Below are 113591 nucleotides of genomic sequence, written 5' to 3' on the forward strand. Positions count from 1 at the left end.
ACTTTTTTTTCTTTTTTCTTTTTTTTTTTGTAAAACATTTAAATGTAATTTAACTTAAAAACTTTTTAAGGTAAAAATTTTCATTAAAAAAATTTTCTAAAATACAAATTAAGAGATAAAGAAAAGAAGAAACCCTAATGAATTTTTAAAAGTGAAAAAAACTTTTGTTTTTATTTTTTTCAAAAAAAAACCAAGTTAATTACATAAGAAAAAAAAAGAATTTTCACCATTTCTTTCCCCGGGATTATATTGACAATAAATGTTAAATTTTTAGGGTATTTTAACCCTTAACAAAAAAAGAAAGAAAAATTTTTTTTATAAAACCTTTTTTTTTATGTTTTTGGTAAAAGAAACGTTTAAAAACTTTGAAAGTTTTACTAAAAAATTCCCTGTAGGAAAAGGGTTTTTAAAACTGCATAATGAGTAAAACCAAACCACCCTTTTTTGGCGGACGGAGTTATTTCGAACACCCGTGCCCGAAATTTGGCGTTCAAATATAACAATAAATCCTTAGTTTTTTGTTTTGAAATATTTCTGATGGAAAAGTAATAACAACCGTGTTATATGCCTTCCTAGTTTCAATTAAAAACTTGCCATTGCATCTCTATTTGAAATAGGAGGGGCCAGTTAACCCGTGCCATCACTATAAAAACCTATATAATAGAAAAGGGGTCCCAGAACCTTTTAAAAATGAAGGAGTTTTGTAAATAAAAAGTGATAGAAAGAATTGTTTATTTCTTTTAGAAATTTTTTAAAAAACAATTCATGGGCTAGACTCCGCGTTTAACTAACAAATGTGTTTACATATACTTGGGGCAGACTGTACGAATCCGGGCTTTCCTTTCATTTCCAATCAAAAGGGGGTCTGACTGCTTGGTTTTTACGGGGGAAACCCGGGGGGAAAGGGGCTGGAGGGCTGGGGGTCACAGGGTGAAAAACCAAAGCATCTGAGTTTGGACCTGGTGTAGTTCACCCATCTTCCATAACGGTAAAAGGAAAACGCCCATACCCCCCCGGAGTTGGTCAGGGGGCTAAATGGCAGAGGGACCCCTAGCCCCATTCGTCAGGTCTAGGAACCCACATAAACGCTTTTTTACCGCCCCGCTGGACCCCCTGGTTGGCACTTGAAACTGGGGTTTTAAAATCCTTTTGGATGCTGCGGGGCCAGAATTTTTCCCTTGTTTGCTGAAAACCGTTTTAACGGGTAAACTTACCCGGCCCGGGGCGGGGATCGCGGGGGAAAACCCCGAACCGGTGGCCCGGGCCGGGACAAAACCCCCATTGGGAGACATACTTAAATTTTAATAACTGTGTCACAACAAGTCCCCAAGAAATAAATTTTCAGGGAAAAAAATATGTTTTATTTTCAAATTTTTTTATGATTTGTATATCGCTTTCCCAATAAAAAAAGCAAAATTTGGTTTTAAAAATATTAACAACTGTAAAAATTTTAGAGGGGAAAAAAGTTTAAATAAAAAAATGAAATATAGGGTTTCCCTTTTAAAGATCCCAAATAAATAAGGTCCCCTAAAAAAGTTTTCATTTGTTCCCCAATTAATTTTTCAACAACTGATTTAAGAAAAATATCTTAGGTTTTTTTACCGTTTCCCTGCCGCAAAAAATTAAGGCGGGGTTTAAATACCCATAAAAAAAACGACCTAATCAAAATTCAAAGCTGTAATTTCCCCGTAAGGTATTGATCCGCCCCTTTTTTTACGTTAGTTTACGGGGGGTATGAATACGGCTCGTTTTTGGTCAAGAGGTAATTGAACAACCTGGAGAGGTCATGTTTAATTAGCAGAGTTTATAATTCCTTGCCCATACATAGAACAGGAATGGTGCGGGAAATTTGACTGTGTATTGTTAAACTTGGCAGGGTGACAACTAGCTCAAATAGAAAAATCCCAATGACGGCACAATTACTATTCTTGAAATGAAATAATTCGATTTTAATGAAAATTCATACAATTTTTTAAATAAAAATAAATAAAAACATACCTAAATATTATCATTGTAAGAATTTTTATTTTTAAACTTTAATCAATGAAAAACAGTTCTGTTTTGGGGAATGCTTTTTTTTTTGGGTCCAAAAAAAATCAGATATAAATTTGACTTTTCATTTGAAATTATTAAGGGGGGGGGGGGGGGGGGGGGGAGGGAGGGGGGGGGGGGGGGGGGGGGGTGGGGGGGGGGGGGGGGGGGGGGGGGGGGGGGGGGGCGGGGGGGGGAGGGGGGGGCTTTGTTTAAATTTTGGTAATCGGTCTGATGAAAATTAGTTGACGGAGAAAACATCTTATGTTGGTAAAAACCAGAAACATCGGGTTAAAAAACATTTTAAAAAACTTTTCTAAATAATTTGGGTATCGGGTTTATATAAAACAAATATTAAATACCCGATTTGAAGAGAGTCCTGTTCATTGTCGTTTTTTTTTTAATTTTTACTTTTAAAATACCTAAAAAATCCCAAAATTCCTTCTCAAAATATGGGGGTTTTTTTTATATCATATTTATTCTTCATCAAGGGAAAAAGTATACACGTGTATTTCTGTGATAAATAAAGAATTTCTATGGGAAATGATTTTAAATTATCTTTTTTTTTTTTTTAAAAACTTTGCTTCATTATATAAAATGATTATAGTAAGGTTTTTTAATTTCTTGTATGATTTTCATGAAAAAGTTTTTCTTTAATTTTTTATAAATAAAAACTATAATTTTAAATATATGTAATTGAAAAATAGTTGTGTTAGCAAAAACTTCGAAAATTTACCTACATCATTATAAAACCCCAAAAATTTTAAAAGCTCGCCCGCCTTTTTATTCCCGGATGGCATAGCTACTTCCCTGGCAAAACATACTTGATAAAACACTTACCAAAATGAAAAACATTAATTTTTGTAATTTTTAATATTTAAAACCATTAAAACTGTTTCAAGAGACATAGATTAACAATGGTTATTAATGTCTCTCTGTTGTTCAAAGGCATAACAAAGAAGGGAAAAAATTCGCTTGTTTTGTAAAATCGCACGAACAATACCGACTATTATTTAATTTTACGTATTTTAAATTTCAAAAGAATCAGGTCTTACGGGTTGAGAAAAATGGAATGATATAACATTTTTAAAAACTTAAAGAGAATGATATAATTTTAAATAGTTCATTGGGCTTGTCCTTTTATCGCATTTTTTTTCGAATATTTCAACCTGCGTAAAGGAAAACATATTATTCCCAAAAAATTTCCCAAAACGATAATAAAACCAATAAAATTTATTTATTTTAATTTTTTTAAGCATAAAATCAGAAAAACATATTTCATAGCTAACAAAAAATACAAAACATATTGAAAGTGGGGGTAAGCGTTACAATCAAAAAACGCAAGTACGGGGTTTACAGAGAAAAAACACCGTTTTAAATATATTTTATTCAATCCCGTTCTTTAAATGCAAAATACAAAAATATTTTGACAACTAATTATATTATTATACTTTTGATTTCTGCTTTCCAGTGTTTTATTGTAATAATAACAAGATTTATCTTCTGATAAAACCACTAAGGAAATTTATAAAATATTTTTTTCACTTGGGTAGCCGGGACTATATCTGAAATTTTGCGGAATAAAAGAAATTTAAAAAACTAAATGGGAATAAAAGGGCAGAAATAAATGCCGTCATACGTAAATTTTGCTTCTTAAAGGAAAAAAGAAAGTCGATGTCCCAACAATACATCATGTTTTAAAAATGAAAACAAAATTAGAGAAAATTTAACAGAACTATATTTCAAAATTGATGATGTGACGTTCATGAAAGTGATAATGACGTCAACAAAGGAGAATGCGCGATCCGTTAACGCGGCAAAATTAAATAAAAAATACTAAAAAATTCAGCTTAAAAAGCATGAAAAAATAAAAGAAAATTTATTTGTTTTACATATAAGAATTGAAAATATATTTCAACTTTTCGTGAACCACCAGCATTATTATATTTTCAACTCGTGGCTACGCCCACTCGTGAAAATATTGCAATTCCTGGTATTCACTCAGTGAAAATTATATTTCAATTTACATGCAAAACAAACAAATATCCTCTATATTATATACTCCGATTTTTCATCCAAGGGAAAACGTGTATTGACTTTAATTTCTGAATTAACGTCAAATAAAAATAACTTTTTTTTTGTTCTTTTAAATTGAAATTTTGACATATAAATAAAAAAGGATGAAATGTATTTTGTCAACTGTAAGAAAAAAAAAAAGAAATGTATTTTAATAAAATATTTAAGGTAGCAAAGCTAAAGTCAATGTGTCGCGAAATTGATTTGTTTGATAATATGTTTATATGAGCCTTTAATCACTCAGAAATTATTTTAATTTTAAAACATCCATTACTGTATTTTAGCCGCTAATTATGAAACACGATATGGTCCAAATCAATAAGTTTGAAGTAGCATAAATCAATGATTATTTTATTAGCTGCAGTAATTCGAGACCCAATAAATAAATTTTTAAATGGGTTTTTTTTTGTCGGGGGGTTTTTCGCAATTGAAGTGTTCGTCCGTCATTAGTAAGTTAACACCATAAAAATAAAGGACATTTATTTCAACGTCACCTTTAAACCTTATCTGATTCTAGATCCCATATAAAAATCATTAATCAGTAAAAAATAGACAATGGGTTATTTTACAGAGGATTTTTTGGGGTGTTAAAATTATTTTCAAGAATTACAATGTAATGATAAGTAAAATTTTTTCGCAATCAAGTTAAACATGCGGGTTGAGAGAGTGGAAGTGAAACCAAACCCGTATTTTGACAAAGTTTATAACCGTTGGATGATTCGCCGGGAATAAATCGTAACTTCAAAGACAATGTACTTGTCAAGTAGTCCTTTTTGCCGAATTAATTATACGCAACTTCATTTTAAAACGTTAAACCGGAAGTTCAGAACACGTAAAGACGTCTGCCCGTATTGTGGTTTTGTCCCGTGCATTCCAAGATGCTAGTTTCCAAGAAACTATTTATTTCCGGTCTGTGTTTAAAAATTTCTAAAAAAAAAAATAAAAAAACAATTATGCTCAAAAGATTTTTGTCGGACATAACAAAATACATTTATAAATACAAATTAAGTGGGAAAATAACAACCTATAAAATGGGGAAATTACATGTGGGGTAGATTCAATAATCGTCAATTTTTCTTCCAAAACAACGGCCTGAAATTACTTTGTAATAGAAAACAAAGAATTAATTGTGTTTTTGTTGTTTGTTTTGATGTTGTTTTTTTTTTTTTAAAATGGTTTGATCCAATCCAATTATACACACACCATAACACACACGTACTAATTAATTTTTTAAATGAAGAAAAAAATGATTATTTCGATTTCACTGCTGAACAAATCCATGAATATAATTTATATTGATTTATATTTTGACCATAAGCGTTACTCGCGGTTACGATACATACTTCAAATGTCATAAAAAGTAAGCCAATATAATGATCTTAAAAATTCTCATCAAACGCAAAAAGCATAAACAAAATAAACAAACAAATCTACCAGAAGATGTACATGTATATATATGTTCAAAGATATAAATTTAGTATTTGATCGAGACCGACTTATATTAATGAACCCTTTACTTCCCTGATACCACAGTCGTATGTTATATTCTGTTACCTATTTCCTATTTACCACCAGGTAATATAACTTTTATTATGTTTGTTTATTTGCTCTAATATTTTTTTGCCGGTCTTGTTTTATTGTCCTTTTAAAACAAGTTTGTGTCGGAGTGCATGAATCAGTCGGGGGATTTACAGATAATTCTTTTTGGCTACTCCTTATTCCCAAACCTAAAACTTTTTAATACATGTACTTTTAAAAAGGGGGTAGGGTAACGCCAGTTTATTCTTTCGCTGAGGTTTTTGCGTCTTTGAAAGCAAACTGCAATATAGAAGTTGGTCGAAAGACACTTTATAGAATTGGATAACATCTACAAGATTTTAACAATGGTTAAAATCTATTCCATTCACGGTTGTCCTAAATACCATTTCAAATCCAAATTTTCTGGATGACAATATAAAAAATTATCTGCTAAAATTTTTGCAAAACATACATTATTTAAGAAATAATTAAAAAAATTTTTCGGTAATAAAATAAGTCAAAATTTATTTCTTCAAGTTTTTTAAGCAAGTACATCCGGGTTCTAAACAGCGTTGGTTTCAGATAGGTACTCTGGTCAAGCTATTACTACGAAATAATTATTTTGGTCAATAGCAAGACAACCCAACATATGGCGCTGAAAACCATTATAACATTATTCAAAAAGATGACAACAGGGGAAAATACATACTAGATCTGTAAAATGTGTTTTTTTTGTGTGTCTTTTCTTGATCTATATTTGCTTTAATTTAAATACCCGCTCAGATTTTTACAGAAATTAAATAAGATAGACACGAATGAATGAATGAATGAATGAATGAATGAATGAATGAATGAATGAATGAATGAATGAATGAATGAATGAATGAATGAATGAATGAATGAATGAATGAATGAATGAATGAATGAATGAATGAATGAATGAATGAATGAATGAATGAATGAATGAATGAATGAATGAATGAATGAATGAATGAATGAATGAATGAATGAATGAATGAATGAATGAATGAATGAATGAATGAATGAATGAATGAATGAATGAATGAATGAATGATTGATTACGTTACACAAACAACTTGATTGCTGTTGTATATTCTTAATATGTTACCTTGTCTAAATAAAGATATCATCATGAACACAAATGCACCATGTTGCATTCCCCGGTATAGAAAAGTTTTTTGTTTTTTTTTTATAAAACATAAATAAATCTATTGAGCAACTTTAGTAGAATCGCAGATAATCCATTATTACCCGAGAAGCTTTATAACATGTCAGAATTCAATAAATGTGGCGGGATTGGAACCAAGGGTGGCGAGGGGCAATATGTATATATTTGGACCAAAAATATCCTTTATTTAAAGATAGATGTAATAATTTGTTATTTCAAATATTATTTGTTAGAAAATGAGATATTTTGGCATTCGTACGGATATGAAATTTCGATATGCAAATCCTATTCCTGATTATCAATTAAAATTTATTTGATTGTAAAGATTTTCAATTAAAAATTGTGCTTCAAACAATGGAAATAAATAGATAAAATAAAATAAAAATAAAAAATGCATTAATTCCAAAACTACATGTACTGTTGTTTTGTTTTTTTTTTACTTTGAAAATTCAATCTCCACCGTTCTTACAAACCGATAGCTATCTACATCGTCAAAAGTCAGAGTTTTCTGATTATCTAAAAGATCAAATGGTATAAATTGAAATTTAGAATCATTGAAAGTGCTCGAATCAAAGCGACCGCCGTGCGGTATGACAAGTGTACTACAAAGTGCGTCCTAGATTACGAGGTTTGCTTCAACGTTTGATCTTCAGATATTGTCTCTACATGTAAGATGTACCTGAAATCTTTTATCACATCTCTAATTATCACAGACATCGTTTCTGATTTCTTTTCCAGATTTGTTTTCTCCTTTTTAACCATTTTAGCGCATATTAATGTTATCTTGTCACTCATTTACATTTCTCGTTATTTTTTTTTTTTTAGATACTGAGACATCAATTTATTTCATAAATACATTCATTGGCACATATGACGTATAGATTACAAAATATTGAGAAAAAGACTAAAAGAAGCTTTCCTTCAACATCCCTGGTGCCATTTACGATCCGGTCTCAATTCATCTGCGCCCGTCTCCCAACCCCCACCCCCTGAAAATAAAGTATCCATGAGCCCCTCGGCCAAAAGACACTTGTATGTTTTATACAATAACAAACAGAGCAAAAAAGTTTGTTATTGTTGTTTTTATTCAAAATATATCCAAAGCTTATCGATTCATACATATCTTTTATTTGGTGTACGGACATAATCCCTTTCGGACAAAATTCCCTTCGCATACCTGGACAAAATCCCCTCCATGGGTGGACATAATCCCCTTAATGTTTTTGCAAGGCTGGACAAAATCCCCTTACCTACCCGGACAAAATCCCCTCGGTTCATATGTTTCTTTTATTTAACATACAATAATAATTATTATTATATTTTTAAACGATGTTACGGCAATTCATTATTTTTAAAAAGTTTTTATTCGGGAAAAATCGTGGCTTAGCATAAACCGTGTATGAATTGAACTTTGTTTTTATTATTTTAAAAGTTCGTGGCATGACTTTTATTTTTATACAACCAAAGTCGTTTTTTGTGCTATTTGTTTTAATAGATAGGAAAAGAAATCCAACTGGTTTTGTTAATTAAATTTTATTTGTTTTACTTTATTTTTGGTGAGTCAACTGAATATGCAAAAAGAATCAAAGGCAAGTGAAAGATTTCTAAGTTAGTATAAAGTTTCTTGTATTAATGGGATTTGATTTGTTCACTTAGTGGGGGACATTTTGTCAATTTTATCTATCTTTGTTGAGTGAATAGGGAATTTGTTTGTTTATTTGTTTTAGTTCAAGAGACTGAAATGTAGGACAAAATCCATGTATGTTTGTATATATATACTTGTATGTTTGAATATATATTCCTGTATTATATTTTCTTTGTGCAACATAATCACAAAGTAAAGCATTCTAGTTTTCAAACACTTTGAGATTGCTTATGCATATATGTTTGATTAATTATCTGTGTTTTAAAAAAATATCTATTTTTCTTTTAAGGCACATTATGCCCCAGATAAGCTTTTATTCTTATTTCTCAAATGTTTTTAATTTTTAGTGTACTTTAATATTTTCCAAAAAGATGGCCAATTACCGGAACCATCTTTTTCTTCTGTTGCTTTTTGGAAATGAGTAGTTATAGTGATTCAGTATTTTGTATGGAAGTCAAAATTCTACTTTCTTTACATTTTGCTACTTTTATATCAAATTATTTCTCATTCAGTGCTATTTTCTACAAACATGCACTCAGACCATTATTTAAACGTTACATTTGTCCTTTCTATAGAAGTAAAAAGAAATCCTTTTTTAAGCATCATGTGTCTTAAATGACCTGCCCAAGGACCTTCCGTCCATGCAGTGAATAAAATGCAATATTTGGGCTCCCTATATTTACTGTTAAGTTTGTATTTATCACTACACATATAACATTAACACTGCAGCATTAAATCTTTTTTTTTTTGTACTTATATTCATATACTGGCCCATAAAATGTAACCGCCAAATATTAAATATATATACACTATATTTCCGTGTATTTCTATATTTTCCGGTCAGTTTTGTTTTTAATTTGTCCTTATATACGATGAGTGTTATACAATTTTATGTTACCTTTTCTGTACGAAACCGGGCTAAATATACTAAAATTAATTTCAGAAAGGACCTTACTGCATATGTAGGAATAATGTTTAAAACAAATCTGATCGTTATTAGGCAAAATTTGGTCTTGACAGAAAATTGTTTCATATTCCATCACATGCTTTATCAATCTAGTGAATTGTTTAAAATTTGTATTAAGTCGATAATGAAAATAATGTGTTTACTCCAGGCAAATTGATACATGTCTCTTTATGGTTTCTCAAGGAGTAAAACATAATCGAAATGATGTTGTGTACGGGTTGAATATTAAATACATACCACCGCCACTGCAGTGAATATTTTTACATATTTAAAGTGAAAATACAAAAAAAATGAAAATACGCATTTTAATTCCGCGATATTTCATATATAAGTGAATAATACATGTTTGTATTTAATTTGAAATTTAAATATAAATATTATTCCTTTTCTCATTTCTGAAAAAGAAATCTGCAAATGTGTCTACAAATACGCATAGATTCATATCGTTGTCGGCGCAGGGTGACGTCAAGGAGACATAATTAGCACCGTCTCGTTAATTATTCAAGAGGTCACGTGCTTAGTTTGACAGGTAAAATTCCTGCCATGATGGATTTTTTTCTAGACCAGGTTTTATTCTCTGTAGGAAATTATAAAAAAAATAAAATAAATAATAATAATGATAAAGAAATGCAGGGTTATTTTTCATATAAACTTCAATGAACATGCAATTATATTTTTTGTGTTAAATTGTAAGATAAATTTGGCAACACAACAAAAGAAGAAGATAATGAAGAAAGTAAACAACAAAACTGAAGTTCAAAGTCCAAACGTCATTTAAAAGGATACCATAATTAGCAATTATAACTTAACAATATCTATATTTTTTTTCGAGAAATGAGATTAAAAAAAAAAGAAAATAAGATTACATACCGTTTGATTTCATAAAACAGGGAGGACAGTTAAAATCTAAAAGTTTGTATACAATGTATATAGAATATTTGAGAAATAAATAGATTGCTGTCAATACATTTTCATTGTTTTATTCAGAATTATGTTTTTGCGATATTACATAAATGCACACTTGTGTTTATTATTTAATACGTTTTTTCTCTCTTTATTTTTCCATTTAATAAAATTTGTGTCTTTTATTTTTCTAAAATATTTGGGTATTTTTCATTTTTTGCAAATTTTATTAAGATATTGAGATTTTTTAATTAAAAAAATATTGATTAAATTATGCGTGATATATGAAAATTGTCGTCTGCATATTCCAAAGGTGTCATATCCGGATGTTACTGTCCCAATATTAAGAAGACACTATCTTAGTGTGACACCCTTCCTTGTGTTTTTACAAAAGGTGCCACCTCTGCAATAAATATGACAAAATAACGTGGCAGTAGGGGGTCAATGTGGAAGCGTGTGTGTGTTTGGCGGTGGGGGGGGGGGGGGGGTATAGCACGAGAGATACATAAATCACCAATTCATCAAATTATTGGAAATCACAGTGATGAAGATTGTGTATTGTCATAAAATTTTAATTGAAAAGATATATTGTTTAAATTTACAATACAATAAGTTATTATTAAAACAATAAAATTTCAGCTTGGCACGCAAATATTACATTATAATTCCATTTTATGTAGACACTTTGAAAACAAGAGAAATGGGGAACAACTTTAAGGTTTAGAAAAAAATGAAATTCATTTCCTATATTTTTATCAGGGGGCTGTATTATCTTATCTTATATAAGTCTCTGTTTTTATCAAACAAAAATGGGGATCTTTTTGTTAAAACAAGTTTAAAATACATAAATATAAATATCTGCTTTAGCATGAATATTTCAGTTATACATTTTTCAAAGCAATTTGAAGACTACACACTAAGTTTTATGATTAAATCTACGACACTTTTCACTTTTTATCTCTCTTGTCTATCTATTTTTTTTTTTAAATTTGACTAACTTTTAAGTAAATGTATAGAATCGGGAAGTGGAATTGAGCTGTGAATTGCGATGCATTAAAAAAACAAACTTGTTTTGTTTTTTCTCTCTTAAAATATATATCAATGGATTCGCTTTCGTTAACAATTAAGCACTGGAAAATGTAGCATTCAATTTGTCAATTAAGGCCCGTGGTCGCACCAACACAGTATAGGTCATATGGCGACTTTGCAGTTTTACTGGTGGATGACGACCTCGGGTGCCCATCTGTGCGTTATTTCAGGCACAAACGGGCGCCAAAGTAGTCGTTTAGTGACTACAATTTTTAGTCACATATAATGAATATGGACAGTGACACACTATATATTATGTAACTAAACGCTTTTGGCTTTTGCAACATAATATAAGCCGAAATAATGTGATGGGTAAATAGTAAGCGAGTTATCCAGAAAATATCTAATATTAATACTAGTAAATGTTTATAACATTATAGGATGGAGAACACCACGGTTTTTATGAGTCAAGTTAACGTAAAGCGGAATGGGTGGGTGGGGAAGCTCTGTTGGGGATATCGACTCACGATTCGTGGCTTTGTAGTACCTGGCTTCGTAATAAATACAGCATACTTGTTGTTTTTTGTTTGATATTCTTCACAAACAGGATGTGATGCCCCCCTCCCCCATGCCGTCTCAATATATCTATATAGCATGAGCCAATCAACTCAGCTGCCCGCATGTAAATAAATAAATCAATGTTAACTCTTGGTCTGTTGGAACCCAAAGTGATCAGCCTTTGTCATCATTATACAGTCAGGCCAGCCCGCATAAGATTGGCTTATCAACTAAAATAAAACAAAAAAGATAATGGGCACAAAAAAAAGAAAGAAAAAAAAGTCAACAAAAATAACCACCACCACCAACAACAACAAAAAACAAAAACAACAACAAAACAAACGACGGAAACTGTTCATATCCATTTTAAGAATTTAGTTTAAACTACATGCTAATATATACTGTCCATTAAATTCTTCTTCTCAGAAATAGTATCGTCGTATCAAAGCTCCATGCATACACTCGTTAGTTGACAGGTAAAGGGACTTAAATGATTCCAAACTGCTGAATATGAACTGGGTGGTTATCTCCCATTTACTGTTCAATCAAACAAAAGTTCTGGAGCGATCTTCGTGATTTCGTGTACCATTATAACTGAGACTTATATTACAGCTCTGTGATGATACAAATTTATATCAGAATTCAGGTTTGTTTGGTGTTAAAGTTCTTTTTTGCTTAAAACAGCAGCAACAACAACAACAAAACAAAAAAACAAAAAAAAAAAAAAACCCACAAAACAACACCCTATCTTCTTGCATCATAGGAATGTCAGTTTCGTAAGTTTTGTAAAAACTATCATATAATGATGATTCAAGAAAAATATACAGTCGTTGTTTCCTTTTGGTAATATACATTCGCAAATTGTATGTTAAGTTCATTTCAACTTTTTTCCCGTCTGTAAACGGAATTATTTTATTTATTGTTACAAGATGTTGGCAAAATTATAACAAGATGGTGTTTGATATAAATATTTTTTATTTCCTTAAAATGGGACAGAACATCATATTTATACAGTCACCACATCACATATCAATAATAATCATTATAGTCAATTAATTACAAAATAAATATACACGTGCATTTTTCATCATGAAAAATATGTATAATATATTCTTTAAGATTAATATAAAAATATCATATCTCTGCTTTTAGTGCTTTTCAGTTCAATGGTTACTAATATGCACAATTACCCTGAGACACATGTTTTTGTTTTTTCTATTATGCAGAACCAACATTTTAAAGTAATTAAGTAATTTTTCACCTTCATCATTGATTGTTTACGAGGGGAGAGAACTAGAACATTACGTTTTTTAAGTCTATATAGATTACTCGCCCCTGGGGAATATTAGTTGATATTCATTTCCAGGATGATAGATTAAAATAACATTTGACGTCACATTAGGCTGAATAGTAAAAAGCTATATCTAATGAAACCCTTTTGTATTGTTAAAATTATTCTGTTTCCTTAATCTTATGATCGATTCTCGTAAGTTGTAAAAAGAATGTCTCAGTTATTTAATAAACATGCATAATTATAGTACGTTAACAAAATCAAAGGCACATAGCACATTATGCCTAAGAAAAAATAACATTTTTAAAATTCTTCCGGTAATTTGCCGATGAGTAACGTTTTGGAGTCTATAAAAAATCACCAAAATTTATAAGCTTTTTGAGAGAAAAAAGCATTTATGGGGCATTATGAGCCTTTAAATGTTCTGGCTGTTGTGTAGTTATTTAAACAATGATTCAATACATGCGCTATATGAATATAAAGTAAATATACAAACACTCTTTTTTCATACAGATCTATTTCTTAAATTATTTCAAACTATATTTTGCTAAGCTACAGGCCGCAGAACTTTTGCTTTATACACTTTAAACGCAATTACAACATTCTTCTCCGAAAATTTGTACTCATGCACATTAACTTCTTCAACATTACATAATGCAATGACTTCCATAAATAAATATTAAGATGAAACAAACTAAAGAACGCTAACCCTTGTCTACTTATACAAACTATCATAAATCCAGTGTTTGGATTATCTGCCCATTGCACTACATAGTGATAAAGTATACATGTGAGTAAAACACAGGGAACTAGAATAACAATATCAATGTTAGGACTACAGATTTTGTTGATTTAATGTCCTAACATTTCTTCGGAAGTCAGGTAGACATCGACATTTTCCATTTCTCATTTCCTTTGCTTTAAGGATTCCAGAGCATTTAGTATCATAGCAAGGGTTTCTTCTGTAAAATATAAAAAGCAATATTTTGTCAAGAAGAATAAACAAATAAATAAAAAAGTATGTAAATACATAAAATACATAAATAAATAAATAAATAAATAAATAAATAAATAAATAAATAAATAAATAAATTAAATTAAAATAATGTTACTTTATTCTCATGTCTATTAGAATCCTTATATAAACATTTATAAGAATATCAAAAAAACTTACACGATGTTCAAAGTTTGTATTCTTGCTAAATAAACACCAATGTCATTGTCAACAGCAACGTCAACGTTTAAGTCGTCATCGTTATCGTCACCAGCATTGTTAAAGTGTCATCGTTATCGCATCGGCATTGTTAAAGTCGTCATCATCGTCCCCAGCGTTAAAGTCGTCATCAGTTATCGTCATCACGTCACAGCATTGTTAAAGTCGTCATCGTTATCGTCAACAGCATGTTAAGTCGTCTCGTTATGCACCAGCATTGTTTCGTCATCAACATCGTCATCTTTATCATCACTAGTATCGTCATCGTTATAGTCGTCATCGTCACCATCTTTAAGAATTCCATGACCTGCAAAACATTACTGGTAAGAATTTCTAAATAACCTTTGGTTATTGGTCGTACTCGTCTAAGATAAAATAGCTTTGTAATCTAGCAAATTGAAATATTGAAACACCCTGAAATGCACGTCAATCATAATTTACAAGCATTTAGAGGATATAAAAAAGGAAATAATCGCAAACAATTACTGTACTTCTTGGCTGCCCAGTATAATACAGCACCTCGATAGTACAAGTATAAAATATCAAATACAGATAAAGAAAACTTAAATGCACATCATTCCTATTTTACAGGCAATACAAAACCCATAAAACTCTCTGAAACAACATATTCACATCACAATCTGTCAGTATACTCTTGATAAATGACCGCGCACATTTTATTAAGAAAATCGAAATTTTGTTTCTAGCAGAATGTTTTTATTAATACAGCAAATGTCTCATCAAAATGTTTCTATAAGTAGCAGCCGTCACATAAAAATATAGTTTTCTCACCACTCTCTTTGACATTGGCATTTTCTTCAAGCGTTTCTTCTCCAAACACTGTTACCCTCCCAGCAACCATTTTCACTTCAATCTCTTTACTGACGTGTTGATTTTCCTTCAGATTTTCTTGTCGAAGTAAGTCAGTTTTCATGCGTTTGAAGAGTTGGCTTATATAAGTTTCACCGCTGGCACTGGACTTAAGTTGACAACTAAAATATTTGTTAAATAATCAGTATGGACAATAGACAACGCTTAATTACATGTATAATTATATTTGATCTTTAAAGCGCGCTATTGCCTCTAAATGTCGCAATCGCTGCTGTCTCAAAAAAATTTGCCGTTGAATGTCGCAATGTGTGACGTTGAATGTCGCACCATTTTCCCTTATCGTTAAATGTCGCACCAATACCGTTAAATGTCGCAATGTCTAAATTCATGTTAAAAAACTGATGTTATGTCAGTATTTCCGTTATATCTCGGTCACATATTCACGGAATACGCCCACGGAAGAGCCACGGATTAATTCCGGCATCGTCCGTAGCTACTCGTACAGGTCAGTAGATCTCCGTATTGTAACCGTAATCAATCGTAGTAGTCCTTGTATATCCGTAGCGATCCTTGCCAATTTTTGAACATGCATAAAAATTTGCTACGGAAAAATCAACCGTAGCGTATCCCTGCTAGTCCGTATTAAACCTTACTGATACGTGCTAGTCCGTACAAAAACTGTACTAGACCGTACTAATTCGTAGTCCACCAACTTGTCAAGGATTTCTACGGTTTGGTACGGAAAACTACGTATTTGTACGGTTACCCTACGTATAAGATACGGTTTAAATACGTATAAGATACGGTTTAAATACGGATTAATACGGCATTGTCACGGAAAGCCACGATCGTAATGCGTTGTACTACGGAGAGGCAACACGAAACGGTACGGAATGGTACGGTCTACCACTGTTTAGTACGGATAAATTAAGTATCATGTACTTTTTCAAGGGTATAAATACTACCTTCGTGTTAATTTAAACATACATATTTGAGGGAACATTCAATAAATGTTAATTGCCATTTACTGGCTGCAACTTTATATTGAAATGGCTTAGAATGCGGAGGCAGCCCAGCAAACACATGACGTTGTTTCAATGTTTTCAGACGTTAGAGTCCGACGTTCGATAGACGTTGGAATTTAGTTGTATATGAAAGTTTTTTAGACGTCGGAATCCAACGTCAGTCCAACGTCATAAAATGACATAAATCCAACCTCTATTCAACGTATATACAACTAATTTCCAACCTCATGCGACAATAAATGCTAGTGTTGCGACATTTAACGACAATGGAAAGTCTTGCGACATCTAACTTTACCCTTGCAAGATTTAACGGCAGAAGATTTTTTTTACTTTAGCGGGGAGCGCAACATTTAGCGGTAATGGTGCAACATTTTGCGGAATTGGTGCGACATTAAGCGATAAAAGCGAAATATAAAGGCGCAACAATCAGCAAGCACATTCTTGCCGTCTGTTCATGGTCTGTTTTGTTAGATAATCAGTCAGTGCATTTATTTAAAATACCTCTAAAATCTATGGGCTTTTTTTAGATTGTTTGTTTGTTTGTTTGATTGATTTTACGCCTTTATCCAACAGTATTTCAGTCATATAGGCGGGTAGTTTCCTAACCATCGTTCCTGGAGAGTTACACCAGTACTAGACTACCTTCCTCCGCGCTAAACTACCAAAGCATCTCCCGGGGATCGAACCCACGCCAGAGAGGTAACTGGATTAGAAGTCATCGACTTTTTTAGATTGAAGTCAATTTAAGATATTAAGCATCATGAACATTATTGTCAGTTTGTGATATATGGATGCATCTTGAACCCGCAGTAATATAATAGATACAATGCTTTGAATTGTATATACAATCTTGACTAATTCAAAAATCTTACCGGCACGTCTCTGTGCTGAAATAAGAAGATGACGAACATTTAGTCGTGTTCATATTTACACATACACAATTACATGCCTCCTCGTCCCAGATTTGTTTCCCTTTGCAGGTTTTTTGAAGACTTTCTCTCTCAGGCCGACAGACGCAGCTACATATACTTGGTACATACCTGTTGTAATGTATGGATTATAGATTATATATAAATGATCTAAATCAACTTATATAATATAATTAAATTAAAAACGCATTAAATCGGGTGCGATATAAGTCACTTTGTTTTGTCATACATTTTTGTTAACGTCTGTTCGACGCCCTAAAAACCTAAGATTTTTCAACATGTTTTAAAATGAAATTCATATATGTTTTCTTGTCGGTAATATTCATGTACTAAGACTAAAAGGAATTGCCATCACAACCTGTGACATATTAACATAGAGTTGTCAGTCGATTTTTTCCTACAGTCAAGTTTTCCAGCTGAATGATTTGACTTCCGATATGAGTCTGAAAAACAAAGCACCAGTATCATCACAATGTTAATAAAAAAACCCAAAAAACCCACACAAACACACAAGAAAAATAAAATAAACAAACATACTTCTGAAATATATGACAATCTTCTTCTTTTGTTTTACATTTTGGCATACAGTCGTTGTGCTCGGTTATCGACACAAGACTAATGTCAATATCTCCAATGGTATGTCTATGTACCGGATTTCGTAGCTTGGTGTAAATTACCTGAAGTTATAAAAACGTTTAAAGCAACAACAATAATAACAACAGCAACAACAGCAATAACATCAGCAACAACAATGGAGATGATGTGTCTGGGATATATAATGTTATTGGTATACATTTCTGTAAGTTTGTGGTAAATTTCAATTGGGTCATAAGTTTAGGCAGCAAAGAAAAAATGAAATATTCGTGGTTAAAACTATTCTTGTTGTAATTACATCTCTCAGACACTCTATTTGACACCAAAAGTCGATAATTTCAATGAAAATTAATGGTGGTGTCGTCTGCACAATCACATGTGGTGGTGGTAAACAGTACGTCACGGGCTACGATTGCTGAGTCGTGATTCGTACTTTCGTCTTTTTGCCCAGCCATACGAAATATTTTACATAACAGAAAATCAATAAATAAATAAATAAATAAATAAATAAATAATGAAGATTGTGTTTGAATCGTTGAAAATCAAGTAAAATTGATATTCACTTTAAATAACTGTTATTTCATTATTGTATGTCGTGGAATAGTTTTGAAAACAAATACATGTATATCCACTAAAGTGTATCGCGATTCACTTTCATGATATTGAATTTCTTTTTTCAGGAATTTACATTAGCATTCATTCAGTACGCATTCAAAACCTGAGCATGAATTTGCTTTTCAGCATTATGCGGTTTAACATTTTTTTTTCTGAATGGTTAACAAAAATAGAGAAAGAAATACAAAATAAATAGGTTAATCTTTTTATACCTTTACTTGCTTCTCCGAGGTGGTAAGGGGTTGACAAGAATTAATAGCATTCGTACAGCAACCGGAACATCTGAATGCACGTGTACATGGTGGCCATACGGAATATCCCGGCCTTTTTGGCATCATTACCGTTTGTAAACTTGATGAACATGTATCGAAGTTTGCTTCCGGTACATTTCCTGTGAAATCTGTCAAAAGAAGTGCTTTCTTTGGGACAACAAATCACGTTTCGAATGGCGTACAAATTTTGCTTGAATCAAATACAGAAAGTTTTAAACATGACCAGTAACTTAAATTTCAGAGAAGCAGTGGTCTAGTGATTAAGGTTTTTATCTCTCAAACCAAGGATACATGAGTTCAAGCTCTATAGGGACCACGCCAAGCTTCCTCATATGACACCAGTACTGGTTAGTATCAGGAAGTGGATTAAATAAGCTACAACCATTTCTCACAATCGAATTTGAATATTTTAACAAATAAATTATAATAACTTATGTTTGAAACAGCTTTATATAACTGATAACTAGTACGAAGATCAACTTTATTCATTAAGACTAATAACACGGTATCAAAAGTTCCTAACGTATTAATCGAAAGCTTATAACCTAATTAAAAGTATGAAAGTATCAGTCTTATGACTAGCATACAAGTTTATACCTTATGACTTCTATGAACTTTCTCCCTTATGACTTCTATGAACTTTCTACATTATGACTATCATAAAGTTTCTACCTTATGACTATCATGAAATTTCTACCTTATGACTTTCATGAAATTTCTACCTTATGACTATCATGAAGTTTCTACCTTATGACTATCATGAAGTCTCTACCTTATGACTATCATGAAGTTTCTACCTTATAACTATCATGGGGTTTCTACCTTATAACTGTCTTGAAGTATGAGCCTTATAACTATCGTGAAATTTCCACCTTATGACTATCATAAAGTTTCTATCTAATGACTATCATGAAGTTTCCACCTTATGACTATCAAAAAGTTTCTACCTTATTACTATCATGAAGTTTCTACCTCATGACTATCATAAAGTTTCTACCTTATGACTTTCATAAATGTTCTATCTTATTACTATCATGAAGTTTCTACCTTATGTCTATCATGAAATTTCTACATAATTACTATCATGAAGTTCCTACCTTATGACTATCATGAAGTTTGTACCTTATGACTATCATGAAGTTTCTACCTTATGACTATCATGAAGTTTCTACCTTATGACTATCATGAAGTCTCTACCTTATAACTATCATGAAGTTTCTACCTTATAATTATCATGAAATTTCCACCTTATGACTTATATGAGGTTTCTACCTAATGACTACCATGAAGTTTCTACCTTATGACTATCATAAAGTTTCTACCTTATGACTATCATGAAGTTTGTACCTTATGTCTATCATGAAGTTTCTACCTTATGTCTATCATGAAGTTTCTACCTTATGATGTTTCTACCTTATGACTATCATAAAGTTTCTACCTTATGACTATCATGAAGTTTGTACCTTATGTCTATCATGAAGTTTCTACCTTATGATGTTTCTACCTTATGTCTATCATGAAGTTTCTACCTGATGACTATCATGAAATTTCTACCTTATGACTGCTATAAATTTTCTTCATAATGCCAAGTACCGGTATGTAGTTTCTATCTTATGACCTGAATGATGTCTTCACCCCATGACTTGTATAAAAGATTTTAAACCTTATGACTAGTTTGAAAGTTATTACCTGATTGGACTAAATTGTATGAAAGTTTCTACCTTATGACCTGTATGAAAGTTTCTACCTTATGACCTGTATAAAGTTTCTACCTTATGACCTGTATGAAAGTTTCTACGTTATGACCTGTATGAAAGTTTCTACGTTATGACTTGTGTGAAGTTTCTACCTTATGACTAGTATAGAGGTTCTACCAAAGTTTCTTTCTTATGACCTGTATAAAGTTTCTACCTTATGACTAGTATGAAGTCTCTACCTCATGAATAGAACATTGTATAGAGCTTCTTACTACGTTATGACTAGTATGAAGTGTCTACAGTATGATTATTTTGAAGTTTCTACCTTATGAATAGTATGAAGTCTAAACCTTATGACTAGTACGAAAGTTTCTACCTTATGATTTATATTAGAATTTCTACCTTATGGCCTATATGAAAGTTTCTACCTAATGACTAGTATGAGAGTTTTTCTACCATATGACCGATATGAGAATTTCTGAAATATGACCTATATGAAAATTTCTACCTAATGACCAATACAAATTTTCTACCTAATGATTAGAATGAAAGTTTCTACTTAATAACATGTATAGAAGTTTCTTCCTTATGACTATTATAAAGTTTCTACCTTATGACTAGTATAAAAGTTTCTACCATATGACCTATATGAGAATATCTACTTTATGACTTACATGAAAAGGTCTACCTAATGACCTATATAAAATTTCCACCTAATGACTAGTTTCTACCTTATGACCTGTATAAAGTTTCTACCTTATGACCTGTATGAAAGTTTCTACCTTATGACCTGTATGAAAGTTTCTACCTTATGACCTGTATGAAAGTTTCTACCTTATGACCTGTATAAAGTTTCTACCTTATGACCTGTATGAAAGTTTCTACCTAACGACTTGTATGAAGTTTGTACCTTACGTCCTGTTTAAAGTTTCTACCTTATGACTTGTATGAAAATTTCTACTTTATGACCTGTTAGAAAGTTTCTACCTTATGTCCTGTATAAAGTTTCTATCTTATGAATTGTATGAAAGTTTCTATCTTATAACTGGTATGAAAGTTTCTACCTGATGACCTGTATGAAGTTTCTAGCCTATGATTTGTATACATTTTCTACCTTATGACCTGTATAAAAGTTTCTACCTTATGACCTGTATAAAGTTTCTACTTTATGTCCTGTATAAAGTTTCTATCTTATGACATGTCTTATGTCATGTATAAAGCTTCTACCTTATGGCTAGTTTGAGACAACTCTTTACACCTTACCCAGCAGATCTTTTTATAAGATAAAGCTTACCGTTTTCAAACCTTTCTAGTACTTTCCCATTTTCATCTATCAATGATGTAGGTACAGAATTGATCACTGCAAAACGACATCAAAACCACAAAATGTTAGCATAGTGAAAATAATGTCTTTACCACGACATGCATATTTTACATATTGATAGCTATTCTATTTTTATACGCCTTAAGAAACTTTGGGAGGTATAAGTATTTTGTTGTCCGTCCGTCAGTCTGTCTGCCCTTAGACAAATGGTTTCCTAAGGATTTCTATTGAATAATTTCAATGGTTGTGTTCGTATTTGGCATGTAACTATGTTATATTAAAACACTGGTTAAGTTTGGTTTTCGCAACAATCAACTGATGATTGATAGAGTTATGCCCCTTTTCATAAAAGTTTCGTTTCTGTAACATAATTGGTTTCCACAGGGATATATGTATATGAAGATGACGGAGCTACTGATGAGTATGATGATAGTGATGGTGATCATAGTTACCTACCTTTTTCACAATCCTCTATGTTTAGATGTTTACACCACTGTGACATATTCTGCACATGAGCCATTTCATCTAGAAAGTTATTTTTTGACTGGAAAAACAAAAACAAAACTCGACTGTAAGTTACATAAACTGTAATATAATTTCATATTTTCCCTTTCAATGACACAAAGTTAAAATGAAATGTAAAGAAAAAATACTCATCCGTGTAACTAACAATTTGGGAAGTCCCTTATGTATTATTTGAACAATTTATTATCGTTATATAGCGACGGGAGCTTCAGCCCCGTCTACACGTCTGTAAGATAAAACAGGTAAGATAAAAACAAATTAAACATCTTGAGTTAAAAAATAAATTAAAACGCCTGAGATAAAAACAAATAAACATCTGAGATAAAAACAAATAAAACATCTGAGTTAAAAACAAATAAAACATTTGAGAGAAAAAACTTATGAGGTAAAAACAAATAAATATCTGAGATAAAAACAAATAAATATCTGAGATAAAAAACAGAAACAAATAAACGCCTGTCTGCACCGTATTTTTGCTCCATCATGTCATATATAATAGCGGCAAATATTAGTATCTTATTGGTGCATTTGCCATAACAAATTACATGACAATTTGTGTTGAGTTGGGCAGTTATGAAGGAGCCGCATCAAAGCTGTTTAATATGGGATAAATCAGACATCATATGTTTCAGAATTAAGAAGATTTATTAAATTCCTTCAATGTTTATTAAAGTTTGTTCATGTGATCAACTACACTAACTTCTACACGAAAACTTCCGTCGCTATTCCAAAAAGAAAAAAAAATGCTCCAGATTTCGCTTTTTATTAACAAATATGTGAAGTGGTGGAACAATAAAAATATGATATAAAATCTTTTTTTATGTAACATGTAAAGCGCTTTGAACCAGTGAACATCTTAGTGCAAGAGTAAATAAATAAATAAATACTTACCGCCGTATTAAACCACATCGCTTGTGTCAAATGAAGAACAGCTACACAAAAGCTAGCTAACGCAATTTTCATTTTCAGTATTTCCTTTGCGAATATGACAAAAGCTTAATTTAATGATTGTAACGTCTTATATATTTTTGAAACGCGATTCTCAACTAAATTAGTTATTATTTTAAGACTTGGAAGCAATTCATTGCATATTTATACATATACAGACCAGGATCCCGCAAGAAATCAGCAGATCTTCCCTGGAAAAAGGAAGCGCAAGGATGTGTCTCAATAAGTATGAACATTCTGATTACCTAAATGATACGTATATAGATAGATCAATGCAATGATTAGATTCCTTTTAAGGAACGAAATCCGCATTTATGAATTACTCGTACACATGTTTACGCACTATAAATGCACGTACATGTAATATCTAAATAATTCAGCAATACAGATTGATTCCATGGAAATTAGAAGATCAAAGTTGTGTCTAATTCACTATTTGAAGACATTTGAAGACAAGAATGTACTGTTAGAAAGATTTGTAGAGTATTTTAAGAAGTTAGTGTCTAATGTAAGAATAACAATTTGTGTATCAACAGTCGTAAATCTGGTTTAGTTCACTATTGAAAAGAACCAGTCGAAAGATGTCAGTGCAAAATGTCAGTTTGTTTTTCTATAATGAAGTGTTAGATTATATTACACATTATAATACTTCACGGTTGATACGTCGTTTTTCATTGGATAATCGTGACGTTTATATAGTTTTATATACACGACTGCTCTCAGTTTATAAAAAAATCTACCTTTTTTCTCTAAAAATGAAGTTTGCTGCATTTATTATAAATTCGTTAAGGTGATATTGCCATATAAACGATTGCTTCCAATACAACTCTCGGAACAACCGTTTTTATAGGACCATATAACCTCTAAAAACTTTATAACTAAATATATAAGTGATCCAGGCATTATTTTAATCTCTTGCAACTCTTAATATCTTAAATTTGAAGTGTCCATGTTTTTATTTGGTCAAAACTGTATATCACTTTTAAAAAAAATCTAGAAATAAGTGCTAAATAGTGCGGACTATTATCATTGACATGTTCTGCATTGGTCGCTTGGATAGAATCAGTTGCCCCTAGCATGCTAAAGATTAATGAACACTTTAGTTTATGTAGTACCAACCATTTAGCACAAGATATATCAATATATATATATAATACACCATACTTGTCAATTAATCAGATAATAGGAAAACACTTATAGCTGTATTAAAGTTTCAAGATTTTATCTATTTATACGTATAATTCATATTAAATTGATGCATTATCAATAATATCCTGTTACAATTGAACCAATTCCTAATATAAACAATACCAGGATATATTAATTAAACTTAATGTAATTAACACTAAGCTGATTCGTAATTGATTGTGGTTACCGACTAGCCCAAATATAATATTGATAAATAGTTTCATACGTAATTAAAGATGAAAACATTCTTTGATAGTTAAAGGAAGTAAAATATACTTGAAAAATGAATATTTACATAATCGGACACAATTTATTTGGGTGGTGAAATTCATATGGATATTGATAATCAAAGCATTTTTGGGGAAGGGGGAATAATCGAAATGTAAAGCTACCTCTATGAATTTCCTCATAATATACATATGGTTTGCATGCAGTCTTCGTAGAGATATCTTTCCGTCGTTCTTATGAAGAAAATACGAATGAAGAGAATACCATTATGGTTTATTTGAATGTTTACTTAGATGTTTTGAAAAAAATATTTTTAGTCCGTTTTTTTTAATATTTTCTTTGTGGTGCCGTTATTTGTCACAACGTCGCCAAATGATGCACTTGCCGCTATATGTCGCTAAATGTCGCAATCGCCGCTAAATTTTCAAAATATTCTGCGGTTAAATGCCGCAATAGTGACGTTAACTGTCGCACCGTTTTCCCTTACCGTTAAATGTCACAACCCCACCCTTAAAAACGCAATATCTTAATTTATGTTTAAAAAATTTGGGCTTAATTTAATATCAAATAATTTAAATCATCCGGAAATTAGGGTGTCTACAGGAAAAAAAGGAAAAATTTTCCGTGATGTACAAAATAATTGGTAAAAATTGAAATCATCTTAGTCGGTATTAAAAATTGACACCCTACATATGGTGATTAAACACATATGTATACATCTTTTTCTTTTTCATTTAGCAACCCAGATGTCGTGGATCTAAGCTACGACATCAGGCCGATTTATCGAGTCGTCGTGTCTTCGCCCCGGAAGTTTAGAACTCGATAAATTGGCCAATTTTGAAGGAAAGACATGTTACATATAGGGCGCGTATACATTATTACATATACGACGATTTCTACCCGCCGACACGATAATTCTACAAAAGCAGATCTGGTGTCTTCTCCTATTTATATATCGCTATTTCGTCTAAATTGTATCGTATCTTCGTCGGCGCCCTCAAAATTCGTCGACAAAGCAGCTCTTTGTCCCTTTTTCGAAAGAGAGGAGGAATCTTGTGATGTGTGTATGTGGTCACACGGTCATTTTCCTTACAACATGTCCGATGCATGTATGTGGTCGTGTGGTCGAAAATCTCTACTAACTATGTTTTCAGGCGTGTTTGGGTATGGAATCGTCTTGTACAAAATATTATGTTCTCACAAAATAACTAGGTAATTCGGAATAAGAAATTTTAAAAGCCTAAATAGGCTTTTTACTTCTGCTAAGGAGTTTAGAAAGCCTAAGTAGGACTTTGATACTCTTAAATAGGAGAGATAAAAAACCTTATTAGAACTTTCTTACTTCCAGTTACAGCTAATTAGAAATTTATACTCATAATTAGGAGAAATAAATCTTATTAATAAATATTAAAAGCCTAATGTAACTATTATGAGGAGTTTAGAAATATTTTATCTTAAAAAGCAGCCCCAAAAGTCTAAATATAAAATAAAAACGTGATTTAAACTATTTAACTTCTAATGAGGTTTTTATACGGAGAAAAAAAATTGAATTTTATTTCTCCTTATAAGTTTTTTAAACTTCTTATTACGATATGTCCTATTTAGTTTTTAGGCATTGGTAAGGTCATATAACACAGTTAGGTCATGTAGCATCTTTTCATCTTTACTTGTGGAGGAAGCCCTATGGTGCCACCCGCTCCACGTGTACAAGCGGGAACCTGAGTAGAACCTTAGTAGAATCTTAGTAAGATTCCATAAGACCTGGCGGTATTCGAACCCACATCGAAGAATAACAAGTAGATGGACACTTGTCTAGTTATAAAGTAAAATAAATAATAAAATAGTTTGCAAAGTACACACAGCAATATACTTAAAAGATGAAACATAACATGTTGCGAAGTTGCATAATATACATTGCAAATGAAAATGACATTTAAAGTGAATTGGAATGTATGCAATATCATACACATTTATGTTGATAGTATTAAGTGTCCTGTGTAATTTATATGCAGATGTTGATAATAAGATGTTCTAGATCATGACTATTCATCTTGCGACATTAAACGGTAGCGTTGTGACATTTAACAGCAAGGGAAAATCGTGCGATATTTAATGTAACTATTGCGAGATTTATCGTCAGAAGATTTTGCATCATTTATTGGAGTCCAGCATTCAGCTGTAATGGTGCAACATTTAGCGACGTTGCGACATATAACGGCGCCACATTCTTCATTCATTTGCTTTTTGTAAATGCGTTTCTGGCCTTTGGGATAGAATATTTGAAAGGAGCATCATTTGAATCCAATTCCATATGACGTTACGCAAGTTCCATGCACTCTCAAACACTTTCGTTGATCCATTGACGAGATGGTAATAATGTTCAGATAGTGATTAATGCCAAACAATTAAACATAGTCATTATTCTGCAACTTTTACTTTTCGCCCTTTCGCTATTTACACAAAGCCACAATTTTGACAATTATCAAATGTCAATACAAAAAAACATTTTGTGGTCAATACATTCCTGCAGATTTAGATACCGAATTTGCCAATATTTGTTCAAGTGAGTTTACAGAATTTCCAAAATGGCCGCGTGAACTCTTTCTTTTGCAACTTAGAATAGCTTAAAGCGTGTTATAAAGTAAATTAAGCATACACATCTTTATCACACACCCGTGCCGATTTTGCGACTCCGTAAATATGGTATTGCACGGCCGTGCATATATTTTGACGTGACGTCATTAGCGTAATACAAACATAGTGTAAAGACGCGCTAAATGTTAGCGTTATACTATAGGCGCGTCAATGAAAAATGACTCTTATTTCACTTTAAATGGTCTTTATTTTGGGTATGTGATAAATAGAATATTAAATTCGTGTACGTTCATTACTGAATTTATTGCACTCGTTGAATAAAATAATATTGTGCTCGCCAGAGGCTCGCATAATATAATTTTATTCAACTCGTGCAATAAATTCAGTATTGAACTTACACTCATTCAATATCCTCTATTTATTATTTCCTTTGAAAATTTTAAATCCATAAATTTATTATCGTTGTCCAAAATATGTCGGTAAGGTTCAAAATAAAAAACTCAGTGTAGAGAGCCTAGATGAACGTAAAGAGGCCTATATTTTCTTTGAAAATTTACATACCACAAAGCACTAATTTTCTATCGCAAAAACTATTAACAGGATACAAATTTAGAAGTAAATCACGTGATGTGATCATTAATCACTGGAGTCAGACATTTATTGGCAGAATTGGAAAGAGCAAACCTTCACAGTTGTATATCCAAATCTCAAAAGACAGATCAGTTTACAAAATCTAATTACAATTGTGAAGTAAGGAGTATTGATATACACTCAACAAGCACGTAAGGATTGGACCTTATTTAAACCTATTCGAAGATAAAAGAAAATATTCTAATTTAATCTAATAATTTTAGAATACATGTTGCAAATGAATTTGATTGAAATCAAGGAGCATGCTTGCCAATGAATGTAGTTTCCAAACATTTTAGCGTGAAACGAACACTGTGTTCAATAAATACCATCTTATATAGTGCAATAATCAACTCAAAATAACTCATGAATGTTCGTTCCGAATCATTTAGATTCGTGAATCAAGTCGTAAATATATATGTTTGTATAACATTTATTTCTAGTGATTGAAGTTAATTATAAACATAATGAGGTTATTTGAAAGTACATGTAATCCTAATTCATTGCAATAGGTAATGTTATACAAAAATGCATGTTATATTATGAAAAGTACACGATTTAAAAGTATACAGTTATCATGTCTATTATGACATTATAAATGCCATCTGACATGCGATGTCAATAAAGAACGATTTTGGGAAATGCAACGTGTTATAATTGTACCATTGTTTGAAGTCAGTTCATTAATATTCGTATATACTATCCAATTTTAAAACTTCAAGAATTGGGTACTGCTCAAGCCGTTTCTAGGGGGGCGTGAAGTATGTTGCACTTATTCATTATCCCTCATGTACATACTCTAGAGTCTGCAATTTTCATGTTATTTTGTTGTGATTTATACTTCCGAGGGATCACTTTGTTTCCAGATATTATTTTTTTCAACACAAACATTATTTCTGACACACATCAAATAAGTCATTAGGCATCAAACAAATTCTAAATTCAACACTTTCTAATTACAAGTAATTACATATTTTGTATATAAGAATTTCTATGTGAAAAATTTACACACAAACAATCATGATCGTTGCTCTAGTATTCATTTTGTTTTTATTTTGAACTTTTATTTTGAACAAATACAACTCCTAAATGATATATCCCATGCGGCAAAACAAAATATGGTTCAATCTAATTTTATCTGGAAAGCATCAGGTCTTTTGAGAGCAATTTCTGTTTGAAGTGTATGTTTGGCCTTTATCTTCGTTGGTAATCAGATGCAGTTTAAGTACAAATATTCCAATGCCATGTACTGCAATAAAATACAATGGTATCCCTGGGACAAATATACTAACATTGTTTCATTTATCTAAATTGAAGCGATATTCCGGACATAAATTTCCATAGAAATGAAACACTATCGTGCCGCTGAGGCAATAAATTGGCGTCTTGTAACAGATGTAACAAAATGAATACAAGAAAGTAATTACGATGTATTTGATACACTTTAGTTTCTCTTAAGCTACAAAAGAGACATGCGATGTTAAAATGCAGTTCTAAACGTTCACTAAACGCAGCTGCAACGATGACATGAAATTGTAGCTCTTTGTTATTACCCTACATGACGAAAAAATAAACTGAAAAAAAATCTCTATCATTTGCCCTGCAGTTTGAAACTTTATCATAAAGAGAAAATGCTGTGCACTAAAGACATAACTCCATTCGCATGACGAAGGATGAATTCCGGTAATCTGGAGAGGAATTAAAGCAGATTAAAAAGGTTTAAATAGCAGACTGGTTTTGATAAGGTTTTATCATGAGAGAGATAATGTAAGGTGCAACATTCATTATGCCCCCTAGGAACGGCTTAAGCAGTGTTCAATCTTCAAGACAATAACTCCAAAGATCCCTATAGACAAGTGAATTCAACGCTAAAAAGTATTTGATACTAGTAAGTCACATACCGCTGCCACACGCACTTTCCCTAGTTGTTGGTATAAACTAACCCTTGTTGTTGATATAACTTAGTCCCTAAGAATTAGCAGTTTGCTAAAGTCCTTAATTGTAAGGAATACTTTAGTTAAATGTGCCTTAATTGTAAGGTAATTGTTTACTGCTAAATATTATTTTAGTAAAATACGCCTTAATTTTAAGGTGGTTTATTGGACTTTAGTCGTAAAGTCCCTAAGAATTAGCAGTTTGCTAAAGTCCTTAATTGTAAGGAATACTTTAGTTAAATGTGCCTTAATTGTAAGGTAATTGTTTACTGCTAAATATTATTTTAGTAAAATACGCCTTAATTTTAAGGTGGTTTATTCGACTTTAGTTGTAAAGTCCCTAAGAATTAGCAGTTTGCTAAAGTCCTTAATTGTAAGGAATACTTTAGTTAAATGTGCCTTAATTGTAAGGTAATTGTTTACTGCTAAATATTATTTTAGTAAAATACGCCTTAATTTTAAGGTGGTTTATTGGACTTTAGTCGTAAAGTCCCTAAGAATTAGCAGTTTGCTAAAGTCCTTAATTGTAAGGAATACTTTAGTTAAATGTGCCTTAATTGTAAGGTAATTGTTTACTGCTAAATATTATTTTAGTAAAATACGCCTTAATTTTAAGGTGGTTTATTCGACTTTAGTTGTAAAGTCCCTAAGAATTAGCAGTTTGTTAAAGTCCTTAATTGTAAGGAATACTTTAGTTAAATGTGCCTTAGTTGTAAGGTAATTGTTTAAAGTAAAATACGCCTTAATTTTAAGGTGGTTTATTCAACTTTAGTCGTAAAGTCCCTAAGAATTAGCAGTTTGTTAAAGTCCTCAATTGTAAGGAATACTTTAGTTAAATGTGCCTTAGTGGTAAGGTAATTGTTAAATGCTAAATATTATTTTAGTAAAATACGCCTTAATTTTAAGGTGGTTTATTCGACTTTAGTCGTAAAGTCCCTAAGAATTAGCAGTTTGTTAAAGTAATTAATTGTAAGGAATACTTTAGTTAAATGTGCCTTAGTTGTAATGTAAGGTAATTGTTTAATGCTAAATATTATTTTAGTAAAATACGCCTTAATTTTAAGGTGGTTTATTCGACTTTAGTCGTAAAGTCCCTAATAATTAACAGTTTGTTAAAGTCCTTAATTGTAAGGAATACTTTAGTTAAATGTGCCTTAGTTGTACGGTAATTGTTTAATGCTAAATATTATTTTAGTAAAATACACCTTAATTGTAAGGTGATAATTTTCAACGAGTTGAAATTCTTTTCTTAGTCAATGTTCCTTGATTTTAAGGAATATGAGTTCTTTTCTTAGTCAATGTTCCTTAATTTTAAGGAATATGAGATAAAGCTTTAATTTTAAAGCCACTTTCCATATAGACTGTTCTGTTTTGTTATTTGATAAAGTTGTAGTATGAATTTCTTTTAGTTTTTAAATCATTTGTTATTTGTTGGTACCTTTCTATGCTTAAACATTTAGTATTTGTTTGATCAGATTGTAAATTCCTTTGCTGTATTGTTTCAATTTGTTTGCATGTAACTTTATTGCATAGATTGTAATATTTTTATGTTCAATCACAGTCATATATTACTATTTTACCGGTTAACACAACAATTAATTTTTCAATATATGCTTAATGTGTATTAATCATATAGTATTATCACATTAATATTTCTCTTATAAATTATATTAATGTCAAGTTAATTTACTCACTCAAGTCTGTTGTTTAAATCCAGATATTTATCATGCCTTTAAAACGAAATTGAACTCAATGATGGTATCCCAGATAATTACTGTAGGGTTTCCTATCCAAACATTGATACAGCTGTTTCATTAGTCAGAGCTTGTGGTCAGTATTCGTACATGATGAAAGTAAACATCAACAATGCTTATCGTATTGTTCCTATACACCCAGATGATTTTGATACTTCTTGGATTCAAATAAATGATAGATATTATTACTTTACCTATGGGTCTGAGCTATTCTTGTGCATTGTTTGACAGGATCAGTTCTGATATTCAGTGAATTGCAGAAAACAAACTTGGTTTATATAATTGTGCACACATTCTAGATGATTTCTTTTTTTGTTGGGGACAATTAACAACTGTGTGAAAAAGGTTAACAAATTTTCATTGCTGGTGTGCTTTAGTTGGTTTACCAATTAATCATGCTAAAACTTGTCGGCCATGCAGAATCATGTCTTTTGTTGGAATTGAATTGGACTCGGTACTAATGGAGAAAATATTGCCCCAAGAAAAATTTAATAAAATTCGCTTAACTCTTGACAAATTCAAGCATCGGGAAAAAGCAACTCTCCTTGAACTACAGTCTGTTATTGGTTTGCTTTATTTTGCTTGTGCTGTTATTGTTCCAGGCAGGGCATTTTACGTCGTATCATTGATCTAACTATTGGTTTGGAATTGTGTTTTACACAATTTGTGGCAATATTCTTAGAACCCAACCTTTGATAATTTTTCGGGATATGTGTGTATATAATTTTATATACATTTTTCAGAAATGTTTGCTTGCTTTGTATACAATTTTATGTTATATTATAACTTTCATATCAGCATTGTTTTATATGTTTATATGTCATTTATTATTAAATGGCCATTTCACAATTTTATGTTAGTTTGATAACTTTCATATCAACATTGTATTATATGTTTTTCCGTCATTTATTATTAAATGGCCATTTCAATTTCAAAGTGTAGTTGTTATTCTTGAAAATTATCAAACAGAGAAAACTTCTTCAGGCAAAGATACAACAAATTGAAATGTTGACATAAAACTTAATTTATTGCAAAATAAATGTTTTTATGGTCACTTACAAGTTTGATGGTGGGTTTCATTAGGTCTTTAGTCATAGGTCGAAATATATTGGGTTCGAAAAAGCCGTACTAGTAAGTACACTAAGGTTATCGTTATGAGTAAGTACAATGTGATAATTGATGCTGTTTAAGTCCGCCATTTTAGAAGAAGAAATAATTCATAACAATTTTCAAAAACCCACCATCCCACCCACATTCAGTATTCAATTTTTGACAAGCTTATAAACATCAAAAAGGTTTTGTGTTTGTTTATAATTTTATATACAAATGATTTTTCTTTTCACTTCAAGATATGTGTGTATATTAATTTCATACACAGTTTTAGGCAAGGCAATATTCTTAGAACCCAACCTTTGATAATTTTTCGGGATATGTGTGTATATAATTTTATATACATTTTTCAGAAATGTTTGCTTGCTTTGTATACAATTTTATGTTATATTATAACTTTCATATCAGCATTGTTTTATATGTTTATATGTCATTTATTATTAAATGGCCATTTCACAATTTTATGTTAGTTTGATAACTTTCATATCAACATTGTATTATATGTTTTTCCGTCATTTATTATTAAATGGCCATTTCAGTTTCAAAGTGTAGTTGTTATTCTTGAAAATTATCAAACAGAGAAAACTTCTTCAGGCAAAGATACAACAAATTGAAATGTTGACATAAAAACTATTTAGAAAAGGGGAAATCACTATTTAAAAGATGATGAAAATTGCACACTCAATTTGATAGCCTATTCATGACAGATAAGAAAAAATGTGAAAGCAACATATCTAACTCCAGCTTAGGCAGTATTCAATAGTCAGCAAAATATTGAATTGGAATCAATGATCCATAAGGACAAAGACAAGTTGCAGTTTCTTGTTAATCCCATTTCCATGATGCTCGACTGTACACATATAAGTAATTTTGAAAAACATAACGGGAGAGTAAAAGAGCTGCAATCTTAAGTTATGTACCATTTCAATCGGTATAATATTTACGTTTCTGTCAAAATATGAAACAGAAGATCAACAAGGAAGGGTTGTATTCAATGAACGCATCCTCTACCACAGGACCACCGGTTTCGAGCTAAGCAGGACACCAAACAGGACAGGGCACATGGGCTTGTCAGCTTGGCGACAATTTGTGAAAAAAATTGTTATTGAAAAAAAAAGAAATGACAAAGAATAGAAAATAAACTACAGAGATAGGAAAAAAAGATTTCCACCACATATTCATTATTAAAATCCTCGTTCCGAATTAATATACATTTGTCAGTTCAGTTATATATAACTATAACGACTCAATTGCAACACACATGCGTGTGTTGCCGGGATAGGGACCAGTATGACAATATGATAATGTTATCGAGCAAGCAATTTCCTGCTTAAGGACGTTTTTGGGAGTTTTCATATAGACATATAGACAAAATTAAAACTGTTCAATAGAATTTCATAGAACTTAGCACGTTGCTAGAATATGATAACAGATACATTTTAAGAGAAAAAAATGGGTCATCGTTCTCATTTTTTAGTTATCTGCCCCTGAATCAAAATTTTCTACTTATTTGAGTTCATTTAAAAGGCAGATAACTTATAGATACGTAAATGAATTCTTTTTTTTTACTTCTTGATAATGTTTTTCTTTTTATTGTTTAATACAATTCTTAATTACATGCAATTCCTTATATCGTTTCTGCTATTTTTTTAAATGAAAATAAATGTACTTTAAATTCATAAAAAATAGATCTATAAAATTGAGATCTGCTCTTGAATTGGTTTTATTTTGAACAAACTCATCAAAGTTTGTATCGAATGTTGCAAAACATTAATACATTGTATGGTTCAATCTTTTTTCTATCTGAAACATCTAGTCATTTGAGAGCAATGTCTGTTTGACGAATATGTTTTTCGTTTATCTTTCTTGGTAATCAGATATAGTGTAAGTACAAAACACCGTGCCATATGCAGCATTAAAACACGATTGTATCCTTGGGACAAATATACTTACATTGTTTTACCTAATTGAAGCGATATTACATAGGGATAAAGCTAGTCTCGAGACGCAGAGCTAATGTAAAAAGGTTGTCTAATTTGATAGAACAATTAAATAGCCCTATTTTGTAAGTAATTACTTGATACACTGCAGTATCTATAATACAATTAAAAAGTGATATAACAGATACAATGCAAAATGTGTAATAATAATGTGAAGCTAATTGTGTCTTTTGCTATATTTAACGAAGAATAAGCGATGACCGTAAAAAAGATATAATTTATCATTTTATACAAGGATATATTTTGACAAAAATACAATGAAAGATATTATTCAATCTTTTGCAGATCTGCTTTTTAGGTCAAACCGAGCTGAGTTCAGTTTTTAAGAAAGCGTGATTGTCTTACTCACATAGGACCAACTGCACACAAACATTCGATTCAGCCATGGATAAAATGGAAATGCACTCATATCTTTTTGCATTTTCTTCGATAACACAAATTGCTTTCTCGTTGTAATTACGTAAAAACATAAAATTAGTTTTGGGAATAATATATAAAAAAGAAAGAAAAAGAAAAACAACAACAAAAAACAAAATCCATAATATTCTTTAATAACTGTTGCAACCAAATTGATTTTCTTCGCCACTTCACCATTTAAATGTTAGGTATGTTATTGTTTCGTTACATAAAATTGAAGATATCTGATCAATAGAAGTTAGATATCTAAAATAAATTTAGATATGTGGGATTTCATTCAATTGAATTTTGATCGATCACTGTGACTCTGGAGGATTTGTTTTACTTCAGAGTTTCTAGTTATTCTGTATGTTTCTGTTATTCATAAAAATAATACAATAGAAGATCGGTTGTCACGGCTGGTTTTCTTTAAATGCAAGTAATCACTAGTATTTATAGGCGACTCTAATACTGTGTTTATTACGAGCTAGTCTATTTACAGCTACGTGATAATTAGATTGTTTGATATTCTGGTATATTACATATTTGATATTTTAGAGAGGAGAGAAGGCAAAATGTGCAAAAAGGTATTAATATACCGTTGGAAAATGTAGGATATTCATCTGTCAACTAATCAGTGTTTTCTCTTATCAAAGTAAATAAAGTGTCTGCGGCAGTAGTAGGATTATGAAAGAAATATAACAAAGTTGTTACCCTTCTAACATTTTCTCATCCCTTATTAAAATTGTCTTTAAAAGATTTAAAAAAATACTCTTACAAGATTCAAATTATTTTATTACTAAACAATGACTTACCTCTCGCGATTTGTATATAAACAATATTTTGGCATACCATCTAAGGTTATATTTTAGACAATTAAACCTAAGAAAGTCAAGTATATGGCATTTTTTGTTTTATGCTGTGCCGCTAAATTTATATTTAACTTCTTTGGTCAGGCAAATGTTAAAATGAACTATGGTCAAAACGTTCCTGAAATATAACACGGGGCCATAGGTCCTTATGATTATATTATTGCACATCTGAAAAATTAAATAACAACGCACACAAAGTTAATATGTATTCACTAACTTACAATCAAACTTTCAGATAATCAGTTATCATTATTCATATCATGAGTAAATAACTGAAACAATCATATGAGATTTTCTAAAAGAAGACATATCGATTTGACAGTCACTTATCTGGATACAAGTAATCAAAACGAAGTTATTTTGCTGTTTTTTTTACTATTTTAAAGGTCCATTTTGTGTTAGAAATTCTTATTTTTTATTTCTCAAAAGTCTTTTATATTTGGTGTACAATTAAACATTACAAATATTAACTCATTGGCCAATTACCTGAACCATTTTTTATTATGTTGCTTTTGGCAAATAGTACAGTAATAACTAGTTTGCATTTTGTATGGAAATAATACTGTGTTTGTTGTTGTTTATTAGCTACTTTTATGACAAATAATTTCACATGTATCACTTCTTTTTTTTCAGGTAGCAAACATCAAGCATGCTTTTATACCGATATTTAAATATAATAAAACTCATATTTGCCCTTTCTAAAGAAGTAAACATTTATTGGTTTCTTAGGCACAATGTGCCTTTAAAAGATTCTTATTTTCTCTATTTTACTGACATGATGATGATTCAATTCATATTCAAAGCATATCTTTTTATTCTTATTACGTCAATAATACGTTAAATTTTCCTCGGTACATTCATACTGTGATTTGTAAGTGTACAAACTTAGCAATAGCTTTTTATTATGTTATTGTTGCCTCAGAGACCATTAATTACACGTTCAATCAAAATGTATGATAACTTGCTCATATAATCTGGTTAAAGCTCTCTCATAAATCGTTTCCATACGGCCATTGTGGAATTGTTGTCATGTCCTTAATTTCACTTTTTATTGAAGTATATTATCGGATTACAGTGATAACATTTATTAGTATAGATATATGCACAATAATGTTAGCAATTATCCATGAATTAAAGACCGTTAATTACATAATCAATTGCATTGTGCGATAACTTGCTTTCGTAATCTGCTTAAAGCTCTCTCACCAATCATTTCTAAAAGAACATATATTTTTCAAGAGTTGTTGTGATTCCTTAAATGGATTTTGTCTAAAATATTTCAATTCCATTTAAATAATAACAATAATAACAAAACTACATGAAAATTGCAGACTCGGTTTGATTGAGTCTGTACATGACGGATACGGAAATTATGCAATATCCCTCACGCCCCTATCACCGGCTTGCGCGGTATTCAATTTTCAACACTGGCAGTGTTAGAATTAATAATCTCGAAGGCCCAGAAAAATGTAAATACTAAAAGTTACATGTCAGTTTGCTTTTTGTATAAAGCATTGATTTCATCATTCTACATACACTTTCTAAATCTAACAAAATGAACTTTTCACACACTAACACACAGGTGAATCGATATATGCCACCGCCTCGCAGATGCTGCGGTGGCATAAAAACTTATTGTCTCCTAGGAGACGATGACTGGATTATGCCATATTAATATTTTGTCGCATTTGGCGAGCGACAGCGGGAACCCTGGAAGGGTAGCACTACAATGGAGTGCTAGGTGAATTTCTGGGCATTTTATTCAATCGACACGTGTTGAACTATAATGAAGATTACTTTTGATTTACAATCATTCACGTTTTAGAACTAAATTAAAGGATTCGAATTATGAATAGAAAGACCAGGAAAACTTAATGGGACTGTACGTGTGACTTACTAATAAATGCAGCCAGATCATTATAGTATTAACATTACACACACTATTTAGAAAACTCTGAATATGTAACGTGGAGTAACAAGTTCTAACCACCGGTTTAATTTATATTCATATGCGATGGGTACAACGTGAAGGCCAGGGCTATACCTTGAAACCTTGACTATGTTTAATATGGAAATTGTTCCTGTTACAGTTCCGTTGCGAACAATTGTGTTTTATCTTATTTTATTAATTATTTTACGAGTCAATGTACGGTGCATATATATTGTACATAGCATTATTTATGTACTGATAGCGTAGTGTTTGTTTTATATGAAAATAGTGGGAAGTAAAATTTCAAAATTTTATACCCTACTTGAAACTAGTTTTGTAAGAGAGGGGAAATAAATAATATACAAATCAATTCTGTACAATTCTTTAATATGAGAAGTCATACATTCATGCTATCAAAACCAATTAAACATTTTTTTTAAATTAGATATACATGTAGCTCTACATAACATATCTGAACATGAAATAAACATAAACATTCATATACCTAGTATAAAATTAATTACATCTTCATAAATATATTTGTCTACTTATATACTAGTTGAACATGTCATATAACAACAAGAGCCGTCGGTAGGACAGCAACGCTCGACTATTCTTTGACGAAATATATGCTAACATAATAACATTATAGATCTACTGAATACTGTTTGCAATGAACATTTCCAATTTTAAGATTTTTATTTCATGCCTTCCAGTGTTTTATTGTAATATATCAGATGATTATATTCTGATAAACCACTAGTGAAATTTATAAAATATAATTTCACTGTAGCCGGACTATATCTGAGTGCGGATGAAAAGAAAATCATAACTAAATGGAATAACAGGCAGAAATAAATGCCGTCATGCGTAAATTTTGCTTCTTTAGGAAAAGAAAGTCGATGGCATCATACATAATGTTAAAAATGTAACAAAATTAGAGAAATGTAACAGAACTATATTTCAAAATTGATAATGTGACGTCATGATGTGATGACGTCACAAGGGAGAATTTGCGACGTTACGCGGCAAAATCAGTAAAAAAGTACTTAAAATCACTAAAAAGCATGAAATAAAAATTTTTTTTATTTGTTTTACATATAAGATTGAAATATATTTCATTCGTGAACACCAGCTATTATATTTTCACTCGTGGCTACGCCACTCGTGAAAATATTGCATCTGGTGTTCACTCAGTGAAATTATATTTCAATCTTACATGCAAAACAAATATCCTCTATATAATCAATTGACATAACATAATATGCAAACATTAAATTATCTAAACTATAATGTTTAAGCAATATATATTTGTTATCATGCACATATAATTACATGGATTGTATTAAAATGTACAAAAAATATATATTTAAATTCCAAGTCACAAAAAACATGTCTGATGCACGTGTTCATAAAACATAACATATCTAAACATGAAATAAACATAAACATTCATATACCTAGTAAATAATTAATTACATCTTCATTATAGTTATATGTTAACTTATATACTAGATAAATTTACCCTGCATATATATAAAAAGTTTAAAGGCACATTACACCTCAGAAATGAATAGATTTGTTTGTAAAAAAGGGCAAATGTGTGTTTTATAATGTTGTTATAATAGATTTAGAACATGTGATATTATTATCTCCTGACAACTGACAAAATATTGAGTTTGAAAAAAAATATGATTAGGGTAGCAAATGTAAACAAATTGTAATTTGACTTCCATATAAAATACTTATTCATCATTACTGTACTAATTGCTAAAATGCAAAAAAGATGGTCAATGAGGCACATTTTTGAAAAATAAAAGTAATAGCATTTTTAAGGCTTAATGGGCCTTTAAATCAAACTTGTGTAACCAATTGAAGAATTACACACGCATGTATATATTCTTAGTATACAATAAACATTTAATAACATGTGTGTACATATGTACTGGATACATTCAATAAACATTTCATGTTACAAATATGTGCAACATTATGTTCACATGGTACAAAATTGTGACAACAAGTTTAATTAACCAATAAATAACACATGTACATGATCGTTTTTACTCAAATATTGTAATCAGTTCTAATGTAAATCTAAACTTCTTTAATGAATATTTAAACTTTGTTATGATAATAACTAAGTTCATAATACATGGTTATCGGTTGAAAGAGGGTATTTTATTCAAAATAGCACCAATATTTGTATAGACCCCCAAAATGGACCTTGCCCTAAAATAAAAATTTGCTTCTGCAATTTCAAATACATGTACAGTACTGTCGAAAAGATCAAATGGAGGACCCTGTGATGGATTCTGCACTTCAGGTCAATGAAAAAGAGTTGCATACTAAATCTGGAGTCAATCAAACTTAAAAAGACCAAGTTATGCTCTCGACAAGTCTATTAAGTATGAAAATTAACACAGGGCAATAACTTAAAAAAAACATTGAGTACAGAGTACCGGTTCTTATGCACTGCACTTCTTCTCAATCAGATTTATAATCCTCTGAAGTTTCAAGTTGATAGGTTTTATAGTTTAGGAGAAAATGGTTCGGACAAAAATAATGTATGAGAATTAACAAAGGGCAATAACTGAAAAATTAAAAAGAGCAGAGACCGGTTCTTGTGCACTGCACTTCTTCTTAATGAGATCTATAATCCTATGAAGTTTTATGTCCATACCTTTAATTGTTGGAGAAATGGCTCGGACAAAAATTAAGTATGAAAAATAACAAAGGGCAATTACTCAAAAGATAAGAAGTGCAGAGTAATGATGCACTACAGTTCAGTTCATTGAAAGAAGCAGGCATACCAAGTTTGGAGTCAATCTGAATTATAGTGCTGACAGAAGTAACCACTATATGTGTTTTTTTTAAAGCGACACAAAAAGGGCAATAATTCTGATAAAATCGATGTCTTAGTAATGTTCATTGGACATTGACCTATTATACACTCAAATATGTGTCTAAATTTCCATTCCATCCCCATCTGTAGTTATGGAGATACCAAGTTACATGCACAAGCTTAACCATGAAATTCAAGGTGAAAAGGGCACATAGATATGCAAAAAGGCAAATCAGAGTTAAAGAACTTGTGTTTATCATGTTAGATGACCACAGAAATCAAGCATCTCAACCCATTTCCTTCAAGTTCAGAAGTTTTAGATACTAACTTGCAAGCAGAAATTCAACCAGTGTGATGCCGATTTATACACTTGGATAATTAAGTAGCTCTCCTTAGTCTTTGAATAGTCCAGCTTAAGTGATAACTAGTATTTTAGAAAAAAAAGTGAGGAAATGATCTGAAAATTTGCACACAAGTTATTGAACTATATATTTTTATCAAATAGTATGGTTTACACATTTTTACAGAAAATATTTCAAAATACCTTGACTTTATATTACAACCATATATGAAATCATTACCGTCGTATGTGAAAGATACCTCTGATTTTTTGCGTAAATTAAAATCTTTACCTAAACTTTCAAAAGATTCAGTACTTGTTACTTTGGATGTAACTTCACTGTATACAAATATCCCACATGAAAATGGGATAGCTGCTTGTAAATACTTTCTTGATAATGAAAAATGTGGTAGTGTATTATCAACGGAGGAAATATGCACTCTTCTTAAATTGACACTTAAAAGTAATCATTTTCAATTTAATAATGAAAATTATTTACAAATTTTAGGTACCGCTATGGGTAGTTCTATGGCCCCTACATACGCATCGCTATTCATGGGTAAATTAGAATCTGATTTTTTAAACAGTTATGACCTTAAACCTACGACTTGGCTCCGCTTTCTAGATGATATATTTATGATATGGGATCATTCTATAAGTGCCTTACATGATTTCATAAACAAATTAAATACATGTCATCCTACAATTAAATTTACATATAATATATCGAAAAAAAATGTGTCATTTCTTGATGTTAAGATTCTTAAAAATGAAAATTGTACATTATGAACGGAAATTCATATAAAACCTACAGATGCCCATCAATATCTGGAGTATAACTCATGCCACCCTAATAAATGTAAAGAGGGTATACCATACAGCCAAGCTAAACGTTACAGACGTATCATTTCAGACAATGATAAATTTCATGAATGTCTAATCAATTTAGAATCTTTTTTCAAGATCAGAAATTATCCTGATAGCAAGCTGAAATCTGCTTTTGCAAAAGTAAAATATTCAACCCAAGAAGAAGCTCTGGAAAATAACCAAAATATAACAGAGCAGCAAAAAATCATACCATTTGTTATCCCATATAATTCGTCTCTTTCCCATCTTGGTCTTATAATAAATAAATACTGGGATCTTTTAATGTTGTCAGAAAATGACTGTGTTAAAAATTTACATAATCGTAAACCAATCTTAGCATACAGCCATCCCAAAAATCTTCAAGATTCCCTCACCCATTCAACTCTAAATAAACGGAATATGAACGGTAAAACTAATAAGTGTAATAGAAAAAGATGTACTCACTGTAAAAATATTGAAGAAAATAGTAAATTCACAAGTACAAATACTGGAGAAACATTCGAAATGCATTTTGGTGGAAATTGTACTTCTAATGACGTGATTTATTTAATTACTTGTAAAAAATGTAAAATACAGTATGTCGGCCAAACCCATCAACAGGTATCAAAAAGAATGAACAGCCATACATTTGATATAAGAAGTAATTATCATCCCAATTTTTCTTCTAATGTTGCAATTCATTTCAATTCCGAAGATCACTCACTTGATGACTTTTCCTTTATGCCGATTGATAAACTTCATGATCATATGGGGAGACTTTTAAAAGAGACATACTGGATACATAAGTTAGAAACAATTTATCCGAAGGGTTTGAATGCAAAAGTGCTTTACAAATTTTAAAATCATTTTTCAAGTAAATATACTTGCAACTTTTTACAAACTCGTCAATATTTTCTTTAGTACATATCGGCATAAAAAGACTGTTCTATTTTAGTAGTCATTCACTGTATCTAAAAATGTTATTAATTTATTTAAATCTATACAAATACAATATTTATGTCGATGATATAAGTATTTAATTACCTCCCTTTATTCACGCATAATTTTGATTGTTACATTTATATACTACATTATTCGTAATGTATTCATATATTTTTTCATTATTTCATATAACATAAATTGATTTTGAGCATAATACCATATTTTGAATAGATAATAGATAGATCATTTTCATTTTATTTGATAGCTTTATAAAATATACTGATTGAAAACGATGTTTCTAAATTATTATCTCCCTTTTTTACAATTTTCAACATGTGATTAAAGCACATTTTTTTCGAATTCTAAACTTTCACATAGGTAACTGTCGTTTTCATACTTGTTGTAATTATTTACTATCAAATAGTATGAAACCTCGAAAACAATTCCCATCCTATCTTGTCAAAAGATCTCAGTGGAGATCCTTTCGCTAAATTGAATAATATTAAGTAACAGTATAAACTTGTACACATCAATCGTCTTGCATGATTTTTAGTAAATATAACTTTTTTTTCCATATTTACAACATAAAACAAATAATGAAGGAATCTCTTAAATAAAACACGTAAATGTTTCTCATCTCAATGGAAAAAAAAATATATATATACCAATTACTGTCCTATTTGTCATATAATCCTATACATGTATATCATATCACTGGTAATAAAATATACAGTTTCCCTGTCCTATATATCATATTCACAGATATTTATATATACCATATCCTTGTCATATATATCATATAATTGGTATTTTTATAGAAGATTCACTACACTTACATTCATATAACTGGTATTTTCACAGACATTCACTTCTACATTCATATAACTAGTATTTTTACGGTGTTCACTTCTACATCCATATAACTAGTATTTACATATACCATCCCCTTGTCCAATATATCATATAACTGGTATTCATATATAACATTCACTAGTCCTATATATATTATCACTGTAATTTATATAAACTATTTTATTCCTATCTTGTATTTCATAAAACTGGTATTCATATATACCATTCAAATGTCCTGTATATCATATAACTGATACTCATATATACCACTCCCTTGTCATATAATTGGTATTTATATATACCATTCTCTTGTCCTTTATATCATATAACCGGTATTCATTTATATACCAATCCCTAGTCCAATATATCAAATAACTGGTACTTTTTATACCATTCCCTTTTCCTATATTTCATATAACTTGTATTTTTATACCATTTTCCTGTCCTATATATTCCAAAACTGGTATTTATTTATACAATCCCCTTGTCTTATATATCATATAACTTGTATTTGCATGTTACATTACTCTTTTTCTTTTTCTGACCTTGTACATTAAACATTTGTTTTATGATATTTCTATTAAATTTACTTATTAATTATTTATACACTTGTTTATTTACATATCTTTTTTGTATTTATAATTATAACATTACTGTTTTCAAATCAGTTTTTTTTTCACAAACTATACCTGATCTTTAAAAAAAATAACCTTTACCCTTACTAAGATCAATATATCTATAATATTTCACTTCATTTTTTTTTCCATTTATTTATTCATAAACACAATTTGAATGTTATTTTCTTCAATTTCAATATTATAAATGCATTTTGTTGAAATGACCAGAAATCAATATTAAACAACTTAATATTTTGCATGATTTATATTCTATCATAATGCATTATATTCATTCTTTAACTTTACAACATTATGTAAATATCTAACTTGACATTAGTATAATTTTTTTATGAAAATAAAGAAACAAATTCATCATGTCCTTTTAACATGAAATACTTCAGTTAAAATACTATGTTTACTGCAAGTATCCTACATCACTGTTAAAAATTCAAACCATTTTTGTGTAGAAAATAAAAAAAAACACATTTATCATCACTTTTAACATGGACTAATTAAGTTTTCTTAAACACTATGTTATCTACATGTATACTACATGTATACTTAATCACTTTTTTTGTTGAAAATTCAAACAAAAAGTAATCATCATGCTTAACATGTAAATTACATGTATCTCACCTTTTTGTTGAAAAATGAAAGCATTCTTCACCATCATTTTTAACATGAAATAACTGATTCTGATTTTTTACATGCTGTATAGCATCATTTCTCTTCCTTCCTTTAAGTCCTTGGAATGTCAATGTAAACATACACTCCTCACCATCTCCTGTTATATCACAGTACATTAAACTGACATCTACAGAATGGGGAATACTAGGAAGACTATCAACAAACTTCTGCCATGTTGTCAAACTCATAATTACAGTATTAAGATTAATGACCTTTAAACTCTTCATCTCTAAAGGTAACTGTATTATATTGTCAGTTAACCTACACAACTCTAACTGAAGCTTACTGAGATTGTGTAACAATGATAATACTCTGACTAGTCTCTCTGTTATATTGGCATGATATAATTGAGATTTACTCAACTTATCTACAAACAATAGAAGTTCTTTTAATTTGTAAGATTTTTTAATAATATCAAATATTTTCTCATTACTATCTTTCAACTCCCCAAATCCAAATATTTCAAGGTTTGTAGCATCAACATCTATCATTCTAACAGCACATTCCAAATTAAGGTAATTAAGTTGTTGATGTTTTGATAAATTAACATCATGCTGGTTCATACACTCACAATCAACATAGCGAAGATGTATTTGTTCAAGATGACTGGTTCCCTCAAGAAAATTACAGAATGTAGTAGTATCATCATGACTCATTGTTATAAAACTTATACTTATTGCTACAAGACTGACCATACTAGGTAGGTTGCTAACAACTGTTTTATTCACTGGGTAATATATGTTAGTGACGAGGGAATTATAAAGAGACAGAGATTTTAATGTTAAAGTATTTACTTTTATTGTCTCAGAAACACAATTGTTTATCTCATCAATTGTCTGTTCATTACTCTGTGTACTTGATAAACTATCTAATGTTATTTCAATTTTTTCAAGATGATGAAACATTGGTAAATATTTTGTAAATCTAACATTTTTTGTGTTGATGTTATCTACATTAATAGACAAAACAGATTCAGGAACAATATGATGCTGATCAATGCTTGAACAAACTATATCAATATCACAATACAGATTTAATCTATCAATAATCAAATCTCCTATATAAAACACAGGATTACTTCCTTCACTACATGCTGCATTTAATTCTTCTATTAACTCAATTATAAGCTTTTGAATATCAGTAATATAACTATCAATCATACAATAAGTACTAGTTATTGTTCTCCTGTATTCCTGAACACGAGAGTCTTCTGACACAGTATCATATATGTATTTTGAAACAGGTGTTGCTAATCTAGGTTCTAGACCACATAGCATAATGACAACATTTGACTGCTCTAATATGTCATTTACTGTTGAACATTTCTGAAAAACCTCATAAATAAACTTTTTGGCTAATTCAACATATCCTGTATTACCTGATGAACCAATTTTTGTATTGAAATTGATACCAATATTCACTGCAGCCAGAAATTCTTGCATTGATTTGTGAATAAAAGAGAACAATGAGCTTGATGGTTCTGATACAGATAAATTTGGACATTCATCTTCTGTAATTATTCCAAGTTTCAAGCAATTTTCTCTTACTTCATCTGATATTTCTAGTTCATCAAACATACAAATGTCAAATGACAAGGACTTATTCTTATGACAATTAAATAGTGTCTCAAAAGCCAACTGTGACACTTCATGAATTAAATGTCTGTTTAAACTTAATTTGGTTTTATCTGCTAAATATTGAGGGAGGTTTACTTTCTGGGTACCCTTCATGAGGCCAGTACTTGTTCCTGTAGTTTTCATGTCATTCCAGGTGAAGAATAATTCTAACATACCGGTGTAGATGGCACATCTTGAGGTTTTATCGAGTTTACCATCAAACCATAGACATATCAGTTGTTGCAGCATAATTGGTACCTGTTTTAAACTTTTCAGAGACTTTTCCTTCAGCTTTTTCCTACAATCTCTAGCTTCTTTATTAGCATGTCTTCTAACATTTAACAGTGAGACAGTCCTATGTACCATTTCCGTTTCACATTTAAAATCAAACCCTTTCAGTTTCAGTGACTGTTCAATCTCCACATCACTTGATCTTAATGTATGAAATTTCCATGGCCGTGAAGTAGTTACTATTGTGTACTTCTTAAAGATGCTATGTTTTGGGACATTTTCAGATGACCATTCATCTAAGCCATCAAGCAAAATGATAACTCTAGAAGATTCTTCTTCAAGAAGTGTGTTTAACATTTTCATTTGATAACGTTGTTGAAGCATTTCATCAATAGTGTTAATGGTTTGATACTGTCTAAGAGGGATGTAAAATAAAAAATCAAATCTTTTCAGCTCTTTTACACCATTGAATTTAAGTTCATAACTTTTATTGTCATATTCATAGTCATCACTGTGATATTCAGAGTCTGTCAAGTCACCATCAGAGTCATCACTGTATAATTCAGAGTTTGCTACGTCATTACTTTCATCCTGAATGTCATCACGGTCACTTCCATGTTTCTTAATGCCACCCATGTGTTTTTCATATTCAATATCTCCTCCATGTTCCTCGTTTACCTCTTCATTTACAATGTCACTTCCATGTTCTTTATGTTTCTCATCACCACCTTCATTTTGATTGCCACCTCCATGTTTTTCATGTTCTTCATTGTCACCTCCATGCTTGTCATTGCCACCTTCATTTTTACCGTCATTTCTATATTTCCCACTGCTATCTTCACTTTCTTTTTCATTTTCATGTTTCTTATTATCATCTCCATGTTCTTCATTATTACGTCCATGTTTTTCATTTCCGCCCTCATGCTCATTTTTATTGTCAGCTTCATTTTCATTGCCACCTTCATTTACATTATCTACCCCATGTTCTTCATTATCACCGTCATGTTCTTTATTTTCACCTCCATGTTCTTCATTGTCGCCTCCATGTTTTTCATTTCTGCCCCAATGCTCCTCATTTTTATAGTCAGCTTCATTTTCATTATCACCTCCATGTCCTTTATTATCACCTACATGTTCTTCATTGTCACCTCCATGTTCTTCATTATCACCTCCATGTTCTTCATTGTCACCTCCATGTTCTTTCTTATCTACCCCATGTTCTTCATTATCAACTCCATGTTCTTCATTATCACCTCCATGTTCTTCATTATCTACCCCATGTTCTTCATTATCACCTCCATGTTCTTCATTATCACCTTCATGTTCTTCATTATCACCTCCATGTTCTTCATTATCACCTACATGTTCTTCATTATCACCAACATGTTCTTCATTATCACCTACATGTTCTTCATTGTAACCTCCATGTTCTTCATTATCACCAACATGTTCTTCATTATAACCTTCATGTTCTTCATTGTCACCTCCATGTTTTTCATTTCCACCCCCATGGTCCTCATTTTCACTGTTAACTTCTTGTTGCTCACTATGTGCCAAACACCAACAGTTGACCAGGTATTTACAAAAACTAGTTTTTCCTGACCCTGCATCTCCTAGAATATACACAGATTTTTGGGGAACTCCATTATATGTGAACATTTCAGACATTGTTTTAACCTCAACTTCCTTTTTCTCTCCCTTTTCTTCTTTCATTTCCCTCATAATTTGGGGCCTAATATAAATCTCATTAAAGCTACATTTTTTACTTTTTGGTTGTAAAGGTATTGTAGGAACCTGCAGCAGGGTTTTGTGATACTGTTCAATCAGCTCTTTCCGCCATTCTGTAATTTAAATGATAATATGGATTCCAATTGTTAAAAGCAAATCAATGTGTAAATATTACAGAAATATATTAAAGAAAAGGAATACAGCACTGAGGGCCTCCTTGAATTATAAAGACAAACTAGAAATGTGTCCATAGGACACGGGTGCACCCACCGTGCCACTGTTATGTCAATCTTATGACTCTATGTCAAATATTTTTTGAAAACTAAAAATCTTTTACTAAGTAAAGGGCAAGAACTTTACAAATACTGAATAAATCCACAAGCAAACCCCAAGGAGCATAAGTACACATGCTGACCAACATTCTTGTAAACTTTCAGGCCTACAAGTGAAATACTTTTTGGGCTATGCATGAACAAGTTGAAAATTGCAAAATTTATACTTCTGTAAGTCAAGGGCAATAACTCTATTAAACAAGAGCACCGCTAGGCGGAGCATTATATGCCCGATGGTGATTTTTTTTTTTAGTAAAGATAAGGCATTTGTAAGACATGGGAGTAAAATAAAGTATTACCTCCTTCAAATAACAATCCTCCTTTGAAGTTTCAATATTGTGGTCCAAATGGAACTTTAAGTTATGCCCCAGAAACTGTTTTCAATTCTAAGGTAAAAGTGACCTTGACCTTTGACCTTGTGACCCCAAAATCATTAGGGTTCTTCTACCCAATATGGACAATCATACTATGAAGTTTAAACACAGTAGGCCAAATGATACTTAAGTTATATTCCGAAAACTGTTTTCAGTTTTAAGGTCATAGTGACCTTGACCTTGTGGCCCCAAAATCAATAGGGGTCTTCTACCCAATATGGACAATCATCCTATGAAGTTTGATCACTGTGGGCCAAAAAAAACTTAAGTTATGCTCAAGAAACTGTTTTCAGTTCTAAGGTAATAGTGACCTTGACCTTTGACCTTGTGACCCCAAAATCAATAGGGGTCTTCTACCCAATATGGACAATCATCCTATGAAGTTTGATCACTGTGGGCCAAATGGAACTTAAGTTATGCTCCGGAAACTGTTTTCAGTTTTAAGGTCATAGTGACCTTGACCTTTGACCTTGTGACCCCAAAATCAATAGGGGTCTTCTACCCAATATGGACAATCATCCTATGAAGTTTGAACACTGTGGGCCAAATGGAACTTAAGTTATGCTCCGGAAACTGTTTTCAGTTTTAAGGTCATAGTGACCTTGTCCTTTGACCTTGTGACCCCAAAATCAATAGGGGTCTTCTACCTAATATGAACAATCATCCTATGAAGTTTGAACACTGTAGGCCAAATGGAACTTAAGTTATGCTCCGGAAACTGTTTTCAGTTTTAAGGTTATGGTGACCTTGACCTTTGACCTTATGACCCCAAAATCAATAGGGGTCTTCTACCCAATATGGACAATCGTCCTATGAAGTTTGAATATTGTGGGCCAAATGGAACTTAAGTTATGCTCCGGAAACCAAATTGCTAACGGAAGGACGGACAGACGGACGGACGGACGCCAGGGGGTATAACATAATATGTCCGAAATTCTTTCGGGCATATAAAAATGAAAAAAGTCCCAGGTGCATAGCTTCACAGTGATGTGAATCATTATTCCTGTAATTTAGTGATGTTGATCATTATTCCTGTAAAGTTGGTTGATTCTAACTCAAGCACTCAAAGAACAAATAACAACATAATAAAACGGTTTTTACTAAGTCAAGGGAAATAACTCTACAAATACTGGATAAATCCACAAGCAAAACTAAATATGCTGAGCAACCTTCCCGTAAGGTTTAATGACTCTATGTCAAATCCTTTTTGAGTTACATGTGACACAAGCAGAAAATTGCAAAAAAATTTCTAACTCAAGGGCAATAACTTTAAAAATACTAAATAAATCCAGACAAAAATACCCAGGTGCACAACTACACATGCTGATAAATATTCCTGTAAAGTCTCATGACTCTAGGTCAAATACTTTTTGAGTTACGTGCGACACAAAAGAGAACTGACGGACGGAAGGACAGACGGATGGAAGGACAGACAGACAGAAGGACGGACAAGGGTAAATCTAATTGCCCGTCACTAAAGTGGGGGCACAAAAATCAGTCAGACTGAAGCTAGTCAACAGAGAGTCACTGTTATACAACATATAAGATTTAGCCTTCTCATATTTTATACACAATATCTGATTTAGACTTTTCATATTCTATACAAAATACTAATGATTTAGCCTTTTCATATTGTATACAACATACTTGATTTAGCCTTTTCATATTGTATACCACATATCTGATTTAGCCTTCTCATATTCTATACAAAATACCTGATTAAGCCTTTTCATATTCTATACAACAAACCTGATTTAGCTTTTTCATATCCTTTAAAAAAATACCTGATTTAGCCTTTTCATATTGTATACAACATACCAGATTTAGTCTTATCATATTCTATAAAACATACCTGATTTAGCCTTTTCTTATTCTATAAAACATACCGGATTTAGGCTTCACATTTTCTATATACAATACCTGATTTAGCCTTTACATATTCTATATAATAAAACTGATTTAGCATTTTCATATTCTATATAACATACATGATTTAGCCTTTTTATAATTATTCTATATAACATACCTGACTTTTTATTTTCATAATTATAACATACCTGATTTAGCCTTTTCAAATTCTAGCTGTTTTTGTTGTGGAGAATCTTCTACTTGGAGTCTTTTTATCTCCTACAACATAAATTATCATACAAATAATTGTGTTTTATTCAGTAATTTTTAATCATTTCTATTTTATACAGTAATATTCTTAGTTTTAGTCAGTCTGTTCAACATACAGTGGCCTAATATATCTCAAGAACATCAAATTTCCTTCATTGAAAATCAATCTTATTGCAATGGACAATTTCTCTACAAAGAATTTTACATTTTGACATTTTTTGGTGCAATCATACATGTACATAATTTTATTATCAATGATAAATATTTATAAGGCTGTATTGCCATATTTCAAGTTTCATGAAAATATTTTCATACCATATTCACCATACTTTTCATCTATTTTTTGCCATAGCAACCAAATTTTTCAACATTATAGAAAGACAAAAACATTATAAATCTCCAGATTGACATCTAGTCATCTCTTAAGTTTCAAATGAACATTTTCAGTACTTTTTGCATTAGCATGGGATCATGTTTTGTGGATTGACATACGAAGGGTAAATCTTTAAAGTCCCTCCCGTTAAACCTGTAGGTGACTTAACCAACATTGCTTCAGAGACAGTATCTCTCTATGATACAGAGGCTGAAGCACCTCCTGGTGTACCGAGTTCAGATAACATTAGTTTATTATTGATTGAGATACTTGTATCATAATTTTATAGATCTTTTAGGTTTGTTCTGACCTGTGAATTCTTACCATGTAACAGTACAGGACAATGTAACAACCTGTTACCATGGAATTCTGGTTCATATCAAACAAAGAGGGAAACTAATAAAGTGCTTTGGCTTTGATATATGTATTCATTTCTTGTCCTAAAAATTATAATTGATCAATTATATAATAGATATGATGGCAGTATATAGATTTAAACTTAAGTTTCAAATATTAGGGTGTTTTCATTAATAATTCATTAAACCTAGACCAGTATTTACTGTTAACTTGAAATTGTATTTCAATTTTTTTCACTTTACAATCTGGAGGTGAGTGCCTTTAACGAAATGATTAATATGGCAAAATTTTGTCAACAGTTAAACGAAAGCATTCAAAATAGGAGATGCGGTATATTCATTTTCATATAATGAGAATTCTGTTCTCAGTTGTATTATCTTATTATTTTCTCGTATGTATGATACATTATCATTCAGCAAAATTATTTTCTTAGACATATAATTCATTACAGGTGCAAGTTTTTAACACATTTTAGAGGAAAGAATTTTCCACAATTACAATAAGTCTTTATCCCCATTAAGACAATTACAAAACAGTATGATAATGGCTTTTACAGAGATATACCCTAAAAATCTGATAATAAGTTGTCTTGAAAACAAGCCTGTCTCAAAAATAAGACACCATTTTCTTACAGTCAAAATTTACTTGAATAAAAGAATATCAGATGGTTCAAATCTGTAGGGTATACGCAGTGGTTCTGCTTGCAACGAAGATCTGTGACACATGAATGGGCCTACTTCCAGAATGAGAAAATTGCTCCACATAATACAATACGTTTGTGACATTGTTATTGTCAAATGTTATGATTATACCGTACATCAAATTGTTCTACATGCTTTTAACTTTTATAACAGATAATGATTTTCTTTCTATTATGTAGGGGATATACTCCAATTTATATTCTGTGTTTTTATGCAAATGCATTCAATAAGTAATTAATTTTCTATTAAGTCTTGTTAAATTTTTTTCATCCCTTGTAACAACAGACAACTGGCATCATGAATTAATAAAGATTGCTAACCTTATTGCGTGCCTTGACAAGATAATAAAAATGGGTCAAAGACAGAAAAGGCCGGGTTGCAAATACCAAATATCATGAAGCTGTGATGTTTACCATTGACAATTAATGTCGAAAATTTAACTAAGTCGGTAAAGAGGAAGTGGATGAGCGATAGACCTGAAATCAAATCCCACAGTATGGGACCATGTGTCAATGCTGTATGCTAAATATCAAGAGGCTGCAATAAGTAGTTGCTAAGAAAACTGTTACGAAAAATTTCCCCCCGCCCTCCAACCCGCCGCCCATCATTCACCATACTATAACCCGGGTTTGCACATGTTCAACCGGGCCAATAATGACCTGCCATACAAAAATTAGTTCTCTTAAAATCATGCCTGTAAGTAATACATGTACTGGAATATTAACCGGAAACAGACAATTGAAACTTGAAGTTTTACCTCTTTTAGTTTTGACATCTGTGTTTTGAGGTCCTCGTATTCCTCTTTAGTTGGAGCATTTCCCATTTCTGCCTTGATTTGTCTCAGAACTTCTTCAAACCCTTCAGTAGTTATAATGAAGTCTTTCTCCTTCAGCTGATGAAAAATATATGTGCTATATTTTCTTTCGAAGAAAAACATGTAGCTACATGGGATTTATAAATTATAATACACAACATAATTATAATATAGGTCAAACTTCATTACAAAATTATCTGAATTGCTTTTTTTTTAACTCTCACACTTTTTCAGTGGACATCTTAATTCTACCTTTATAACAGGGTGTTTGGTATAGGTATCTGGCTATCAGCTTCTTATTTTCTTGTTTTTGTTGATTTCCATATATATTTCAGTGTAACCTGGGGCTAGCAGAAAAGTTCAAATATCTAGAAGGTTCCAGGTTTTATATAATACTTCTGTTTTTTTAGGAGGGGGGATGGGGGGATTCACATGTTTTTTTGAGAATTCCCCCCTATTTTTTTACAGTCTGGGGAAAAATTTTATTTAGAGAAAGAAGGAAACAAATCAACAAATGTAATTAATTCTCACTAATTTTCGATAAAAATCCCCCCTGTTTTTCAAATCCTAGAATAGACACTGCATTTTGCAAAGTCGTTTGGACTTCACAAGTTTACAAGTACGAAAATTCAGAGGTATGAATTATACAGGTCACAGCTAATTGGAAGATACAAATGTTTTGTGGTTTTATTATCTCAAGTATAATAAACCTTCACCATGTTCACACCCTTTTTCAATTTCCGGATATTAGAAGTAAATATTTAATTGATATTATCAAAACTTTAACACAAATTGTTTTGTAATTCAGAATTTAGAAGTCCTGAAATTCAAAGGTATGAATTATATAGAATTTAGGAACTCTGAAAATTGTTCGGATTTTAGAAGTTTTTCCAATTTTATAAGTTCCTGATTTCGTAAGTTACTCTGTATTAATCAATTAGACCTCTTTTCTTTATTTTTAACAGTTTAAAGTTACATAATTAATATGTATGTTTATGTGACTTTATCAATTATCTTAAGGAAATTATCTTTTGAATTTGACTATAATTTACCAGTTCAAACTTTGTTACCTTAACTCTGTCCTAAATTTTGACTCAGGCTTGTCATCTTAAATCATTATAAGTTAACTCCATAAAGATTTCAAACTGACATAATTCATTATTTAACTTACATCTTCAAGTTTCTTCACGGCTATCTGGGCATCTGATCGTTGTAATAGCTCCTTACCATCTTGTAAAACTTTAATCATATCGTCAATATAAGAATTTGCCTCACTTTCTTCTAATTCCATACTGCTTGAGTGAAAAATATCATTCCTATACTGACGAACCTATCAAATAGAAAACACAAGTTCAATATTGTTCTATGCATAAATATACAGTGTTAAGCAATACAAATTTTTTTGTTGAAATTTGTTTTCATACTCAACTAAATATAGGATGCAATCAAGAATTAATATCAGGCATTTTTCCGATGTTTTTGGAAAATGCCACATAGCAAATTTTGGGATAAATTAAATTTTGTGACTAAATTTTCTAAAAAATAATTGTGAAATTTATAATTTGGCAAAAGTAAATTTATTGCCAGCACTCAAGATATTAATTTTTTTTAACAAAGCTAAATAAATCTTATTGAAACTGATCAGATATTAAAAGCTGTCCAAAATTAAAATGTCCAGAACCTCCACACCAAATACAAAAAGATATATATGGACCCATGGGATAGGGGAAAAATAGCCTGTATACAGGGCTCTCAGTAGGGTCAGAATTTCACGAGTCAAGGACTCTTTGGCCAAAATTTTCATGAGTCAAATAATTTTTTCTAGTATCATTTGACTACATGAATCATTTTTATGTTACAAAAATTACTGTATACGAGGTAATTTTGTGTAGATTCTCAAGTCTAAATTGATTATATTTAACATGGAAAAAATGTCTAGTTATAATGTAATATACCCCCCCCCCCCAAAAAAAAAGTCTAAAGACAACAAAAAATCCAAACAAATTAAAAAAATGAATTGCATCTGTACTGTGGAAGAATAAAATAAGCAGCAGCTTTTCTGATTAAATGTATAAATTATAAATAAAATGTCTCTACTGGTATGCTATATATCATATTAATTTTAAATACCCAAATGCACTAGGAAAATTTAATGGAACAAGAGATAACAAATGTACAGGCACCCTAAGTAAATCAAAGACGTATATGGAACAGAATTAATGCATTTATTTTATCTTGCTTGATGACATTGGAACTTGCATTATGCTTGATTCCATCTTGCTTGATGACATTGGAACTTGCATTATGCTTAATTCCATCTTGCTACATGACATTAGAACTTGCATTATGATTGATTCCATCTTGCTTTGTGATATTTAAACGTTGCATTATTCTGGATTCCATTTTTCATTCTTTCATTCAAACATTTCGTAGTGACCAATTCTTTCATTGAGTGATAACTATTAAACTGGAACAAGCCATTTGGAATACTAAAATGTTAACGTCTTATACCTTTATGTATAAGCTACCTTTCTTCATGCTCTATACAAACTATTTACTGTTTAGTTTTGTTTTTGTATTACTTTTATGTAGAAGTCATTTAAAATTGACTGTTTTTTGTTCCGTGATGGATTTTGTTAAAATGTGACTTACTTGATTTACAGCTTGCATGGCGTGAATACTATTAGCTTTCGCTTATATCCATTATTTAGTGTTTATGCTTAATAAAGCTCGGTGTCTGAAGCTTTGTGGATTATGTTTGATCATCTTACATTATGATAAACAATTTAAACAATGTCTAGCGATTTGTGAACTGTTAAGGGGCGAGAACTCTGTTATCGATATCAACGGATTTTCTCCATGATTCGCCTATCATCGGAATTTTCCGTACATGTATAGATTACAGAATACTGTTAGGGCCATCGAGGTTATACGTTAAAATACAGAAGTCGACAATGCTATAAATACGTACCAAGCGCTTAATACATAAATTGCAGTGGAAATAATATAAATACAAGTAGTAAGGATTATGCAATATAATTTTATATATGTATACAGTCTAATAGAAAAATATGCTCGTAAACAGACTATTCAATGGGGCAGTTAAACATACAGTGGCGGATTCGGGCCTTGGCTTATTAAGGCTGCACCTACCCCCAAATATATGTTGATGAGCTGGGATGGAATATATACATGTAAGTTTCATGCAATAGTGGTCATAGTGTACTCCCTTATCAAAACATATAATGCTGTCATCCAGTTGTTAAGCACCTGCCCAGGTACTGCGATTGCGAAGGTCTTTATCTAATGACTTGGAACTTATTAATTGGCCTTTTAACTTAATAAATGTCTCCGAGTCACTAATAGTGGCGAATAGGTATGAAACACATTAAAATATACAGGAAAGAAGGAAGTTGTTAATTTTTGTGACATGTGCATAGTCAATTACAAATGTTGGGCATATGTGTGTCTGATTATAGATCAGACATCCCGCACACACCACCCAGCCACAAAAGCAGCCCCCCACTTCACAAGAGTCCCCTACTTTTAATATGCTTTTTTTGGACTTCAATAGAACTTTTATAACTAGCACCTGCGCTTCAACTGAAGTACTAGGGACTTCAAGTGTACTTGCTTCAACTGCAGCTGTACTTCATCTGAAGCCCCATCCTGCTTCTAATGAGCTTCTGAATTTGTGAATGTGTGCTTCAGTTGAAGCACCAGGGCTTTTTAAGTGCTTTTTGATAGTATTTTGTACTAGAGACTTATTTGCTACTTCTCAGACTTTGACTGTTTGTTTGAAAGTTATTTTGATACAAAATGTGTACTTAAGTTGTGCTTTTGAAACTTAGCAATGCAGGACTTGTTTTGAGGGGGCTTCAAAAATGCTTTTAAAACTTGTATTTTTGTAGTTCCCTGATATGATTATCAGCTTGGAAATTAATTCATAAAGTCAATGAAAATGCATGTATATAAAAGAAAATAACTGAGTAAAATCAATATTTTAGTTTGATATTATGAAGGATCTAACATTCTACAGATCATGGTGGTGAAAAATATATTTATTAAATTCCATCAAAAATATATGATTCATTATGTAGTCAATTATACCAATTCAGAGCCAGTTTTGACATTAAAAACTACTTCCTAAAAATTATTATTGCATATGAATCACCTAAATATATTGTAATTAACAGGTATCATCAATATCTGCTTAACATAAAAAGGAAGAATTAAAAAAAATATTTTCTTCATGAATATTAACATAGTTCAAAGATGCTCAAAGTTTTCAATTAAATGAGTGCAATTATTCTGCACCCTGCTGTAAATCTACCACACAAATATTCTTATCACAAACATCTGTTATCCCTCAAGTGGAAATTATGACCCCTTCCAACAGTTTTCAAATATCCCATGTTAAGCTGACCTATCTGATACATGAGAATAGTGAGTGGTAAATCAAGTTTACAATACTCTAGCTACATGTAACCTAATACCCAGAACAAATCTTCATCCTGGTCATTTATACAGAAGTGTTTGAATGTCTGGATCTGCTTACAAGTTTTAAGATATGTTATTATGAGTGCATGAGCTAGTATAAAGTTAAATGTGATTATTGTTATTTAGTTGAAATGATTCCAACTAATACAGGTTTACAACAATTTTCTGAAACTATATTAACATGTATAATGGGACAGCAAATGTGTACTTAAAGTTCCTGTTGAAAATGGAGGCAAATTGATAAGCAATTCTATGGAATAAATTTTTGGTAAGTAATTTGAACTATATTAATATTTGAAATTCAATATACAATAAAATTAACTAAATGCAAAATGAACTTTTTCAAGATTTGGTTTTCCTTAAAAAATATCAAGTTATAAGCTCTAAAATGATAAGATCAGATTCAAATATTTAAATTTTTATAGTCTTATGATACAATTGTATGGCAGGAAATTTTGAAATTATGTCCTATTCCTTTTGTATATTTATATCTAAATGCATTCCATATAAAAAGAACATATGACTGGCTTAACATTTAATAACATTACCTTTATACATGTATATTGTATTATAATAATTATATAGATGTGTATATCTATTTTCTAGACCATGCAAATTCTCCAAAATACAGTGAGAAGTTTGAAAATGAAAGAAGGAAAGGATACAAAAGAATACAGAACTTACTTGGTAATTTAAGTTTGCTTTATTCAAATAGGCTTATTATGACTTGAATAAATTTAGATTTACTCACAAATATAAGATACCTAGTTGATTTTATCATGTTTAATGTCTATTGCTTTATGCACCTAAAGCTTTCACTGGTGAGAATTGTGATACAAAAATTTGAAACTGGCATTTGAAGAATTTGATGTAGTATATCAAAGAATGAATATTTAACCATTAAGTAAGTGAATAATTAAGCATTGCCACTCATTATCTGACCCAGGGCTATCCTTAGATGATTATGACCCCAAAAGTAACAAAATACACTGTGAGTTGTTTTCCTGGCAATTTTTGTACTTGTTTAAGTTGAAAAATTTAATTTTAATACATTTGCAAACTTTTTTTCCAGATAATTTGTTTTTGTGTTATGTTTTTTTTTAAAGCTGCATGATTACCAATCTAGAACATATGTGCATATATACATAATAAAAAATCATTTTAAATATTTTTTTTCAGGATGCAGAATAGGTATTCCCATCATATAAAATCTGCAAACCAGCATAATATGCCAGTGAATCTGTTTGGAAAAGACTGAAAGTGAAGGACATGTATAAATTGAAATTTAATTGATGTTACGCTCATAAGATGTTTTATAGTGTTATACCTTTATGCATGAAACCGTATTTGTTAATGAGGGTGAAATGACTGAATAAATTTCTTTGATGTAACATTTAATGAATTATTATTGTTTATCAGTTGAAAGTTGATACTGTAATTCTCACCTGAACAAAAAATGCTCAGGTGAGATTTTGTGATTTCCTGATATCTGTAAAACCTTAATTGTAATTAATCCATTAAGTTTAAAGATTCAAGAGAAATCTAAAAATGTTAACTGATTTTGGAGCTTTTAAGTTTTGTAGTGGGGCTTCAATAGTACTTTTTTCACTGGGACTTAATTTGTACTTCATCAATATGCTTCATGTGTGCTTCAAAGAGAAGCTTCAGGTATGCTTCCTAACTGAGACTTCATCTGTACTTCTTTATGGGCTTCAAATGTACTTCTCAAGGGGTACTCCAAAGATACTTTAAAGGAGTACGGTTGAAGCCTAATTAGCATAATTCGAACGCGCTTCAAAGGAGCTTCACCTATGTGTTTGCCATAAGCATTTCCATCGAATAGATTAAAGCACATATGAAGCAGGGACTGCAACCAAGCTTCTTATATACTTCACCAGAGGGCTTCAAATATACTTATAATATACTTGAATTGTGCTCTATTTGTGGCTGGGCACCACATTCACATACATTTGTGCTTAAAGATATACTATGCACATCTTTCAGTAATATATCTATATCACAGAAATTTTTTGAAATATATAAAACTCTTACTAAATATGTTTTATATAAATAAAAATAAATACACATAATGTATAGGAATCTGCTATCCTTATTACGGGTCAAGTAAAGTTGTGCCTGTCTTTAAAAGAAACTTCCATATATATTTTTGTAATAACACTATACATGAATATTCATACTTACAGTGTAAAGTATTTAAAGCACAATGTTTGTGTGAAGCCAAATTATATTTATTTTATTTTACAAAAAAAAAACAAGTTTGTACTGTACTAAGTCGTGGCCACCAGCTACTAAGTGACATGTGTGTGCTTTTATTTATCTTGTGCGCACGAGATACTGTGTTTTGGCCACGAGTTACTTAGTCGTGGCCACGAGATAGTTAAGTCGTGGGAACGAGATACTATATCGTAGCCATGAGATACTATGTCACGGCCACGAGTTACTAAGTCGTTTAAGTCGTGGGACAACGAGATAACTAAGTCAGGCAAACGAAATAATTAAATAAGATTACACCATGATTTTTTAAACTTAGAAAATTTCTGTTTAAAGATTTACGTGCAACATTAATCTTTGAAAATACTGAAGTGTTCACTTTGAACTAAATGCATGTCTTTAGGATCATAAGGCCCATAAATCAGACATTAATTTTGACAAAGTTATAGCCCTTTGTTGGGACAATTCTATGATAGAATTGGTCATTTTGTACGTACAAAGGCCTGTTAACATTGTTTATACCATAACTTGAGAGGGACTTTAAGTCCTGGTTTATTTCATTGGGAAGGGACATTGCCCATGGACAGTAGATATCCTATAAGGATGTTTGAGGTCACAGGTCAGATAAACATGACACTTCATGTAAAATCCTTGTCTGATGAATGATTTAGAAAGAATAAGCCGTAGTTTATATAACCTAAAAAGATCAGTAGATGACACTTAATAATTTTTAGGCAATTATAAATTGGTCAGAAATCAGGGTCACAATGACGCTAAATCTTTGACCAATCAATAACTTGTATAAATGGCACTTTTACGGGCAGGTGAAGTAGGCCGGCCGGGGCATCCTTAGTGTTAGGAAAATTCATATAAATAGTGTAATTTGATTTGTTATTTATCTCGTTCGCACGACTTAACTTTCTCGTGGCCACAACTAAACTTTCTCGTGGCCACGACATAGTTACTTGTTCCAACGACTTATTTATCTCGTGGCCGCGACTTAGTAACTCGTGGCCACAACATAGTATCTCCTTCCCACGACTTAACTATCTCGTGGCCACGACTTAGTACCCCGCGGCCACGACACAGTATCTCGTGCGCACGAGATAAATAAAAACACATACAATCATGTCACCTTTGTGCCACCTTAAGTTTGATAAAATTCAATTTCACTTATCACACACGCTCAAAAAGAAGTGTAAACAATTGTATAAGAGGTGAGTTGCCACTTGTAGGATGAGTTATTAGAGACATATATAACTTTTTTCCACATGCTGGCAGAATCTTCAAAAACATGCACTTTTCGTCTGTCGCATCGTGTTCTCTTCGTTTTTCAGTAAATTTACATGTCAGTCCCCAACTAACACTGTTCTGTATACGCCCCTATATAAAGTGGACGTAACCTGTCCCTAGATTTGCCACTACTTGCCAGCTATTTCCACTGAAAAGGGTGGCATTAAGTGTAAAAAGGGTGAAATTAACAGGAAAATGACAAAATTCCACTCTTTTTCCACTGTAAAGGCAAAATTACCACCAAACGCCACTATCCTTTGGTGGCATTTAGGTGGCATTGAGTGGAAATTTGAACATAGACTTTTTTCATGGTGGCAAAAAGGTGGAAATTGGTGAAAAATGAAACTTAGTTAATTTTGAAGGTGGAAAATGAGTGGCTTTTAGTGGAAAAGCAAAACTTTAACTATTTTCTGGGTGGCAAATTAGTGGAAAAAAACTTAGAAAATTTTGTGAATAACTTTTAGTCGAAAAGGGAAAGGGAAAACTGAGAAACGATTGTGCATTGCAGGGTTTAAAAGATTTATTTAAGTTAAAGCTCCAAACTGAAATAAATCTGTGTCTAGGTTTTATCAAAGCATCAAGTGAACTTTTTATCAAAAATAGAATAAATTAAAGTTGAACAATTTGAAAATTTATCAGAAACTTGTATTTCTAAAAAATCTTTTATATGCAATACAAGAATGCCATGAACACAAATTCTGATACAAAGTCACTGCCCATAATGGTATGATAATTCCAGCTGTAAAGTAGCAGGAAAAGGCACTGAAATTGGACGTAAAATCATTTTCCAGGCGTAAAACACACATAATTAATTTAAGAGCAAGAAAAATTAGAAAAGTATGGGGTTACTTTGTTTTCCTGATTTTTTCTTTCTTTTTTTTCAGTACTTTTTTTAGGGATGTAAAGTTTGACTTAAAGTCAAAAAAATGTCTATGTTCCATTCTATGCTTGTAAAATGAAATTACGGCTGTAAAATTGTACTTAGCTCTTTTAGTTGCAACCTGTACATTAAATAGTTGAACTGTTATTCAATGCCCAGAAAATGCATATTTCTGCATAAAGTTTGTTGTTAAAATCTGCTATGATATTTAATGTCAATCTTGAATAAAGTTTGACTTTGGTCTTTTCTTTTAATTGGTCTCTTTAATATTATTTTAAACTGATATCTGGTGAGTACTAACACTTTTCATGTAATGCTTACAATAATTAAAGTGAAAAATGCAAAGGGAAATAACTCCAAAAGTATGCAAAAGAGTTATGGTTCTTAAACACAGCACATTTCTCGCAAAGATCTATATCTGTGAAGTTTCAAATTAATATCTCCAATACTTTTTAAGCTTAATAATCAGAACAAAAATTAAGCATGGAGAAGTACAAAATGGCAATAAACCTCAAATCATGCAATAAAGAGTTATGATTCCTAGGCCTTGTACTTCTCATCAATGAGATTTAGTTATATGTGGAGTTTAAAATTATTGTATCAAACATTTTTTGTACTATGCTTTGCAGATTAAAACTTACAAAGGGCAAAAACTCCATAACTTTGCAGGAGAGAGTTATGTATTTTAAAGAAGAAAAAAAAAACATGAATCAAACTTGTTAACAATAATATTTAAATGCTATTTAATAAATATACATAACAAGAGCTGTCCGTAAGACAGCGCGCTCGACTTTTTTATTGCTTGCCAATAAAAAAAGTTTTTGCAGTAAAAGGCAATACAAGAATCTCTGTATTTTTAGTTTTTTAGTGCTTGCCTATAATACAAAACATTGACAGTTAAGGGCCATAATTCAAATAAAATCTTTGACAGAATTACCTTCTCCTGGACATGTTTGGGAATCATGATTGTAAACAAGTATTCCAACTTTCAAATTAATATCTCAAACAGTTCAGTCAAAAAGTGGACTGGTACTAAAAACTTAACAAAGATTCTAAGTCGATAAAAGGCCTTAATTTTTAAAACAAATCCTTGACAGAGTTACCTTCTCTTGCGTACAGATGGGGGTAATGATGTGAAATAGCATTAAAAGTTTCAAAGCAATATCTCAAAGGGTTAAGGCAATAAGTGGATTTTACCCATATTCAATGTATTTTCTAAGTCAAAAAGGGGCATAATTCTGTCAAAAACCTTGACAGAGTTATGTCCTCTTGTCTGTTGATGAAGGTCGTGATGGTAAACAAGTATGGTCAGTTTCAAAGCAATACCTCCAATGGTTTTGAAATAAAGTGAGGTGGTACAAAAAACTTAACCAAGCTCAATACACTTTCTAAGTCAAAAAAGGGCCATAATTCTGTCAAAAACCTTGACAGAGTTATGTACTCTTGTCTGTAGATGGAGGTTATGATGGTGAACAAGTATGGTAAGTTTCAAAGCCATACTTGTAATACTTCTGAAATAAAGTGGGGTGGTACGAAAAACTTAACCAAGGTGTGACGCCAACGCCGACGCCGACGCCGGGGCGAGTAGGATAGCTCCCCTTTTCATAGAAAAGTCGAGCTAAAAATAGATCAGCCTTCAAGATAATGAAGCATTGTGCTTGCTTATTATACATACACAATATAGTATGCCTTTCGGAGGCTTTAAATCTATAGTAAAAATAATTGTGTGAAAAGTAAATAGCAAATAGTTCCTGATAATTTCTTATAATCAGGATAAGTAAATACTAGCTAGTAAATACTGCATCCTCTAAAATTTAACAACAAGGCATACAACACAGATCTGATAAAACTACTGCCCTCTTATCTAGTAATCTCTGCATGGGGGTTAATAGTTTACTCAAGCTGACCAGACTGTTCCATTTGATTATTTTGGGAGAGGCAACTTTATACATGTTATATGTAGAATCTGTGTTAAAATAGCATGCTATATTATCTTTCAAAAACTTATTTCTACTCAATCTATTTAGATATTAGACATAGTTTATACATTCAAATGAATGTAAAAAATAACATGATGGGCGCTATGGTTTTTGAATAATCCCTCACAGTTTAAAATTATAATGGAACTTTCCAGTTGTACAGTTGTAAAGTTTGAATTCAAAGGAATTGAGGTCAGTTAAAGATTGCATACACAAAGGAAATGATTGGTATTGTAGCAATTCTGGAGATAGTATCTTGTTTAAAATGTAAGGGTGCATATTTTTGATTTCTCAAAGAATAATTAAAAGTCTTATTAGTGTGGCAAATAGAAATGAGAAGTTTTAACTGAAGTGTGAATGTGTAGATTACTAGTATAACATTAGACAAGAAGATAAACAGCAGAATCATTCCAAGTCAAAGTTTCAGGTAAGCAACTTTTACATATAACATTTATTATTATTTTTGCAGAAACTATTGATTTTTTTTTACAATAAAATTATGTAGTGGTATTGTATAAAATTATGTTTTAAATTTATGTTTGTAACTTAACTAAAAAAAGAAAGCTGAAATTACATATAAAGAATGTAGGAATGTAAAGAATATAGGAAGAGCTTCATCATTTCATAAATACAGTATGTTAGAAATTTTAAGTTTGAGAAATAATTATAGAAATTAATCAGTAAGTACAATATCAGTAATATGTACAATATTACATCAATCAAACTATAGATAACCAGGTAGTGAGGTACTTTTTACTACAACTTTCATGCATTATAAACATATTTCCTTGTGTGTCACATGTGAATCAGATCAAACAGTAACTGTTTTAATGGTAAGCTTCATTCCTTCATTGTTGTAATTCAGCTTTCATGGTGCAGTAGATATATAACCATAACTAAACAGTCTAGAGTAACAAGCTGTTAGGAGAATGACAGTTCATAACAGAAAACAGCATTAAATAAGAATTATTCTTTTGCAGACACAACGCAGTGAGGACCAGCCTGGAGCAACACACTTGTTCTTCAGCGGCTTTACAAAGGTATCTTGTTAATTCAAAGTTATTTCAGAATTGATAGGAAAGAAGTGTCACACTCAGTACCCAATAAGACACTTTTCAGTTCTTAATAAATAATTAGCTATTATGCACTATTTACAAACCTACTTTTATTCAAACTGTTTATGACACTTTAATTTGCATTTACATTTAGGCCAAAAAAAAAATATGTCTGGTTCAGGAAACATTGGTCCAAAAAATCAGGAGGGTAGGGATTTTTTTTTTTTTTTTTTGGTTGGGAGAATGTCTTATTTTTCATATAATTAGATGTGTTGCTTGCTTAACATACTTAAACAAAGATTGTACTCAATCAATGCAAACACCATTTTGTAATAAACTATCAGCATGTGATATTGTGTTGTTTATTTCTTGTATCTAGTCATTTAGCCATGTAGCACCTGTATTCATACTAATTTGCTTTCTATTCTGCTTATTATGTACCCTTTCCCTTTGAATCACCCGCTGTACTATGCTAACCTGCATCTGACAGGTCTGACAAATAAAAGATCAAGGGGCACCTCTGTAACAAGTTAATAATAATGCTGTATTTTAAGCTTAGAGCATCTGACATGCACTATTCCGGGGACCAAAATAACACAGCTACTGTATATATAATTTTAATATTAAACATATTCAAATGGTCTTCAGGGGGCGCTAGTCTATATGTGCAGCTGGTACCAACAGTTGCAGGGTTCTCACAGAGAAGGAGTCTTGAGACTCCCAAGCACAAAAAAGGAGGAGTTCCAGATCACATTGAATATGTTAAGCCATCTTTGCTGCACTTCTATTATGCAGTTGACAAATATGATGTATAGCAGAGTAAGGGGTTGGGGAGTCAGAGTTTGAACAGAGAAAAAGCTTATTCAGGAAAATGGTAATATGTCCCAAATGGAATATACTGTACCATAAAAGTGATTGACAAGATTTGAAATATAATTTAAAAAACATACATCATCAGACCTTACACCCCCCCCCATCCCTTAAAAAAAGAAAATATTCATTGTATGTTACAAACACATACTGGTAATGGCTCCATCCTCAACTATTAATAGTTAATTTAATTCCTAACTATATTTTAAGTGTTATTACACACATTTTAACAAAACGACATCTTCCTTTTGGCTCGATTTTTTTAATTATAAAAAGCAGCATCGCGAAAATATGTGACAATTGAAAATTTGTCTGTTTCCTGCAGAAACATTCACAATTCTACTTGTTGTTGATTTAGATGCATATAAGATCAAATATATTTTTGATTATTTTAAGATTTTACTCATCGGCTATTTTCAACAGGCATCGTAAAACAAAATTTTCACATTTGTAATTTTCGTACCCAAAAATTTTCGTACTGAAAATCAAAAAAAAAGTTTAGGGTCGGCGGTAAAAAAAATAGGGTCGGTCGGGTTCCCTGAACCAGACATATTTTTTATTTTGGCCTTAGTTTTACAAATTTTAGAGTTTTTGTACACCTAAGTTTGAAAATTTTGTCAAATATTTATCCTGATGAAGGTTCGTTAAGAACTGAAACTGGAAGATTATGAAATTACTTAACCTGCACTGATGTTGACGTGTTGTATTTCTAAATTTCTTTCTTATTTTAAAATTTTGGGGTTGTATACATATACCATGTTTCATTTTCTGTCTTTAAGTTACATAAAATAAATATGTAAAAATATTTTGCCGTCGGCCTAAAAACCAAACATTCTACAGTTTCATTTACCTGTTTAAAAGTTTTGTTGTAAATCTCATCAAATAGTGTTAATAAATTAGGATTTTAAACGGGAAACCCCACGGTAACACTAAAGTTCGTATACGAATTTTAACATGCAAATGAAGACTATAATGAGCTCGTGTATGTGCTACGTCACAGTTTTATAGTTGCTATCCGGAACACAGCAAATGTGATATTTTCTTGTGCAAACACACTTTAACCATTTAAGCTTCACGGTGCACTAAACCTGGGGTTCAGTAAAAGTAATCATCTCGTAAAAAGATTAAATTTGTATGAAAGCATCTGTTACAATGCGGAAATATACCGTTAAATGAGGACTGCCACTTATAGTCATGTTTGTTGATTTAATATTGATATACGGATGAAAACAGACATTGTACTTCCTATTTCGCCACAATGAGGTTACCCATTTTAATGCTAATAAAACTCATTTTGGTTGTCTGGACACCAAAATAAGACCTGGAGTCGATATAAAACCCAATTTGTTAATGAAATGTCGCTCTTTAGTTTTTATGAAATTTATTAAATGTAACTTTAACTTATTGGATATTGATAATTATATTTTAGGACCAAGTGATGGCAGAACTGAGGCACTATGCAACAAATGAGAAAGGTACAACAAGGCTCTTCAGAATGCTATTCAGTATAGCGGAGATTACAGGCGGCTCGTTGTTTGGTATGAGAAAATGGAACAGAGAGTCTGACGCCAGACCTGCTTGTGCAGACAAGGCAAAACTTAAGTTCTTGAAAGGTAACTAATGAACTGAATGAAAATATCATTTATGATTCTGCATATATTTCCTGCCTAATGGAGTATTAATGAATAAGAAAAGTTTGAGGGGGGGGGGGGGGGTTTTTTCATGTTGCAATGCTGTTTTGTTAAGGTTTTAATCATATCTATGCACTCAAATTTAATATAGAAATATCCAATAGTCATGTAAAAAACTAATGTAAGCTAATGTTTTCCATTATTGTAACAATTATTCATAATATTTTTTTGTTTCAGATTGTGCGCTGGAAAAGTGGCTGACAACCTAAAGAACTGAAATCCATAGGGTGATTCTGCACCTTCTCAAACGGTCCAGGAATAAAAAGATAAACTGAAGATAATAAAATGACTAATGTGTTGCTATTTTTTGAGACAATTATTTCATATGGAGACATTAAAATAGATTATTTTTAAAATTGGTTTGTTTCTCTTTTAGGGTACAGGGTGAATTTTAAGCAGTTTCCAGCTATTGCCACCCACAAGGTGGAAAATTTCTGAAAGGGTGAAAATAGGTGGCATTTAGTGGAAACTGAATTTGCCACTTTGTGGTGGAAAAATGGTGGAAAAGTGTCTAAATACTCCACCAACTTTCCACCCTTATGGTGGCAAAAGGTGGAAATAAGTGGCATTTGGTGGAAAATGAGTTTGCCACTCAATGGTGGCATAATGGTGGAAATTCGTCTAAATACTCTACCATTTTTCCACCATGATGGTGGCAATTAGTGGAAACAAGTGGCATTTGGTGGAAAATGAGTTTGCCACCCTAAGGTAGCATAATGGTGAAAGTTTGTCTAAATACTCCACCAACTTTCCACTCATTGGTGGCATTAAGTGTAAACAAGAGCTGTCGGTAGGACAGCATGCTCGACTATTCTTAGTGCTTGATAGTAAAAAAAATGCCTGATACAGTTACCTCCTCCTGTTTACAGGTTGGGGTCATGATGGTGAACAAGTGTGCAAAGTTTCAAAGCCATATGTCAATGGACTTTAAAAATATTTGAACTATTACAAAAACTTTAACGTAAATTCTAAGTCGAAAAAGGGGCATAATTCTGTCAAAATGCTTGATAGAGTTACCTCCTCCTGTTTACAGGTTGGGGTCATGATGTTGAACAAGCGTGCAAGGTTTCAAAGCATATGTCAATGGACTTTTGAAAATATTTGAACTATTACAAAAACTTTAACGTAAATTCTAAGTCGAAAAAGGGGCATAAATTCTGTCAAAATGCTTAATAGAGTTACCTCCTGCTGTCTACAGGTTGGGGTCATGATGTTGAACAAGTGTGCAAAGTTTCAAAGCCATATGTCTATGGACTTTGAAAATATTTGAACTATTACAAAAACTTTAACGTAAATTCTAAGTCGAAAAAGGGGCATAATTCTGTCAAAATACTTGATAGAGTTACCTTCTCCTGTCTACAGGTTGGGGTCATGATGGTGAACAAGTGTGCAAAGTTTCAAAGCCATATGTCAATGGACTTTGAAAATATTTGAACTATTACAAAAACTTTAACGTAAATTCTAAGTCGAAAAAGGGGCATAATTCTGTCAAAATGCTTGATAGAGTTACCTCCTCCTGTCTACAGGTTGGGGTCATGATGGTGAACAAGTGTGCAAAGTTTCAAAGCCATATGTCAATGGACTATTACAAAAACTTTAACATAAGTGGTTACGCCGACGCCGACGCTCGGGTGACTGCAATAGCTCTACTTATTCTTATCGAATAGTCGAGCTAAAAAGGTGGAATTAACTGGAAAATTATATACCATCAGTCCTGCTCAAATTTTTCACCATTTTCATGATTTGGGTAGCGTTTTTGTGGCATTTTGGTGGCATTATTGGTGGAAAATTGTCTTAATACTCCACCATTGAAAAGGGTGGCATTTAAGAGGCAAATCTAGGGACGGGAACTTTGTTTACTCCACGTGCCAAAATACTGGATCATCTGGAAAATAACGGGATGTACCGACAAAGCGACACCTGCTGTCATAATATGAACACAAATTATTGCAACTCGCATTATGCTTACTGCCAACTGCTTAGTGCGTACTGTCACATGCGACTATAATATCGCTATCGTTGTCATCTTCGTTGTCGATGCGCAGTGATCATATTTATTATATATATTGCATTATATTTGTAATCAGTGAATATATTGAAGCATATGAATGCTAAGACACATCAAATCAGTCAATTATTGATCAAAATGAATTGTTTAATTTGACATAATGTCGACAATATAAGTGGCAGATTTATAGCAAATTAAAGATACAACTACCATGTTACATATAGTTATAAAGGATTTTATCTTAAACACCAAACATAATACGTTGTCCTTAAAAAAAGATGCAATTAAACATAGAGCATATTAAAATATGTGAGTTTGATGGTTTAGTAGGGAACACACAAGGTTGCAATTACATGGAAGTGCATTCAGTAATTATAAGGCATGATTGAATTCAGCAAAACGCAGGTTTTCATTGTCATAAAGAAGTATAGAAGCAAGCATAATGTAAGTTCCGATATCATAAAGCAAGATGGAATAAATGCATTAATTCTGTTCCATAGACGTATTATAAACCTTTAAAAGCAATCAATAATTGACACCTCAAGCATGTAATTCTAATCAGAATGAGCGTTCTAATGAGAGCCTCTTTAGAACGCAGTGTTGAGACATTGGACCCCAACATGAGCGATATAATGAGGCTGTAGTGTAAAAGACATTTTATTAATGATTTACCTTTACAAACAGGTTGTTTTTTTTGTAGACATCGCATGCAATGTGGCTATGAAAATACTGGTTATTCATCAATAGGTGTATTAACCCAGTACAATCAGTTTCACTAGCAGATTGCTTCTGCTCGTACCCTGGAGCATTTATAAAACACTGACAAATGCTCCAAGGGTCTGTGCACCACTGTTGAGCATCGCTGTTTTTCCAGTTCGGTGAAGGTGGTGAAGATGCATGATTTTGCACAATAAAGTCATAGATGGCGCCACATATGTTGTTCGGACAAGCAGTTTTACCCTTAAAGCAACAGCTGCATCTTACTTGCCCATGAGGACAAACTTTGTTTCCAGCATTCCCAGGAACTGGCTTATGGTCTGGCTTGAGAGTATCAATTTGACAGCTGCCACACGTCGCAGTTGATGGTAGTGATTTTGTAGACCGAATGTTTTGTAAGATATCCTTATGTTGTTGATCAGCTATGTCATTACAGAATGGTACCAGTCCCTCCTTTAAATATCCAAGTCCTAAACCAGCCTTTACCCACTGTCTGTAGTTTTTCCTCTCTAACTGAAGTTGATGTGCCATACTGATAAACTACCAATATCTAAACAAACAAACAAACAATTTTGTTAAAATTTTATATAAATAGTTTAGAGTTAAGAGTTTTGTAACCATCTGAATGAAGCACGGACGGACGACAGACACCAGACAAATTGTGATTACAAATTAGCTCACCTTTAATAATTTGTGCATAGGTGAAAAAACAATCAATGATATACAGTAGACTTGCTGAAATAAAAATCACACAAAGACATTTAATCAATTTATTTTGACAAAGTTCAAAAGACCTGGCAGACCTTTTACCTCATCAAAGAGGCATGTCGACAATCATCAGTGGTCATTATCATTGCAGGAAATTTTGTTGTTTTTTTTCTCCGTTTGACAGAAGATCTGAGTAAAATAAAAATCTGTGTTTAACCACTTGGCATTTCACTTATTACTGCAAGACTTTTCTACATAAGCAAATGTTTGTAGCAATTTATTTTTGTATCATTTGTGGCAGGGGGGGGGGTGTTCAATTGGGGAAAATCATTTAAATCATTTACATCTATATGAGTGTCTTATTGTTTATAAAACCTTATTTCAAAGTGTTTTCAATAGTCCTGTAAAACTCCCCTACATTTGCTTTTCACTCACAATTGGCCCGCATGCTCCTCGCCCATCAAAATAACAAGTCATAATATTTTGCTGACATTGGCAATACAGTTAAACTTCGTTCGCTCGAACTCGGATCGCTCGAATACCTCCCTTCGCTCGAACTCATCGCCCGGTCCCGGCAAAATTCCTATATGATATATATTGTTCTACCTCGGATCGCTCGAACACCGATCGCTCGAACTCTCGAACCTGATCTCTGGTCCCTTCGACAGAAATATAGTGAAAATCACACCTTTTCGGTCGAACACAAAAAGACAACAAAAGCTACGGGTCGACATGTTCTAAAGTGTCAGCCGGCGTCGCATGTTTTTAACACCTCGTGATCGTAATAAAGGCAATTTAAGGTTAATTGATACAAAGTTAGAGGTGTTGTAACCGATTTGTTTGTTATGATAATATTGTTTATTTGCCGTCTTTAGTAACAATAAAAAGAAAATAACTCGTGAAATAAGTCAATAAATAGATGATGTTTACCTGGACGGCTTTAATTACAGCCGTGGTGCATGTAACGTGAATTGTAACAAAGTTATCTATAGAATGATACTTTTTAGTAAATGACAAAAAAACATGCTGCTGTAAAATTTTGCTTTACTTTTTAAATAGTTTATTAATCCATTGTTTAAAATTAAATTTATCCCATAATAAACAGATAAATATATTTTGAACAAGTTAGGTAAATGATTGCCCAATCGAACTCAACCAATTACAATATGCATGAATATAGATTAACACAGTGTACCGTTAATACTCATTTGAAAACACTGTGATAATAATTCCTAATATTTAAAAGAAATGACGTATTCGACGAACTGATGTACTAACAAACAATTATATTGCCGTATTTATCATTCGACAGATGTAAGCTGGAAAACGTTTATGCCTATGTTCTACGTGATAATAGTTCAACCTCGGTTGGCTCGAACTACCGATCTCTCGAACAAATTTGCACAGGCCCTCCGAGTTCGAGCGAACGAAGTTCGACTGTATATTATTATGTAATGCTTTGATCTAAAATATCAGGGGTTGTAATTATTGACCTTTTTGAAAACCTGGCTAAACATCGTTTTCCGGTACATTATAGATTAAGCTCTTAAATAGGAATAACACCAACGTGAGTTCTTAATACAATTTCATGATATTTCTATTTTTCTATCATTGTTTTACCGTTCAAGGTGAAAAAATTGACTTGTTTTAAATTATCAGTATTCTTTCAATATCAATTGCAAATTTTTCAAAAAATAAAATGTTTATAATGAATATCAATAAAATTAAATCAGTCGTACGTACAGTAGTGGCATCTTCCATAATAGAGATATTTTTTGCGTAAACTTGTGTATTTACTTTTTTTTTGTATGGAATTTTTCATATTATGATATTTAATTATTTTCTTACAAATTAAGAAATAATTGTTTTATTTCCCTTTAATTTAACAAGACAGCAATCAGTAATCACATGTGTGGCCTCATGATGGCCAATTTCATGTTGGGACAAATTTTGTGACAGACGGACAGTGCACAACTAGACTTGGTACTGATCATTCCTGTAGTTTGGATAAAATTGCACCAGTAGTTTATGAGGAGTTGTCCGGACAAGCTTTTGCGTATCTGGCAACACACAGAAAAAAACATCTTTTTATCAAAGGGCCATAACTCGGCCAAAAATCATTCAACCAGAAAACCCGTGCAATATGCGCAAGGATATGAGCTACAGATCAATCTTGTAAAGTTTCATTGAAATTGCATTAGTGGTATAAGAGAAGTAGTCCGGACAAACTTTAAAAATAAAAATTATTAAAGGGCCATAACTCTGACAAAAATCATTGAACCGGGAAATGCTAACAATATGCACAACTAGACTTGGTACTGATCATTCCTGTAAAGTTTGGATGAAATTGCATGAGTAGTTTATGAGGAGTAGTCCGGACAAGCTTTTGCGTATCTGGCAACACACAGAAAAAAACACCTTTTTATCAAAGGGCCATAACTCGGCAAAAAATCATTCAACCGGAAAACCCGTGCAATATGCGCAAGGACTTGAGCTACAGATCAATCCTGTAAAGTTTAATTGAAATTGCATTAGTGGTACAGAGATCTGCCGAGGACGCGACTTTGCGCCATTGGCGCTAAAAAAATGAGAATGGCGCAGGAAAATCGGAAGCAAAGGGGCATGGGCGCATCTAAAATCTGTGCCAGACTTATGAGAAAACAAAACTGTCTGCTGGGTTATTTTACTTATTTAGTCATCCAGTCAAAACTGGTACCAACAGCAACATGTTACCCATGGTCCTGTAATTACGCATATTCTTGAGTTTATCCATTCCCCTATAGCTTTTGTCCATGTGATCTACTTACCGCATTTCTTCTCATAATCCCTTTCCCACACAGATACTCATTTCTACTACCGTAAATTTAATCCAATGAAACAAACAAACAAATTATACAACTACTTAATATTTAAAATGATTATCAGTAACTGAAATAAAAGTGTTGCTATTTTAAGAAATGCTGTAAGTTACAGTATAATCTGACAGGTGTTCAACTTGATCAACCCTAAGGTCACTCAAGTTCACGCAAGTTTGGGCTGATGAAGTGTAAAAAAAGATGTATATTTCGTCATCAGAATATTTGACAGGGTGATTAACCAATCAGAGAAACATTGTGCATGACTTTTTTCATGATCAAAAGGTCTTTCGGCAAATGTCTTTGAGGTATGCTGTCTTCACAGAGGCATACAAGAGGCAATAAAATTCGTAAATATACAGTGGTAAGGGACATTTGGTGCAAAGTATGAACAATTAAATGGATAATGCACAATATAAGACATTACAAGTAAGAACCAACAATTATGTGAATAAATTTGCATATCAAATTTTTGAGCAGCCATTTAAAAAATATTTTGCCTGCAATTAATATTAGTTAGAAAGTTACCATGTAGGCATAATTTTTAATTATCTACAAACTTTTTAACAGTTATTTTGGTCAATGTTTACTTATTTTCCCAAGGCCCATACTTTGGTAAAAATGGCCCATCATTTTCAGACCAAGTGGGCCCAGGGCCCAGTACTTTCAAATTCTTGGCAGATCTCTGGTGGTATAAGAGAAGTAGTCCGTACAAACTTTAAAATTAAAAATTATCAAAGGGCCATAACTCTGACAAAAATCATTGAACCGGAAAATGCTGACAATATGCACAACTAGACTTGGTACTGATCATTCCTGTAAAGTTTGGATGAAATTGCACCAGTAGTTTATGAGGAGTAGTCCGGACAAGTTTTGTGACGGACGGACGGACAGACAGACGACGGAGAAGTGATCCCTATATGTCGCCACTAACTCCTTAGAGGCGACACAAAAAAGGATAAAAACATAGAATTTGTAAATATTCCACTTCATTTGATGAAATTCCCCAGAGGTATGTACAGAAAGTACCGGAAAACGTAGTTTAGCCTATGGTTTTCAGTATAATTTTGTATTGTGTATACCAGGTTTGTTGAAATTGATTTTCCATGCATACATTGTGTTTGTGTATAATTGAATGATATTTTAATTGAGTTGTCAATAACATTGCTTATTTATCACACACCCATGCCAATTTTGCAACTCCGTGAATATGGTATTGCATGGCCGTGCATATATTTTGACGTGACGTCATAAGCGTTACACAAACATAGTGTAAAGACGCGCTAAATGTGAGCGTTATACTATAGGCGCTTTAATGAAAATAGACTCTTATTTCACTTTCAATGGTCTTTATTTTTGGTATGTGATAAATAGAATATTAAATTCGTGTAAGTTCAATACTGAATTTATTGCACTCGTTGAATAAAATAATATTATGCTCGCCAGAGGCTCGCATAATATAATTTTATTCAACTCGTGCAATAAATTTAGTATTGAACTTACACTCATTCAATATCCTCTATTTATTGTATAGAGGGGTATATATATTTACCTTTATTTTCTAATTATTTGCTCATATTTTTCAATTATTGATAGAATGTCAAGCTCCCGTGAATAAACATAGGGGGCAGCATGAAATATCCAAATATACCCAAATACACACAAATATTGCAAAAATATACCCAAATATTGCAAAAATTTACCCAAATATTGCCCAAATATACGTAAGATACATGTTTTATACTAAAAAGTGCTGTCTTAATTATGAATTACAATATACATTTTCACTAAAATTGATAGAACATAGTATATTACCCAAATATAAATTTTCGTATCATTGTGTTTTGAAGCAAAATATACACATTAATACAGTATGTATACTCCATTAAAGCTATATATATATATATATATATATATATATATATATATATATATATATATATATATTTTTTTTTTTTTTTTTAGATAATATGATGGATGAAAAATCAACAAAATTATACCCTAAAAATAAAATGTAGACAACAAAAATTATCATATCTTTATCTTAAATTGCAAGCATAAAAATTAATCTGCTTCGGCGAAGACATTTTGAAAACTCTGGTCACGTGATAAAGCCGATGTATCGAAACCTTTTATTCTATATTGCCTTGGGCAAGAACCAATGAAAGGTCTCGATACACCGGCTTTATCAATTGACCAGAGCTTCCAAAATGTCTTCGCCAAAGCATATTTCTGCACTGATTTGAAGAATCCTTCGAAACAGACGAATGTTAAGAGCGCTTCACAACTATTTGTGCAGGTAGGTAATAGAAACTATGTTGTGTTATTGTTCGCATGCGTTTATTTGTACCTCCCCCTTTTTAAATTTATGTTTTACTGTATTACGCTATAGCAAAAGGGGATTCCTCTCGTTGGTTAAGTAACAATATGTAGTAAGTAAGACACCCAAAGGTAAGATTTAGCACGTTATGCTTTATTCAAGAGATTTTTGTATGATTTCACTAATGCAATTTTGACCCTCACTTTACGTTCCATGTTTTCCTTGCAAAAATGGACTGGAAAATACCTCATCCTGTCTGTTGACCTCATTTCCTTATTCTCAGGTCACATGGCAGTAAAATTACCCTATAGTGTTGTTTTTTGGCGCATTTTTTCACCCTAAAGCAACCTGTATGTGTTTTTTTACGGTTATTAATCATGAATGAATGTTAATTGAAAATTAATTGGATATATTTATCTTATTTGAATGGAATGAATTTCCATATTTTAATTAGTTGCTGCAATATATGTATTATTTTGTTTTTGCAGGTTCGACAAAGAGAGTAAAGGTGCTATTTTCCAACCTATATTTTTTCAGCAGTGGAGGTCAAACAGACTAGGGCAACCATCCAAACCACTGTAAAATACAACAATAGCATTTTACCGCATATAATTATGCTTTATTTATGAAAGAAATAAAGAATAGATAAACTAGTTTTCACTGGTTGATACTTTGCAGGTCTATGCTCTTGATATTGGTGAACAACGTAAGTAAAAGTATTATGGTGTACAGTCTCCTGTATACTGTGCTCCTCTTAGGTCACGGTACTTAACACTTTAAAACAGTAAAGAACACAAACAATAAACTCACACTACAAAAATTGTCATAAACTGTATCATTAGTCATTTTTCTGCTATATGACACAAGGAAGCAACAATATATTCAATCTAAATTAGTTTTAATTTGTCAGATGTAGACCGTGTGTCGGCCATTTTGAAACTAGAGGATGCTTTTGTAAAAAAGCGCATGTCTCCCCCACTGCTGAGAATAACTGTGAATGGAAACAGGAATGGAACTGGAGAAATCCGGAAATGAGAAAATGACCAATGGTCACTGTGACCTTAACCTTTGACCTACTGACCCCATAAACAAGAGGGATCATCTGCTCAATAAGACCAATCATCCTATGAAGTTTGAGGGTTGTAGGTCTAAAGGAACTCTAGTTATCATCCGGAAAGGAGAAATTAACCAACGGTCGCTGTGACCTTGACCTTTGACCTACTGACCATTAAAACAATAGGGATCATTTGATTAATAAGACCAATCATCCTATGAAGTTTGAGGGTTGTAGGTCAAAAGGAACTCTAGTTATCATCCGGAAATGAGAAATTGACCAACGGTCACTGTGACCTTGACCTTTGACCTACTGACCCCAAAAACAATAGGGATCATCTGCTCTATAAGACCAATCATCCTATGAAGTTTGAGGGCTGTAGGTCAAAAGGAACTCTAGTTATCATCCGGAAACGAGAAATTGACCAACGGTCACTGTGACCTTGACCTTTGAACTACTGACCCCAAAAACAATAGGGATCATCTGCTCAATAAGACCAATCATCCTATGAAGTTTGAGGTCTGTAGGTCTAAAGGAACTCTAGTTATCATCCGGAAACGAGAAATTGACCAACGGTCAGTGTGACCTTGACCTTTGACCTACTGACCCCAAAAACAATAGGGATCATCAGCTCTATAAGACCAATCATCCTATGAAGTTTGAGGGCTGTAGGTCAAAAGGAACTCTAGTTATCGTCCGGAAACGAAGAATGGACGGACTGACGGACTGACGGACGGACTGACGGACTGATGGACGGACAGGGCAAAAACAATATGTCTCCCCCCGAGGTGGGGGAGACATAAATAGTATGTCATCATTTAACTCGCGGTAATGGTGTTTTATTTCAGTTTTTTCATGTTTCAGTTATAATTTCTTTATGTTATTTTGCATAATTTTAAATATTAAAATAATCTTTACATTGTAACTAAAAATTTATTTTTTTAACAAACAAGAACATTTAGAAAATGATGATTGTTTCAGACGTATGCACAAATTTAATGGACTATTGTTGTTTTTTGCAGAAGTTTGTAAAATGTTGCTCAGTTTTACGTAAAAATCTATAGATTTAAATTATTTTGCACAAAAACTTTGTTGTTAAGGTGTTTGAATAAAATATGTCAATTCTGACCAATTTTAACACTGGCCACATGAAAATATGCCATTAACGCGAGGTAAGTGATGACGCGGAATTAGTGATGTTGAGTATAGTGTGTAATTAAAACCAATCAATGGCACACTCAATAAAAATGGCCGCTTATGGATGAAGTCAAAGTAGGATTGTTCATGAAAAGGAATAGCTGGAAAAACAGCTTAAATTTACCCATTTCATGAAGGTTAGAGATTTTTTAAAAACTTACAACATTTTATACAATACAATCACATGGTTTTTATAGACGCATCCAAAACAATCCTTAAGGGCGTCGAAACTGGTCACTCGTGGATAGGGGTGATTGCCATATCTACTTTCGTTTTCGGTACACACTCATTTTGATAATCCTACCCACACACAATAGGACTGGCCGTTTTACAATCATCAATTAATATAAGGAATTCATTTGAAGAAGAGCTTTACAATAGTCTGATTAATGCTTGTTGCATTTTAAAACGCGGAAATACCCCAAAATTTATTTTACTTCCTAGTTTCGTTTTCAATTGAAAAAACTTTGGTAATTTACCTGGCCGAGTTACTTATTTTTGTTTATAATGTTATCATTTCATCTAAGTACGAAATAATTTACTTATTGGTTTAAAAATTCACAAGGTACTTACTGCAATTTCTTCAAATTTTGAGAAAATATTACCCAGGACTTTTTTCCGCCATACTGATATTCCTCCAAATTTATAGCGCATGCGTACTGAAAACTAATTTACGGACAGGACGGTCCGGGAGACAGGGCGGACTGTATTTTTGTTGTTGTTTTTTCTTCTTCTTTTTTGTTGTAATAGTATTATAAAAATATGTACACATATTAAAATAAATGTAGAATAAATTTGTTTAGTGAAATTATAATTCTACTAACTGCATCGTGTTGGACCAATTATTTGGACATTACATTAAATAATATATTTATCCTGTCACTTGTATCAATTTCGGTCCGATAACAAGGTGCCGTATATTTTTACTGATCTACGGCACTTGATCACGTGGTATGCATGTTTGCCGGACTACTTTTCAAGAAAAAATATAAAAACTGTCGTTAAATCTTCTGTGTGTAGAATAACGAATTTTGGAAACGTTGATAAAACTTTGTTTGTTTATTTTATTTCACTCTATTTCACTCAAGCGAAATAAAAATTATTAAAAGTGAAATAAATGTAAAACTTAACTCGTTTGCGATATTAAAATAGCGTACTCGATTTGATTGTTTTGCACGTGCTGTTTGGCGCTACATTGTGACGTCACGTAAACAAAACTTTAAACGTCTGTACAGCGTTAACGACTGAATAAAAGATATTGGTGTTCGAATTCATTTTCTTAGTTAGACCATTTTCTTTCATTCTAGATAGTTTTCACAACAAAATTCGACAAAAAATTGTTTTTATTTATCACATTTTCAAACAAAATGGCGCTCTCAATGTGAAAATACACAGGGAGATAATAAGAACGGCGAGTGCATTGTTGTAGAATAATTAGGGCCTTCTTTGTTTATATAGAAACATTTAAGATAGTGTGATTAAAGGTAGTTTGCCAAATAAATTTCTTTAAAAAAAAACGGTGACAGGATAAAAAGAATAATAGATTGGTGCCGTGGATGGAGAAAGTTTATCTGGCTCTGCTCCGGATTTTATTGGGTTCGCCTTCGGCTCACCCAATAAATTCCTCCGCCTCGCCAGATAAACTTTCTCCATCCACGGCACCAACCTATTATTCTCTATATATAAGAGGGTAAAACTTATAAAACAATACGATATATAGAAAAGGCTTGCTATTCACGTGTGACATTTGAAACACAATAGAACACAATAGCGTAAAATGATGATGAGTGACTTTACAAAAATGGACACAAAAGGTAGACAAAATTTGCATCGTACACAGAAAAGATGACTTATTTATTATTTTATATGATGACAAAGTCAGACAAACATATAAACATGTACAAAACTTTAAAAAACGCATGTAAAAATTATCGATATTAACATTTTAACATATATTAATTTATACGCATATAATATAACACAATTACGCAGGGCAATTAAGGCTTGCGCAGTTAGATCAAGGATTTTTTGGTAGAAAGTGTCATGTTGAAATATTCTATCCATATATAATATTATCAATTTTGACTGCATGCTCCTGGTTGACCTCTCCCCAATTTCGACCAGTTAGTTTGTATTAGAAATGTATTTTGTGCTTTGTCTAAAAGATATGCTATGCTCAAATTTGATATTTGAAATCATTGATAATTGCTTAACAGTCTCTTTGTAAATATAAAATAAAAATAATTTGACTCGCACAAAGCAGATATTTTATGCTTTAAATCATACACAATATAAATGGACACACTATGATATATAATGTCATTAAAAAATCCCAGCTTTACTTGACCCGCAGTAGGAAACATAGATTCCTATACATGTAGTTTGTACGCTATTTAATTCAAATAAGACATACATATTCCAGTAAGAATTTTATAGATTTCAATACATTTCAGCAATTAAAGATAATTCACACAAAGATGAGCATGATATATATTTAATAATTAAGATGCTGTCAGCTTAGTGAATTGATACACATATGTATTCATTGTATATTAACTAGTTTTTGGTTTTCCTATAGTAACGAATTAACTATAATTTTAATAATAAATAATTATTCCTCTATACAGCTTAAATGTTATGAATGGTATAATTATATAAAAATATTATAGTTAAGTTTATCAACATCAGCGCAGAAGGAAAATATGCTTTATTTATGAGCTTTTTTTTAATCCTTCCTCACTATATCAATGACAATGACAATGACAATTTATTTATTGATATTGGCCACCGGCCCATTACAACAATATATACATTTACATATAATTTCTTGACTGGTGTCAGTACAGATCAATGTAATTCCTAATAATGTTTATATTGAAACACACAGAACTATTGTTGAATAATTTACCAAAATGCGTGTCGATCTTAACGAAAAACAAAACATAAGATCTTCACTTATGGCTATTCATTGCAAAATAAGGAAAACATACTATAGCCTTAACATAAAAGGCAATAGTGTTTTGATCAGTCTTAAGCTTTGTACAACATTGCCCGAAATGAAAAGTAAATCCATATATCTCATCACTGTACAAACGTATTCAAAATTGAAAACAACAAACTAAACAATACCTAAAAGTAACATTCATGATATTATAAGCATATTCTCAAATATTTTATAATAATAATTTCAAATTTAAGTATCTGTGTTATAACATAGAAAATGATTCCAAGAATGTGATCTCAACAATATAGTAAGTATATCCTAATGATTTCACTATATCTTACGCTAGCTGTTTTATACGTAAACTTGCATGGGTAAATGTTAATAATAATAATAAATGTAAAGTTATTATATGAATAAGGCAAAGCCTCGAAACGAAGTCTTTGGCAGAAATTATAGTACATACACATTAATATAAGTCATTTCATGTTTTCAGAACAGTTTGGATTGCACACGTTTGGCCGCACTTAACACAACCACACACTATATACGGCCATTTCATGTTTTATATAATTCTTAAATTGAATCCACCCATCAGAGAACAGAGATTAGAACCATAACAGGACAGGAAACCAAAAATCGATATTTTATGCACTAATTCCTTTTATCCTGGTTCCCTCTCCTATTATGGCTCCCATAGAAGTGCAAAGGAGACCAGTCTATATACGCATCCGTTTTAAATTAGAATTTTTCGGCTTTTATTCGAAAAGTTGCAATTGGTCTATTTCCCATAATTTTGCAATACTTCCGGCAAAAGTTTTCAAAAGCAGGTACTCGCGTTACCGTAAGGCTCGCTTTGGGAGCAGGCCTTCGGGTTTTCATATCTTCTCATTCTCAGGCCTTCGGGTGCCGTATGTCGTGCGCACATGATAAATGTATACATGTTTAACTAGCTAGATGTTTAAATTTCTAAACATGAATCTGTTCAATATGAAAATGCTTAAATATACATGTTTTTAGGATGACATTGATATCAAGATATCAATAAATAAATAAATAAAAAAGCAATATTAAATTTGAAACCAAGCTCGGTCCGCCTCGTCTCCAGTCATGCTTCGCACTGTCCAAAAAATATGGTCCACCCTGTCCAAACATAAGGTCCACCCTAGTTCGGCCCGCCCAGTCTCACGGTCCGCCCTGTCCTACGATCCTGTAAACTACCACTACTAAATTATAAAAAGATTTCACAACACTATATATTTTCCTACACTTAATGTAGTAAAAAGAAATTTGCAATAGACCAGTCAAATAAAAACTTCAGATGTAACGGAAGGACACTTTGCGAACTATCATTTTAGGCAATATTGTCTCGTTTCTTTGCTATGAGAAAATAATAGCAGACATATATCTCTTTTATCTTTCAATTTTAATTGAATCAATTAGATTGAAGGTTGGAACAAAGAAGTCTTACAGATTATACATAGTTTTCCCGTAACTACTTAAGTAACTACAACAAAATTGGTGTACTTTAATGTTATGTTGTATGGATGATTACAAGATTTTAGCTATTTATTTTTACTTTATTTGTAAACATGTTAACAAATGCATGTAAAGGTTATACAATATTCGCAAGTCTACTCCTAGTTTTACCACACACATAGCACCGTCTAAAATAGTATATCAATTCAGTCTTTATCAACATAATTATCTCAATCCTCTAGCACCGTCTAAAGCAGTATATTCAGTCTTTATTAACATAATTAACTCAATCCTCTAGCACCGTCATAAGCAGTATATTCAGTCTTTATTAACATAATTAACTCAATCCTCTAGCACCGTCTAAAGCAGTATATTCAGTCTTTATTAACATGTCACACTCATCTATAACACCATCTAAAGCAGTATACATTTGTTTACATAAATCTTGACCACCTTGCACCGTCTAAAGCAATGTATTTAGACTTTGTTAACTAGCCTAGGCAGTGTATTAAGTCTTTTTAACATATTTCGGAAAAATGAAATTCCTGAAAGGGTCTATCTTCTCTGATATCCTATCTATTTAAAACCATACTTCCTACTCCCGGACTATATCAAATATCAAAAATGAATGGTTACCTAAGACTTTTTCAGTAGCACAATTATTTTCAATATGAAACAAATTTCTTCATTTTATGTAGATTCATCATTGTAAATATTTACTTAATCTTTCTAGGCATGCAAGTTATTATTTTGAAGTGAATATTTTCCAAACACACATTGATTAAATAAAATATTTGTGAAAACAAATATCGAAAGCAAATATTATATGAGCCGCGTCACGACAAAACCAATATAATGGGTTTGCGACCAAATGGATCCAGACCAGCCTGCGCATGCGCTCAGTCTGATCAGGATCCATGCTGTTCGCTTACAGACCCTATAACAAGTAAATAAAATGATAGCGAACAGCATGGATCCTGACCAGACTGCGCAGTCTTGAAAAACATTCATCATCGCAGAAATTTTACCTGTCAAAACAAGCACGTGACCTCTTGAATAATTAACGAGATGGTGCTAATTATGTCTCCCCGACGTCACCCTGCGCCGACAACGATATGAATCTATGCGTATTTGTAGAAACAGTGACTCTTTTGCAGACTGATTACTTTTTAAGAAATAATGAGAATAGAAATAAATTTTATAGTTTAATATCAAATTAAATACAAAAATATATGAATTTAATTTTTCAACCCGTACACGACAGCATTCGTTTTTTTCTTCTTTTTATTTAATTCATGCCTTTTACAAGATGACGACGAAATTAAAACATTATGATTTGCTATAGATGTTTTTTAATTTCCTTCAAATGGGACAGAACATTAAATCTATACAGTCAGCATATCATACATCATACGGTCAGTTAATCACAAAATAAATATACACCTGCATTTGCCATCATTGAAATTTTGTATAATATATTCTTAAAGATTAATATAAAAATATCATATATCTCCGCTTTTGGTGCTTTTTAGTTCAATGGTTAATAATTTGAACTATTACCCTGAGATACATGTTTTGTTTTTCTATTATACAGAACCAACATTTTAAAGTAATTTTTCACCGCTACTAGAGCGGTAATCAGCCAATGAGTAACGTTTTTGAGTCTGTAAAATCACCAAAATTTCTAAGCTTTTTGAGAAAAAACAACATTTCTGGGTCATAATGCGCCTTTAAATGTTCTGGCTGTTGTGTAGCTGTTTAAGCAATGATTCAATCAATACACGCGCTTTATGAATATAAAGTAAATATACAAACACACTTTTTTCAGACATATCTATTTTGTTATTATTTCAGACTATATTTTGCTTAGCTATAGGCCGCAGAAATTTAGCTTTACACACTTAAAACGCTATTACAACATTCTACTCCGAAAATTTGTACACATGCACATTAACTTCATATCAACATGACATAAGGCAATGACTTTCATAAATAAAAATTAACGTAAAACAAACAAAAGACCGCTTACTCTTGTCTACTTATACACACTTATCTTATCTTGTCAATCATAATCTACAAGCATATAGAGGATATAAAAAAGGAAATAATCGCAAACAATAACTAATTTCTTGGCTGCCCAGCACAATACAGCACCTCGATAATACAAGTATAAAATATCAAATACAGGAAAAAACAACTGAAATGCATACCATTTATATTCTACAGGCAATATGAAACCCAGAAAACTCTCTGAAACAACATATCCACATCACTATCTAGCAGTATTGATAAATGACCATGCAGAAGATTTTGCTACATTTAATCAACTTTTTTAATAGAACGTTTTCATTTATACAGCAAATGTCTCATAAAAATGTCTCTGTTAGTAGCAGACGTGACATAAAAACGTAATTTTCTCACCACCCTTCTTGTCATTGACATTTTCTTCCAGCATTTCTTCTCCAAACACTGTTACCCTCCCAGCAACCATTTTCACTTCAATCTCTTTACTGACGTGTTGATTTTCCTTCAGATTGTCTTGTCGGAGTAAGTCAGTTTTCATGCGTTTCAAGAGTTGACTTATATAAGTTTCACCGTTGGCACTGGACTTAAGTTCACAGCTAAAATATTTGTTAAACAATCAAGATGGACATAAAACAAGGTAAAATTACATGTAAATAGAGATCTATCAAGCCTGATTTTGCCTCTAAATGTCGCAACCGCTGCAAACTGTCTCAAGATATTTGGCGCAACGATGACTTTAAATGTCGCACCATTTTCCTTTACCGTGAAATTTCACATCAATACCGTTAAATGTCGTAATGTCTAAATTCATGTCTATATATTTCTATTATGTAAATGATCTTTGGACTAGCTATCTATTAGATAGGAAAGGATTTTCTGTTATGTACAAAATAATTGGTTAAAGTTGAAGTCACCTTAGTCGGTATTATAAATTGACGACCACTATTTATGCCAAAGAGCCCTTCACTGATAAAATACTTTTGTATACGTTTCTTTTCATTCAGCAACCCAGATGTCGTGGATTCCAGCTACGACATCAGCTTGAGATGGATATAATACACTGAGTAGTTTATTTTAGAAAGATTCCAATAAAATTGAATCTCAGATCAGATTTTTTTTTATATTTTGTGTCGGCATTTCACATATGCGGTTTTATCAGTATTACTGGAATATCATTTTATATACATGTAGTATTATTTTGCCACAATCAGATTAAAGTTTTACAAATTTCATTGATGCAATCATCACTTTAGGTCACGCGTATGCAAAATATCAGCCTAGCGTGTCTTTTTTGAGGCTGCCTATGATGACATGATTAACATTCTGGAAATCTTACGTGGCTTACAAATCAAGCTCACTCTTTTATTAATGTTTTTATTCGTATCGTACCTTTATCCACAACTAAGGCTTTAAATTATTATTTTTGATATTTTTCTCATGCCAATAAAGATGTTAATTATTGACGAGCGAGCGACAATCAGACATCGCGACAAACCGTCGCACGACTACGCGCCGTTTGGCATCATCGATAGCGACAGCATACAAAACGACATTAAATGGTAGTGTTGCGACATTTAACGGCTATCGAAAAGCTTGCGACATCTAACTTTACCGTTGCAACATTTTAAGGCAGAAGATTTTGCTACATTTAGCGGAGATCGCAATATTAGCGGCAATGGTGCGACATTTAGCGACAATGGTGCGACATTAAGCGAAATATAAAGGCGCCACAATCAGCAAGCAAATTATTGCCGTCTGTTCATGGTCTGTTTTGTTAGATAATCAGTCAGTGCATTTATTTAAAATCCCCCTAGAACCTATGGGCTTGTTTAGATTGAAATCCATTTAAAATATTAAGCATGGTAAAAGTTTCTTCATTAACATTATTGTCAGTTTGCGATATATGGGTGCATTTTGAACACGCAGTAATATAATATTAATGAAATGCTTTGAATTGTATAGACAATCTTGTCTAAATCAAAGATCTTACCGACAAGTCTCTGTGCTGAAATAAGAAGATGACGGACATTTAGTCGTGTTCATATTTACACATACACAATTACATGCCTCCTCATCCCAGATTTGTTTCCCTTTGCAGGTTTTTCGAAGGCTTTCTCTCTCAGGCCGACAGACGCAGCTGCATATATTCGGCTCATACCTGTTGTAATGTATTGATTATAAATTATATTACAATGATCTAAATCAACTTATATAATATAATTAAATTAAAAACGCATTAAAGCGGGTGCGATATAAGTCACTTTATTTTGTCATACATTTTTGTTAACGTCTGTTCGACGCCCTAAAAACTTTAGATTTTTGACATGTTTTAATATGAAATTCAAATCTGTTTTCTTGTCGGTAATATTCATGTTCTAAGACTAAAAGGAATTGCCATCGCAACCTGTGACATATTAACATAGAGTTGTCAGTCGATTTTTTCCTACAGTCAAGCTTTCCGGCTGAATGATTTGACTTCCGATATGAGTCTGAAAAACAAAGCACCAGTATCATCACAATGTTAACAAAAAAAAACCCCAAAAAACCCACACAAACACACAAGAAAAATATAATAAACAAACATACTTCTGAAATGTATGACAATCTTCTTCTTTTGTTTTACATTTTGGCATACAGTCGTTGTGCTCGGTTATCGACACAAGACTAATGTCAATATCTCCAATGACATGTCTATGTCCCGGATTTCGTAGCTTGGTGTAAATTACCTGAAGTAATAAAAACGTTTAAAGCAACAACAATAATAACAACAGCAACAACAGCAATAACATCAGCAACAACAATGGAGGTGATGTGTCTGGGATATATAATGTTATTGGTATACATTTTTGTAAGTTTGTGGTAAATTACAATTGGGTCATAAGTTTAAGCAGCAAAGAAAATGAAATATTCGTGGTTAAAACTATTCTTGTTGTAATTATGTCTCTCAGACAATCTATTTGACACCAAAAGTCGACAATTTCAATGAAAATTAATGGTGGTGCCATCTGCACAATCACATGTGGTCGTGGTAAACAGTACGTCACGGGCTACGATTGCTGAGTCGTGATTCGTACTTTCGGTTTTTGCCCAGCCATACGAAACATTTTTCATAACAGAAAATCAAAAAATAAATAAATAATGAAGATTGTGTTTGAATCGTTGAAAATCAAGTAAGATTGCTATTCACTTTAAATAACTATTATTTCATTACTGTATGTCGTGGAATAGTTTTGAAAACAAATATATCCACTTAAAGCTACATTAAATAAATAAATTATGTAAAAATACTTTACTGTCGGCCTGAAAACCAAGCATTATACAGTTTCATGTTGTAAAGTTGCGTTGTAAATCTTATCAAACATTGTTCATAAATTACGATTTTAAATGGAAAACCCCACGGAAACACTGAAGTTCATATACGAATTTTAACATGCAAATGAAGACTATAATCAGTTCGTGTACGTGCTACGTCACAGTGTTAAAGTTGCTACACAGAACACAGCAAATATGAGATTTTCATGTGCAAACACACTTTAACCGTTTTAGCTTCAAGGTGCACTTGGCATGGAGTTCAGGAAAGAGTAATCATCTCATAAGAATATTGAATTTGTATGAAAACATCCGTTACAATGCAGAAATATACCGTTATATTAGGACTGCTACTTATAGCCATGTTTGTTGTATAGGATAGATCATGAGTACCAGTTGGATGTGAGATTTATCAACGAGCGAAGCGAGTTGATAAATCTCACATCCAACTGGTACGAGCGATCTATCTGACTTAGACCACAGGTAGTTTTCTCTGTTTATGGTGAAGATTAAACATGTATTAACGTTTTTTTCTCCTACAATCACATAGGGATATCCAAATAGTTCTTACTCAGTCTATTTGGCCTTATTGTAGGCAAAAAATGCACGAGAAAATAACATTATTCATGTTTTTTATAAGTTACTGAATACACACTCTTTGAATGATAGATTTCACATTCCATTTTAGATTTCTATCACAAAAGGTGCAGTCAGGAAGAATTTAACATTTCTGAATGTGATAACATTACGATTTCACACCTTGAGTGATTTTGTTGTTATTCATGTTGATTCCTCATTTAAATGATTTGATGACATATCACCGTACACAGTGCTTGAATAAGAAGTCAAGAAGCAAGACTGCTTACCGAAAAATGCTCTTAGACAGAAGTCATGGACGATGGCTTGTTAACAAGAGTGGGCTCGTTGGAGACACTGGCAGGTAACTTTCATTTAATATTTACCTTAATGCTTAAAGAACCCTACGGCTCAGGATATTTATTGGTTGTTTGGCTGAAGTTGAAAATATTTAACTTGACTTGTAGATTTTTTTATTTATTGTATGCTTTATATACATCCTGCATTGACTTTTTACCTCATTCATGAACTCAAAAAATATTACAAACGTCCCTCTGAAGCCTTTAAGCATAGCATTTCCCGCAGCCCAGTCACCATTCGGAAACTCTTTGCCCACCAGTGGAATCCCCTCTTCCAAAACCAGTAAATGAGTGTACATCTACAGTGTCTGCTGTTAAGAGTGAGCCGGGCATAATTCAGGATGCGATTATTGAAATCACAGTACTTGAAAATATTAGCACAAAAGCGGTAGTAAAATTTAGATACAAATATAGATTTAAATAGATTGATAAACGCATTTCAATTTCACTTCATTATTGATAGCTTTTTCTTATTTACAAATACAGTAACTATTCTTGTAAAATAATGAAATGTCGAAATAAATTGGTCAAAGGACTTTTGCTATCTGTTTGTTTTTTAAGAAGGGAACTACACTATTTATTTTACAATATAAATAGAATTTCCCCCCTCATAAAGCGTGCACATAACAGGGGTTTCCTTTCAGTTGAATACAAACATGATAGTTATATCAAACACTTTACTGTGATGTGTGGGATATATCACACACTTTTTAGCCTCTCTGATTGGCCGAGAGAAAACAGCTGTGGTCTAAGATTTAATATTGATGTACGGATGATTCGAAGGCGGAGTTTCTTATGCAAACAGAAAGTTTACTTCCGATTTTGCCACAATGAGGTCGCAGATATTTATGATTATAAAAGTCATTTTGGTTGTCTTGACACCATGATAAGATCTGGAGTCGATATGAAACCACATTTAATAATGAAATGTTGCTATTTCTGTTTTTATGAAATTTATTTAATGTAGCTTTAAGTGTATTGCAGTTCATTTTCATGATATTGAATTTCTTTTTTCAGGAATTTACATTAGCATTCATTCAGTACGCATTAAAAACCTGAGCATGAATTTGCTTTTCAGCATTATGCGGTTTAACTTTTATTTATCTGAATGGTAAAAGAAATAGAAAATAAATGATCATTATGTTAATCTTTTTTGATACCTTTACTTGCTTCTCCGAGGTGGTAACGGGTTGACAAGAATTAATAGCATTCGTGCAGCAACCGGAACATCTGAATGCAAGTGTACATGGTGGCCATACGGAATATCCCGGCCTTTTTGGCGTCATTACCGTTTGTAAACTTGATGAACATGTATCGAAGTTTGCTTCCGGTACATTTCCTGTGAAATCTGTCAAAAGAATTGCTTTCTTTAGGACAACATATCACGTTTCGAATGGCGTACAAATTTTGCTTGAATCAAATACAGAAAGTTTTAAACATGACCAGCCACTTAAATTTCAGAGAAGCAGTGGTCTAGTGGTTAAGGTCTTTATCTCTCAAACCAAGGATACATGAGTTCGAGCTCTACAGGGGCCACGCCAAGCCTCCTCATATGACACCAGTACTGGTTAGTATCAAGAAGTGGACACAAAATAGTTTATAATAAGCTACAACCATTTCTCACAATCGAATTTGAATTATTTTCACAAATAAATGATAATTACTTATGTTTGAAACAGCTTTATATAACTTATAACTAGTACGAAGTGTTATTCTTTCGTATCAACTTTATTCATTATGACTAATAACATGGTATTAAAAGTTTCTAACGTATCAATCGAAAACTTACAACCTAATTAAATGTATTAGAGTAACAATCTTATGACTAGCATACAAGTTCATACCTTATGACTTCTATGAACTTTCTCCCTTATGACTTCTATGAACTTTCTACCTTATGACTATCATAAAGTTTCTACCTTATGACTATCATGAAATTTCTACCTTATGACTTTCATGAAATTTCTACCTTATGACTATCATGAAGTTTCTACCTTATGACTATCATGAAGTTTCTACCTTATGACTATCATGAAGTTTCTACCTTATAACTATCATGGGGTTTCTACCTTATAACTGTCTTGAAGTACATGTATGTACCTTATAACTATCGTGAAATGTCCACCTTATGACTATCATGAAGTTTCTATCTAATGACTATCATGAAGTTTCTACCTTATGACTATCATAAAGTTTCTACCTTATTACTATCATGAAGTTTCTACCTTATGTCTATCATGAAATTTCTACATAATTACTATCATGAAGTTCCTACCTTATGACTATCATAAAGTTTCTACCTTATGACTATCATGAAGTTTCTACCTCATGACTATCATAAAGTTTCTACCTCATTACTTTCATAAATGTTCTATCTTATTACTATCATGAAGTTTCTACCTTATGTCTATCAGGAAATTTCTATTTAATTACTATCATGAAGTTCCTACCTTATGACTATCATGAAGTTTGTACCTTATGACTATCATGGAGTTTCTACCTTATGACTATCATGAAGTTTCTACCTTATGACTATCATGAAGTCTCTACCTTATAACTATCATGAAGTTTCTACCTTATAATTGTCATTAAATTTCCACCTTATGACTAATATGAGGTTTCTACCTAATGACTACCATGAAGTTTCTACCTTATGACTATCATAAAGTTTCTACCTTATGACTATCATGAAGTTTGTACCTTATGTCTATCATGAAGTTTCTACCTTATGCTGTTTCTACCTTATGTCTATCATGAAGTTTCTACCTGATGACTATCATGAAATTTCTATCTTATGACTGCTATAAATTTTCTTCATAATGCCGGTATGTAGTTTCTATCTTATGACCTGAATGATGTCTTCACCCCATGACTTGTATAAAAGATTTTAAACCTTATGACTTGTTTGAAAGTTATTACCTGTTTGGACTATATTGTATGAAGTTTCTACCTTATGACCTGTATAAAAATTTCTACTTTATGACTTGTATGAAAGTTTCTACGTTATGACTTGTGTGAAGTTTCTACCTTATGACTAGTATAGAGGTTCTACCAAAGTTTCTTTCTTATGACCTGTATAAAGTTTCTACCTTATGACTAGTATGAAGTCTCTACCTCATGAATAGTACATTGTATAGAGCTTCTTACTACGTTATGACTAGTATGAAGTGTCTACATTATGACTATTTTGAAGTTTCTACCTTATGAATAGTATGAAGTCTAAACCTTATGACTAGTACGAAAGTTTCTACCTTATGATTTATATTAGAATTTCTACATTATGGCCTATATGAAAGTTTCTACCTAATGACTAGTATGAGAGTTTTTCTACCATATGATCGATATGAGAATTTCTGAAATATGACCTATATGAAAATTTCTACCTAATGACCAATACAAATTTTCTACCTAATGATTAGTATGAAAGTTTCTACTTAATAACATGTATAGAAGTTTCTTCCTTATGACTATTATAAAGTTTCTACCTTATGACTAGTATAAAAGTTTCTACCATATGACCTATATGAGAATATCTACTTTATGACTTACATGAAAAGGTCTACCTAATGACCTATATAAAATTTCCACCTAATGACTAGTTTCTTCCTTATGACCTGTATAAAGTTTCTACCTTATGACGTGTATAAAGTTTCTACTTTATGACCTGTATAAAGTTTTTACCTTATGTCCTGTATAAAGTTTCTACTTTATGACTAGTTTGAGACAACTCTTTACTCCTTACCCAGCAGATCTTTTTATAAGATAAAGCTTACCGTTTTCAAACCTTTCTAGTACTTTCCAATTTTCATCTATCAATGATGTAGGTACAGAATTGATCACTGCAAAACGACATCAAAACCACAAAATGTTAGCATAGTGAAAATAATGTCTTTACCACGACATGCATATTTTACATATTGATAGCTATTCTATTTTTATACGCCTTAAGAAACTTTGGGAGGTATAATGGTATTTTGTTGTCCGTCCGTCCGTCTGTCTGCCCTTAGGCAAATGGTTTCCTAAGGATTTCTATTGAATAATTTCAAGGGTTGTGTTCGTATTTGGCATGTAACTATGTTATATTAAAACACTGGTTAAGTTTGGTTTTCGCAACAATCAACTGATGATTGATAGAGTTATGCCCCTTTTTATAAAAGTTTCGTTTCTGTTACATAATTGGTTTCCAAAGGGATATATGTATATGAAGATTACGGAGCTACTGATGAGTATGATGATAGTTATCATAGTTACCTACCTTTTTCACAATCCTCTATGTTAAGAAGTTTACACCACTGTGACATATTCTGCACATGAGCCATTTCATCTAGAAAGTTATTTTTTGACTGGAAAACCAAAAACAAAACTCGACTGTAAATTACATAAACTGTAATATAATTTCATATTTTTCCTTTTAATGACATAAAGTTAAAATGAAATGTAAAGAAAAAATACTCATCCGTGTATCTAACAATGTGGGAAGTCCCTGTATTATTTGAACAATTTATTATCGTTATATAGCGACGGGAGCTTCAGCCCCGTCTACACGTCTGTAAGAGAAAACAGGTAAGATAAAAACAAATTAAACATCTTGAGTTAAAAAATAAATTAAAACGCCTGAGATAAAAACAAATAAACATCTGAGATAAAAACAATAAAACATCTGAGTTAAAAACAAATAAAACATATGAGAAGAAAAAAAACTTATGAGATAAAAACAAATAAACATCTGAGATAAAAACAAATAAAACACCTGAGTTAAAAACAAATAAAACACATGAGAAAAAACAAACAAAAAACATAAATATCTGAGATAAAAACAAATAAATATCTGAGATAAAAAACAGAAACAAATCAACGCATGTCTGCACCGTATTTTTGCTCCATCATGTCATATATAATAGCGATCTTATTGGTGCATTTGCCATAACAAATTACAAGACAATTTGTGTTGAGTTGGGCAGTTATGAAGGAGCCGCATCAAAGCTGTTAAATATGGGATAAATCAGACACCATATGTTTCAGAATTAGGAAGATTTATTAAATTCCTTCAATGTTTATTAAAGTTTGTTCATGTGATCAACTACACTAACTTCTACACGAAAACTTCCGTCGCTATTCCAAAAAGAATAAAAATGCTCCAGATTTCGCTTTTTATTAACAAATATGTGAGGTGGTGGAACAATAAAAATATTATATAAAATCTTTTTTATGAAACTTGTAAAGCGCTTTGAACCAGTGAACATCTTAGTGCAAGAGGTAAATAAATAAATAAATACTTACCGCCGTATTAAACCACATCGCTTGTGTCAAATGTAGAACAGCTACACAAAAGCTACCTAACGCAATTTTCATGTTCAGTATTTCCTTTGCGAATATGACAAAAGCTTAATTTAATGATTGTAACGTCTTATATATTTTTGAAACGCGATTCTCAACTAAATTAGTTATTATTTTAAGACTTGGAAGCAATTCATTGCATATTTATACATATACAGACCAGGATCCCGCAAGAAATCAGCAGATCTTCCCTGGAAAAAGGAAGCGCAAGGATGTGTCTCAATAAGTATGAACATTCTGATTACCTAAATGATACGTATACAGATAGATCAATTCAATGATTAGATTCCTTTTAAGGAACGAAATCCGCATTTATGAATTACTCGTACACATGTTTACGCACTATAAATGCACGTACATGAAATATCTAAATAATTCAGCAATACAGATTGAATCAATCTGTATTGCTGAATTATGGAAATTAGAAGATCAAAGTTGTGTCTAATTCACTATTTGAAGACATTTGAAGACGAGAATGTACTGTTAGAAAGATTTGAAGAGTATTTTAAGAAGTTAGTGTCTAATGTAAGAATAACAATTTGTGTATCAACAGTCGTAATTCTGGTTTAGTTCACTATTGAAAAGAACCAGTCGAATAATGTCAGTTTGTTTTTCTATAATGAAGTGTTAGATTATATTACACATTATAATACTTCACGGTTGATACGTCGTATTTCATTGGATAATCGTGACGTTAATATAGTTTTATATACTCGACTGCTCTCAGTTTATATAAAAATCTACTTTTTTTCTCTAAAAATGAAGTTTGCCGCATTTATTATAAATTCGTTATAAAGATTCCTGACAGGTTATATGACCTTACATAAACGATTGTTTCCAATACAACTCTCGGAACAACCGTTTATATAGGACCATATAACCTGTAAAAAAACTTTATAACTTATAATATAAGTGATCCAGGTATTGTTTTAATCTCTTACAACGCTTAATATCTTAAATGGAAGTGTCCCTGTTCTTATTTGGACAAAACTGTTTATCACTTTTTAAAAAAGATCTCGAAATAAGTTCTAAATAGTGCGGACTATCATTGAACTTGGTCTGCACTGGTTGCTTGGATAGAATCAGTCGCCCCTAGCATGCTAAAGATAAATGAACACTTATGAAGTACCAACCATTTAGCACAAAATATATCAATATATATATAATACATAATACTTGTTTATTAATCAGATGATAGGAAACCACTTATAGCTGTATTTAAGTTTCAAGATTTTATCAATATATACGTATAATTCATATTAAATTGATGCATTATCAATAATATCCTGTTACAATTGAACCAATTCATAATATAAACAATACCAGGATATATTAATTAAACTTAATGTAATTAACACTTTGTTGATTCGTATTTGATTGTGGTTACCGACTAGCCTAAACATAATATTGATAAATAGTTTCATACGCAATTAATGTTAAAAACATACTTTGAAAGTTAAGCGTTCAAATATCTCAAATAAGGAAGTAAAATATACTTGATTAGTGATCATTTAGATAATTGGACACATTTTTTTGGGTGGTGAAATTTATATGGATATTGAAAATCAAAGCTTTCTTGGGGGATGGGGGAATAATCGAAATGTCATGCTACCTCTATATATTTCCTCAAAATATACATATGGTTTGCATGCAGTCATCGTAGAGATATCTTTCCGTCGTTCGTATGAAGAAAATACAATAATGGTTTATTTGGATGTTTACTTAGATTTCTTGAAAACATCATTTTCTAGTCGTTTTTTAATATTTTCTTTGTGGTGCCGTTATTTGTCACAACGTCGCCAAATTGTTGCAATTGCCGCTAAATGTCGCAACCGCTGCTAAATGCGTCAAATATTTTGCGGTTAAATGCCGAAATAGTGACGTTAAATGCCGCGCCGTTTTAAATGTCACAACACTACCGTTAAATATCGCAATATCTAAATTCATGTTGAACAACTGGTTTCATGTCAAAATCAACGTTTTGTAAGTCATATGGAAGCTGTCTAACAGATAGGAAAGGAATTGCTGTGATATACAAAAATAATTGTTTAAAATTGAAGTCATCTTAGTTGGTATTAAAACATGACGACCATAATTTATGTCAAACAGCCCCTTGGTGATGAAACACATATATATACATCTTTTTCTTTTTCATTTAGCAAACAAGATGTCGTGGATTTAAGCTACGACATCAGGCCAATTTATCGAGTCGTCGAGTCCGCCCCGAAAGTTTAGAACTCGATAAATTGGCCAATTATTTTGTTTCCGCCTTTTGAAGCGAAGACATGTTACCTATAGGGCGCGTATAAATTATTTCATATACGAAGATTTAACGATAATTTTGCAAAAGCCAATCTGGTGTCTTCTTCTATTAAAATATCGTTAGTTCGTCTAAATTGTATCGTATCTTCGTGTCGGCGCCCTCAAATTCGAAAAAGAGGCGATGACTCGATTAGTGAGCATATTATAGAGTCTTCGTTTTAAACATTATACATATATACATGAAAAAATCAGCCACACTACCTTTCCTGTTACAAGTAGGATAAGTCGAATATTATGGCGCCTGATTTCAATCATTTCGTGTCTTCGCCCCTCAAAGTCGAGGGCAAATACACGAAGAAACGATTATATACTTACCGAGTCTTCGCCTTCGAATTTTGAAGGCGCCAACACGGAGACAAACCCTTAAAATTTAGGCGAAAAAAAACGGGTTTTTAAAAAGGGGAAAACACGAAAATCTTCTTTTAGAACTATGGTCCCCCCAGGGGGAGAAATTTCGGAAACGGCCCCCCTATAGTTTTCGTGTCTTCGCCTTAAAAAGGAAAAACAAAAAACACATTTTTGGAAAAATGTTTTTCCCTTTTCGTCGGGGGCCCTTTAAACTTCCGGTAGGGATGCGCAAAACACGCAAAACGAAAATCTTTGGTCTTTCGCCCCCGAAAAAAGACACGGGGCCCAAAAAAATTTTCAAAACGAGTCTTTGTGTCGTTGTTTCTTCGCCACGAAAGTGGAAGACACAAACACACGATATTGAACAATGTTTCATATCATCGTGCCTTAACATTCCGGTAAACATGCACAAAACGATTACGCATATGCTGACTTTGAAGTAAACATAGTGCAAATATAGCCTATTTCACGAAATTGACTTTTTGCCTATTAAATTAATAGTTATTTTAACAATTACATGTATAACCAAGACTTTTTATAAATAAATTCATCGATAAAGTATTCTTCTATACGGAAGGCGAAGACACGTCGAAACGAAACATTGTTCAATAGAGTGTCTTCCACTTAATAGGCGAAGACAGGACGAATCGAAGATTCGACAAATTGGTCTTCGCCTTCCGCCTTTTGAGACAAAGACACGACGACACGACAAATATAGGGCGACCATACACAGTTTTCTACCCGCCGACACGATATTTCTACAGAAGACAATCTTGTGTTTTTGCCGGTTAAAATATTGTTATTTTGTCTTAAATGTATGATGGATCCGTGTCGGCGCCCTCAAAAAACGAAGGAAAAGATTGCATAAGTGAGCATATTATCGTGTCTTCGCCTTCGACATTTGAGAGACAAAGACACGAAATGGAAAAAATCAGCCACCATATAATATAAAAGATTAAATGCGTACTTTGACAAAAGTGCCGCCAAGTTAATATTTGCAACAAAGTATGAAATTATCTCCCATATTCAATGCATTTAAAACGTTTTTAAAACGTTCATGTTTGATTCTTTTATATACATAGAATCAAAGTAAAGAGCAGTGGGAACTTAAAATTTTCCTATAAATTTTAAACGATCTCTTTGAAAGTTCATAGCGAGCTTAAAAGGACGAAAACTGATAGCCCTCTTGGTTTGCGTTACTATTGTGTCATGTGTGTGAAAATTAGCCTCCTTATCAATAATAAGGAAATGGCGCTTTTTGTCTGCCCTTTAATCAAAGGGCGGACAGCTCTTTGTCCCTTTTTCGAAAGAGAGGGGGGAATCTTGTGATGCGAAGGAAAAGATTGCATAAGTGAGCATATTATCGTGTCTTCGCCTTCGACATTTGAGAGACAAAGACACGAAATGGCAGAAATCAGCCACCATAGAATATAAAAGATTAAATGCGTACTTTGACAAAAATGCCCCCAAGTTAATATTCGCAACAAAGTGTGAAATTATCTCCCATATTCAATGCATTTAAAACGTTTTTAAAACGTTCATTTTTCGCAAAAATAAAATGATTCTATTATATACATAGAATGAAAAGTAAAAAACAGTGGGAACTTTAAAATTTCCTATAAATTATACGATCTCTTTAAAATTTCATAGCGAGCTTAAAAGGACGAAAACTGATAGCCCTCTTGGTTTTCTTTACTATTGTTGTATATAAACCAATACAAGACAAGTGTGTAAAAAGTCGCCTCCTTATCAATAATAAGGAAATAGTGCATTTTTGTCTGCCCTTTAATCATAGGGCTACGGTGGCATAGAGGGAACATCAGAAATATTTTAACGTGCGCACGCGATGGGGACATCTTGTGATACGTGTATGTGGTCGCACGGTCACTTTCCTTACAACATGTCCTCGATGCATGAATGTGGCATGGTCGAAAATCTCTACTAAATGACAATGTTATAAAGCATGTTTGGGTATGGAATCGTCTTATGCAAAATTTATGTTCTTATAAAAAAACTCGGAATAAGAAATTTTAAAAGTCGAAATAGGATTTTACTTCAGCTAAGGAGTTTAAAAAACTTATTGAGAACTTTTCATTGGAAGTTCTGAAAGCCTAAATAGGACTTTGATACTCATAAATAGGAGAGATAAAAAAAACTTTTTAGAACTTTCTTACTTCCACTTACAGCTTATTAGGAATTTATACTCATAATTCGCAGAAATTAACCTAATTACAACTTTGTTACACTTAATAAGAAGTTTTTAAGCCTTATTAAAAATCATTAGGAGTTAAGAATTATTTGATCTTAAACACAGACCAGAACACCTAAATATAAAATTAAAAAAAAAAAAAAAAAAAAAAAAAAAAAACAACGTGATTTTAAACTATATACCTTTTAATGAGGTTTTTATACGGAGACGAAAAAAGAATTTATTTGTCCTTATAAGTTTATAAATTCTTATTACGACATGTAAAGTCCTTATTAGTTTTAAGGCATAAGTTAGGTCAAATAACACAGTATGGTTATATAGCGACTTTTAACCTTTACCGGTGGTGAAAGCCCTCTGTTGCCCCCTCACCGTGAACGAGCGGGAACCTAGTAGAACCACTGACGTTCTGTATGCTACCTGGACATGCAAGATTCCATAATACAAGGCGGAATTTGAATCCACATCTGTGAGGAAGAAGACACTAGTGTAATTATCAACTTGCAAAAGTACATAATATGCTTAAAAGATGAAACCTAACATGTTGCGTAGTTGCATACTATACTTTAATCCTTTTTAATTGCAAATAAAAATGACATTTAAAGTGAATAGGAAAGTATGCAATTTCATACATATTTATGTTGATAGTATTTAGTATCCTGTGTTATTTATATGCGGATATGATGTTGATGATAAGATGATCTATATCATGAATATACATCTTGCGATATTTAACGGTAGCGTTGCGACATTTAACAGGAAGGGAAAATCGTCCGACATTAAATGTAACTATTGCGAGAATTATCGTCAGATGATTTTGCGTCATTTATCGGAGTTCAGTATTTAGCGGTAATGGTGCAACATTTAGCGACGTTGCGACATACAACGGTGCCACATTCTTCATATGCAGTGTGCATGTTTTGGACACACAAGAACCAACGAGGGAAAGAATATCTCCACGAAATCTGCACGAAAATCCGGTTTAAAAATGGGTTTATATCAAGGACAACCAAAAGCGTAGACTGAGTTACATTTTGATTTTTTCCAAGAGGCTTTGAATTTTATAAATATGATTATAAAGTTTAAAAATTCCCTTGTGAATGATTTCTTTTCGCTTTCACATATTATAAGTTTTAATGCAACATATGTCTGAGCGGAAAGTGACAAACTTTGTTACTGATGCTTTTAAGATCCATAGGGTGTTTACATAATAACCATCATGCACCTCCTTTGTTGATACAATAATGTATTATCAAATTTATACAACGGACATATCGTGTTGTATGTGAAATATACTCAGTTGCAAAATAAAGTGTGCTCTTGCTTTCGGTAAATGCAGTTCTGCAAATTAGGATTGCCAATATTTGCTCAAGTAAGTATTCAGAGTTTCCAAGTAACCAAGTTAACCCTTTCTTTTGCAACTCAGTTAATTTCTATTTTGCATAGGTATAAGAATTGTGTTATAGACGAAAACTGTATTTTATTACCTTTGAAAATCTACAAACAAGTATGTTTTATAACTGAAAAAATCTTCATCTCCATATCGGTTAAAATATGAAAAACAATATCATCAAGGAAGGGTGGCGTTCAATGAACGCAACCCAACACGATCCAGCAACACAGGACCACCGGCAAGAAAGAAAAAAATGTTTCCCAATTTTAATGAAAACTAAGTTAAGATAGCCTAGATAAATGTACTTTTAAAGAGATCTATAATTTCTTTGAAAATCTACATGCCACAAACCACTAATTTTCTTTCTAATAATTTGTTTATGTTCGACCTTCTCCAGTCTTCAACGGTCACAATCACCAAAGACCTTCTTCTATATTGATCGATTATTGTCAACTATATTCCTGATGCAAACGTTTATTTATCCTCCCAAACAATGTTGAAAATAGTTAAATGAAATATCTTTATATCTTTAAAAATGTTCCCCGCAGGAAACCATTTTACTTGTTATTCCCTGTATTGAGACATTTATTAAGAGCAGATCTCACAGATGTATATCCAAATCTCGAAAGACAGATCAGTTTACAAAATCTTATTACAATTCTGAAGTAAGGATTATTGGTATACACTCAACAAGCACGTAAGGATTGAACCTTATGTAAACTCATTCGAAGATAAAAGAAAATATTCTAATTTAATCTGATAATTTTAGAATACATGTTGCAAATGAATTTGATTGAAATCCAGGAGCATGCTTGCCATAGTACTAGGAATGTAGTTTTTTAATATTTCAGCGTTAAAGAACATTGGTTTCACTACATAACGTCTTAAATAGTGAAATAATCAACTCAAAATAACTCCCGAATGTTCGTTCCAAATCATTTTGATTCGTGCATCAAGTCATAAATATATGATTGTGTAACATCTATTTATAGTGATTGAAGTTGGTTATAAACGTAATGAGGCTATTTGAAAGTACATATAGTGAACTTCATTCATTGCAATAGGCAATGTAGTACCAAAATGCAAAGTGTTATAATTGTATCATTGTTTGAAGTCAGTTCATTAATAATCGTATATACTATTCAATTTGAAAACTTCAAGAATTAAGTACCGCTCAAACCGGTGCTAGGGGCGTGAGGGATGTTGCACTTATTCATTATCCCTCATGTACAGACTCAATCAAACCGAGTCTGCAATTTTCATGTTATTTTGTTGTGATTTATGCTTCCGAGGGATCACTTTGTTTCCAGATTTTCAACACAAACATTATTTCAAACACACATCAAATTAGTCATTAGGTATCAAACAAATTCGAAATTCAACACTTTCTCATTACAAGTAACACAATCATTTATAAAATGCTCCATAATTTCTATTTAAAACATTTACGCACAATCATGAGTGTTGCTCTAGTATTGGTTTTATTTTGGAAATAAAACTCCTCAATGTTTTATCCCATGTGGCAGAACAAAATATGGTTCAATCTAATTTTGTTTGAAAAGCATCTGGTCATTTGAGAGCAATTTCTGTTTGAAGTGTATGTTTTGCCTTTATCTTCGTTGGTAATCAGATACAGTTTAAGTACAAAAATTCCAGTGCCATGCACTGCAATAAAATACAATGGTATCCCTGGGACAAATATACTAACATTGTTTCTTTTATCTTAATTGGAGCGATCTTCCGGACATGAATTTCCATAGAGATAAAACACTTTCGTGTCGCTAAGGCAATGAAATTGGCGTCTTGTAACAGATAGGAAAAATGAATACAAGAAAGTAATTATTTTATACACTACAGTTTCTCTTCAGCTACAAAAGGGAGATGTGATGTTAAAATGCAGTTCTAAACGTTCACTAAACGCAGCTGCAGCAATGAAAACGAAGTTGTAGCTCTTTGTTATTACCCTACATGAGTAAACTGAAAAAAATCTCTATCATTTGCCCTGCAGTTTGAAACTTTATCATAAAGAGAAAATGCTGTGCACTAAAGTCATAACTCAATTCGCATGACGAAGAATGAATTCCGGCAATCTGGAGATGACTTAAAGCAGATTAAAAAGGTTTAAATAGCAGACGGGGTTTGATTAGGTTTTATCATGAGAGAGATAATGTAAGGTGTAACATTCATTATGTCCCCTAGGAACGGCTTAAGCAGTGTTCAATCTTCAAGACATAACTCCAAAGATCCCTATAGACAAGTGAATTCAACGCTAAAAAAAGTATTTGATACTAGTAAGACACAAACCGCTGCCACACGCACTTACCCTTGTTGTTGATATAAACTATCTAGAAAAGGGGAAATCTTTATTTAAAAGATAGAAATTGCACACTCAGTTTGATAGAGTCTGTTCATGACAGATAAGAAAAAATGTGAAAGCAACATATCTAACTCCAGCTTAAGCAGTATTCAATAGTCAGCAAAATATTGTATTGGAATCAATGATCCATAAGGACCAAAACAAGTTGCAGTTTCTTGTTTATCCCATTTCCATGATGCTCGACTGTACACATATAAGTAATTTTGAAAAACATAACGGGACGAGTAAAACAGCTGCAATCTTAAGTTATGTACCATTGCAATCGGTATAATATTTACGTTTCTGTCGGTCATTCAAAATATGAAACAGAAGATCAACAAGGAAGAGTTGTATTCAATGATCGCATTTTCCACCACAAGACCACCGGTTACGAGCTAAGCAGGACACCAAGCAGGACAGGGCACACGGGCAAGTCAGCTTAGCTCCAATCCTCGCAAGACTGGTCGACTGAAAATTTAGGCGAATTTGTAATAAAGCAAACGTTTGCAAAAGTATTAGTACTATACTTGCCACTGAGAGAATTGACGAACAATTGTCTGCTGCATCAACATCCGGAAAAAAAAACTTCAGCTTCTTAAGAATTTCTCAAATGTTCTATTCCTAGATTAAAATTCTGCAAACCCATCTCGCCTACGGCAATCACAGGATCAAAATATCGTCATTCGCCGTTTACTTTAAGAAAAACAAGAACTGAGGACGAAATTCGACGAAATGGAAAAAAATAAGATTTGACAAAGATTAAAAAATAAACTACAAAGATAGGAAGAAAGGAAACACAAACGTGGGCAACAAGCGTGAACAAAGAGAGCAAGCAGAACAATAAAGAAGAGAAAAGATGCAAATGTAATCAACAAGCTTAAAGACCAGATAATGGGGGGATAAAGGCATCTGACAACGACGATGCTACATCGATATAATATGACTAATGTTACACTTATGGACAACCGTATGGCGACGGATTCATACAATGTATACATTGTGCATGAAGATTCCATATAACTAACTTAATGCGAAACCGTTAATCAGCCGTTCGAATGCAAATATTGTTAAAGACTGTGATCACCAAAAAGTGTTTCTATGATTAATTTTTTTAAATAAAAGACAAAATGTCTAGAAAATTTGATTGACTTCAATGCAATGTTCTGGAATTTTAATCAAACAGTCAAACTGTTAAAAGTACATTAAATCAATTGTATAAATGAGAATTGCCAATTAATAAAACAGTCTATTAATTAAATAACGGGAAACTTGTATTTTAATATCTTTTTAATAAACACTTCAGCTGCATATATTCATTATTAAAACCCTAGATCCGAATCAATATACATTAGTTCAGGTATAAATATGTTTGATATTCACTTCACTTCACTTCACGAACAGAACTATAACGTTTGGTGATAGACTCAGTTGCAAAACACATGCGTGGGTTGCCATGATAGGGGCCCGTCTTAAATATAACAATGTTATCGAGCAAGCAATTCCCTCCTTAAGTATTCGGTAATACAGTGTATGACTCGCTCAACTTTAAAGAAGTTAAATACTCACAATCATGATATATAAGATTGAGTTCTGCTCTTGAATTGGTTTTACTTTTTTTTCAAATTATACAAACTCAGCAATGTTTTTATCGCATGTTGCAAAACATTAATACATTGTATGGTTCAATCTTATTTTTATCTGAAACATCCAGTCATTTGAGAGCAATGTCTGTTTGAAGAATATGGTTTTCGTTTATCTTCCTTGGTAATCAGTTTATCAGTACAAAATTGTATCCTTGTGATAAAAAATACTTACATTGTTTCATCTAAATTGAAGCGATATTCATGACATGATTTCCCCTATGAAAATAGTCTCGAGACGCAGAGCTATTGTAAAAAGGTTGTCTTTAAACCTTTATCTTATTTTGATAGAAAAAATAAAATAGCCCTAGTTTGTAAGTAATTACTTGATACACTGCAGTATCTATGATACAATTAAAACGTGATATAACAGATAAATGTAAAACGTGTTACAATGATGTGTCTAGGGCTATTTTATTTTTTCAATCTCGAGACTATAACGAAGAATAAGCGATGACCGTACACAAATGTCACGGGATCACCCACCTTGTTTTTTCTATGATTTTGCTCTGTTAAAAAGATATAAATAATAAAAAATTTATACAAGGAGTTATTTTGACAATAATACAATGAAAGATATGATTCAATATTTTGCATATCTGCTTTCCATGTCAAACAGAGCTGAGTTCAGTTTTTAAGATAGTGTAATTGTCTTACTCACATACGACCAACTACAGCAAACATTCAATTCAGCCATGGATAAAATGGAAATGGACTCATATCTACTTGCATGTTCTTCGATAACACAAATTGCTTTCTTGTTGTAATAACGTAAAACATTTTGGAATATTATGCAAAAAAGAAGAAAAACAAAAAAGCAACAACAAAAAAACTAATATAACTCAATAGGGGAAAAAACAACAACAACAAAAAACCCATGATATTTTTGAATTACTGTTGCATGCAGCTTCACCACTTCACCACTGAAATGTTAGATATGTTATTGTTTCGTTACATGAAATTGAAGATATCTGATCAATAGAAATTTGATATTGATAATGATTTTAAAATGAATTTAAATATGTGGGATTTCATTCTGTTGAAATTTGATCGATTGTGTCGTTTTCAGTCACTGTGACTCTTACTGATTTGTTTTACTTCAGAGTTTCTAGCTATTCTGTTCGTTATAAAGAATATTTATTTAACTAATACATTTACATCTATTTCGTTATTCATAAAAATACAATAGAAGATGTTTTGTCACGGTTGGTTTTCTTTTAATCAATTGTTTTAATGCTAGTAATCACTAGTATTTATAGGCGACTCAAATATTGTGTTTATTACGAGCTAATCTATTTACAGTTACATGATAATTAGATTGTTTAATATTAAAGGGATATTCAGGCAAAATAATGACAAACATATTAAAATGATCTTTTGTACTCAACTCGCGCTAAAATGGCATTTCTAAAAGTTTCAGCATAAATTTCTGTTTAAATTCTATATATTTTGGATTTGAAACATAAATATATCTATATATGTTGAACAAAATTTAGGCGTAAAGAGAATCACCGAATAGTTTTTAAGCAAGTCAGGTGACTTGAACAAATGCTTGAAGTTACATTAACAGATACTGTGGATATTGTATAATAGAAACAAGTCAAAATCATTGTTTTGACATGTTCTTTAACGTTTCCAGAGTTCACTGTGACAACTATTGTGAAATCCTAGCGCTCTAACCTGACCCACGCGGGTCAGGTTAGGAAACCACCATTTTATTCTTTATATGGGGAAAAGTTTTGTTCCTTTGACTGTCTAATATATTCATTTTGAGGGCATTTACAGAATTCGGAATGAAAAATTCAAAACTAAGAAATGAAAATTTTGCCTGTGTCTCCCTTTAAGGTATATTACATCTTTTATATTTTATAATTCAGAAGGGAAAATGTGCAAAAAGCTATTAATAAACCGTTGGAAAAACTTTTTTATCAATGTAGGATATTCACCTGTCAACTGATCAGTGTTTTCTCTTATAAAAGGAAATTAAGTGTCTGCGGGAGAAGTAGGATCATGAAAGAAACATAACAAAGGTGCTATCCTACTAACATTTTCTCATCCCTTATTAAAATTGCATGTAAAATTTTTTTAAAATACTCTAACAAGATTCGACTTATTTTATCACCAAACAACGATTTACCACTCAAGTTGTATTTTAACAACTTTTTGGCATACCATATAAATTACATTTGAGACCATGAAACCTAAGGAAGGCAAGTATATGCTGTTGTTTGTTTAACGCAGTGCCGCTTAATTTATATTTACCTTCTTTGGTCGGGCATCTTAAAATGAACTATGGTTATAACGTTTCTGAAATATAACACGGGGACATAGGTCCTTATGATAATATCACTGCACATCTGAATTATTAAGTAACAACGCACACAAAGTTAATATTATTCACTAACTTACAATCAAACAGGCAAAATCAGTTTTCATTATTCATATCATGAGTAAATAATTGAAAACAATCATATGAGATTTTCAAAAAGAAGATACATCAATATGAAAGTCAACTATCTGGGTACTAGTAATCAAAACGAAGTTATTTTGACGTTTTTGACTATTTTAAAGACCCATTTTCTCTTAGGAATGCTTATTTTTTATTTCTTAAAATATATATATATTCATTTATATTTGGTGTACTAGTATAGATTACAAATAATTACTAATTGGCCAATTACCTGAACCATCTTTCGTTATGTTGCTTTTGGCAAATAGTACAGTTATAATTATTTGGCATTTTGTATGGAAATACTACTCTGTTTGTTGTTGTTTATTTTGCTATTTTTATGACAAATAATTTTACATGTAACACTTCTTTCTTCAGGTTACAAGCATCTAGCATGCTTTTATACCGATATTTAAATATAATAAAACTCATGTTTACCCTTTCTAAAGAAGTAAACATTTATTGGTTTCTTAGGCTCAATGTGCCTTTAAAGGATTCTTATTTTCTCTATTTTACTTGAATGGTGATGATACAATTCACATTCAAACCATATTTTATTATTCTAATTACGTCTATAATTTGTCAAATTTTCCTCGGTAGATACATAATGTGCTTTGTAAGTAAGTACACAAACTATAGCTTAATATTGTATGTGATTGTTGCCTCAGAGATCATTTATTACACGATGAATCAAAATGTACGACAACTTGCTCATATAATCCGGTTAAAGCTCTCTTATAAATCATTTCCATATGGCCATTGTGGAATTGTTGTCGTGTCCTTAATTACAGTGTTAGATTCAATGATACCGAAGGACCAGAATAATATATCAAGTTAAACTTACATGTCATTTTGTTTTTTATATAAAACATTGATTTCATCCTTAAACATACACTTTCTAAATCTAACAAAACGGACCTGTCTCAAAAACAATAAATCATACAAAAAATTTAAACTTTTAAAGTAATGAAATAGTTCTCTACATAATATAGTTTTAGCGGTCTACTAGAACTACTGCGAAATAAATGTCCGACTTTCCTATTTTACTATTTACTTATATCACTGGATTTATAACAAAAAGGTGTCAACTTGTATCAATGTTAACCATCCCGTATTCTGTTGAGCATTATTTGCTCTTTTGACATCACGTTATGTTTGATATGGCATGAACTATTTATTTCCCCCACTTAAAAAGGTGACTAATTAAATTTCTTGCATTAAATATGCAATATATTGACACGTATTTAACTGATTTTATTTGAACCTAGATAAAGTTAAGAAACAACTATAACCAAATTATACACGGAACTGAGTCTAGCACGTTTGAGTGTTGAGATTTGAGTACCGCTTAACTCCGTGCTAGTTTGCGTTAGGGATGTTGCACTTTTTCATTATCCCTCATGTACAGACTCAATCAAACCGAGTCTGCAATTTTCATGTTATTAGCTGTTTTCAATGCTTCCGAGATATCACTTTTTTCCAAATATTTAACTTGCATTTATATTAATTCACATTCTCAGAAGCTGATTTTGCGGCTACACGATCTTTCAAAGTGTTTTATTAAAAAGATATTATGCAGCGTCCTAAGGTAAAAAGTAAAATTATTTATCTCGAAACAGATTATATAAACAATTGATAATTTTCATCCTTAAGCATTTCTTTCATCATTTATGCAGAGGCAATCTGACAATAATTTACTCCAATGCAGACTTGCGGCCACTTTTTGTCAAAATAATTCATCAAAATAAATTTCTTGATGTTATTTTGCACAAATATACTGCACTAACTATTATATTGGTTCGATATAAAAATACATTTTTATATAATGAATAATGATTAAATTGGTTACTATTCTTATAGATAAAGAAATATAATCTAGATGTAGTTTTTATACCAGACAATCATCTTGTTATTTGCACGCGATGGCTCCACATTTCCATAAAACATTTGCAAAGTATTACCCCGTATATTTGCATGGAAGCGATAATTATTTTAATGCATAGTGTGCGATAGCTCGTTATCTATTTTATGTTATAGCATTTATTGGAGAATATTACAACAACTTGTTGGCAGGTTTGTTCATTTTTTGAAATACCATGTTCACAGTGAATGAATGATTGTTGCAAATTACACAAGATAATCCTGATAGAATTTGTGCGTGAACTAGTGCATTTTTATCATCTGAATTATGCATCTAATGTCCTTTTCGCATGGCAAATTTAGCCATAATGTTATCTTTATTTGCGATTGTATGTAAATTATTATTAATATGTGTATGTTAATGGATTAATGTACTACATAAAGTAGATCATTAAATTATTAGAATTGATGGTACAAAATGTGTCCTAATTCAATGCCTTCAAAACTTAATTTAATTGTAATGTTTCAAACATACAGGTATGTTCAGAAAGGTCAACACTTTAAACTTTGTTCCTCTGGTGTAGTTTATGAAAATTGATAAACGGATGATAGATAACAGGTACATTTATTTACACACTATTGCACACATTTAACTTAACACTGTTTCACTGCATTTGAGCCTTTTGTAGTCAAGTTACTTAGAAATTGCAGACACAAATTCAAATAAACGTTTTGAATTGTCATCAGACAACTCCGAATGTTTGTTAGTTGCCCCTTCCGAAAGCCTCAAAGATAGATATTGTGCTTTGGGATACCCTAATACACAGGTGAACGTCGCGTGGCCATGACTTACACTATACCCCCGTTCCCCCTCTACAACCCAAAACCCTTAAACATGATCCAAAATCATAAGTATTGACAAAAATAAATTTTATGAAAAAAAAAAAAATAAATAAAAAAATAAGACTCTAAAAAATTAAAAGGTATTTAACTCTACTTTCATTTTGTATAGAACAATCACTAGCATTTCGATTTTCAGCACATATATTCATCAAATTTTCACCAATCTTAACAATCTTGGTGTCAAATCTTAAATAAATAAATACTCTTTAAGAGAACAAAACTGGCACCTTCGCTGATTATACGTAGCAAGTAATATTCAAGCACAAACTGTCAACAAATGAAACTCGAAAGGCAAAACATAGAAATTGAAAAAAAAAAAACAAGTTAGTATTACATACAGTTTATTTAGAAAAGCTACTTAAAGGTGTTTTCTATTTTATTCTCTTGATGCGTCAAACAGGGGCCAATCAAATTGTTTTAAGCAAACTTGATAAAAAAAACTCCAAAATTGCTACAGACAAAGTTTGGTGATCATCCAACAATATTAGTACATGTAGATCTAATATAATATTTAGAATGTATCTTCATCCGAGTGGACATGCACTTAGTTTAAAATCTGTCCTTTTACATGATCTACGAAACAACATTCTCGTACTCTGCAATTTTTCCTGAAAAAAAAAACATATTTGATTGATTAAAAACAGTTTTGCCTCTATTTTTGTACAATAAACCATACAACTTATTTGCCAATTAATTCTTGATAAACTTCCTGTAATTACTTGAAACGGACATATTAATTGAGATAGTGATATGAACATAAGTATTTTAAAAAAATCATAAAATGTAAATTCTATGTTCTATATTATGTATTGTATATTATTATAAAAATGGGTATATTTATTTATACCTTTTCCAATCTGTAGAGGTTCATAGTGTGTTTGAACAATTTCTGTACGTTGATCGTTTCTTAAAGATTCGTATGCTGTTTGGGAACTAATTAAGATATTAAAAAGAAAATAGTATCAGACTATTAGAAGACGACTTTGGTGTGATAATCATTAAAGTTTAAATACATGTGTTTAATCGAAAGAACTCGTCACATATTTAAATCTGTAATGGATATTGCACTTTGAAGTACCCCTAGAATGCTAAGACAACTTTTGTCCAACATAAAGCTGGATGACCCTTCGCATCCGTGCATTCCGATCATCTTCTATACTAAATACTGATCTAGATAAAAGGAATTTTTTGCAAACAAGTCTATTAAAAGGTGTAAATGTTCAATCTGGTTAAAAGGTATTTAGCAGTTAATACATTTATTTTAAATGATCTAATATTAGAACATAACAGAACTTTTAATTTTCATTCTTATACAAATGTACATGGTCTTGTTAAAACGCAATTAATTCATATTTACAATATAATCACAGACATGTAGGCGTGAGGGAAATTTTTCTCAGAGGATATACTACAATTTAGAGTTCAAAATTGAATGTTTTAGTTCTAAAGCTTCGATATTTTATCAAAGTTTGAGCAACATACGTATTTATCATTTTACATGAAATAAAATCATTGAAACCTAATCATACAATCATACAAACCAAATAAAAAACATAATAGGGTTATAAAGTCTGATTTTTAAATATGAGATACGAATAACTTTCTAAACACTGTTACCCATTTTGTGATTCTGTAACCTCCCCTGCGTTGCATCTGATTTCACGCCGATCTACAATTTCCAAAAAACACACGTTTAATATAGATTATATGATATTTTAATTCTGAAAAATTTGTACATGATTTAATCAAAAGTAATTGATACGGACATACATACATGTTGAATCGCGTTACTAAGTGTTTCTTTAAGTGACAACTTTGGCGAAACACGAATATTTTAGTTAGCTTATAAACTGATCAAGTTTTGACACAGACACTGATGATGTGAGTAACTGCTTTAATTAAGATACTTATTTGGTGGACATGATGTATTTTTGTTTTTCAAAGTTACGAGGCTTTAAACTTAATTAACACAATATACGTTCGAAGCACATGATTGGGCTAGGAAAACCTGTTTGTATTTTCTCAGATGCAGCCCACTTCTTCAAATGGATGCATTATACACAGATCTAAAATGATCTGCGTTACTTGTTTACCGACCTTAGGTAGTGAACCCCGTGGACTTTGAAAACATGTTTTTAAAAACTTTTTTGTGACGAACAACAATATTAAATAACAGTATGGTGATGTGATTTAAAGCTATCATGATGACTGAATAAAAATCCACGTAAAATTTCAACCCGCAAAAAATTAAGGATGATATCACCGACAAAATATTCCAGAACGATGTTAATGCACTGTACTTCCTTATAAGAAATAACACATAATAAACTAGTACGCTGTTCATTGTTTAGATACAATGGATACAAAGTCATTACCTTCACAAATAACAAATCCTTCCTTTATTGCTATGACACAAACAAACACCAAAAGTATTACAAAGAATGACCATCCACTTATAGCCAATACAAGAAGTTTGTTGTCCTCTTCGTCTGACACTTTAAGAGTACAAAATATGCAAAACAAGATCAACAAGGAAGGACGGCGTTCAAGACTTCAGTTGATACATGATATGATTATGAAAAGAATTTGTCAAAGCAATGTCCAGGAAGTCGTTTTTTCTATAATAATAATAATAATAATAATAATAATAATAATAATAATAACAATAATAATAATAAAATAATAATAATAATGTTTATTATACACACAAAATGCGATGCTTATATCCATCAGAATTATGAATTATTAACATTTATCTGAAACACTTGAACAACTGCAAATGATTAAGGGAAAGATAATTAAATGATGGAATGAAATATATGGATGCACATGTTGCATCACTGAAACAGCGAGAATTTCACTTGAAATTTAAATACGGTGTTTAAAAATTGAATTGCAACACACACAAAAAAAAACACTAACCTTTTACATTGTTACATAAATCTTGCAATGTGTTTGGGTCTAATACACAGTCCTTGCTACATTGTGTGTTTTCTCCATTCACTGTAGCTTTTGAATGATAAAATAATGTTATTTTGATCACCAGACGAACGTAGAAGGCTCGTAGTTTGAAAATAAAACCCTATTTTTTTGTTTAATCTGACAAAGTAAATGATATATAATAATGAAATGGCGTTTT

At 31.8% G+C, this 113591-nt stretch overlaps 3 protein-coding genes and 2 long non-coding RNA genes across 6 annotated transcripts; 1 reads left to right on the forward strand and 4 right to left on the reverse strand.

Moving 5' to 3' along the window:
• Positions 1-14611: 14611 nt before the first annotated feature.
• Positions 14612-95135, reverse strand: LOC132723329 (uncharacterized). Its single transcript, XM_060708011.1, has 8 exons — positions 94919-95135; positions 93894-93981; positions 93412-93477; positions 90799-90986; positions 87981-88120; positions 87385-87552; positions 85791-85990; positions 14612-14727 (listed from the first exon to the last, which is right to left on the reverse strand). The coding sequence occupies exons 1-8, from the start codon at positions 94988-94990 to the stop codon at positions 14612-14614; spliced, it is 1038 nt and encodes a 345-aa protein (XP_060563994.1). The 5' UTR covers positions 94991-95135.
• LOC132723328 (uncharacterized) lies at positions 15172-23950 on the reverse strand. Its single transcript, XM_060708009.1, has 7 exons — positions 23124-23950; positions 22164-22251; positions 21678-21743; positions 18627-18814; positions 17743-17882; positions 17149-17316; positions 15172-15412 (listed from the first exon to the last, which is right to left on the reverse strand). Exons 1-7 carry the CDS (start codon positions 23193-23195, stop codon positions 15172-15174), a joined length of 963 nt encoding a protein of 320 aa, XP_060563992.1. The 5' UTR covers positions 23196-23950.
• On the reverse strand, positions 39400-79616 carry LOC132723327 (uncharacterized). Of its 2 annotated transcripts, XM_060708007.1 has the most exons (6): positions 79523-79616; positions 70771-71365; positions 54762-54920; positions 53534-53668; positions 51285-51354; positions 39400-48634 (listed from the first exon to the last, which is right to left on the reverse strand). In XM_060708007.1, the coding sequence occupies exons 2-6, from the start codon at positions 71344-71346 to the stop codon at positions 44892-44894; spliced, it is 4683 nt and encodes a 1560-aa protein (XP_060563990.1). In that variant the 5' UTR covers positions 71347-71365; positions 79523-79616; the 3' UTR covers positions 39400-44891. The 2 variants fall into 2 exon arrangements, with proteins under 2 accessions (XP_060563990.1, XP_060563991.1); XM_060708008.1 differs by lacking the exons at positions 51285-51354; positions 53534-53668; positions 54762-54920; positions 70771-71365; positions 79523-79616 and adding an exon at positions 51012-51078.
• LOC132723324 (uncharacterized) lies at positions 58124-60036 on the forward strand. The gene is made up of 3 exons (XR_009624734.1): positions 58124-58358; positions 58697-58777; positions 59270-60036. It is a non-coding gene; the product is annotated as an uncharacterized LOC132723324 (long non-coding RNA).
• Positions 95136-110778: 15643 nt separating the features above from the next.
• LOC132723325 (uncharacterized) lies at positions 110779-113462 on the reverse strand. The gene is made up of 5 exons (XR_009624735.1): positions 113375-113462; positions 112828-112947; positions 112070-112121; positions 111300-111385; positions 110779-111060 (listed from the first exon to the last, which is right to left on the reverse strand). It is a non-coding gene; the product is annotated as an uncharacterized LOC132723325 (long non-coding RNA).
• Between the last annotated feature and the right edge of the window lie 129 nt (positions 113463-113591).

Source organism: Ruditapes philippinarum, unplaced genomic scaffold (genome assembly GCF_026571515.1).
Source record: "Ruditapes philippinarum isolate M1 unplaced genomic scaffold, ASM2657151v2 ctg4451_1_1_1_1, whole genome shotgun sequence".
In the NCBI taxonomy this organism is placed as follows: Eukaryota; Metazoa; Mollusca; class Bivalvia; order Venerida; family Veneridae; genus Ruditapes; species Ruditapes philippinarum.

Excerpts from the sequence above, each read along its gene's own strand:
- LOC132723328 (XM_060708009.1), bottom strand. The coding sequence starts at position 23,195 with ATGAAAATTGCGTTAGCTAGCTTTTGTGTAGCTGTTCTTCATTTGACA. Across the intron at positions 22,252-23,123 it reads CGATGTGGTTTAATACGGCG|TCAAAAAATAACTTTCTAGA; the intron begins GTAAGTATTTAT and ends TTGTTTTTCCAG. Across the intron at positions 17,883-18,626 it reads CCTCGGAGAAGCAAGTAAAG|GTAATTTACACCAAGCTACG; the intron begins GTATAAAAAGAT and ends TTATAACTTCAG.
- LOC132723329 (XM_060708011.1), bottom strand. The coding sequence starts at position 94,990 with ATGAAAATTGCGTTAGGTAGCTTTTGTGTAGCTGTTCTACATTTGACA. Across the intron at positions 93,982-94,918 it reads CGATGTGGTTTAATACGGCG|TCAAAAAATAACTTTCTAGA; the intron begins GTAAGTATTTAT and ends TTGGTTTTCCAG. Across the intron at positions 90,987-93,411 it reads ACTAGAAAGGTTTGAAAACG|ATTTCACAGGAAATGTACCG; the intron begins GTAAGCTTTATC and ends TTCTTTTGACAG.
- LOC132723327 (XM_060708007.1), bottom strand. The coding sequence starts at position 71,346 with ATGGCACATCAACTTCAGTTAGAGAGGAAAAACTACAGACAGTGGGTA. Across the intron at positions 53,669-54,761 it reads CCGTGAAGAAACTTGAAGAT|CTGAAGGAGAAAGACTTCAT; the intron begins GTAAGTTAAATA and ends ATTTTTCATCAG. Across the intron at positions 51,355-53,533 it reads AGATGTCAAAACTAAAAGAG|GAGATAAAAAGACTCCAAGT; the intron begins GTAAAACTTCAA and ends TTTATGTTGTAG.